At 44.3% G+C, this 131,853-nt stretch overlaps 5 protein-coding genes and 1 pseudogene across 9 annotated transcripts; 5 read left to right on the top strand and 1 right to left on the bottom strand.

The window, feature by feature from the left end:
* Positions 1 to 36,493: 36,493 nt before the first annotated feature.
* Positions 36,494 to 41,557, bottom strand: LOC308436725 (H-2 class I histocompatibility antigen, Q10 alpha chain-like; the record flags this gene model as incomplete). Its single annotated transcript, XM_080937713.1, has 6 exons — positions 36,494 to 36,648; positions 39,367 to 39,477; positions 39,604 to 39,879; positions 40,441 to 40,716; positions 40,971 to 41,240; positions 41,485 to 41,557. The coding sequence occupies 6 exons, from the start codon at positions 41,555 to 41,557 to the stop codon at positions 36,494 to 36,496; spliced, it is 1,161 nt and encodes a 386-aa protein (XP_080793839.1).
* Positions 41,558 to 49,578: 8,021 nt separating this feature from the next.
* Positions 49,579 to 112,330, top strand: LOC308437046 (small ribosomal subunit protein uS5-like; the record flags this gene model as incomplete). Its single annotated transcript, XM_080938090.1, has 2 exons — positions 49,579 to 49,754; positions 111,724 to 112,330. 2 exons carry the CDS (start codon positions 49,579 to 49,581, stop codon positions 112,328 to 112,330), a joined length of 783 nt encoding a protein of 260 aa, XP_080794216.1.
* LOC308436677 (H-2 class I histocompatibility antigen, Q10 alpha chain-like) lies at positions 65,152 to 67,272 on the top strand (the record flags this gene model as incomplete). Its single annotated transcript, XM_080937683.1, has 5 exons — positions 65,152 to 65,224; positions 65,462 to 65,731; positions 65,962 to 66,234; positions 66,781 to 67,056; positions 67,172 to 67,272. 5 exons carry the CDS (start codon positions 65,152 to 65,154, stop codon positions 67,270 to 67,272), a joined length of 993 nt encoding a protein of 330 aa, XP_080793809.1.
* LOC308436678 (H-2 class I histocompatibility antigen, Q10 alpha chain-like) lies at positions 73,048 to 75,168 on the top strand (the record flags this gene model as incomplete). The annotated part of the gene is made up of 5 exons (XM_080937684.1): positions 73,048 to 73,120; positions 73,358 to 73,627; positions 73,857 to 74,129; positions 74,677 to 74,952; positions 75,068 to 75,168. 5 exons carry the CDS (start codon positions 73,048 to 73,050, stop codon positions 75,166 to 75,168), a joined length of 993 nt encoding a protein of 330 aa, XP_080793810.1.
* LOC308437017 (E3 ubiquitin-protein ligase TRIM39) lies at positions 90,937 to 106,981 on the top strand. Of its 4 annotated transcripts, XM_080938057.1 has the most exons (11): positions 90,937 to 90,989; positions 93,273 to 93,730; positions 94,901 to 94,996; positions 98,931 to 99,161; positions 100,736 to 100,758; positions 101,265 to 101,380; positions 101,931 to 102,115; positions 105,071 to 105,171; positions 105,246 to 105,328; positions 106,582 to 106,707; positions 106,854 to 106,981. In XM_080938057.1, exons 2-11 carry the CDS (start codon positions 93,278 to 93,280, stop codon positions 106,937 to 106,939), a joined length of 1,500 nt encoding a protein of 499 aa, XP_080794183.1. In that variant the 5' UTR covers positions 90,937 to 90,989; positions 93,273 to 93,277; the 3' UTR covers positions 106,940 to 106,981. The 4 variants fall into 4 exon arrangements, with proteins under 4 accessions (XP_080794183.1, XP_080794180.1, XP_080794181.1 ...); XM_080938054.1 differs by lacking the exons at positions 105,071 to 105,171; positions 105,246 to 105,328; positions 106,582 to 106,707; positions 106,854 to 106,981 and having other exon boundaries at positions 101,907 to 103,778; XM_080938055.1 differs by lacking the exons at positions 105,071 to 105,171; positions 105,246 to 105,328; positions 106,582 to 106,707; positions 106,854 to 106,981 and having other exon boundaries at positions 101,265 to 101,384; positions 101,931 to 102,066.
* Positions 112,331 to 113,352: 1,022 nt separating the features above from the next.
* On the top strand, positions 113,353 to 117,263 carry LOC308436726 (high mobility group nucleosome-binding domain-containing protein 5-like; annotated as a pseudogene). Its single transcript has 2 exons — positions 113,353 to 114,082; positions 117,256 to 117,263. The product of its transcript is annotated as a high mobility group nucleosome-binding domain-containing protein 5-like (transcript).
* The last annotated feature ends 14,590 nt before the right edge of the window (positions 117,264 to 131,853 follow it).

Below are 131,853 nucleotides of genomic sequence, written 5' to 3' on the forward strand. Positions count from 1 at the left end.
GCAAAGAAATACAGGAAATGTTATAGAGCAGATCAGCAAAGGGACTCCATGTCCTGTACTTAAGCCTAACCCTCATGTTGGGATCCTACAGATGAGCTTGGTGGGTAGGCAGCAGTCACTGAGCTCTGTTTTCCCTCTTCTGTGTCCTGAGAACAGCAGAGTGATTCCCTTCTCATGCAGCACTGAGAACAGGTCTAACCCTCTGTAGAAGCATGAAACACCAGATAGGATTGGGCACACATGGGAAAATATCTGCCAGGACTAAGCAAGGGTCACTTGGATAAAAACTATCAGAAGCAGTGAGTGATGGCAAGAATCATGTATCTTATTAGCAAAGCTTAAAAGGAAATGTTATAAAGCAGCAGAGGGTAAAGTCTGGAGTTTGTGAAGGGGTACTGCGGGCCTAGAGCACCTCACCCAGTCCAAGTGACCAGAGCTGTGGTGAAGACAGAAGGCCCATGACAAATCCCATTGTGCTCTCAGTAACAAATATTTTAAGGCAGGAGAGAGGGAGCAAGGGAGACAAGAGTTACAAACAGGTATAGCAAGAGAGATAGTGGAAAACCCTCTCCCCTCAGTACCCAATCAGAACAGTTTTTTTTACAAAGACTTCTGAGCTGGTGTTTAGTTAGCTCCAGACCCTCCAGTAACCACGCTCCCAGGACATACGCTGAACCTGGGTTGGATCGCATACACAGGACGGAAGAAGCTCTAAATCAGACTGTGAAGAATCGGTGTGGTAGAAATCTGGTCAGACCCAGGGTCTGCACAGACCATTGACACAAGTTCCAACTGTGTGCTCCCAAGATGTCAGGGAGATCCTTACAGATCCTTACAGGTCACGTTTTAAAATGAGCCTGCCAAAGACACATCTAGAGTGTGAACAACATCTGAGTCCTGACTCCTGGTGTGCTGCTTGTTGGTGCGACCTCTACCTTCCATGGTGTGAAACTGCAGGGGATTGTTCAGGGGCACAGTAGACATCTGGGAACCCAGAAAGGACTCCCAAGGGCGTCAAGGCTGCAACCAGCAAGCAGATGAGACTGTATTCAGTGTTTATATCCCACAGGGTTGCTGTCTCCTCAGCACATCTAATCCTTCTCAATTTATGATACATTAGGTTCCCCATGGCTGCTATCTTGTCACATCAGGCAGTGCATTCAATGCAGCAAACACGGGTTCTACCAGGGCATCACACTTCATTTTCTGTATCAGGTTTCACTCACATTTAATACATGAATCAGCCACCTACCATGGTAAGAAATAGCAAAATACTAGACACATGGATGCCTTCCATAAAGGATGAAGTTGTCATCTAGTGATGGGTGTTTCTAGGCCAGCCTCTGGTGAGAGGGGGAAAGATGGCTGGAAGCAGACACAGGTCACAGAGTGAGGGCTCAGTACTCTGGGCCATCCTGAAGACATTTCCCCAGCATGTCCCAGAGTCTCCTCTATACCTGGGACACAGCAACAAGCCTCTGGCCAAAAAAAAAAAAAAAAAAAAAAAAAAAAAAAAAAAAAAAGATGACATGTGAGCAACACATGGCTATTGTAATCTGTAGGGAGGGAGCAACTGAGGTATAGGAAGTCTTTCCCATCCTGTATGACCATGGCTTCCACTGCACACCCTGCCATGCAACAGCCACAGAGCTGGGGAAGCTGCACCACGCCACAGATGCAAACTGTGGCTCCAAATAAGATCAGACCTAATAGAAGATACCCCTGTGAAACTGATGTGGGAAAAGTATGCTGCATTTACATAGGACCCAAGAAATGGATAAGGTCCTTAATCTCTGAGATATTAAATAGTGGCCATAAAGTGAGTAGTTGACAATTTTAGGAGGTTCCCAATGGATGTACAGAGTTTTGCGCTGCATGTTTGTGTCTTGAGGGTCTTTGGGAGGTCAGTGTGGTATCATGGAGAGACAGAGGAGAAATTTTTGCATGGAGATGATCAGAGATCAACATAGCACATTGTCTTTCTCACGTCCTGACACATGTACGCTTGGCCCCATATGGATGTGGTATACATGGCCTCTGGCAGAACAGCCAAGTACAACCTAAAGTTCTTGATCCTCTTAGGATCTGTGTGGTCTATGATCACCAGAAGGTTATGGATTAGTGCAGATGGCCTTAGCACACCAGTTAAAGACCATGACATAACAGTAGGCAATGAAACTCCAGATCAGCAACAAAGATACATAGACCCATAAAGGATAAATGTAGGCCTTTGTCTTCTTTTCTGTTCTTGATTCTGTCAGCCAGAGCAGCATCTGGGCTAGGACACAGAAGAATGCTGTCAACAGGACAGGTACAGGGATCAGGGTAAAAAACTTGTTCCAAGACACTGCTCCCAAGATATCAGGGTCCAGAGCTGAATCTGCAGTCAGGAAGCAAGGCTCTGGAAGTTTGTCCCCTATAGTTAATCTTTCCATGACCCTTCAGGTCTCTGTACCTACTACTGGGTATTCTAAGTGAAGACAATCAGCCTCTTCCAGAATAAAAATCATTCTGAACTAAATCTGCACCACCATTTAGGAGGAAGATGTTGTTACCTCTAGCCCCCCTCTTGCTGCTGGCAGCCATGCTGGCCTGGACTCTGATTCTGGCAAGTGAGGTTCTGAGAGAAAGAACCTCAGTCTGAAGCCACAAGGAATGCTGTGCAGCACCACCCCAGGCAAGGGAAGCCTAGCTTTAGACCTGTCCCTACCTGAAACCCCATGTTTCCCATTTAGGCTTCCTGTGCCTGGCTTCCTGCACCATCAAGGTTCAGAGCTGTGTTCCTTGTTCACTACCCAGCCTAGAGAACTTTTCCCACATCTGTTTCACAGGGGCATCTTATATTAGGTCTGATCTTACTTGGTGCCACAGTTCACACCTGTGTCATGGTGCAGCTTCCCCAGCTCTGTGGCTGTTGCATGGCAGGGTGTTCAGTGGGGAGCCATGGTCATACAGGATGGGAAAGACTTCCTGTACATCAGGTTCCAGGAGGAGGGCAGGGTCTCATCGCATGTTGGGTTCAGGCTCCTACCAGCAATGTTATTTCTATGCTCTTTCTTCTGAGGTTGGCCTCCTGTAGCCCTGGGTCTAGTTCAGTGGTAGGCTATATGTAAGACATGCAGATTGTGGGAAACCATAGAGATCTTGGATTTTCTCTGCTACTACAGGCTGAGCAGGGATGGTGAGGGTCACTAGGTAAATATCAACGGACAAGCTAAGCAGGAGTATTTGAAAAATGGCTTTGGCCACTGAGCTGGCTGAGTCCTAAGATTATTTTCCATAATCTCTCCTGTTGTGGCTATTTTCAACATGTGTATCTTTTGCTGCCTTCCCTTTCTCACCCATTAATTAATACTTATTTTTCATTTTATGATTTGTATGACATTTTTCCCTGCATGGATGTCCAAGCACTATGATTGTTCCTGGTGGCTGTGGAGATCAGAAAAGGGCCTCAGATCCCCTATGGTTGGAATTAGATGGTTGCATGTTGATAGGCAGGTGCTAGGAATTGAATCCTGGTTTTCTGGGAGACTAGTCAGTGATCTTTATCACTGGGCCATCTGCCCAGCCCTCAACCCCCAAATAATTCTTCCTGTAAAACCTATACCAATATTCTGAAACTCTTTGTTTTAAACAGGCCTCTGGCAATCCCTTCTCAGAAGATGGGTACCTTTTTTAAAAAAATTTTTAATTGAACAACTTTATTTTAAAAAACTAAGATAAATGTACAGATTTTAAATATTTTTGCATAAAAGTATACGAATACATTTTTGTCAGTGCTTGGTTTTTTTTAAAGGTTTGATAGTATGTATTAAGATCTTACTAGTTACAGTGAGCATAAAGTACATGTAAAACAAGATGTAACCTGGAAATAGTCAAAGTTTTCTTGGTGTGTAAAGATTAAGCATAATGGTTTTTTATTTTCTTTTCTTGAAGATGGGTACTTTATAGACACACTAATCTCTGTTTATGAAACAAGGACTTCCTTTTGTTCTGGTTTGTATCATTCCCTACTTTCCTTTGTGAATATATTAAGGATGTCTGTAGATAATGTGTACTTCAGACAGTTATCACTGAATTTGCAGAGAAGTTTCTCTTGAACATTCAAGTGGACTATTCCTGTGTTTCATGTTGTTCTCTAGCCTTAGAAAGTGGGCATCCCTGCCTCATCTGTTTCTGTTTTATGTATCTACATTGAATGGGACCTGCCTTCAGTTCTGAATATGAGTCTGAGCCATTTCTCCTCAGGCTATCCCTAGTTCCTGACAGCAATATGGGTGTGCCTTTACATGCCCCACAAAGCCTTGGACCCTTGGCCACACACAACTAAAGGGTGGTACTATCATCAGAAGTTTTAGTGTCAAAGCATGATTTCTGACAATTGTAATAAGCTAAGATTTGCCAAAAAGAAAAAAAAGACAATGAAAGAGACAAATAAAGTGAAAAGCAGGAAAAGGAATTTATCGAATGTGGTCATATTTGAAAGAGAAGCAAAGCAGTTCTGAGACTCCCCCGGGTTCTCCAGGTTCATCTTTAGGATTCTGACATGAGTTTCAGGGTTAGATATAGAAAATGGGAGTCTCCCCCTGCCCCCTTTTATAGCTCTTCATGTTTCAATTTTACTTTATTAATAAACTGGAGATTTCTGGCCATCACTCACCCCTTCGGATGGTAGTTAACAAATTTGCCCCAGGTTATTCTATGGAGGGTCTTCAGACTGCATGTGTGTCCTCCCATGTCACGCGTCTCTGATGCTTGATCTCCTGATTTTCCTAACCATACCTTTCATGTGCTGGCATTATATGTGTGTGCAAGCCGTCTCTGAAGTTATAAAGTATGTCTCCTTATCCATGTTTATAAGAGATGGCAGGAACTTAGCAAGTTATACAGGTAGTAAGTGTACAATTTTAGTGTGCCTTTTGTTGTAGTTATGGTTGTATTGAGGAAGGATCTCATGTAGCTTAGGATGGTGTTGATCTCCTGGTATTTATATCTCTTCTTCCAACGTGCTGGGTTAGAGGCATGAAATGACCATATGCTGTTCCAATGCAGATGCACTGGCTTCTGTCACAGCTATACTTCCTGGGCTTTATAGATACCATTTCCAAGTGAGTAAAAGTGTCCCTTTCCCATGCTAAAAGTGTTCAGACAGTAGGTTTTAAAGCTCCTTCAGGAACTTGTTCCTTGACTCGGCCTCACTCTTTCCCTGTGGTTTGACAATGGCTCCATTTTCATAGCCAACACTTTTCAATTAAAAGCTCAAGTTTAGACATTGATTGATATCTTCCAATGTGCATATAGACCTCAGAGTTCTGTGCAGGTAAAAAGAATAAACAGGATGATAAAAGAAACTCTAAAAAATCTGTCATTAGAGTCCAGTGAAGGGTGGGTAGACCTCCTTTCTTTGCTTTACTTTTTGCACATACTACACCCCATATAGGAAGGGATTTACCTGCGATGAAATTATTTTCAGAAGACCTTCCCTGCTGTTTCTCTAGCTCAGAGACCAGTAGCTGGCAGAACTCTATAACCCTTCCTTTCTCAAGTTGTTACAAGCCCTCCCATCATTCCCACAGACTATTCATTAGATTTTCAGAGAAACTCAACCAACCTCCAAGTCCTCCACCAGTTTCCCTTTCTTCAAGTCCAATGACTCCATCTGGCTCAAGCAGGTAACTAAAAGAAAGCTAGAATAAATGTGTGCATGACTCTTTATAATCATTCTCTTCACTCCTATGGCTGTGAAAGCAGTAGGAATGACACCATTCATTCCATCAAATCCAAGCCAAGAAAGTGGAAGCCACAAACGGACTGTTTTCTGGACTAAGGACCCATCAAAATTGAGGCTTCATGGGGCCTTGGGTGTTTTGATTCTTGACTATCTACTTTCTCCTGAGTCTTATGTTGGGTGTAAATACAGTATTATTGTCCAGTTCCTACAACCTCCAGGCCTGGGTCTGGGAAGTCAGATACAGGGAAGGTGATAGCTAATGTGGCTACAGACCTCTATTCCATCTTAATCTTTGCTTATTGATATACACTTTAAGTGCTTGATTGTACTGGTAAAATTAAAATGTGAGAACTTATCTTCCTAGTTAGAAACAATTTGAAATTCTATAATACCCTGAAGCTAGGTGCCCTAAGCACCAGGAACAAGGAAAATTCCAATGATCAGGATTGTAAATATGAGACTTCCAAAAAGTTCCTTAAAAGATTGTTTTGGAAATTGTAAAACCCTGAGGAATCACACTATATGTCACAGGAAGAGAACCTAGAAATACAGTTAATCATTCCCAGCCATAAATTGGCCAGGGTTGCTGGCAATGTTTAGCTGTGTTTCCTTATACTGCATAGGGTTAGGAACTACCCAAACTATCATCCCATTGACTGACAAAACTCACTGTGATTGGAGGAAGCATAAATTTACATCAGAGGACTTGACCTAGGCAACTCCCTCTTATTCTGCTACCCGGTTTTTCTGCCTGTTAGTAAATTTATCTAGATGACAATATTACTAAGCCTTGAGACTACTTGATGTGCATATACTAATGACTTGACTACAGTGCCTCTTCTAATACTTTTCCAACTCAGTAGATAGGTTGATCAAGACCTTGCAAAAGCAGTTCTACATAATGGGTATACTTAGACTTGAGCATCTTTACTTCCAGGTGAGGTTGCTTATTGTGGCAAGGTAGCCATGGGCCAGAAATTGCATATTTCATCTGCAAACAAAATTCCATTCAAGAAAAGTATATCTTATTCAGAATAGTCAACTGTTAGCTCTGCCAAGACAGGGTAAACATCCTTTTATAATCCTGCGTTCTAAAGGCCTGTCAAATGAACCTGGCCAGATGGCTGAAGACTGATGCTCCAACAGTTTGAAGAATTAGGGGGTTGTCCAGGCAGTCAGCTGTCTCTACAATTGTTTAAGTTTGAGAATCTATGTTTACTGCTTTTTATATACCCAGGTAATGTTTAAGTAGTTCTCAGATTTGTGATGGAGATGAAGACTACTTTTAGTTTTATAATTAAACTTGTGTTGTTTAACGGGGGGGGGGGGGGTTATAGAGTAGAAGACATGATTTTCTAATTGCTTTACAAGCTAAAATCTAAACCTAACCCAAGGCTAGAATGTAATTCTTTAAGTTAGCACTGATGGTAGAGCACTTTAATTGACAAATATGACAGACTGGATACACGCCTTGTTCCCAGAGCTTAGTTGGGATAGCAAAAGCTGCATGCAACAAAATATTATAGATTTAATATAATATATTCAATATTTTATATAAATACAACATATTACAATATGTAATATGTGTATATATTACATATATTCTTCCTATTTTTTTCAGTGAAGTTCTATTTTCTACACTATAAATGATACTAAAATGTTTAAAAAAATAAGGTCAAAGTCCTGTGGATCCCTAATGGAGAAGATGAGAATACAACGAGTAGAAATGTTCATATCTATTATTTTTACCATATCCTTGTATTTTGGAGAACAGTTGTTGCTTTTTGTAAACATTCCGCTTTTATTTATGCATGCACTTTATTATTTGTGTGTTCAATGCATCAAATACCTGAAATCTCACACTTCCTCACACAGTGAACATGGACTCATATAAAGTCATAATCATAAGTTCCTTTGAATGCAGATAAATCTGTGGATGTCCTGACATCACAATGTTTGAGAATTTTATTGGAGATCATGGAAGCAGCAGGATCTAGAGGGCCTGAGTGTCCTCCTGGCCCTGGTCAGATAAGTTTCTAGAGTTGAGAAGGCTCATGATAGAAGACTGTATCTGAACAGGGCTAACTAAACTCCTGCATATCTATTCTAAGTGAGACATGTCTCTCTTACTCCTGACAGCTGAGAATCAGATCTCTGCCATCTCTGTCATTACAGCTAAGAATCTGTCCTTTATGTCCTTTATGCTTCACAATGGAGTTAATGTCAGCACATCATCCCCAGACTGAATTAGCAGCTGTGTGGAGGCTGTCCTGTGGTAGGACACACTCAGAGCCTGGGGTTGATATTCTAATGAAAACATGAACTAAAATTCCCCTGAGCCCTCCTTACCTCCAGTAGTCCTCTTTCATATCAGAAAAGTCACCACACTAAGAACAGGAGCAATAACAATAGCCATGACAGGGATGGTGGCCTCAGGAGGCTGTGAAAAGGGAAGAGGAGGGAAAGGAAGGGAAGGGAGGGGAAGGAAAGGGAAGGGAAAGAAGGAGAAAGGAAGGGGAGGGAGGAGAAAGGAAGGGAAGGGAAAGAAGGAGAAAGGAAGGGAAGGGAGGGGTAAGGAAGGGAAGTGAAAGAAGGGGAAAGGAAGGGAAAGGAAGGGAAGGGAAAGAAGGGGAAAGGAAGGGAAAGGAAGGGAAGGGAAAGAAGGGGAAAGGAAGGGAAGGGAGGGAAAAGGAAGGGAAGGGAAAGAAGGGGAAAGGAAGGGAAAGGAAAGGAAAGGAAAGGAAGGGAAGGGAAGGGAAGGGAAGGGAAGGGAAAGAAGGGGAAAGGAAGGGAAGGGAAAGAAGGGGAAAGGAAAGGAAAGGAAAGGAAAGGAAAGGAAAGGAAAGGAAAGGAAAGGAAAGGAAAGGAAAGGAAGGAAAGAGGAAGTAAGGGAAAGAAAGGCAAAGGGGAAGGAAGAGAAAGGAAGGGAAGCAACATTCAGGCGTCTGTCCTCTAGCTCTCAGGTTTCACCCAGATCCAGTTGTCTCAAACGACTCCCACTCACTCTGAATAATCTCTGTGCTCACTCCTGGGCCATACCCCATCTCAGGATTATGGGTCAGGCAGCCCTTGATGATTCACATGACATCTGTATTTCTGCTCTTCCCCAGGAGGCACCACTGCAGCTACCTTCTTCTGAAAGGAAGGTTTCATCCCAAGATCTCAACAACCACTGTGTCCTGCTTTTGTGTTCTCCCATCCCTCTCCCAGGTCAGGATGATTTGAGGAAGGTAAAAGTCCAGGGCCCAGAACTTCAAGATTATTTTCCTGTCAGGTCTGTACTTATGAATCACACATATTTTAGGGAGTCTAGGGGAGATAATTGAAAACTTAAGGCATTTTGCATTATTTCTGAGGATCTATTAATACTCATTACCTTTATATTAATTGAAGGAATAATTGGATAGAAGAGGTGCCAACTCCACACAGCAGCACAAACGCAGATATAGATGGGGTGATGTATTCTTTGGAATGTTTCAACATCAGCATGAGCCAACACAGAGCAGGAGATGCTGGTTCTCCCTGTAGGAATATGGATGACTTCTGACTTAGTGGAGACAAAAGACTCAGAAACATTGGTGTCAGATCTCAAAGTCTTTGTGCGTGGACAGTGACCAAGCTTGAGACAGGCCATGGTTCACAGAGTGGAGAGAAGGAACTGCTGCTTAACTGACAGATGGAACCTTCCTGAGAGAAGGCGTAGCCCTCTGGAGAGTCCCTCTCATGTTGATTCACTCATAAATACTCTTTCCCCTTGGATGCAAGACAGAGTTAGTGGGCCAGCTGCTGGCTGCTGCAGGGAAACCTCAGGGTCAGGAGCTTCAGTCTCAGAGCAGATGGGGCAGTTTTTGTCCTTAACATTCTCAGCAAAACCTGCTTCCCATATGCCAGCTCTGTGAGGAGTGAGTCCACACACTGACCCTTCACATATGCCTTTATAATCTGTGCATAGCCTGACTCTTTCCACAGTTGTCTGATCATCTCATCTGTCTCACTAACTGTGGTCCAGTCCCCAGGTACTCATGAAACTTAATGTAATCATGGCCATTGAAGGCTAAGTCTAAGAGTCTGTGACTGGAATATGCTTGAGGCAACACATCTGTGGTGGACCTATGTGGGACTGTGTACTGGAGGCTTTCCATGGATATCTCTGACCTGGCCCGGTACGAGGGTTCAGGGGAAGAGAAGAGAACTCCAGCAAGGAGGGAGAACTGCCTCTGCTGCCTCCAATGCTGCTGCTGCTCCACCTCTGTCTCTGCTGCTGCTGCTTCAGCTGCTCCAAGATGTCTGGTCAGGCTGAGCCAAAAGGAGGCTGACTAGCTCGAGATGGGTGCAGGGGAGCTTCTGGTGGCAATTTTGGGAGAGCAGATCTCTTCCTCAAGCAGTAGCGTTACAGATCTTATGACAGAAGCTCTCAGATGACAAAGTATTCTTGCACACCCCTCTTCCTTCTGGATAGGATTCTTCTATACAGTTTTGGGGTAGGTCAGGGTCTTACAGTAGGTATTTCCTATTGGCTTGGTCTGAGAGCTTGGAGATACCTTATCTACATGTGGGAGGGCTTGGGGTCCTGCTCTTACATAACTGATGGCCACAAATCTCTCTACAGGGTGTGGGGGGGGGCTGTAGCTATGTCAGAGGGGCCTGGTTTCCTAGGAGTTTAGGGAAATGCCTACAGATAGTTCCTTAGGGTCACTGGGGTTTCAACCTCATCTCAACGGGGAACCAGGATAGCTTTCACAGCCTGCCACCCCACAGATCTATGCTGGGAAAGCAGGGCCTTCAGGCATTCACCTTCCCGTGAACCAACACAAACACCCTCTATCACTATCAGCACCTTAGGGAATTTTTAAGAGAAACCAATCAGCCTCCATCGTTCAAGATTATAAAGTGAACGCACTCTACTCTGTCTCCGCTCTTCAAACAGGATGAAGACCTTTGCTACTGAGGCTCTCCTGCGGCTGCTCCTGACTGTGCTGGCCCTGGACAGCCAACTAGAAGGTGAGTGTGGGTGTCTATAGTGAAAGTACCCCACCAGAGAAACAAAGGACTCCATCTCTATGGGTACAGCACCATGAATGTCTGTCTTCTCCCTAGCCAGAGAGAACCTTTGTTCCCTTCTCTATGTGTGTCCTAGGCCTGTCCCTTGTTCCTTGCTCCCAGCTATCCTCAGGAGCCGTGTTGTAGAGCACCATGGGATCCTAGTATGGGGTTAATATCTAAAGGCTCATTGTACCTAGGTTCACATTTTCTTGGCTTTTTCCAAACTCTCTTGACCTGGCCCGGCCTCCTGGAGTCCCAGTTTATCAGTGTTGGCTTTCTGGATAACACACAGTTTGAGAGGTTCAACAACAGAACATTTTCTTGGGGTATGAAGCACTGTGCACCATGGATGGATTATCAGAATAAAGAGTATTGGCAGGAGAGAACACAGAGGGCCCTGGAAGACATTAAGTTTATGCAACAATTGCTACAACTAATATTACACACCTACAACTACAGTGCAATTGGTGAGCATGCCCCAATCAGAAATCTCAAATTCACTGTCCCCATGTGGCTCACCCAGTTTTCCATGTCCAAGGTTTTCCCCTGGAAAATGTGACTCATGGCTTGAAAGAGCAATGCTACCTTATCCTGATATCTTGTTTTAAGACCAAATCAGGCCACTTAGAAAGGGTATATGGGAGGAGCCAGTGCATACCAGGGTAGTGTTAAGGGTTGAGACCTGTTGGCTTGACTGAGAATGTGATCTTGTCCAGGATATTACACAATCCAGAGGAGGTATGGCTGCCATATCTTGCCTGATGGGTTCTTCAGTTACCGATTCTTAGAACTAGCCTTCAATGGCCAGGATTACATCGCGCTGAATGAGGACCTGAAGACTTGGACCACAGTTGGCAAGGCAGCTGAGATCCTCACAAAAGAGTGGGAGAAGTACCATTATGCAGAAGACATGAAGACTTACTTGGAGATAGCATGTGTGGACTCACTCCTCAGGGAGCTGGAGGAGGGGGAGTACTTTTTGATGAGAACAAGTAAGGACAGAAACTGCTCCATCTATTCTTAGACCCTAGCTCCTGTCCCCTGAGTATTTTCCCTCAGCAGGGAGCAGCTGGTATACCAACTCTGTCTTGTTTCAAAGGGGAAAGAGTTTGATTTTCCTGAATCAGCATGAGGGGGACTCTGCAGGGGGCTAAGTCTTCTCTCGGGACAGTTTTAGTCTGTCAGGTAAGCCGCAGTTCTTTCTACTTGCATTGTGAACCATGGCCTCTCTCAGGCCTGGTCACTGTCCATGCACAATGACTTTGAGGTCTGTCCCCAATGTTTCTGAGTCTTTCATCTTCTCCAAGTCAGAAGCAGAAGTTCATATTCCTAGCAGGAGATCCAGCATCTCCTGCTCTGTATAAACTCATGTTGATTCTGAGACTTCCCAAACAGTAGATCCACTTATCTGCAACCTGAGTTTAGTTTGCTGTGTGGGCTTGCCACATCTTCTGAAGGCTAACTTCCCTGTCTATTCACACAAAGTTATATGAGTACTGATAAATTCCCAGGATGAATGCCAAATGCATTAACTTTCCAATTGTTTCCTTCAGATGCCCCTAAAACACATCTGATTCGTAAGGCCAGACCTGATAGGAAAATCACCCTGAGGTGCTGGGCTCTGAGCTTCTACCCTCCTGACATCACCCTGACCTGGCAGAAAGATGGGAAGTACCTGACCCAGGACATGGAGGTGGTCGAGACCAGGCCTGCAGGGGATGGAACTTTTCAGAAATGGGCAGCTGTGGAAGTTTCTTCAGGGGAAGAGCAGAGATACACATGTCATGTGACTCATAAGGGTCTGCCTGAGATCATCACCCTGAGATGGGGTAAGGACTTGGAATGAGCACAGAGACCATTCAGAGAGAGGGGAGTCCTCAGGGACAACTGGAAAATGGCTAGAACAAAAGAGCTATAAGTCAGACGCTCACTCTCCTTCACTTACCTTCCTTCCCAGAGCCTCCTGAACTTATCATCCCCATCATAGCTATTGTTACTCCTGTAGTTCTTGGATCTGTGGTTATAGGAGCCGTGACAACTTTTCTGATATGGAAGAGGACTAGAGGTAAGGAAGGGGCAGGGTCTTAGTTCATGTCTCCATAGGAACAAGAAGCCCAAGCTGTGAGAGTGCCCTGCCACTTGACAGAAGGTTTCATCCACACTGCTGCAGTTTATGCAGTGTGCATGTGCTGAGAGTAACTCTACATGAAGTATGAAGAAAATGATAAGTATAACCATTATACAGTTACAGATATGGCACAGACCTTATTCTCAGCTCTCAGATGTCAGAGGGGAAATGCCTATCTAGAATACACACCCAGGAGTCCAGATAGTCCTTCTTGATTTTTTTATCTGGATCGAAACACTTTTTCTGAGTTAAGGACCAGGAAATTCCTCTAGCCCCTCTAAATTACATTGCCTCCATGACCTCTAATAAAATGGTTTTAAATAGGAGACAGCCATGTTCACTCTTGTAAGTAATAATAGTAGTGGCTCAACTGTCACAGTCTTATATTAATATAGAAAGGAGCCTATGGAGAATCTCAACTATACCATAACCCCTCATTTACTTCTGTCTTTAAAAGCTTTGACTTGGTTTCACTTTGCTTTCCCCCTGAGAGGTAGATTTTCTAGCACGTCCAGCTTTCTGTTTCAGCATTAGACACTGACGCTCTAAAGGGCCTGGTGTGCAAGAGGGAGAGAACCAGGGTATAACCCTGAGGGTTGAGAACGCTTGGGATTTGGACAGGTTGAATGTGTGAAGGACTTTTCAGCATGTCACTATTGATGCACATCAGCATTTCTTTCTTGTTCTTTTTATTTACAGGATAAGACAGATTCCTTAATGAGTTATATGATATTTTCCTGCTTTCTCCTCCGTTGTGGCTTCAAGAACTGGTGCCTTTTCTTTCTACATCTAACTGTGACTATGTGTCTGTTTACTCTGAACACAGTGTAAGAGGCCCTGGGCAGTAAGAAGCCTCATCCCCACCCACACTGTGTGTATTCCCCAGTCGTATCTCATGCTCCAACGCAAGGAAGGCTGGGAAACCTCCATCCTGATAGCAATTAGCTTTCACTTCCTGCTTCTGTTCTTATTAAGCATCTATACATGGATGTGACACTTCTTACCAGATTGTGTGATTGACTGATGTCCTAAAGATCAGTAAACCATGATGAAAAATACAAAGGCTCATATCTTTATGAAAATTGTATTTGCTGTGTTAATAGTTTGTCTACAGGTCGCTGTCTGTCTTGTAGACTCAGGTGAGGCCTAAGCTGGCACTTAGCTGGCACTGTTTTGCTCAGTCCATCTGGGCTTTCACATTGCCCCATTCCTGTTAACTCCTGTCTGCAGAACAGGGCACAGCAGACAGCAAATAAGGAATGCTGTTGCTGAAATCAATATCATTTTCAGAAAAACTGACATTGTTAACACGTGTAGAATCTGTTGCAGTGTTCCCATAGAATATTCAGCAAGAAAGGCCATTTTGGTGTCCAAAAGCACATGTCAGCATTTTCTCTTGCTTGGTCTTTTGGATCTCAGAGTCCTGAAAGAGATTCATGCACATGACCCTCCCACTTTCCTTAAGGACAACATCCTAGTAGTAGGGCCCACTAAAGAGGCAGGAAATTCAGGTTTCTGAAGCGTATAATGGTTTCTTCCTGCATGTGTGTCTGTGGCACAGGATTCCTGCCTCAGGCAAGAAGCACATTTCTCTACAACAACAGGACATAACAGCCAATCTCTATCCAAGAAAGGATATGTGGTCTTAGCTGCTCCATATACCTTCATGTCACTAGGGGTGACCTTGTTTTCCCTTGTCCACGGGAGGATACAGCCTTTATAGCTCCCTCTTCCTGTTGCTCCTTTTAGGTATCCATGCTAACCTACTCCACACATAGAAAACCAGGGTCTAACCTTGAGCATGATCAGGGGTAACCTTTCACTGCTCCAGATTCACACTTCACATGCTGTTTAAATAACAAGGTATCCAGGACTGGCCTTTGAGGTGCTACCCATTGTGGAGGATGGTCTGGTGCTATATATTCAGTCCAGATACTAAACAAGACCCCCATTGCCTAATTAAGAGTGAATTTTTAGTTATACCTGTCCTTGTGTAAACCTTGCTCCCAAATTTAAAGCTACTGATTAAAATAAAGGGCATTGTTGCTAATTATTGGAGATTCATGAGTAGAGAGAAAAGAAGAGGGTATTGAGAAGGAAGACAGAGAAGAAAGAAGCCGTGAGGCCCCATGGGCTGTGAACAGGGGAAGTGCACCCTGAGGACAAGCTGAGAAAGTAGAAATACCCTGAAGGAGACTCAAACAGCAAGGACTTGTGGAGCACAGCTGGGGAGCTAAGCATCCTAACACACAGAAAAATAGATGAGGGCGATTCACTCAGTCATCATGATAATGATTTAAAAACCAATAGGACCCTGCCTCAAGTATTAAGGGTTTGGCTGAGTCATTTTAATAACTAATAGAGTTCATTAAAATCCATTTACAACATAGACCTCAAGTCGTTCAGGCAAGGATAAATCTCATGTTCAGTGTATACCGATCAGTCCTGAGCATAACAGCAGCAACTGGGTCAACTAGGACTATGCCCAGACTCTACCCATGTGCCTAGAATTCCAGCTCCGACATTACAACCAAATAGAAGTCATTGACACCCACAAACCCAATAAGAATCACAAGGAGCAGAATTCACAAACCCCGCAAGTCCCCTCTAATAGGAACAAGTGTCCTTGCATTCACTAAATCTATTTTTTACCAGATGGCAGTTATTTTATTTTATCTTCAATGAAATAAGGGTCTCTCGAAGCTCAGTTCCCAACACAGTGAGAGTATGGAGGGATGTAGTCCACATAAGCACATTTCCCTTGGAGGATCTCTATGTATGTATGGACATCTTCGAAGGAAAATGGTCTCTAGAACTGCTGACATATTGGACCCTGACATGGGACTCAGGAGGAAGTTGTGACTCAGGCCATGGGGACATGAATCAGGATAAAGCAACTTGTCCTCAGGTACTGTTTTCTGGACACTGGCCCAAGAGCTAGGTTAGATGAGGAGGAAAGGTCTAGAATATCTGGTTTCCAGGAGTTAATCAGTCAATTTCCAAACTCACTAGGTATTTCCCACCTATTGATAATTCTTAGAGATACTAACCAGCTAATGCAGATGAAAGTTATAAAGTGAAGTGAGACCAGTCCTAACTCAGGTTGTGCTGCTAAGGCAAAATGAGGACCCCTGCACCCTGAACCCATCAATGCATGTCTCAGATCCATGACCATACGTGAGAGTCCAAAGTTCAGGAGGGAAAGAACCTCTTGACTGAGGAGCCAGGGTTCACACTGGCTGGGGTACATCACCCACAAATCTGCCTTTCTGCTTTAACTCATCTGGTGTCTCTCTGTTCACCCACTGGAGAGCAGGAATAAGAAGGGACCACCCAGTCTATCTGACATTTCTTCAGGGATGTTATATAATAGTATTATTACCCTGTATTAACACTATGAGAACTCCAAACAGGATCAATCTGCAAAGCACTACTGGGGTAGTTTGAGTTGTGTGGAACAAAGGGAGTAAGAGGCAGTGTTTATGCTGTGGTAGCAAACAGTAGTGAAAGCTCAGGAAGATGGGTGAAAGAGAAGTTGGGTGGCTGTTTCCTAGGATCCTTAGCATTGCCTCAATGTGAAGTGAGCTGAGAACTGTGAGAGAAGTTTTTAAGGACATAAAGGATTCCCACTGTTGACTCCAAATCATGAATTTCGTAACTGCCCCCCCCCCCCGTACCATTGGCTGGGAACCAATTAAACAAACAAGCATTGTTCTAGAACCCACTCTACACCTGGGGCATAGCACCAAGCCTCTGGCACAAACATGACATCTGAACCAAATCTGACCCCACAGCCCTTTGATTCAGGGAGGCAACAACCGAGGGAGAGGAAGTCTTTCTCATTCTCTTCCTGTTTCCCAGCCTGCCCTGCAACATTCATAGAGCCATGAAAGCTGTCACATGTCAGAGACCCAAACCACGGCAACAAGATAAACTCAGACCTAATAATAGATGCCCATGTGAACACAGATGTGGCAAAAGGATGTTGATTCTGCATAGGACCCAAGAAAAAGGTAAGAGAAAGTACACCTGTGTCCTTAATCTCAAGAGAGATTAAGTGGTAGTCATAACATGGGTGGGTGTTGTACAAGGCCCCCCATGAATGTGTAGAGTATTGTGCTGAATGTCTGAGTCTTGAGAGTATGTGGAAGTTTAGCCCAGTGTCATAGGAGACACTCGAGAGATTTTTGAATTGGGGATCATCAGGGATCCATCAATAGTTCATTATCTTTCTCAGCTCCTGACACTTCTGTTCTTGGCATTTTAGGGACATGGTGGGTAAGGCCACTGCCAGAGCAGCTAACTCCATCCTAAATTTCTTGAGGCTTCTTTAAATATCCGTGATTTCTGATAGCGGGAAGTCAAGGCTTGGTACAGGTGGCCTCATCATACCACTCACCGTCCATGATATAACATGAGGCAACGAAACCCCAGATTAGAAACCAGAGCTAGAAACTTCCATGAGATACATGAGATTTACTTTCCTTCATTGATTCTGTCAGCCAGATCAGCATCTGGCCTCGGACTCAGAAAAATGTCAACAGGACAGGTATAGGCATCATGGTAAGCAGCTTGTCCCCAGGCACTGCTGCCAGGATACCAGGGCCAACATTTGCATCTGCAGTGGGGAACCAGAGCTCTGGGGATTTCTCTCCTAGTAGTTAATCTTTCTCTCTGTGCCTCCCCCACAGGTATTTTTAGAGAAGCCAATCAGCCCGATACAGAAGAAGCTCAAGCTTGTATTGTGAATAAAAACCATTCTGTACTAATTCTCTACCATAATGCAGGAGGAAGAACTTGTCACCCCTGCTCCTCCTCCTTCTGCTGGCAGCCTTCTGGGCCTTCACTCAAACTGTGCCAAGAGAACGCAGGTCTTCTAAACAGAACCTCCTTTGAAGCTGCAAGGACTCTATGCAGCACCACCACATACAAGGACTTAGACTTAGATTTCCAGACCACCCAGGCTCTGTATTCTAGACCCTCCCTCGCTTCCTGCATCACCCATACCCAGAGCTCTGTGCCCTGTTCACCACCCAGCTTTGTGATTATTTTTAGGTCCCAGGAGGCGAGAAGGGTCCCATTTTGTTTTGGCCTCAGGCTCCTAGCAGCTTTGCTATTTCTATGCCCTTTCCTCCAAGGCTGGCCTCCTGCATCCCTGGTTCACATTGTTTGTTGTAGGTTATGTATAAGACATGCAGATTGTGGGAAACAATTGAGATTTGGACATAATTTCCCACTACAAGCTGAGCAAGGAGGGTGAGTATCGGTAGGTAGATAGTGATATTCCAGATCAGCAGGAGTGTTTGGGAAATAGCTCTGGCCACTGCTGTGGTTGAGTCTGAGAGGGAAGCGTTTCCTATAATCTCCCTGCTATGGCTGTCTCCAACTTCGGTATCTCGTGTTGTCATTTCACCCCCTTCACCTGATTTCTCACTTTTGTTATGCGTATGGCTGTTTGTCCCGCGCACATGTCCATGCTCCCTGATTGTGCCTCGTGTAGTATTAAGTATTGAAAATTCTGGCCCACGGCTTCTTCCTGCCTTTGACTATTTATGATCCTGGATGAAACACACACACACATTTTATATTTTCAAATATGCCTTAGGCAACACAATAGCTGGGCAGCCACCTGTCCTTATGCTATTAGTATCTTCTTTGCTATCAATTAACCATGTTATCACTTACTATTTACTATTTATGGGCTGCTCTTAACCCAACGGGACAGCTCTCTGGGCCATGTTCTCCTGGCCTTTAGCCCATGGATGTTTGTTCCCTCCTGCATGGTCTTCTACCACACTGGCTTCTCTCTTCTTCTTTCCCCACCATGGTCCTCTCTCCCATCCTCAATTACACCTTGGTTTCTTCTGCTGAGCTATTGACTGTTGGCATCTTCATTCACAAATCATAATTAACATTGGGGCAGGGTTCCAGGGGCCACAGGAAGGACCCGTGTTTTGGGAACCAGCAACTACCATTGCAATAAACAGTAAATAATAAAACCTCAATAGCCTGGTGCCTGTGGAGATCAGGAAAGGACTTCAGATTCCCCGTGACTGGAGAAAAATGGTTATCTGTGCAAGTGCTAGAAACTGAACCCAGGACTCCTGCAAGAGAGGCCAGTACTCTTTACTACTGGGCCATCTGTCCAGATCCCAAACCCTCCACCAGTCCAGTTCTTCCTGTTAAAACTTTTTCAACATTCTGGAGTTCTCTGCCTTAAATATGCCTCTGGTAACTCCACAGGGTAGGTACTTTACAGATACACTAATCCCCATTTATGAAATAAGGACTCTTTTTTGTTTTGTTTTGTTTTATAAAATTTCCTACTTTGCTTATATTTTTTTAATTCTCCACAGACCTCTCCTCACTTCAGAGTCTTCTTACTTGCAGAGTCTTCTCCCTCATATATTCTAGTGGACTCTATTCTGTGTTCTATATTGTACTTCATCCTCAGGAAGTAGGCTTCCCGGCCTTGTCTGGTTTTGTTTTTGTTTTGTTTTGTTTTGTTTTGTTTTTGTTTTTTTTTTATCTCCACGGGATGGGACCTGTCTTCAGTACTGAGTATTAGTCTGCTGACTTTCTCCTCAGGTTGTGCCTAGTTTCTGGAATCAACAGGTATGTGTCTTTAATTGCCCCACATTGACCACATACATCCCCATGTTGTTATTGTCTTCAGGAGTTTTAGGGTCTAAGCTTGTTTTCTGACAGCTGTAACAATCTGGGATCTGCCAAAATAAAAAGACAATTAAAGAGACAAGTACAGTGAACAGAAAAAAGGACTTTATTAAATGTGAATATAGAAAATCATTCAGATTCTGAATGTGTTTCTGGTCTAAATATAGGTAATAGGAGTCCCCACTAAGACAAAATTGGAGCTGAGGCTGAAGAAAAGGCCATCCAGAGACTACGCCACCTTGGCATCCATCCCACCCACAGACACCAAACCCTAACACTATTGCTGATGCCAAGAACTACTTGCTGATAGGAGACTGGAAAAGCTGTTCTCTGAGAGGCTCTGCCAGCAACTGACTAATACAGATGTAGATACTCTGGATACTAAGAGTTTGAAGTTGAAAGTTCTGGTTTCCTTTGAAGGTCAGTTGTGTGGAATGGTATTTTGCCAGGAGAGCCAAGTGAAGGATGTTTCAATGAAGCAGATGCGGGTGAAAGGACGGTTTACTAAAGCAAGCATGTGAAAGGACTCACGATGAAGGATTCTTTGCTAATGGCAAGCATGAATATTTTCACCTTACATTTCATAGCTGAGATCCATTTGAGGTGACTTCATAGAAATAGCATCAAACAAAAAAACAAACTTCTGGTGGTGCTCTGGAGGCCTCTTGCTGCTTCCAGGGACTTGGGCCCACTGGAAGATTGATAACAGCTAATACAGACGTATGTAAAGTTTTTCCAAGACATACTTGCTGAGGTAAGATATGTGCCAAGACAAGACACGTGCTGAGGGAAGACCCATGGAGAACATATGTGTGGGGTGAGTACACAGGACTCAAGGACAGTGACAGGGAGCCAGGATTCCCTGCACAGTGAGCCTTGCAGTTCTTCTTGGTCTTGTGTCTTTGCTGAGCTCTGCTTCATTGAGAGGCAAAGAACTTCCCCTGGCATTCCTGCTCCTGGTCCAGAATCAGACTCCTGCTGATTCTGCTGAGGCCTAGCCGTTTCTGCTAGGTCTGGACACCCCTGCTGACACATATTTGCTATCCCAATATCACTGAACCAACTGCTGGTTTATTTGTGAAGTGTTTCCCATGGCTCTAGCTGCTGCTGCTGTTTCATGTGAACTGAACTGCTGATTTTATGACAATTCAGATGGGATTTGCTTTAAGGAACAAATTCTAAATAGGTCCACTCCCCTCATATCCTAATAGCCTTTCATTTTCACTAGCTCTGGTCAGTGGTGAGACATAAGGGTGGCTAAAGCATTTAAAAACTGCTATTACAACTAGGATTGAGAAAAATTTAAGCTACAGGAATACAATTTCCCTGGAAGAGCAGGCAATGCTATTAGCCACAGAGATATCTCTCCAGTCCATACCTTTTGACTTTGAGCTTAGCATTCAGAAGACAAATTCAAAGGGATCTTTTTGTTCAAGACCAGCAGGAACTACATAGCAAGAACCAGGCTGGCGAAGTTTATATTCTTTGACCCCATCTCCCAGAACTCTCTTCTGATACTATTAATAAAATATTTAATTGTTGTATAAATAATTTAAATTTATTAAAATAAATCTTTAATTGCAATTATTCAATACTGATAAAAATTCCCTTCCTGTGGCTGCTGGGTTGGCTCAGCAATGAAAAGCAGTTCTGTTCTTGCAAAGGACTAGATTCAGAACAGACATGACACAACCTTCTGTAATTCCACCTCCAGTGTGTACACTGACCTCTTCTGGCCTTTACAGGAAACAGCACTCTACAACTCCCCAGACACATACAAGCAGTGACATGGGCAAAAAACAGACAGAGATAGTGACAGATAGAATCTCACACAAACACACACAAATATAGAGACAGACAGAGACAGAGGCACACACACACACACACACACAAAGACACATACAATGCCCCAAGTAAAATATATGTAACCTAGATTCTTCCATTTAATGTATTTCCTTGAATTAAAAAGAATGGTCTAAAAGACACAACCTCCCACTTCTTGAAGGAAAAGATAAAGGCCTTTGCCAGAATGTAAACATCCCAAATGATCTATTATTTCTATGGTAATTGTGTTTTGAATAAAAACTGAATTCTCTTTTAAAGTATCATTATTCCATGAAATTTGTTACAATATCTTCAATAAAGTGTCTCAAAACCCCAGGTCATAATATGGTTAAGATGATCGATAAAAAAATGCACATATGAAATTACATTGGGATCCATTCACTTTCTAAGTGTGTAGTGATCCTCACATAAAAATGACTGGGAATTGCTGACTTAATTTCCCCCAAGCTGGACTCAGAAGGACTTTATCAGCAGGAACAGCAGAGGGATCAGGGTAAATAACTTGTCCCGAGACACTGCTTCCAGGACACCAGTCCTCCAAGACAGGTCTGTGGTGGGAAACAGGATCTAGAGACACAGCACCCAGGAGTTCATCTTTCCATTACCAACCAACCTCTATCATTGTCACTGCAGACAATGGAGGACAGAAATCCATTCTTTCCTGGGAGATGATCCAATAAGATTGTCAAAATGATGTACACTCTCTTTCCTGTGACAAGCTTCCCCCTACTTCATAGCAGATTTATGTCTTTCTTCCTGTTTCTTTATCATGAGATTCTTGAGCAAATTCTAATTTCATCAGGACCTTTGCTTCAGAAATATAGTAGCCATGGGTTGGCACTACAGTCTTTCCTTACTGTGTCTCTCCTTCCACCAGAACACTCAGTGTCTCCATCCCAGTCATGAAGTGAGATATGCCCATGTCTGAAACAAGTGTCAGCACATAGGGAACAAGGTCAGACGGCTTCAGTCAGTGCCAGTCCATTCCAGAGCTCGGTCTCTACAGTGCTTCCCTGACACCTGCAGGTCAAAGTTCAAGTTCCCAAACCCAAATCAAACTCCTGGAGCATGGCAGGTGATAATATCACAGCATACATAAGCAACCATAATAATTCACCAGAGAACTCTTACAGCCCGTAAACACCTTCAGCAAAGTGGCTGAATACAGAATTGTTTAAAAAATCAGTAGCCCTCCTTTCTACAGTTGATAAATGATCTGAGAAAGACAAACAACACCCTTTACAATAGCCACAAATACTATAAAATATTTTAGTCAAGCTTTAACCAAGCAAGTGAATAATCTGTATGACAAGGATGTGAGGTCCCTGAATTAAAAAAGTCAAAGAAAATATCAGATGGAATGACCTTTTATGCTCATGGGACTGTAGGATTACTATACTGAAATGGCCATTTTACCAAAAGCAGACTACAAATTCAATGCAATTTCCATCAAAATTCCAGTGCAATTCTTTACATACCTTGAAAGAGCAATTCTCACCTTCATATAAAAAACAAAAATCCCAGGATTGCTGAAATAATCCAGAACAATAAAAGAACTTCTAGAATTATCACCATCCCTGACCTCAATTTGTAATACAGAGCAACAGTAATGAAAATCACATGGTTTAGGAACAGACTGGTTGAGCAATGAAATCAAACCAAAGAACCTAAAACAAACCCACACACCTATAGATACCCAAATTTTAACAACAACAACAACAAAAAGCCAGAATTATACAGTGGGGAAAAAAGAAAGTATCTTCAACAAATGGTACCAGTATAGTGTAATCAGTTCATAGGCAGCAACAGGCCCCATCCCACCCTTACTTTGTATATTCCTCAGTCATCTCTCATGCTCTAACACAGGCAGGGCTGGGAAACCTCCATCCTGATCGGAATTTAGCTTTTACCAGTCCATCTACCACTTCATGCTCTTATCTTTAATGAAGCACTTGAATATGGTTGTGCAACATCTTGGCAGATTGTGTGATTGGTTGACGTCCTAAACAGGAGTAGAACCTGATGGGGAAAAAAGCTCAGAACCTCATGAAATTGGTGTTAAATAGATTGACTTATGGCATTGGCTGCAGTGTGGAGTCAAGGGAGCCCTGGGTTATGGAGAGTTATTGCTGGGTCCAGTGGGGCTTTCACATTGTCCCTTTCCACCTGAGTCATCACCATGCTATGCCCTAATTCCAACCTTCCAATGGAACTGTTCCTCTGGGTCATGTGATCCAAAGGTCTCAGTTTCTTTTTTCCCTGCAGTGCATATAAGCTGGAGCTACAGAAATAAATTTTGAGCCTTGATCAGAACACTGTCTTGGCTCCATGTTTCTCTCACCCCCTGCCCTTTTCATTTTCAGCCCTCCTTTCAGGTTAGCGCTGCTCAACCTTAAGCCATAGGGTAGGATGGGTGGAGATGGAGAGCCAGTATCATAATTAGTCACACTAGCCACTCCCCTACATTCTGACAAGTCCAAAATCTTCAGGTCAGTCCCATGGCGCTTCATCTATCTAGGGAAGATTGCTTTCTGGAGGGTTTAGAAATAGAGTTGTGATCGTGAACTTGGGTGTGGTGGGACCTTAGATGCAAATGCTTCTCCTTGGATCTTATACTGGCTTACAGACAAGGCAAGAGGAAACCAAGCTGGAATAGGATGCTAAAAGAAGGGACACAGAGGGCTCTGGATGGGGTAGGAAGGAGACAAGTGTTCATTTTCTTTTTTTGAGGTTCACCAGGATCTCACAAACATGCACATGTCCATTCTTCCTGAATACTGAAATAGAGGAATGGCCACCACACTGGTTTTTTTTAAAAAATATTTTTACCTTGTATGGATGATAATTTGTTGGTGGATTCTGCTGCATATACTTTAGAGAAAATGTTTGATCAAATTGAAGAAATCTCAAGGTTTGCATATTGCTTCTGAAGGAAATACAGAGAGGAGATTCTATTCCCTATTTTGGTTCTAAGTAAGGTAACAAAAAACTTCAACCACAGAAAATACAGATCAGAAAAGATCAGTTGTAAGTTTGTAATGATGTTTAGAAATTAGTGGGAGATAATTTGCTGTGGCCTATCACTGGATTACCTACTCAAGAGCTAAGTAAATTGTTTCAGACTTTACAAGGAGATTTAGACATAGACGGTCTGAGGCAGCTGACAAATGAAGAGAAAGAGTTAACTTTAACAGAAAAGAGACTGGAAGACATGCATGTGGGCAGCATTTTCCCAAACTGCTCTGTATTCTGGCTATTTTGCCTTCAAATAATTTTCCTACTAAGATCACTATGCAAAGAAGAGCTAGTATTTTAGGAAGGGTCATCTTAGCATGCACTCAAAGTAAATTTAAAGATTTACATCATTTAATAATAAAAGAAGAGGATTATGTTAATTTTTGTGAATAGATCCAGCAGATATTTTGATGCCTTACAGTAATGTTAAGATTATTTCATGATACTTTGTAGTAACTATTTGGGAGAAATTAACAGCAAATATCCTAAAAGAGAGAATATTCAGTCTTAAAAAGAACTAATTGTATTCTCCCAGGTATTGTAAAAGGAAAGCTAATCTCTGAAGCAACTATAGTTTATACTGGTGCAAATAAACTGTGAATAGTCTGTTACAAGCCAGAGGGGGGAAAAAAAACAAGCAAAGTCAGTCAAAGTCCATATATTTCAGTAAAAAAACCAGAGCTGTATGCAACACTTATGTTATTTTTAGTTATTCCTGAAAATATTAATATAATTGGCAGCTCCCAATATGCAGAAAGAGTTGTTTTTATATAGAAACTGCTGAATTTATTTCTGATAATTCAAAATTAAGCTTATTTTTGCAACTGCAACACATAATCAGGAATATAAACTGTCTATTATACACCTCCCATATTCAGTCTCACACAGACTTTCCAGGTCCATTAGAACAAAAAAATGCAACAATTGATTAATTACTCATAGAAAATATATTGGAATCCTCAAGTTTTCGTGGAAAGCATCATTTGATCATTAGGGTTAAAGAACGTGACAAAAAGCCAAGGATTTTATAAGGACACACCCTACTTGTTTTTCATACAACCTCCAAGGACTTCATAAGGACACACCCTACTTGTTTTTCATTCAACCTCCAAGGATTTCATAAGGACACACCCTACTTGTTTCTCATACAACCTCCCTTACACACTGGAAATAACAAAAGCCAAGGATTTCATAAGGACACACCCTACTTATTTCTCATACAAACTCCATTACACACTGGAAGTAATGTGAGGGCACCAAAGATGAAATCTGGCAGATGCATATGTTTAATTTTGCAGAATTTGGAATCTAAAATTTGCACGCATTACCATCGATAAATGCACAGACTTTCAGTGGGCCACTGCTTTGGGTTCTAAAAGTACTGCTTCTTCTTTTTTTTTATTGGATATTTTATTCATTTACATGTCAAATGTTATCCCCTTTCTTGGTTTCCACTGTGCAAACTTCCAATCCCCTTCCCCTTACCCTGCTTCTATGTGGGTGCTCCTCCCACACCCACTCCTGCCTTACGGCCCTAGAATTCCTTTACACTGGGGCATCAAGCCTTCACAACACCGAGGGTCTCCTCTCCCACTGATGCCAGATAAGGACCCTTGAGCTCCTTCAGTCCTTCCCCTGACTCCTCCATTGGGTTCCCTATGATCAGTCTGATGGTTGGCTTCCAGCATGCGTATCTGCATTGGTCAGGATCTGGCAGAGCCTCTCAGGAGACAGTTGTATCAGGCCCCTGTCAACAAAAAGTGCTACTTTTGTAATCACACATTTATTAGAAATAATGGCTATTGTGGGAAAACCTGTACAAATTAGGTCCGATGATGTCCCCTTGTATGTCTCCAGTAAGATAAAGCAACTCTTTATTATAATATAGTACATTACAGGTGTGCCATTCAATTCTGAAGGACAAGCAGTTGTGGAAAAAAAAGAATTGCACCTTAGAGGGCATGGTTATAAAGCCAAAGGATAAAAGAGCTTCCATGGAGCAACTAAATTGTTCTCTGTTACGTTTAAATTTTCTGAGCAGTAACAGGAAAGATGAGCAGAGAGACACTGCGTTTTAGAAACAAACAACAACAAAAACATTATAAAGACTTAACATCAGAAAGGAAGTTAGTGAGTGTTTTTTATTAGGGCCCCAGACTTGCTTTTATTTCCACAGGAAACAAAGCTTCCAATAACTTCAGAATTTATAAAAGCACAGCATTGAACAGGGAGGGTCTTCCGAAAATCTGAAAACAACTACCATCTTATCCTGCCAGCTAGAAAAGGCTGGAGAAGAAATGTTCATCAAAGCTCAAAAGGAAGGAAGGCCAGAATGTGCATGCCTCAGCCCTTCTTAGAAGGGAAGACTAAACACTCATGGGAGGAAATACAAGGTCAAATAGAGGAGCAGGGGTTGAAGAAAAGATCATTCAGAGACCGCCTCACCTGGGGATCCACCCCATATGCAGCCACCAAACCCAAGGCAAGAAGTGTTTACTGGCAGGAACCAGATGTGGATGCCTCATCAGAGGCTCTGCAGAGTCATACAGATACAGCTGAGGGTGCTTGCAGCTAACCATCGGACTGAACATGGGAACCCCAATGAAGGTGCTAAAGAAAGAACTGAAGGAGCTGAAAGGATTTGCAACCTCATAGTAAGAACAACATTATCGACCAGCTAAAACTTACAGAACTCCCAAGGAGTAAAACACCAACCACTGAGCACACATGGAGAGACCCAAGGCTCCAGTTGCATATGTAGCAGAGGGAAGCATTGCCTGGCATCAATGGGAGAAGAGGCCTTTGGTCCAGTGAAGGTGTGTTTTCCCAGTGTAGGAAAATGCCAAGGCACTGAGGTGGAGAGGGTGATTGGGAGAAGGAACACCTTCATGGAAGCAAGTCGAGGGGGAGGAGGGATGGGAGTGAGGGGAAAGGGGATAACATTTAAAATGTAAATACAGAGAATATCCATTTTTAAAAAATTAAATTTAAAAAAGAAATGTTCATCAACTAACCACTGACAGGCTTATAAGCAGGACTTTGGTCAGCTGCAATACAGAGCCATCCACCATGCAGAGTAACAAGAGACCTATGAGCAGAAGGTTAAGGCAGACTATCCAGAATACTGCATCCTGCATGCCCAAGTCAGGGCTGCAAGCCAATGTACAGCAGCTGGTAACGGAGAAGGTCAGAGTTCAGGGAGTTACCTCCAGAACACAGGTGCTAAAAGATAAGATAGTCCAGGAGTATAAGGATTTGGGAATCGATACCCAGGCTACAAAAAAGCGAAACATCACTATTAGGGACTCATCTCAGCTGTGGAGGGGTTGCTTTGATGGGCTGTAGAGGGGCAGAGAGGTAAAATAACACACCAATACCTTATTTTATAATAGAAAAGCACAGACCTCTTAAGCACATTGCAGGAACTACATAGTGGGTAGGAAGAATAGTTCTACCCACTGTGTGTGGAAGGGTCTTCAGGGACTAGATATGTAACAAGGAATGTTCAGATGGGGCCTTTCTTTTTGTGCAGTTTTCTGGCATGGCATCCACACTCCAAACAAGTGGGGCCCATATTGGCAGAGATACATCGATATTAAGTTACTATGAGCCTGAGGACCTGAGGTTCTGTGGTCCTATGCTTGGTACTAACTCTGGGTGTATCCTAGTGACTCGTGACACATCATATCCTGCTTCTGTTTCTAATTCTGGAGCAGGGTCCTCGAGTATACTCAGTGACAGGTTGTGCAGGATTTTTTTTCCCATGTTTCTTTCCATCCTTTTCTCTACCCATTGTATCGAAGACTGAATCTCAGGAATCTCCACCTCTCTGTGAAATTCCACAAAAGGCATTGGGCTCATATAAGCTGAACATAATGCCCACAAGCTCTGGGAGGTCAGATTTGTACGGCAGGGTGTAGGAGATAGATGCATATATTGTAAGCATATTAGTGGCAAGAAAAGATAACCCAACCACCCCCAGGTCAGACACCCAGAAGGCACAAAATCCAGGAGAGCTCACTGCAGGGACCTGCTCAAACGGAGCAGAAGGAGGATATTATTGGGAAAAAAGGGCAGACAAGCTTTTTCCCTTGAACTTTGTTCAGCATGGAAAAGGTTTTCCCCGAGGTTCCTGCATTTCTGTTGTAGCTGACTGGAGAGGGGATTAGTGTGTTAGAGGTTGATTCACAATGCACAGTAGAGGGGATAAGAATATACTCATCAACTCTATTCCAAAGGAGTGCAGGGTGGGAAAAAGAAGAGAAACACCATATATAGCAGTGGCTACAGGTTTGCAACTATTCCTCATTTTAGAGAGTTTTGCTGCATTAAGTTTCCTGGCATGTCCTGTGAACAGAGTTCCAGAGCTGCTGATATGCCTGAGTTTTCGGATGTTAGCTTGATTTTTTTCCTCATTGTTTCCTTCCCAGTCTAAGCAATTTATTTTCTGTGTAAATGGATGTTCTGTCTGCATGTACACCTTCATGCCAGAAGAGGGCACCATGCCCATTTTAAATAGTTGTGAGCCACCTGTGGTTGCTGGGCGTGGAACTCAGGACCTCTAGAAAAGTAGCCAGTGCTCTTAACTGCTGAGCCATCTCTCCAGCCCAACATTATTGTTTCTTAAAATGGGAATGAATTCCATAAAATAGAGGTTAATGGTGTTCAAGAAGCTGCTTAATACTTTCCCTACTTAAAAAAATACTCAAATGTTACTTATATAATTCACAAGGTGGAACATTCATGATGGTTTCATGCTGATAATCCTACCAGTTCAGAAGAAGAGTCATAAACCAGTAGCCTGAAAAAAATGTTAAGCTACATGAAAATCTGTCTTAATACAACAATAACCAAACCAAAAACTCACATAATAATCGAACACTTCCTAGCTCTATATATCACTTGCTGAATTCCTGCCATCTCTTATAGTAGACATGCATGAGTAGACAGACTTTAAAACTTCTCAGAGAGGTTTCATTGCAAAGTACACACTTATAATTCTAGACCTTAGAAGGCTGGGGGCAGGGATTAGAGGTTCAAGGATCATAGACCCATGAAGGAGGATAACACACTAGCAAGGTCCGAAACAATCTCCAGGAAATAATCTGGTTAATGTTGGGTGACCTCTATCAGAAGAGACAAGTGCTGACCAGAAATTCTTAATTAATTCGGAAAGTTAAATGTGAAAATTGCAGAGCAAAAACATGAGGGAAGTCATCCTTCCCTATAGTAAATCCTGAAACTCTGTTAGAATCCTAAAGATGAACATGGAGAGTCAGGGGGAATCTATGGACATGTTTGCTCCTCACCCCACTGTGCCAGGTGGATAAACTTCCTTTCTACGTTTTACATGGCCTTTTGTCATTAATTTTCCTTTTTGTGCTGGATAATCCTAGCTTTATTACAGCTGTCAGAAACAAGTCCCTGGATACCAGTGCCCAGAGCTAAATCTGAGGTGGGGCTGCAAAGCTCTAGGGGTTCCTCACCCAGTAGTTAACCTTTCCACGACTGATTGCGCCAGGTCTCTATTACTACCACTGGGAATTCTTAGAGAGGCTGAAGATCAGAGTTATAACAAACAAGGACTTGTGTGGATGTCTGTACATACAATACATAATACATACATACATATAGACAGAAAAAGATAGAGGCAGAGAAATAGCTACAGAAAGAGACAGAGACATACCTAGAGACAGTAAGGAACAGAGAGGAGGCTGAATTATAGAGAGACAGACAGAAGAAACTGAGGAGAAAAAAGGAAAACACTGAGAGAGAAGAAACCAGAGAGAGAGAGAGAGAGAGAGAGAGAGAGAGAGAGAGAGAGAGAGAGAGAGAGAGAAAGAGAGAATGAGGACAGGCATATAGACTGACAGAAACAGAGAAACAGAGCGTCTGAGCCTTGACTCCTCTATGCAGAGGTTATTTCCCTCAACTCCGGACTCGGGCATGTGGTTCTGGACCCAAGACGTGGAACAGATGGGTTCAGAGTAGAGAAATCCTCATTTTGCTTTAGGAAGGCAGGCTGAATCAGGGCTGGTCTGTCTTCGTTTTATAACTTTCATCTGCATTAGTTGGTTGGGGTCTCTATGAATTACCAACAGGGGGAACAGATATGATTAGTTCGGTAATGAAAAATTAACTCGCGGAAATTAGCAACTCTAGAAGCTGCCTGCTCACTCTAACCCCAAATCTTGGTTGGGCCTGGTACCCAGGGGAGTAATATCTGGAGAGAAGTTGTTTTATTTATCATGATCCATGTGCTCGTGGCCTGAGTAATAACTTCGTAATGAGTTTCAACTCAGGGGTCAATATGTTAGCAATTCTAGATCATTTTCCTCTTAAGATGTCTAGATATATTTAAATTTTCTTTGTATCTCCAAGGTAAATTGGTTTCTGTGGATTATATCCATCTATAATGGCTATGCTGGGAATGGAAATTTGAGACTCATTCACTAAAGATTATATGCAATAAAGGCCACCTGGGATCAAAATAGGGATCTTGTGGATGCAAGAATACTTGTTCGTATTAGAGGAGACATGCAGGGTTTGCAATTCTCATCCTTCTGATTTTCACCAGGCCAGAGGTTTCTCAAAGACCTCTCTTTGGTTCTAACATCAGAGCTTGTATCACAGGTGCTCAGGTAAAACTGTGCAATAGATTAGTTTACCCTCTGTTACTGCTCCCACACTAAGGACCAATCTGAGCATTCACTGCATCTGAGATTCATTCTGGGAGTCACTTATTTGCTTGAAGTCCAGGTTGTAAATGGATTTTACTAAACTCCATTAGTTATTAATATGACCTTGACAGCCCCTCAATAATTGACAGAGTCTGACAGATTTCTAAATCAGATTTAGCACAATTACTGGGCAAATTACCCCAAATCTGTTGGTTAGACTGTTAGTCTCCCAGCTGTGCTGCCCAAGCACCTGTTCTGTCTCTGTCTCCCTCCCTCCTTCTCTCTCTCCTCTCTCTCTCTCCCTCCCTCTCTCTCTCTCTCTCTCTCTCTCTCTCTCTCTCTCTCTCTCTCTCTCTCTCTCTCTCTCTTTCTCTCCCTCCAGTCCCTCCATGTTACACCAAACCCTGTTTCCAAAGATCTACCCACCCCTAATCTTCCCAGTAATCTCCTGTCACCACTTTGATTCAGCAATGTCTTTTAAATTTGGGAGCAAGTTTATACAACTGAGACTGGAATGCCTGGGAAAAGCCTATAGAACCATGCAGGCTACCCAAGGACACATACCCTAACTAAGGTACCAACGTAAAAACATATCTCATAAAAGATGCCAACGTGAACAAAGATATGTGAAGAGGAGGCTGCATATGTTCAGGACCCAGGAAAAGGAAAAGGGCAAAGACGCCTGGTTCTTCAATCTTAAAGCTATTGAAATGTCTGTGACGTGCTTGGTCGATGATTTTAGAATGTTCTTAATGAATGTGCAGACTATTGAGCTGTGTTTTTTGGTATTTGGGGACTTTGGAGGGTTGGGCTGGTGTCAAAGGAGACATTGGAGAGATTTTTGAGCGGGAGGTTACCAGGGATCATTTTTGTCACCTTCTGTCACTTCTGTGCTTGCTCTCCTAACAACATGTTATGTGTGGACCCTGACAGAGCAGACGACGCCTTCCTAAATGTCCTCAGATCTCTATAAATCTCCAGTCACCAGGAAGCCAAGTCTTAGTATGGGTGGCCCGAGCCTCCTCGGAAAGACCATGACATAACAGTGAGACAATGAAACCCCAGGATCAGGAACCAGAGAGAAACACTTCAGTTTTTATAGGGCCTTTGCTTTTCTTTCCTCCCTTAACTCTGTCAGCCAGATCAGCACCTGACTGAGGACTCAGAAGGATCTTGTCAACAGACATTTACAGGAATCAGGGTAAGCATGTTGTCCCCAGACACTACTCCCAGGATACCGGGTCCCCGAGCTGAATTTGATCTGGATAAACATAGCTCTGGAGATTTGTCTCCTGGTAGTTAACCATTCCACAGCATGTCATGTCATTGTACATCCCCCTGGGAATTCTTAGAGAAGCCAATCAGCCTCATCCTGTAGCTCAGACTTGTACTGTGAATAGCAACCATTCTGGGCTAACTATGTACCGTCATTTAGGAGGAAGATGTCATCACCTCCGGTCTTCCCTATTCTGCTTGCACCCTGGCCTTGCCGCAGACTCTGGCAAGTGAGTGCAGGTCTTCAGAAAAAGAACCTCATTCTGAAGCTAAAAGGACAATGTACAGAAAACTCATAGACAATGGAAGCCTAGCATTGACCCAGCCTTGCCAGACCCTAAAATCTCCATTTAGACTATCTCTGCCTGGCTTTCAGCATCATCCATCTGTGCCCTGTCCACCATCCAGCCTATGTACCATTCTCAGGTTCCACAAGGATGGAGGGTCCCAATACATGTTGGCTTTCGGCTTCTACCAACTATACAGTTCTATGCAATTAATTCTGAGTCTGGCCTCCTGCAACCACGCTTCATGTACAGTGGTGCCCTAAAGTTAAGAAATGTAGATTGTGGGGAACACTAAAATTTAAAGATAAATGACATTATCCACCACACTGGCCACCTTGTAGTGTTTTACATTTGGTTCTTTTTACTAAACTTGCACATATGGTACTTCTTCAAGGCTAGGTAGCTTGTGGACTTAAGGAGATCTCTAAACCACAAGCACCTTGTCTTTTCTAATCCAAACTCCACAGTTATGTGGTCTGCATCTCAGATAACTCCTCAGTAGGTGGCTGAGATTCTGCCAGGGGAATCAAATTGTTCCAGACCCAGGAATCCAGCAATGAAAAACAGGTCAATATCACTTCCTGGGACTGTAAGATATGCTTGGCTTTTAAAAACAGTGGACCCGAGTTCATTTCCAAGCATCATCAAAGGGCCATTCACAAACTGCTGTTATTCCAGCTCCATGAGATTAGATGCTCTCTTCCAGATTTCAAAGGCATCTCCAATCAATTGGAATGTAGTACACACACACACACACACACACACACACACACACACAAGCATGCACAGAAGTTAAAACTAAGGTTAAACAGAATACAAGTGTTGATATTGCTGTGACAAACACTATGACCAAGTATTATGTGAGAACAAAAGAGTTTATTTAGTAGACAAGTCCCAGGTCACATTTTAACACTGAGGAGGATATTCAAGGAAGAAATATAGAGACAAGAGCACTCCATGGAGGACAGATGCCTACTGGCTTGCTCATCCTGATTTTGTATAGCATCCAAGAGCCTAGAGGTAATTTGATGGAGGCATTTTCTCCATCAAACTTCCTTTTCATGTTTAACAAAAGCTAGTGTTGATTGACAAAACCAAAGCAACATGCAGCGAATGGTCTGTTTAAACGTGATCTCTGCAGGCTCAGGTGTTTTTCTCACTTTGTCCCCAGCTGCTCGGGTTTGGGGGAAATTATGAAACTTCCTGATGTGAAGCCCAGCCGGAGGACTTCTTCATGTCCTAAAAATCTGCTCTCAGACCACACTGAGGCCTCACTAAGACCCCTAATAAGGCGTCACCTAGCCTGTCCCTCACTTATACTCTAGATAGATGACCTTTCACCAACCTATTGCTTGCCCCAAAACCAACACTGTCCTTTCTGACTCTAAAAGGAGTGTCTTCTGTTTATTTTAACCATACAATTCATGCTACCCAAAGTTGCTTTGCAGTTTTAGCTTGTTTGTAGTTTTATGATCATTTCTACATGGTTCCATTTCCTATTTTTATATAACAGACCTCAGGAAATACTAAATAGATTTCGTGATCATTGAAGAGCACAATTATCCAATTCAAGAGTACAGCCTGAGTCAGGTCTTGCTTCACTTTAATTTATAATGTTTATGTGCATTAGGAGATTGATGTCTCTAGCAATTACCAATAGGAATGACAGGCATGGTAAGATGGGTAATGTCAGGATAAGCTCCTGGAATCGAGGAATTCTATAGTCTACATCTGAACTCTAAACTACCTCATGGGCCTAATATCCTGGGTGTAGTGTTTGGAGATAAGTTGCTTTGCCCTGACTCATGTCTTCCTGACCTGAGTGAAAATCTCCTTCTGAGTCCAAATTTAGGAATTAATATGTCAGCAATTCTAGAACATTCTATTCTAAATATGTCTTTACATCTCTATATACTTAAACATTTCTGTGTATCACCAAGGTAAATTTCCTGCTGTCATCTGTATCCATCCATACTTACTATGTTGGGACCTGAAATTTGAGACCTTATTTTATTGAAAGTAATATGTAATAACTTCAAACTAGCTCAGAGTAAGTCTTGTGGATCAACAAATATTTGTTCCTATTGATGGGGACTTGGATGGTTTGTGCCTTTTTAGTCCCTGTGATTTTCGGCCAGTGGTTCTTTAAGCATCACTCTTTGATTCTAATACCATATTGTGACACCAGGCACATCGTAGAGTCTGGCATGAGCCCCAGGTGACCTTCTGTTTCTTGTCCCAAGTTCATATCAAATCTGTCTATTCACTGAATCTGATTTTCATCCTGTGAGTCACATTCTGCACTGAAGTGCCTGAAATATAAATGGCATTCCAGAGATCGTGACGGGACATCTTCTTATGGAAATAACACATGGAGTCTCCAACTGGGAGCAATGAGAGATGAACTCTGATCATGATCAAGGTTGGACCCTAGTCCTCTAGGTGAGGGTAAGGACTTTAGGTTGCCATGGATACCTATAGAAGCATCAGGATAGAGAAGGGAGCTATGTAGGCTGAGCCATTATGTTTCTTACACATGACATTCTTTACATTAAAGCTACTTTCTATAAGAAAAGTGAATAAGAATTCAGATTTACTTGAGTTAACATTAGCATAGTAGAGCTATGTCCAAAATATACTATTTAGTTTTAAATTTATTTGTCTAAAGCCTTATTTGGGAACAAGTCCTCAGCCCAGGTTGGTCTTATACTTGCAAACATCCTGTTGATAAGACCTCTGCTTGGGTGGTATTCCAGACATGTTATACTATCCAAGACTATCAGAAACCAATGCTTACCTCTCACATCATTGATAGAATAGCACAGAAATAAGTTGTGGGACAATGTCAGAAACATTTCCTAATATTGTCACTGACACTTGACAACAGCAGACAAAGACCCCAGAATCATACACAGAGTTGAGTACAGGTATAATTTATGTTTTTACAAGAATTTAAATATTTCTTTATTTAACATCAGACTGAGGCCTGAAGAAACTGACTACCCACAGGAGAGAACTTAACAGGCATTGGACAAGACCCTACATATGTCTTAGTCCTTTAGATCTCATACACCCATAGGAACAGGTGTACTGGAAGATTGGGATTAGGAGTTAACAAGATAATGACACAGGTGGAAAGGGACAATGTGAAAGCCCCGCTGGACCCAGCAATAACTCTCCATAACCCAGGGCTCCCTTGACTCCACACTGCAGCCAACGCCATAAGTCAATCTATTTAACACTAATTTCATGAGGTTCTGAGCCTTTTTTCCCATCAGGTTCTACTCCTGTTTAGGACGTCAACCAATCACACAATCTGCCAAGATGTTGCACAACCATATTCAAGTGCTTCATTAAAGATAGAAGCATGAAGTGGTAGATGGACTGGTAAAAGCTAAATTCCGATCAGGATGGAGGTTTCCCAGCCCTGCCTGTGTTAGAGCATGAGAGATGACTGAGGAATATACAAAGTAAGGGTGGGATGGGGCCTGTTGCTGCCTATTAACTGATTACACTGATCTTAGTGGAGACAAACACATAGTCACAGTCAGATGTAGAAAGAGAAGGCAGCATGGGAGAAAAAAAAACAGACAATGTTAAATGGATTAGTACAACAGTGAAACATCTGTCTTCACCTGTAGATGAAAAGAAAAAGGAAGAAACACAGATGTGAATCTTTAAATGGGGACATAGTGGAAAGCTCATTGTGGAACTTTGGGCTGTGATGGGTGCCAGAAGCCCCACACAAATCTCTGGTTAGAGATGGGAGTGGCTTCTGCCAAGTCTGATGCTAGGTTTGGCTGGGCACATGGTTTTAGGCGAAGAGGGGAAGCCCCAGAAAGGGAAGGGGGAACCAATTCGGCTGCTTCTGCTTCCCAGTCCAGCCTGTCCCCATTTCTTCCACTTCCACAAGCTGCCGAGCAGGGCTGAACTGAGCCAGCTGGAGGCTCAGGTGCAGGGTGCAAAAAGCTTTGGGAGAGGAAATCTCTTCCTAAAATTCAGTGTTAATGGCTGTTATAACAGAAGCTCTCAGACAATGGAGTGATTCTTGCACACCTTTACTCTTCAGCAGCTCACACACATGTATATATACTCACAGACAGTTTTTGGAGTGGTTCAGAGTCTGACAGCCGGTGCTTTTTATTGGATTGGCCTAAGGGCTTAGGAAAACTTTGTCTACATGTTTGGGGGTGGTCCTGCTTCTGTCCTGAGTGTAGTCAAGTCTTCACCTCCAGAGGAAAGACTTGGGGCATCACTGAGCCTACCTCACATGAGGAGGATGGACTTGGGACGTGGCTGATTCTACTTTGCCTAACCAATGTCACTTTTGGGGAGGGGCTGTGTTGTGTGTTGTGTGAAAGAGCCTGGTTCTTCGGGAAACTAGGAAGCTCCTACATCTCACACAAACATCCCATGGCTTCACTTATCTCGACAAAGAATCAGGGTACTCTTCACCACCCACCAAATGCCCCACAGCTCATAAATCACTCAAATGGTCCCCAACCCAAGAGTCCCTATGCCTCAGGATTCTATCTTCTGTTCCCCTCACTGGTGCATATGAGGCCTTTGCCATGTCATTTTTAATGCTGTAATAGAAGTCTGGGCATCCCTGGAATTTCACCTCACTGTGGACAAAATAACAAAACTGGGTGGGCCATTTTATATATTAACATAAATTTCCCATGTTTGGTACACAGCTTTTATTACTGACAAGACTGAACCTAGGTGTTTCCTGTTTAAACCTTGGAATATACCCTATTATTAGAGGGCACAGAGGCTTCAGGATGAAGATGGTCTAGGAGAATCTCCCGGATTTATCTCAGATAAGTGTTCAGAACTGTGACTTCGGATCCAGATAAACATGACAGAAGACTGTCAATGAGTTATGTCTCGACTCCTGGCTGTTGACATCTGAGAGGTAATAATGTCTCTGTCACCCCTGCCATTGCAGTTATGAAGCTGCTCATTATTTTCTTTTTGCTTCACAATGGAGTTCCTCTCAGCACATCAGCCGTGTAGGAAATGAGGCTGTGAGGATGAAAGCTGCTGGATGGGTCAGGGCACTCTCACAGCTTGGGCTTCTTGTTCCTATGGAGACATGAACTAATACCCTGCCTCTTTCTTACCTCTAGTCCACTTCCATATCAGAAAGGTCATCATCGCTATCAGAAACCTCTCACAACATTGATAGGACAGCCCAAAGATCAGTTGTGTGACTTAACAGAAAGACTTCTTACTATTGTCACTGACAGCTGACAACAGAAGACAATGACAATGGACTCTCACACAAAACTGAGAACAAAGATAATTCATGTTGAAATCAAAATCTAAAGGGCTCCTTAGTTAACATCAGACTGAGGCCTGAACAAACTGACTGTCCACATGAGAGTATATTGCATACACCGGACAAGGCCCTAAAAATTCCTTTTAATCACATGACCCAGAAGAACAGGTGTATTGAAAGTTTGGGATAAGAAGAGAGAAGATGACAAAGGTGGGAAAGGACAGTGTGAAAGCCCAGGTGAGCCCAGCAGCAGAACTGCACAGGCCATGGCTCCCTTGATTCCACACTGCAGCCAATGCCACACAGAAATGGATTTAGCACAGCAAACACAAATGCCATAAAGTTCTGAGACTTTAATTACTTCCACCGGGTTTCACTCATTTGGGGACATCCATCAATCACACTCTACCAAGAAGTTGCACAAACATATAATAATGCTTAATTAAAGACAGAAGCATGAAGTGTTAGGAGGGGTAGTGAAAGCTAAGTTTTAATCAGGGATGCTGGTTTCCCAGCTCTGCCTGAGTTAGAGCGAGAGAGATGGGGAATATACACGTATGGGTCAGGATGGGGCTTGTTGCTGCCCATGACCTGCTGACACTATGCAGGAGACAGACACATTGTCACAATTAGATGTAGAAAGAGAAGTCACTTGGGGAGGAGAACCAGACACAATGTGTAGTGGATGAATACCACATTGAGACATCTGACTTAACCTGTAGATAAAAAAAACAAGGAAGAAACCAAACATGTGTCTTTAAAAGGTAAGATAGTTAACAGCACATCACTCACTCATATGGTCCCAATCCCAAGAGTCCCCATTCCTCAGGATTCTGTCCTCTGTCCGTCTCACAGGGGCACACCAGACCCCTTAGGGTGTCACTTTTTAATTCTGGTACAGAAGGCTGGGCATCCTAGGAATTTCACCTTATAGTGGAAAGCAAATCAACTGGGTTGGCCATTTTCTATATTAATAAAGAAATATGGATGAGACATAGCTGTTATTACTGACTAGACTTAGCATAGCTGTTCCTGTTTAACCCCTGGAAACATACATTATTATTACAGGAAGGAGGAAAGAAAATGAAGATGGCCTAAAGGAATCTCTTGTCTTTAACTCATATAAGAGTCCAGAACTGTGACTGCAGATCCAGATAAGCATAATGGAAGCTTGTAAATGAAAAAGTGATATCTGGACTCCTGGCTTTTTTTTTTTTCTGAATAGGAAATTTGTCTCTGACACCAGAAAGATAAAAATAAATATGGTCACTTTCACCTCTGTCATTGTAGATATGATTCTGTTCATTATTTTCCTTGTGCTTCCCACTGTCAGCACGTCTGCCCTGTATGCACTGCTGTGTGGATGAAATCTGCTGTCATGTGGCAGGGCTGCCCCTTCTTACCTCTAGTCCTCCTCTTCCATATCAGAAAAGTCATTGCTGCTCCTGTGAGCAGAGCTCCAAGAACCACAGGAATAACAATAGCCATGATGGAGAATGTGGACTCAGAACGCTCTGGGAAGAAAGAAAGGGAAACAGAATGAAGAGTGATTGACAGCTCTCTGTCTTGTCCCTGCAGTAGCTGTCCCTGAGGACTCCCACTCTCTCAGAACAGTGTCTCTGCTCATTTCCAGTCCTTACCCCATCTCAGGGTGATGGGCTCTGGCAGCCCCTCATGATTCACGTGACACTTGTACCTATGCTCTTCTCCAGAAAGTAATACAACAGATGCCCACTTCTGGAAGCTTCCATCCCCTGCAGGTCTGGTCTCCGAAATCTTCATGTCCAGGGTCTGGTTGTGTTCATCCCTTTCCCAGGTCAGGGTGATTTCAGCGGGGTAGAAGTTCAAGGCCCAGCACCTCAGAATAATTTTCTTGTCGGGTCTGACCTTACGGGTCACATGCATTTTAGGGGTGTCTGCAGAAAACAATCAGTAATCTAAGGTATTTGGCATTCTTCATGGGTATCACTCAATGCATATGTAACTTTATGTTAATGGACATTAGTGTTAGCTTGAGGGAGAGATGCCAAACCCACACAGAAACCTAAATTCAGGATATGGATAAGGTAATCTATTCCTTGGAAGGTTTCAGAATCTACATGAACCAGGACAGAGGAGGAAAGGCTGTAATTCCATCTAGGATTATTAAATTCTGGTTCTGACTGGGAGGAGTTATAGAATCAGAAAAACTGCGCTTAGACCTCGGTCATTGCACATGGACATTGGACAGGCCTGAAAGAGATACGATTCACAAATTACATGGAAGAAACTGCTGCTTAGTTTGCAGACTCAACTCTACTAAGAAAATGTTTGGCATTAGGGAGATTGGTAATCTCATTTTGATTCAAGAAACCCACAAGCTCCCCTTCCCCTTTGATGAAAGATAGAGTTAGTATTTCAGTTTCTCCCTGCTGAGGAGAAATCCTCAGGGTATGGGAGGCTCAGTTTCAGAATAAGTGGGGCAGTATCTCCCTTACCTGTTCTCAGCAAAACCTCCTTCCCATAAGCCAGCTCCATGAGGAGTAAGTCCACACATGTAAGGTCCAGGAAAGTCTTCACACCTTCCGTAAAACCTGACGAACCCCACTTGTATCTGAGACTCTCAGCAAACTTGCCAACTGCAGTCCACGTCCTCAGGTCCTCATTCAGCATGATGTGATCATGGTCACCAAAGGCTACTTCAAAGATTCCGTCTCTGAAATACCCTTGAGGCAAAACGTGGCAGCCAAACCTCCTCTGGATTGTGTGATAACCTGAACAAGAATCCACTTTCAGCCACTCCAACAGGCCCTAACAACTGATAGTTACCTGCAGAGAAATGGTCTCTTTCATATGCCCTTTCTAGGTGGACTAATTTTGTTTTAAAGTGGACACAAAATCAGAACAGTATTATGTGGCTCTCTTGAGCTATGAGCCACAAAATTTAGGGGAAATACATTGACATGGAGACCAGGATCAAGCCCATGGAGTGCTAGAAATTTAAGATTTCTCAATAGGACCTACTCACCAGTTGTACTGTAGTTGTAGATTTCAAACATCCTTTGTAGTACCCCTGTGAAATCATAAAAATGGCCCAAAAGCAGGTCTGTGTGATCCTTCCAATACTCTGGTGTCTTTTGATCTATCCATGGTGCACAGTGCTCCATCCTCTGAACATTGCCTCTGATGTTGAATCTCTCAAACTGTGTGTCATCCACGAAGCCAAGACTGATGAACTGGGGCTCAGGCATCCCAGGCAAAGTGAAGAAAGTTTGGAAAAAGCCCAAAAAGTGGGTACCTGGGTATAGTGAGTCTTTAGATGTTAACTCCACGCAGTTGGACCCCATGGTGCTCCACAACACAGCCCCCAGAGATAGCTGGGATTAGGGAACAGGGAGCAGGGGTAGGATGTAAAATGGTGAAGTGAATGTAGGTTCTGGATAGGATAGAGAAGAGACAAGAGTTTTCTGATCCTCTGCCCCCAGGGATGGACTCCTTTCTTTGCTAAGGGGAATCCTTTCCCTATGGACAACCCCACTCACCCTCTTGATGGCTGGTCAGGGCCAGCAGAGCCAGCAGCAGCAGCAGGAGAGCCTCAGTAACAAAGGTCTTCATCTTGTTTGAAGAGTTGAGACAGAGACTAAGATTCCGCTATTATCTGTTCATTTCATAGTCTTGAAAGGAGGAGCCTTATTGGTTTCTCTTGAGAATTCCCAAAGGTAGTGATAGAGGCCTTTTGGGTTTGGTGATGGAAAGATGAATGCCTGGAAGAGAACACTCTAGGGCCCTGCATTCACAGCTCAGACCCAGCTCAGATGTGCTGCCCTGAGGGGATTACAGTCATGGACTCTTAGACTCCTTAGCCATCAATGGCTCTGATTATCATAGTGAATGAAAACCTGAGAATTTGGAGTGCAGTTAGCTGGTCAGCTAAGATGCTCAGACACCTGTATGAGGTGTTAGATTATGCACAAGATGTGAAGAGTTATCTGGAAGTTGAAGGTGGAAAATCACTCTTCTCACAGCTGGACTATTGGAAAGAAATTATGTTTAATAGAGGTGAGGTCAGAAATGGCCCCATGTGCTTTTTCTCTAAGCCTGGAGCTTCTATCCTCTGAGGATTAGTCCCAGAGGGCTTAGCCTTTACTCAGGATATTTGTTCTTTCAATTAAGCGCAGGTCTTTCTGTTGCTTTGTGAGCCATAACCTCTCAAGCCTTTTCAATCTCCATGCCCAGTGACTTTGTAGTCTGACTCCAGAGTTTCATCTCCACTCAGTCAGTTTGAGAAGTCCATATTCCTACAGGGAGATCCGGCATATGCTCTGTTCTGGTTCATGCTGATTCTCAAGTTTTTCCAGATTATCCCATCGATATCCTGAAATCAGGCTACTGTGCAGTGTTAGCACCACTATTTCAAGCCAACCCTCCTGTCCATTCAAAAAGTGTAACTTGGTCACTGATAGATCCTCAGGAAGACTGAGAATGCCGTATCCCACAAACACCCTTAAAGTAAATGTAAAGCCTAAGGATAGACTGAAAGATAAATCACCCACTGAGGTTTATCAAAATCTATGCCAGGGTATTTTAACTTACTTTGTCTCATTCTTGAGCTCAGAAATATGTTTGCCTCAATCTCCTTGGACTAAATGTATGTACTACCTTGCCTGGGCACAAGATCTGGATCAAAGATGTGCCCTTCATTTCTAGATTGTATATTATTTCAGATGCAGTCAAGTTTACAATCAGAAGGAGCCATCACATCAGGTCCACCTGGATTCATCTTGCTATCTAATTATCCTGATTGTTTCTAATCTCCTGTTCCTCTATGTCATGTGATGAAAAGATCTCAGATATTTTTAGGGTTGGAACACAAGCACATATTCAAGAGAAGTGGACCCTGAGAGCAGGCGGATTAAGCAGAAATAACCCATGAGAGACTCAAACAGCAAAGTACTGGGTATCATAGCTGGGAGATACACAATCTAACATATAGAAAAATGGATTAAGGGAAATTCACTCAGTAATTTTGCTATGGATGATATAAAAATGCATAGGACTGTGCCTCAATTATTGAGGTGTGGTCAAAGTCATATTAATTACTGATAGAGTTTATTAAAATCCATACAGCACAGACCTAAAGGCTTCAGCAAGTCACTCCCAGAATTCAGAAACATATTAGGGACAACTAAATTAGAGAAGCATTGCGGCAAATATTAAATGGTATTTACCCTTTGTCCCGTGCTAGGGCCGACTCCCATGGGGCCTTATGACGCTGCGGGATCTCTATCTCAGAGGCATATACAACCCATACATAAAGCCAGCCACGGTGTTGGGTTGTATGTGTGTAAGGCCTGGTAACAACACACCAAGGAGAATTCTATGAGAACTCCATGTCAGGGCTGTTGTATCCACCCAGGACAGAAGCAGCAGAGGCAGCGAATGGAGTGAACCTCACTTGAGTTCACAGAGGCGGCCTGGAGCCTCTATTTACTGCAACAGGTGGTGAACCAATGTGTTAGGCAAGAATCCACTAAAAAGTTAAAGCTTCAGCCTTAGAGTTAGAGGAAAAAGTTTTAAGTACAGGGGGCCAGTGCCATGTTGAGTCACGTGATGTCTCAAGCATGGTATCTTTAAACAAAAGAAACACAGAGACAGCCTCTGCTGACAGGCTGTGGGTGTCCTGCTGTGAGAAGGCAGGCTAACACAGATCGAAATATTTTGGACTAAGGTCCTAGTTTTACAGATTGCTTACTTTGTAAGTGATAAGTTAGCTTGTTTTGTGAATTACCCCACTAAGGCCACTTGACTTGTCAGATGCTGGCTAGTGAGGATTTGTGGTTATCTTAATTGTTTATATTGTGTCAAAATGGATATGATGTTGAGTTTTGTGGTTATAGTATTCCTCTGGGAGAGAATACAAGATACAAGATTCTAGTTGCCAACTTAGGGACACGCTATTTTGGGAGAAAGGTTTTATCTTTGTGTTTTTAAAAAGTGTGACTCAGCTCTGAGTGCCTTCTGGAGTTATATGAATTAGACTTGATAGAATTAGAACACCTGAAAATCTAAATTCAAGAAGATCAAAGAAAACATATCTCAATGCTAAAATGTTTTCTTTTGAGATATTTATAGTATGGAATGTACAGCTATGGTGAAGCTTGTCATCAAAATGCTGAACTGGCCTGATTCCAGACATCAGAGACTACAACAATCATCGGTGTGGCTTTACTTCTTGAGGTCTGTTCAGCTTCCTCATTCCCCTCCTGCCTTTTAAATTCTCAATGCCCATATGCTCAACTTAAAGAAGCTATGAAGTATTTTCCTCGATTCCCTGGACTTTGTGGAGTGAAGGTTGTTATTGTAAGGTTGTTTTTATGAAGAATTTAGAAACGGTCATAATCTAACAGGAGAAATTAGCCAAATTGATTTTTACAGCCATAATCTTCTTTTGGTAACTAAGCTAAAGTCATATCTTACACTGGTAGAAATCTTTCCAATTGATACAAAGTTGAAGTTACAATCTTTACAGTATAGAATTTATTTGATACAGATTTAAGATTTTCAATGGTATAATTTCTTATTGATTTAAAATTGAGATTAATATTGTCACTTTCATATAGGTATTGTACCTATACAATACATTTAGGAATGCAAGGCTTAGACCAAGTTCTATAATTGCTATTATACACTGTTTTTAGTTGATTAAACAATATAAGTTAAGGGCCAGATAGCAAACTCATGGCTCTGAGTCATTTAAAAGGGTGTTTTGAGATATTTCGATTAAAAATGGCCAAGAGAGGGGCTGGAGAGATGGCTCAGTGGTTAAGAACACTGACTGTTCTTCCAGAGATCCTGAGTTCAAATCCCAGCAACCATGTGGTGGCTCATAACCATCTGTAATAGGATCTGATGCCCTCTTCTGGTGTGTCTGAAGATAGCTATGGTGTACTTATATATAATAAATAAATCTTAAATAAAAATGGCCAAGAGTATTCAAAGTTTCAGTATTCAATGATTCAGAAATGCTTTTTCTAGTTAGATGGTTTTCAAAAATGTCAGAAATCCATAAATTATGACATTTAATGTTATTTATCTTTTGATGAGACATATCTGCTCTTTACAGTTCTCCTTTGGTCCATTTAACAAAGAAATTGAACATCTTTACCTCCAGGTGGGGTATACTTTGTGGCTAGGCAGCCACTGTGCTGAAACTGCCTATTTCATCTACAGACTGATACTGTCCAGAAAGGAACATATTATGCAGAATCTTTGCTGAGCCCAAATTATCAGCCCTTCAAGATTTCTGCATTTCAAAGTCTGTCAGTGATCCTGGGCCAGAAGGCTGAAGACTCACTCTCACATGTTGCTAACAGGGGACTCCTAGTGGAGATTTGTATCTTGGCCTTTTTCAGCTCTGGAAACCATGTTAGACTTCTTGTGTTTTTAGATATCTGGCCATTCTCACATTTCTGATGGAGTTGAAGACTAGTTTAGTTTTATTGCCTTCCCAAGTTAATTAACTTTGAGAAAACATAGTCATTTAGAATATTTTCAAGTGGTAATAGTTGTACAGAGCTTACATTTAAAGGCAAAGTTTTAAGTAAACAGAAAAGGTGATTTGTGGGTCGAGGTTAAGACAATACATGATTGGGCAGTGGAGAGGTAGACAGGGAAAAGGAGAAATGGAAGAGGAGGGAGAGGGGAAAGAGATTGCTGGAGGTGTTGGAGGCAGATGTTTATGTTTCTCTCGGTGCATCTCTTCATAAATAAGGTTATTATGAATGTTTTTAAGGGATTGAATTGTACAAGATCATTTGATTTATCTAGGTAGGTAAATTATATTTTACCAATGGGATCAGAGTGTTTTGATGTGTTCTTTGATGTAGCAACTTAATTGAGTTCAAAGGGTGTACTTGCAGAACAAATAAAGCCCTTCACGGAGCTGGAGTGTGTGTGTGTGTGTGTGTGTGTGTGTGTTTGTGTGTGTGTGAGTGTGTGTGTGTGTGTGTGTGTGTGTGTGTGTGTGTGTGTGTGTGTAAGGCCTGGCAACAACACACCAAGGGGAATTGTGTGAGGACAACATGTTGGGGCAGTCATATCCACCTGGGACAGAAGCAGTAGAGGCAGATGGAGTGAACCACACCTGAGTTCATAAAGGCGGCCTCCCTCTGAGATAGAGATCCCCACAGTGCCATACGGCCCCATGGGAGCCGGCCCTAGCATGGGACAAAGAGTAAATACCATTTAGTATTTGCTGCAACAGAGAACTCTTTCTCATTCTGCCTGATCATTACCTCTTTCCCCACCCTGCCATGCCACAGCTATAGAGCAATGGAAGCTTCCCCAGGCCACAGACTCAAACTATGGCATCAAAGTAAGATAAGACCTAATATAGGATGCCCATGAGAACACATATGTGGCAAGAGGATCATTTATATTTTATCAAAAAGGACCAGGATATGTTTGATACTGCAGAGTATGGTGTGATGGGAGGAGTGCCTCAGTGGGACCAGGGATGAAAAATCATTTCCCCTGGAGGTTCTAGCATATGACAGAAATTCTATAGAGTAGAGTTTATATGGGGACATGGGAAAGGGAGTTAAATGGAGTAGAGGCACAGACAGACAGACAGACATAAGCAAAAAGAGGAGAGGAGAGGGGCTAGTCCAGGAAGACTTGGAGAGAGAGAAGGCAGAGGGGGTAGAGAGAAACATAACAGGGTCAGTGAGTCAGAGAAAAAGATCGGACACAGTAAGAGGGATAGGGGGGTCCAAATAGCAGGCCAGGCCTATCTGGCTGTTGCCATGTAACAACCAGTTGAGCAGGGCTTACAAGAAATGCCAACATTGGAGGCTACATCTGCATTAGACCCAAGAAAAGGATAAGGGCAAGAACACCTGGATCCTCAATCAGAACCAGAGATGGACACTTCATGAGAGACTAGGCCTTTGCTTGCCTTCCTTCCTTGATTCTGCCTACCAGAACAGCATCTGGGCTAGCGCTCAGAAGGGTGTTGTCAACAGACACATAACTATAGGGGTCAGGATAAGCATGTGTCCCCAGACACTGCTCCCAGGATACCATGGCCCTGAGCTGAATCTGCAGTCCTGAAGCAGAGCTCTGGAGACTTGTGTCCTAGTGACTCATCTTTCCATAGCATTTCATGTTCTGTACATTCCACTGGGGATTCTTACAGAAGCCAGGCAGCCTCATCCTGTAGCTCAGACTTGTATTGTGAATAACAACCTTCTCAGACTAAATATGTACCATCCCTTAGGAGGGCGATACCATCACCCCCAGCTCTCCTCTTGGGGCTGGCAGCCCTGCTGGCCTTCACTCAGACTCTGCCAGGTGAGTGAGTGCAGGTCTTCAGAAAAATAACTTCATTCGGAAGCTGCAAAAACAATGTATAGCTTCATCACAGGTAAAAAAACAAAAAAACATAGCCTTGACCCTAGCCATACCAGACCCCCAACTATTCACATTCAGTTTATCTCTGCCTTACTACCTGTATCATCAAGGTCAAGAGATCTGTGTCCAGTCCACTACCCTGTGTAGTGACCTTCCTCAGGTCCCAGGATGATGGAAGGATCCCATTACGTGTTTGCTTTTGGTTTATACCAACTATGCTATTCTATGCCAGTTCCTCTGAGATTGACCTCCTGAAGCCCTGATTCAGACTCAGTAGTGTTCTATATATAAGACACATAGACTGTGGGAAACACTAGATATCGAGGGCTTGTCCTGCTACAGGCTGAGCAGGGATGGTGGTTGTCAGTAGGTAATAAAAGTAGGCCAGCTTAGCAGGGGTATTTGAAAAACAGGTTTTGCTACTGATTTGGTTGTGTCCTGAGGGGAGAGATTTTTCTATAATCTCTCTTGCTGGGGTTCTTTTCAAAGTTTAGATCTCTTCCTCTCTTCAACTTGACCCCCTTTAATGAATATATTTTTCATTTTTATTACCTATGACTGTTTTTTCCGGCCTGCCATGATTGTGCCTTGAGTCTGTGGAGATCATAAAAGGGCTTCAGTTCCCCCGTGACTGGGTTTAGACGGTTGTGTGTAGATTGCAGGTGCTAGGAATTAAAACCAGGTCTCCTAGAAGAGCAGTCTGTGCTCTTTATCACTGGTCCATCCAGCCAGCCAACATTACCCCTCCCAAAAAAAATACTTCTGGTTAAAACACTTGCAATATTCTTGACCTCTTTCTCATAAATGGGCCTCTAAAAACTCCTTCTCACAGGTTGGGTACTCCATAGACCTGCTAATTCCCATTTTTAAATTAGGCTCTTTTTGTTGTGGTTTTTAAATTTTACTATTTTTCTTTGCTAACATCTTTAGAGATATCTGCAGATCATCCTCACTTCAGACCGTTATTGTCTAAGTTGCAGGGACTACTCCCTTGAACACTGTAGTGGGCTATCACTATGGGTGTGTCTTACTCCATCCTAAGGAAGTGGGCATCCTGTCCCATCTGTTTGGCTTTTCCGTATCTACAGGGTTCCAGACATGAGTTTGGTTCTGACTTAGGTCATCTGAGTTCCCAGAATAAAGATATGCTTTGCCTTTTTATTTTTAGTAAACCTTAAGCAGCACAAGGACTGGTTAGCTGCATACCCGCCATGCTGTTAGAATCTATTTTCCTATTGATAACCCTTAATTATTACTTACTACTTACGTTTGTCTCAGCTGCTCTTAACTTCTGTTTGTCAGCTCACATGGCCACGTTTGTATGACTGTTAACCCACAGAAACTCTCCTTTCTTTTTCTCCTCCTCCTCCTCCTCTTCCTCTTCTTCTTCCTTGTTGTCCCATTCCTAGGAAACCTAAACCCCACCCATGTCTCTATATGAGGAACAATTAGCTGTTGGCATCTTCATTTACCTAGCATAGTCAATGTGTTATGTGAGAACTCTTTCCCCTTTGTGGTAACCAGGCTTGGGGCTCCAAAATGAGCATTAGAATACAAGTAGCATTAGGCTAAACCACTACAAAAATAATTAAACCTACAAAACGACATCCACAGAGAAAACTACAGTCAGAAGCAGAGGAGGAAACAAATCCAAGAGACTCCTGCTGGGAATACACGTTAACCTTTAGGAATTTGACATGAATCTCAGGTTAAAATATAGGAAAATAGAAGTCTCACACACCTGACCTTCCCACCATTTTTGCTTAGTTTTTCAATTCTGTTATTTTACTTTACTAATGAACCAGAGATTTCTGACCATCACTCAACTCTTCTGAAAACAGTTACCTAATTTGACCCAGTTTTCCCCTGGAGATTCTTTCAGACTCTCTACCTGGATGTCCTCCTACATAATGAGTCTCTGATTTTTGAACTTCAGATTTTCTTAGCCTTACATTTCAAGTGCTGGCATTATAAGTGTGTGCTGTGACTCACAAGCCTTCTGCTAAGTTTTGAATTTTGTCTAGGTATCCATATCTATAAGAGATGGCAGGGATTTAGCAAGTGGGACATACAGTTAGAAAATGTACAATTATTGTGTGTACTTCTATTGTGATTATAGTTGTACTGGAACAGGAATTTATGTAACTTGGGATGGCCTTGATCTCATGGTACATAGCCACTTCTTCAGAAGTGCTGCGCTTCTTCTTCTTCGAGGAAAACACCAAATGCCTGATGACGCTGGTGCAACGGGAGGGCCCGGAGGACCGGGGGGCCCGGGCTTAGGAGGCCGCGGCAGCTTCCGCGGAGAATTCGGCAGCGGTCTTAGGGGCCGCGGTCGTGGTCGAGGCCGAGGTGGTGGTCGAGGCCGCGGGGCTCGTGGAGGTAAAGCTGAAGACAAGGAGTGGATCCCCGTCACCAAGCTGGGCCACCTGGTTAAGGACATGAAGATCAAGTCTTTGGAGGAGATTTACCTGTTCTCCCTGCCCATTAAGGAGTCTGAGATTATCGACTTTTTCCTGGGTGCATCTCTAAAGGATAAGGTTCTGAAAATCATGCCAGTGCAGAAGCAGACCCGGGCTGGCCAGCAGACCAGGTTCAAGTCGCTATTGGGGACTACAATGGTCATGTTGGTCTTGGTGTTAAGTGCTCCAAGGAGGAGGGGCCGTAATTCTGGCCAAGCTTTCCATCGTCCCTGTGAGGAGAGGCTACTGGGGGAACAAGATTGGCAAGCCCCACATTGTCCCATGCAAGGTGACAGGCCACTGTGGCTCTGTGCTGGTGCGTCTCATCCCTGCCCCCAGAGGCACTGGCATTGTCTCTGCTCCTGTGCCCAAGAAGCTTCTGATGATGGCCGGTATAGATGACTGCTACACTTCAGCCAGAGGCTGCACTGCCACCCTGGGCAACTTTGCCAAGGCCACCTTTGATGCCGTCTCAAAAACTTACAGCTACTTGACCCCTGACCTCTGGAAAGAAACTGTGTTCACCAAGTCTCCTTATCAGGAATTCACTGATCATCTTGTGAAAACCCACACCAGAGTCTCTGTTCAGAGAACCCAGGCTCCAGCTGTGGCTACCACATAAGGGTTTTTATAAAAGACAAAATAAATGAACTAAGTCTGTTAAAAAAAAAATGCTGCATTAAAGGGATGAAATGACCGTGTGCCATTTCAATATGTGAATCATTAAATACACTACTAGAGAACATTTTTAAAGAGGTATTGAGCAACTTTTTGAGCAGTAGTAAGCTCTCTTTGTGGAATCCATTCCCACTTAAAAATTCAAGTTGTTACAATATTTTGGATAAAGCAAATGTGTCAAAAGTTTGGGTTCATAGAATAGTAAATATCCACATATGCAAAATAACATTGAGGTCCATTCACTTTCTAACTTTGTAAAGATTCTGACATAAAAACCATTGGGAACTTCTGGCTTAGCCCCTATTCCAAACTGGACTCAGAAAGTTGTTTTCAAAATATCTGGCACAAGAAATGGGGTAAACAACTCATCCCCAGACACTGATTCCAGGACTCCAGTACCTGAAGGTGGGTTTGAGGAGGGAAACAGGACCACAGAGATGCAACACTCAGGAGTTCAGTGTCAGGAGTCATAACGGGACAAGTTAATAATGAGCAGGTGATCGTCCTGAGATGGCTGCTTTGGATTATGATATAATCCGAGACTGACTCGCCCTTATTAAGCAAGGCTATAAGAGATTCATTTTAGGAAAGATTCCTTAACCATGACTGCAGTTCCAGAGAAAGGTGAGGGAACACAGTGAAAGACTGTACATGAGCTGAGCTATCTGGTCACCTGAGCTGAGACACAAGGCTGTGTCACCTCCATCACTGTAGCTATGAATCTGTCCATTATTTTCTTTATGCTCACGATACAGCCAGTATCTCCACATCATCCCCATGCTGAACCCACCACCTCCGTGTCCTGGATCCGGTTGCTTCCATCCTTCTGCCAGGTCAGAGTGATGTCAGCAGGGTAGAAGTTCAGGGCCCAGCACCTCAGGGTGATATAACCTTCAGCTCTGGGGTGATGAGTCATATGTATTTAGGGGTGTCTGAGGAAGTCAGCTGAACATGTAAGGCATTGAGCTTTCTTCCCGATGATTTGTGAATGCTCATGTAACCTTGTTATGAATGAATGGGAGAGTTAGCTTGGAGGAGAGGTGCAGATTGCCCACAGCAGCCTACACGAAGGCTATGAATGGGCTAATCTACTCCTTAAAAGATTCAGAATCAGCATGAACCAGCACAGAGCAGGAGATACTGAACCTCCCTCTGGGTATATGGAATTCTGGTTCTGACTGGGTGGAAATAAAAGACTCAGAAACACTGGGATCAGACCTCAAAGTCACAGGGCATGTGACTGGGGCAGGTCGCGGTTCACAGTATCAATGGAAGGAACTGCTGCTTAGCTGACAACCCCAACTGTCCTGAGGGGAAAACTCTCCCCTCTGAAGAGTCCCTCTCTCCGGTAGAATCAGAAAACCCACAAACCCTCTTTCCCCCTCCTAGTATTCCAGCTGCTCCCCGCTGAAGGAGAATCCTCAGGGGGCAGGAGCAGATGGGGCACTTACCTTTCCTCAGCAAAATCTCTTTCCCATAATCCAGCTGTGTGAGGAGGAACTCCAAGCATTCAACCTCCAGGTAAGTCTTTACACATTGTGTGGATTTTGACTCCTCATACTCTTGTTTGAGCATCTTAGCTGCCTTGCCAACTGTAGTCCAAGTCCTCAGGTTCTTGTAATCGTGGTCACTGAAGGCTACTTCGAAGAATCCATGACTGAAGTACTCTTGAGGCAACACATCACAGCCATACCTCTGGACTGTGTGATATCCTGAACAAGATCCCTCTCTCAGCTACTCCAACAGGCTACAGTCCTTGATAAGGACCTCATTAGATTTTGGCCTTAAAGTGCACAGAAATTCGGGAGAGTACCCCTTGGCTCTCTTGAGAGATGGGTTGCATTTTCCAGGGTAAACCTCAGACATGAGGAACTGTGGTAACCCCATTAAGAGCTGTAAATTTAGGATTTCTGATTTGGGCTCACTCACCAACCAGGTGCAACATACTTGTAGATGTGGAGCAGTTTCTGAAGTAACTTTCTGAAAAAAACTGAATATCATCCAGGGCCCCCTGAGTTTTCTGCTCCCAGTACTCTGACTTCTGCTGATTAATTCATCATGCACAGTGTTCCGTTTTTGGAGTCTTTCCTCTGCCGTTGATTCTCTCAAACTGTATATCATCCACAAAGATAACAGTGATAAACTGGGGCTCCAGGAAGCAAGGCCAAGGCAAGAGAGTTTGGAAAAGGCCAACACAGTATGACCCTAGGTACAGTGGGTTTTAGATATCAACCCTACACTAGGACACCATGGTGTTCAACAATCCAGCCCCTGAGATTAGCTGGGATTAGAAAACAATGGGCGGGGGTGGGGTGTAAAATGGAGGAAAGAACAGAAGGCTATGGTTGGGCTAGAGAGAATGCTGCACCCCTTGGGATGGAGTCCTTTTGTTTCCCACATTGGGTCCTTTCCCTGTGGGCGCCCACACTCACCCTTTGAATTCCTGTTCAGGGCCGGCACAGCCAGGAGTGGCAGGAGGAGAGCCTCTGTAAAAAAGGTCTTCATCCTGCTTGAAGAGTGGACATGAAGACTCAGCCTCTTCTGCTATGTGTTCATTTCATAATCTGGAGAATGAGCTGAGACTTCTACATCTTGTTCCAAGGACAAACAGGAGAAGACTGGCTGCCATGTGGCTAGGAAGAGGGTCTAAAAGCCACACAGTGCCACACATACTCCAACAAAACCATACCTACTCCAACAAGGCCACATCTCCCAATAGTGCCACTCCCTAGGTCAAGGATATTCAAATCACCACAGACTGTACCCTGGGAATCTCTCCCTCACTGGGTAAAACCACAAAGTAAATGTTGATTTAGCTGAAAATGATGACCCCAAACTCTAGGATCCCAAATCTATATAGAAGATGTAAAGAAAACACAGAGACTGTGAGCCTAGAGCTGGTGAGTAATGGCAGCCAGGCTCTCTCCCCTAGACCAGACACCCAACAGGTGACTAAAACAGGAGGGGGCAGGGCAGGGACCCGTCTGGGCTGAGGTAGCAGGGGGGTCTGGTTGGGAAAGGGCAAATAAGTTTCTTACCAGGGCACCCTTGCTCAGCTCTGCGGAGGATGTTCCCTCTGGACCATACACTTCCTCCTGTGTCTGGTGTCACATTTATGTGGAAGTTGGAAGAAAAGACATTTCTTCAGTGTACTTGTAAGGTGATCCAGGGTGGGCAGGAAGAAGAGCACCTACAGCCAAGGCAGCCACTAGCTTCAGGAAGAGAGGTCATCACTGTAACTGCTAGATCAAGGCTGAGTCTGCACTGCTCTTGTTTTAACTTATAGTCTTGACCCCAGTGGGGCTGAATGTTTTCCCTAAAACTTCCCAGTGTGAGTGAGTGTCAGGGATCTGTTGGATTGTATAATGGAAAATCACCTCCTGGGAGCAGCACCTCTAGTGCCCTGGTTCCCCACCTAAGATCTTAAGATCCAGTGCTGGGGCCTGTTATCCTAGAGCAGTATCTCAGGACACATTGCTTCAACCTGATATCTGTCTTCACGGTTCTCATAGCAACATCTTCTGAGTCCAGTCTAGATGCCAGGAAGTCAGCATTTCTCAGATGCTTTAACATCAGGATCTTTACACTGGCCTAGAAATTATACATATTTTCAAAATGGCTAAGATTAAAAACTCAAGTGATGGCCCATACTGGCGAGGATGTAGTGAAAGGGAAACACTTCTCCATTGCTGGTGGGAGTGAAAACTTGTAAAAATCGCTCTGGAAATCAACCTGGCAGTATCTCAGAAAACTGGAAACACTTAAAGACCCAGCTAAACCGCTCCTGGACATATACCCAAAAGATGCTCCACCATGCCCCAAGGACATGTGCTCCACTATGTTCATAGCAGCTTTATTCATAATAGCTAGAAACTAAAGGCAACCCAGATGTCCCTCAACTGAACAATGGATACAGAAAATGTCGTACGTTTACACCAATGAATACTATTCAGCTATGTAAAACAAGGACAATATGAATTTCACAGGCAAACCAATAGAACTAGAATATATCATCCTGGGTGAGGTAACCCAGGCACAGAAGGGCATGCATGGTATATACTCAGTAGTGAGTGGATATTAGCCAAAAAAAAAAGTTTATAACACCCTTGATACACCCCATAGACCCAAAGATGTTAAATAGGAAGAAGGCCCAGGTGCCAATGCCTGAACCCCACTTAGAAGGGTAAACTAAATAGTCATGGGAGGCAGAGAGAGGGAGGAGAGGGGAAAGGTGAGAGGGGAAAGGTGAAGAAGAGGGGCAGGATCAGCATGGGGAGAGACCGGATTGAGGCCCAGAGGGAGAATGAATGGGAATATGCAGCTACTGGAGTGGGGGTGGGGTGGGATTCTCTAGGAAGTCTCAGAGACCCAGGATGAGGGAGGCTCCCAGGTAACTTACTCCCATGTAAGTGACCTTAGATGAAATGCCCAACAGTGGGGATATGGAACCTGAAGAGACCCCCTCCAGTAGACAGACATGACCCCCAGTGGAAGGAAGGGGACATCAACCCACCTTCAAAACTTATGGTGCAGAATTTGTCCCATCTAAAACAAATGCGGGAACAAAAATGATGAAGAAACTGAAGGAATAGCCAACTAGTGACCAGCCCATTTTGAGACCCATCCCATGGGCAGGCACCAGTGTCTCACAGTATTGATGATGCTATGCTGTGCTTGCAGACAGGAGCCTAGCTTAGCAGTCCCCTGAGAAGCTCTGCCCAGCAGCTGACTGAGACAGATGCAGACACCCACATTAGACAAACATTGGACAGAGGTCCAGGACACCTGTGGGAAAGTTAGGGGAAGGACTGAAGGCCCTCAAAGAGATTGCAACTCCACAGGAAGACCAACAGCTCAGCTAACCTAAACACCTGAGAGCTCCTGGAAACTTAGACAACAATCAAAGAGCATATACTGCTGGCCTGAGGCTCCCATCTTCAGTGGGAGAGGATGTGACTAATCCTGCAGAGATTTCATATATCAGGTGCTGAGATACAGGGTGGGGGCTGCCCCCTCAGAGGCAAAGAGGAGGGGGGATTGAGGGACAAATTGCAAAGAAGGACTGGAAGAGGTGGCAGCTTTTGGGATGTAAACAAACAAACAAACAAATAAATAAATAAATAATATTTTAAAGAAAGAATATGGATTTCAATAGTAATTATACTTATGTGGATATCAATCCATGCTTTCCATATTAAGAACTCAGAATTTTGAGACATTTGATTTATGGAGATATTATTAATTGATTGTATGCAGACTGTTCCAAGAGAAAAATAGCTATTTTCCAAATTACAGCGACATGATAAATAATAACTAGAATGTCAACTTTTGTGCGTGTCCTCACCTTTTCCATTTGTATATCCAGGCTTCGCTTTCTGGCTTTTTTGAAAATCGGGAATGTATATGTTCACAGGAATATGTTGGAGGAATAATATATACACATTCACTTTTCAGACCTCCCACCTCCACCTTGTATTCGTACGCCAGTATTACAATTAGTGGCCAGAAGAGGGCGACAGAAACCATGAACTTGTAACATCCGTATCTTGTGGTCTGGGAGGCCTGGGTGAAAAAATACACCTGAGACATGCCTATCAGGTTCCTGTCAGCAAGCACTTCTTGGCATCAGCAATCGTGCTTGGGTTTGGTGGTTGCATATGGGATGGTGAGGCAGTTTCTTGATGACCTTTTCTTCAGTCCCTGCTCCTCTCTTTGTCCCTGTATTTCCTCCCATGAGTATTTTGTTCTCCCTTCTAAGAAGGACTGAAGCATCTACATTTTGGTCTTCCTTCTTTTTGAACTTTATATGGTCTGTGAATTGTTTCTTGGGTATTCTGAGCTTTGGAGCTAGTATCTGCTTATCAGTGAGTGCATTCTGTGTGTGTTCTTTTGTGACAGAGTTACCTCATACAGGATAGTATTTTCTAGTTCTGTGAATTCTAAGAATTTCATTAAGCCGTTGTTTTTAATTGCTGAGTAGTACTCCATTGTGTAAATGTACCACATTTTCTGTATCCATTCCTCTGTTGAAGGACATCTGGGTTATTCCCAGCTATTATAAATAAGATTGCTATAGAGAAAGGACTGAAGGAGCTGAAAGGGTTTGCAACCCCAAGAAAAGAACAACAATATCAACCAACCAGACCCCCAGAGCACCCAGGGACTAAAACACCAAACAATGAGAACACATAGAGAGACCCATGACTCCAGCCTCATATGGAGCAGAGGATGGCATTGTCTGACATCAACAGAAGGAGAAGCCTTTGGTCCTGTGAAGGCTTGTTACCCCAGTGTAGGGGAATGCCAGGGTGTTGGGATGGGAAAGGGTGGTTGGCAGTTGAAGTACCTTCATGGAAGCAAGGGTAGGAGGGAGGGGAAGGGGAGAGAGGAGAAAGAGGATAACATTTAAAATGTAAGTACATAAAATACCCAATTTAAAAAGATTTTTTAAAAGAGAGAGGGGGAAAAAAAAGAATACACTCTGGTCCAGAAGAGCACCCAGTGTTTTTGACTGCTGAGCTCTCTTCAGATCAAGGAGGCTTTGTTTTCATGAACATCTTCAGAGGTTCAGAGGAGTGTAGGGGTTTTATTTTGTTGTTGTTGTTGTTGTTGTTGTTGGTTGGTTGGTTGGTTTGGTTTGGTGTGGTTTGGGTTGGTTTGGGTTGGTTTGGTTTGGGTTGGTTTGAATTGGGTTGGTTTGGGTTGGTTTGGTTTGGTTTAGTTTGGGTTGGGTTGGGTTGGTTTGGGTTGGTTTGGTTTAACTTAGTTTGGGTTGGGTTGGGTTGGTTTGGTTTGGTTTGGATTGGTTTGGGTTGGTTTGAATTGGGTTGGGTTGGGTTGGTTTGGTTTGATTTAGTTTGGGTTGGTTTGGTTTAACTTGGGTTGGGTTGGGTTGTGTTTGTTTGGGTTTGGTTTTAGTTTTTGATACAGAGTCTCACAATGTATTCCTGGCTGGCCTAGAATTAGCTATGTAAGGCCAGCTGGCATCCAACACTGAATATTACACCTGCACCTTAACCCAGTGTGCTGGGATTAAAGGCATGAGCTCCCACACTGGCTCATGTGGGTCTTTACCTCGGCGCTCACTAAAGTGGCACGGGTGGCATTTTTCAAGGCTGTTTAGCCATGAACTTGAAACATCAATGAACTCTTCATAGTCTGCTCCCTTCCTGTCCACCATTCTGTCCACCATTCTATTTCTGCTTCCTGGAGCCCACCCCGCACCCATTCCCTCACTAGCTACCTAAGCTCTGTAGGTATTATAAACAAAATCCACATATATCAGTCATCAAAGCTATAATCTACAAATAAAGGAAACATGCAAATATTCACTTTTCTCGTTTGGATTCCTTCACTCAGAATGATCGTTTCAACCATTTTCCCAAAAATCTCATAATCTTTTCCCCACCTGAAGTATTTATTTGAAATAAAATATATTGTTTCGTCTGTTTTATCTGTCCATTCATTTATCAATTTATTTTCTCATAAACTATATCAACACTGCCGTTTCCCCTTCCTCCTCTCCTTCTAGCCCCTCCCCCTCACTTTCAACAAAGCCAAGTGAAGACTAAGAAACAAGACCAATGAAGCCTTGCAAAGCTACCTAAGCAAGCATGCCATCGCTGTCCATCTCATCCTATTTATACTCTATCCGAACATCACATGCCCTGCCACAGGTTTGCCTCAGCAGGTGAGTGTGCTTCAAATGACATATCTAGAAACTTCCACCTCAAGCCCTTTGGAGGCCCCTAACTGCAGGAGTCTCTGTACTGTCACCCTGGTTGTTATGGTCAAAGCTTGCTGTCCGACAGCCCTGAAGAAACTAGGCTTGGCCATCTATCCAATAATAAGATGAGACACAGACAGTGACAAGAACCGGAGCCTCACCGGGAAGGTAAGCTGTGAGGAAAGATTCGCAGGACACTAAATCCAGCTCGATTCCAGTCATAACAATCTGCGGTGTCCCCTAAAAATGACACCAACTGGAAAACAAGTGTTCAAAATATGGAACTGATGGAAGACATTCCTGACTCAAACTTCCACAGGGCATATCTGTAAACCCCACTATAATCACTGTTGGGATTCTGTAAACCCCACCCCTCAGTTACCTAGCAACAACCAGGTATACCCCACCCCTTAATTACCTGGCAGTAGCCAGGTATGCTCTGCCCCAGTGACTATAAAAGGGGCTGCTTGCCCCTCCTCTCTCTCTTGTTCTGTTGCTCTCTCTTGCTCTCCTGCCCCATTCCTCCTCTTCCCCTTCCCTTCCCCCCCTCTACATGTGCTCATGGCCGGCATCTCTCTCTCTCTCTCTCTCTCTCTCTCTCTCTCTCTCTCTCTCTCTGCCTCTACTACCTTCTTAACTCTCCCATGACCTGAATAAACTCTATTCTGTACTATACCGTTATGTGGCTTGTCCCTCAGGGGGGAGGGATTCCCAACATGGGTCCTCCAGAGGCATCTCCCTTGCCTCCATGCCTCTCCAGCACCTCCAGGGGCCATATCCCCCCCAACTCTCTTCATCCTTTTCCTAACAGTCACAACTAACAGGAAACTTGATTGTGAACACAGCTTCTTTTAAGATTAATTTTTATTCTTTTTCACATATATGTCAGTGTATGCATGAAGATAGACACAGTAACACCTGGTATATTGGATGTCCCTGGAGCTGGGGTAACAGGTGTTTGTGAACCACCTATTGGGGGTGCTTGGAACTGCTATCACAACAAGCTATAGCAGCCACTAATTGAATTCTCCAACCCCAGGGACACAATTTAGCCTACTTTCTTTTTGCTGGATCCCAGGACATAGAACAGGGCCAGGCAGATGATAGACTTTCCAAAACATACTGAGGACTAAATCTCAGGAGCAGGCTATGGCTGCCTAAAGGTACCTGGAGCAGGAACATAGTGGGCATTGTCTTTCTCAGTGTACATGAGGGACATCCTATTTACTCCAAGACAAGAGATCTTGCCCAGAAAGTTCTAGAGCCCCCTGCATACCTGAGGGCATAGCACCAATCCTCTGCACAAATGAGAAAGTCTGAGGCACACATGACCTTACATCTTGGGTAGTCAGAACAGAGGGCATCTCAGGTACAGGGAATCTGTTGGTTAATGGCGGGAGGGCGGGTTTCTATGTCCACTCTGCCACAGGTCTTGGGCCACTGTGGGGGGCAAGACTTGGGAAGTTGGACCACACTTACCCCACACCGTCACCAGGTGAGTGTCAGGCTGTAGGGAACTGCAGGGGGCATCGCTCCAGGGATAGGGAAGCAGACTGAGGTGTGGGGACAGTTGAGGTCATCTGGTTCCCAGGCTCTTGGACACCCAGGTGCAGGTGGACGCCATAGAAGAGCTAAGAACAGAATGGAGGCCCATGAGCTGGATCTAGCCGGGGCCAAGGGAGAAGACAGAAGCTCCGGCTGGTCCACCGACGGTAGTCCTTGACTTGACAATGGTGGGCTGTAGGCTTAGGCTTGATAGCAGCTTCGGCTAGAAACAAAGAGAGGTTTTCTAAAGAAGATTAGATGGTGGCTTTGTACTTGAAGGACTTCTCTACAGCTCCTGATGGTGGGTCCTGATAGAAAGAGAGAGTCCATAATTTTTAAGTCCTCCATTTATTGTCATGGAGGAAAGTGAATGAGTAAAACTGTACCCCAACTTCTCAGGGTGGGCCTGAGATTAAATACCTTTTTCAGGGAGGAGTGTCTGGGAAGAAAGGTTAATTGGCTAAGTCTTCAGGCCTTTAGGTCCCTCATTATAATGAAGATCTGTCTTGAGCCTATGTGACCTGTGGTTACATGCTCACCTGTGGAGGAGCTTCGAGGGTTGCCCTTATGTGACTGATGACCACGAGGGGGGCTGTGGCTAGTGATGGGTGCCTGTTTTGGGGAGTTTTAGGGAAACACCAACTTTCCCTTAGGGTCACCAGGGTTTTAAACCTCTCAACCGGGAACCAGGGTACCTTTCACAGCCCACAGCCCCACAGGAGTCCTCCACATCCAGCGTCCCTATGTAGTTGTGAACTGTTCACAAAATGATGTTTTCCCTGAAGTGTGCTATGAGTGTGCCTACCCTAGTCACAGATACCTTACCCTGAAGGAGAGTATTAACTCATAGACTGAAGAAAACAAGACAGCTCAGGCACCAGACTATGGTGACCTGGCACACAGCCAAAGAGTTACCAGGAGGGAGATGGATGGAGAGTCCCACACAAGTGCATGGAGATGCTCCACACAACACTGGGGACACAGTAGAAGATGTCTCTGCACACAAGTAAGAGTGGCAATGAGGGAATCCCTCCATTTTTCTCTCCAACTGGGGTTCGAGTCTCCTAAAAAGGAAGAACAATGTGATAACGTTGAATACTGATTCACTCGTCAAATGGGGAAGAGGGCTCCAGGTGTTCTAATTCAACATGACAGATCACCCTTCCCCAAGAAAGTGTCTACCAGCCTGTCTGTTGCCCAGCAATTCCCTTCAGTGTGCATTCCAGGGTGAACCATGAGCTCTCTAGAGCCTGATCTCTGACCAACTTTGGGGTTTGACTCTAGGGTGACCACATCTCTCTCAGTCACTCACTCAGGACCAGCAGTCGGTTTTCCTAGAAGGAGATACAGAGTCTCCTGTTCTGTGCTGGCTCGTAATAATTCAGAAGCTTTCCAATGAATTGAGTATTCAGATGATGAGTTTAGGCTGCTGTGTAAAGTCTGTACCCTTCTTGATCCCAGAATACAACATGATTGAACCTTCCAGTTCTTCTCCCCAGACTTACCCAAATACATATGGGACCTGTCTTAGTCAGGGTTTCTATTCCTACACAAACATCATGACCAAGAAACAAGTTGGGGAAGAAAGGGTTTATTCAGCTTACACTTCCATATCACTGTTCATCAACAGAGGAAGTCAGGACTGGAACTCAAGCAGGTCAGGAAGCAGGAGCTGATGCAGAGGCCACGGAGAGATGGTGCTTACTGGCTTGCTTCCCCTGGCTTGCTCAGCCTGCTTTCTTATAGAACCCAGGTCTACCAGCCCAGGGATGGCACCACCCACAATGGACTGGGCCCTCCCCCCTTGATCACTAGTTGAGAAAATGCCTTACAGCTGGATCTCATGGAGGCATTTCCTCAACTGAGGCTCCTTTCTCTGTGATAACTCCAGCTTGTGTCAAGTTGACACAAAACCAGCCAGTACAGGACCTATAAGGTCAGACCTGCAGGTGACTTCATTCTGAAGTGCTGGGTCCTGGGCTCCTAACTGCTGAGATCACCCTCAGCTGGGAGAAGGATGGGAACAACCATACCAAAGCTGATGGACACCAGTCCTAGAGGGGATGGAACTTTCCAGAAGTGGCAGTTGTGGTGGTGCCTTCTGGGGAGGAGCAGGGATTTCAATGTTATGTGAACCATTAAGGGCTGCCTGAACCCCTCACCCAGAGATGGTGTAAGGACTGGGTGTTAGCACAGAGAACTCCATTTTAAAGACCCTGAGCAGATTTGATGCCCCTGGGAACACTTGTGCAAATACCATTGATACACCCGCCTTTTGGTTACATCATGGGTAATGAGAGGTGGCTCTTGCAGCCAGTATTAGACTGGAAGCTCACACCTAAGTACTGTAAGAATGTTTCAGGAGCATGTTTTGTGTACAAATATATTGTTATCTGTTATGTACTGTGCTATTTCCTTCGGCCTGTATACATTAGTATGATGCTGATACTTACAATTTGATACTTATATTTTCCTGTGAAAATGAATTGTGGAAGTTTTGAGTAGATATTACTCTATCAATTTTTGAACTAAGAACCTGAAAGAGGGAAAAAAATTAAGTGAGTGATGCCTACCCAACAAGATCGTCTGTAGGATCCCAACATGAGGGTTAGGCTTAAGTACAGGACAAGGAGACTCTTCACTAATCTGCTCTATAACATTTCCTGTATTTCTCTGCTAATAATCTAGAGATTTCTGGCCATTAGTCACCTCCTCTTACAGCTGTGTCTAACTTTCCTCAGTTTGTTCTCTGAAGATTCTATCAGAGTGAGCCTGTGGACCTCCCTCTCCATGTATCTCCATGGGCTGGAACTCTTGATCCTTTTGGTGCACATCCTAAGTCCTAAGTTTGCTTGGGTGTGCCATGACACCTAGCACACCTGAGACAATCTGAAGTATGTCTACTTTTCTGTGTTGGAAAGATAATGCAGGACTTTTCAGATGAGATTTGGTGACAGGAAATATTACTTAATTACTATGTAAATTATTGTTATTGTATTTCCCCTTTGTGAAATGAATCTCCTCAAACTCAGGAAGGCCTTGAACTCCTCCGATTTCCAAAGCCTAGGATAATAGTTATGCATCATTATGTCCTGATACAAAACAAGAATTCTGTTAGAGAAATTTTTAGTATTGAATAATGTTTTACACTATCTTAGGTTTTCTATTACTGAGAAAAGACAGTGTAATAGTTCCAGGTTTATGGAAACCGTGACAACTTCAAAAAATCAAAGAGAAATTAGGATTCAATAGACTTTCATACTGAACTACAGCCTAGTTCTCAACAATGACAACCATGGTGCATTAGATCAGTTGTTCTCAACATGTTGGTCCCAATGACCTTGAGAAAACTCTGTACTCAAAAGTTCTTGAATAGTGATTAAAATACATAATTCCAGTTATGAAGTAGCAACAAAATTAATATGATGGTTATAGGTTACCACAACCTGAGGAACTGTATTAAACAATCCCAGCATTAGGAAGGTTGAGAGCCACTGCTTAGGAAAATCAACTGACAAACCTTTTCAAGCAGAAGTGGGAAGGCCATTAAGAGATCAGAAAACAAAACAAATACTCACCAGGGAATGGCAGAAGGTTGGCCCAAGACTCTCAGAAGAAAACCTAACTCCCAGGCAAATTATACGCTGCAAATGCTGGAACCTGACATCTAAGAGCAGAATATTCTGAGCCTTCAACCAGGACTGAATTGGGATCAGTCAGAATTGAACTCAGACACACATTACTGGAAATGACATCACAGAGTGTCCTGTTAAATTCACAGAAGTGTACAGTACCTCCTTTAGACCTGACCTGATTCACAGGTAGTGAATCTCATTCCAGGAAGCCAAATAAAGGACCTGCCTAAGTAACAACAATTTCTCCAAAATGGTGAACCTACATCTGCTGCCACACTGGGCTCATGGAGCTCCTTCTCCTGCCCACCCTGAACTCCTTCACAATATTGTTAGGGAGGTGCTGTCTTCTTCCTACAATACAAAAGTATAAAAGTACATTCATCACCCACCATGTCCCTCCCCAGTGGACTACAACAAAGATCATATCTAAGATCACAAGATAGCATTAGTGATTTTGAGCACACAACTTCTGCAACACTAACTTGTAAGCTTCTTAATATTTCAAAGTTTACTATGGAAAATGTGTGGCCATACTGATGACTGAGTTTTTGACAATGTATACTGAAAGGACGTAGTCAAAGATCATCCTATTTCAAAGTAACATTCATGAACCTGGCATCCATTCAGTGTACAATATTCTCCTAAGGATGTCAGTACAGCCAATAATGAAGGATTCCATGATGATTGAAGTCCTCAGTGTGGACAACCTTGAGAAATTACCACCTCTGTGAATTTAGTGAATTATCAATGCAAAAAATTACCATTACTTTATTTAGGTGACAAATTCCTTTAGTTCTATCAATTTGGAGCCAGGAGCAGATGGATGTCAGAGTGCTAGGCCAGCTGGGTCTGCATAGACACTTCCAGGCCAGCTAGGGCTACATGGGGAGATGTTGTCTCAAAACAAAACAATTGGAAAGGGTCTTTGCTGCTCTTGCAGAAGACCAGAGTTGTTTCCCAGGGCTGAGTCTGGCAGTGCATATGTTCCTTAACTCCAGATTCAGGTTTTCCCACTAACTCCTCAGCAAGCAAGGAGTACCTACTCCTTACATAAACACAGAGACACACAACTATACATACAAACTCAACTGAGTCCTAAGATTGTTTCTCCTAAAGAATATCTGTGGAACTGAATTTTTCTATGTTAAAATGCTGGAAAGAAGACACAAAAATCCTATGATCTGAGGTGGGAAAGCTGAAAATAAAAACTCCCAGAAATGTTAAATCACCCAAAACCAATGCTGACGACATCATGTCATTTACAGAAAATAGTTCTTCTCTTTTCACTCACCTTGCATGCAGTTAGTTATCAATATCTACATTGAATCAAATCTCTCATAACCTCCAGTTCCTACCGTGATAGATATGTGTTGATATAATCCACAAAAGCGCAGTCACCACAGAAGGCTACACAAGGTCTAAGCCTGTACAGACTTCTGACATTGAAACGTTTGACAGTTGCTGACTTGCTGGCTTCTGGGATAGGACTCAAGGATGTTGTGACCTGGACCAAAAGGACAGACGTGCTTAGACACAGATGCCAGGGCAGCAGGCTGCAGAACTGGGTGTAAGTTGGGGAAACAGGCTTCTAGATATCTCCCTCCCCCTGAAATTGTTCTCTCCAAGATCCACCCCATCAGGTCTACATCACTACCTTTGGGAAATCTAACAGAAGCCAATCAGCATCAGCCACATCAGGGTTATAAAGTGAAGAGATACCACTCCTGATTGAGATTCTGCTCTTCAAGGAGGATGAGGAACCCAGGATCCTGTGCCCTACTTCTCCTCCCGCTGGTTGTATTGGAACTGACTCAGTATTGTGAAGGTAGGTGTGTGGCCTTGGAAGTTATTGGCCTTTTGGGGAGAAGTAATAGCACCTGGAATCCTCATTTCTGCATCTTTTCCCTTGCCTAAGCAGAACCTCCCAGATCCCCTAGCTGGATAATCCCTTACCCCATCTTGTAATTCAGGTCAAGAGTCCCACCACCATCCCTGCTGCAGCCCTACCAACCTGTTCTAGGTCCAGGTTGAAGATCTGTGTCTCAGTGTGTACCACCCACAGGCTCACACTGGCTGCAGACCTTCACCACTGTGATTTGGGAGCCTGACACTAGGGAGTACCGGTACATCCAGGTCAGCTCTGTAGACTCTCTACAGTTTCAGGGATTCGACAGCAAAGCACCCAATGCAACTGTGAAACCTCGGGCTGCCTGGATGGAGCAGGAGCCACCTGAATATTGGGAGAAGGAGACAGCACAAGCCCTGCGCTTCTTACACTCCAACCAAGAAATTCTTATGGAAATGATGGATGAGAATAAACACAGCGAGAAGGGTGAGTCATCTCTGTACTAGGATAATGACCCTAAAATACCCTCATGGTTTGGCCCTATAAGCACCACTCTAAGACCCCAGATAATACATTTTACCACAGTAAAAGGGATCCCTGGAGATATCTGGCCAATGGATAAGAACCTCTGACCTGGTTAGAGGTTCAGCTTGAGACAAAACCATGAGAGGGAGAGAAGCTTCACAATGACAACAGGCTGAATGGGGGTGGGGCAGAATATCACACCCTGCAGGAAGTGTTTGGATGCAATGTGGCAAATGATGGGACCTTCCTGCGTGGACACTACCTGCTCGCATACTATGACTACGATTACATCATCCAGAATGAGGACCTGACCACTTGGACTGCAGAGGGAAAAGCAGCTGAAAAATTCTTAGTACCCTGGGATAAAGGCGTTGGAGAAACCTGGAGAACTTACCTGATAGGGGAGTGCACAGAAAGGCTTCTTAGATACCTGGACCTTGGAAAGGACACTTTGCTGCGCTCTGGTAAGAGAGGCCCTGGCCAACCCCTTCTGCTTTCTGAGATTGGAGCTCTTCTCCCTCAGGCTCCTCCTCAGCAGGGAGCAGCTGGAATGCTTACACTGTCTTGCATCAAAGGGGAAAGAGGGCTCCTCAGTGTCCTGACTCAACATGAGAGAGGGACTCTCCAGAGCATTCACCCTTCTCCCAGGAGAGTTCAGTGTGTCCATTAAGCAGCATTTCCCTCCCATCTGCATTGTGTATCATGGCTTCTCTCAGGCCTGTTCACTGTCCATGCATGAGGACATTGAATGTCTGACTCCAGGGTGCTCAGTCCCTCAGACCCCTTTCCCAGTAGAAGGGAGACCAAGAGTCTCCTGCTCTGTGTTGGCTCATATATTTTATATGTTTACTATAAAATATTGAAAGGAAGACATCATTTAGTTCCTCTGTTTAGGCTTCAGTGTGGAGTCCCCTCCCCATCAAACTCTCCCATATTTCCAGGGATGGTCACAGGATACTCAGTACACAGGAATAAAGCAAACTCACATGTTTTCCAATTGTTCCCCTCAGACCCCCCACAAACACGTGTGACCCACCAAGTAAGACCTGAAGGGAATGTTACCCTGAGGTGCTGGGCTGTTGGCTTCTACCCAGCTGACATCACCCTGACCTGGCAGAGGGATGGGAACAATCACACTCAGGACATGGAGATGCCAGACACCAGGCCTGCAGGGGATGGAACCTTCCAGAAATGGGCAGCAGTGGTAGTTCCTTCTGGAGAAGAGCTGAGATACACATGTCATGTGCACCATGCAGGGTTACCTGAGCCTCTCACTCTGAAATGGGGTAAGGAGTAGATGTGAACACACACCCTGCTGTAGGGAAAATTTGTAACCCAGAGCAGGATCAGGGTTGAGAGCTAGGGTCAGACTCCTCACTCTTCCTTCCTTTCCCTCATCAGAGCCTCCACAAACCATCTCCATCATAGCAATTCTTATTGGCCTGGTTCTTGGAACGTTGGTGGTGGGAACTGTGGTGATTTTTCTGGTGTGGAAGAAATAAAGGTAAGGAAGCAGCAGAGTCTGAGTTCTTGTCTCCATAGAGACTTCAAGTTAACATATAGATGTGCCCTGCATGACTCATTAGAGGAAAGCCATGTCCACAGGGAACTATGTGCTGACATTAACTCTATCATAATGCATGAAGGAAATAATAGAAACTACTGCCCTCTTGATGGAGGTCACACAGTCCTGATTCTGATTGGCCCCAGACAGAAAGATGTCACAGAGTAGGTGCCTGCTGAGAACAGACCTACAGAAGGCCAGTTATTCCTCTTCACCTGAACTCTTCCATCTTGTTTTCTTGTCTGTCCCTGGAGCTGCAGTCCCAGTTCTAGAACGTCCCATGGGGTTTGGCCAGGAGAATCCTCCCACTCCCACAACTTTGCTGCTTCCTCAGTCTCTCATGGGCTGTTTCTTCCCACAGGTGGGAAAGCTGCATCTGTACATTGGCTGCCAGGAACTAAGTGGGAGTTGGTTCTGAGACCTTGTGATGGGGAAGACAGGTGTCCATGTGGGTGCTCACAGGTCTTCTCTCTCAGCCCTATTGTTCTGAGCTCTAACAGGTCTTATTCTGTGCTGCCATAGGCATGGACACTGCTCAGAGGTCTGATGCATCTCTCCCAGTAGGATAGGAAGTTCTGGGAGGACATGTTCCTGAGCTGGGGTGACTTGCTACACTGCAGTTGCTTTCAGTATGGATTCTGCTTTGGTATCATGGCATAATTATCACCAATCAGAATTTGTTCTTCATTATATCTTTTTATACAGGGAGACACCTACCTTGTGGGACTTCAAAGCTTCTGACTCTCTTTCAATGGCTGGCATCTGTGCCCAGTTCTGTCTCCTGTCTGTATGACATGAGCAAGTGAGATCAGCCCATACCTAGCATGACTCCTCTCTGCACTGTCCTGTGTGCCTTCCCCAGGCATCTCTCCTGATCCAGGAGAGGCAGTGGGTGACCACTTTCAGAGACTGACCTTTAGTTTCCAAACACCTGTAAGTTCATTTTTCCTCTGTGAACATGAGGATTGGGGTAAATTTTTTCGTGAATACTTCCCCTTGGTTTACTTAGTGATTCACCCAATCAATGTAGGATGAGTAAATTATTAACCCTGACTTCACAGTTAAAAATCCATCTTTGGTCTTCTCCGCCCTTTTCTAGGTGCCTGACTTTTTACTCAACCTCATGCTTAAATCTATCCATTTCTCTCCTAATAAACTTGAACTTTACTTCATAGTGGATGTCCTGAAATTCTTTTCAGTCAAGAAACTCATCTCCTCCTGAATAGAGTTCTCTCAACAGAACTCCTAGGCTGATACACATGCAGCATTGACTTGTCTTAAATCAAACTTACATCAAACTGCCATTCTTCCTACTGTCCACCAAGGACTTCTGAAGCAATGATGGCCAGGTCACTTGGCTGCCACTGAGCTGCTGTTTTGGTTTGCATGTTACATTCAATCCTTCCACTTGAGTATATGAAGATCCACAGGGTTGTTTATTTTATTTTTATGTGTTTTTTATCTGCCTGTGTGCCTGTCTGTGTACCACTAGCTTGACTAGTGTCCATGGTTGTCAGAAGAGGGCCTCAGGTCCCCTGGAACAGGGGTGTTTTAGTCAGGGTTTCTATTCCTGCTCAAACATCATGACCACAAAGCAAGTGGGCAGGACAGCGTTTATTCAGCTTACATTTCCACATTGCTGGTCATCAGGAAAGGAAGTAAGGACTGGAACACAAGCAGGCCAGGAAGCAGGTGCTGATTCACAGGCCATGGAGGGACGTTACAGAATTGCTTCCCCTGGCCTGCTCAGCCTGCTTTCTTGTAGAACCCAAGAGGACAGCCTGGGATGGCACCACACACGGTGGACTTGCCCCCCCCCCTTGATTATTAGTTGAGTAAATGCCTTACAGCTGGATCTCATGGAGGCATTTACTCAAATGAGGCTCCTTTCTTTTGATAAAGATGGTGTTGTCAAGTTTACACAAAACTAGTCATTACAAGGGATTACAGACAGCTGTGGACTATCTATCATGGAGACAGTAAGAAGCAAAGACAGGTCCTCTGCTTCAACAGCCAGTGCTCTTAACTGCTAAACCCTCTCTATGCCCTCAAGCCCCACACAGTATTTAATGACTGCACCTGTGACAAAGATGTCTTACACTGGGTCAGAGGGAAAAGGCATTGGTTCACAGGAAGGAATCCACTGTGGCCTTAAAGTGTTTCTTTTGCCTTAAGAGACCTTCCTAACACCAAACGGAAGTGGAGTGACACTAAAGTGACATTCAGAGGACAAAATATCAATAAGCAGAACTGTGATGGTTTGCATATGCTTGGCCCCAGGAGTGGCACTATTAGAAGGTGTGGCCTCGTTGGAGGAAGTGTGTCACTCTGGGAGTGGGCTTGTAGACACTCCTCATAGCTGCCTGAGGATGCTTATTCTGTTCCTGCCTTCCTTCAGATGAAGATGTAGAATGCTCAGCTCCTCCTGCACCATGCATGCCTGGATGCTGTTATGCTCTTGTCTTGATAATGGACTGCACCTCTGAACCTGTAATCCAGCCCAAATTAAATGTTATTTATAAGACTTGCCTTGGTCATGGTGTCTCTTCACAGCAATAAAGCCCTAGGACAAGAACCTTCTTGTTAGAACACCTGATTCTTAAGCCAGAAATCTGTCTCAGTGATTAAGAACACTGACTATTTCTCCAGAGAACTGGATTCAATTTTCAGCATGCATTTGGTGGCCAACAACCTTCTGTGACTCCAGTTCCAGGGGATATAATGAACCCTTCATGTCCCCTCTGTCACTGAACACATTGTGTGCTAAGTCATACATGCAGGCAAATCACCCATATACCTTAAATGAAAAAGAATATTTTCCAAAAAAAATTACTGATTGTATGTATTGTTGTTCCAGTGTTTCATTTGTCCTTAATTTTTAAAGATTAATCATTTAATATATACTAATGTTTCTTATATGTGTATGTCTACATATTATGTGAGTCACTGGTACAACTGGAGGTCAAAAAAGAGTATCAAATCGATCTGCTTTGAGGCACCAGGTGGGAGCTGGGAATCAAATTCAAATCTTCTACACAATTAATAAATGCTCTGAACAACTGGGTCATTTCTCCAGGACCCTTGATTTTACCTCGTGCATGTGTGTGTGTGTGTGTGTGTGTGTGTGTGTGTGTGTGTGTGTGTATCTGTGTGTCTGTGTATATCTGCATGTGTCTCTATCTGTGTGTCTGTCTGTGTGTGTTCTGTGTTTCTCTCACTTTCTGTTTGTACTTAGAGGAGGGAGAAAAGGATGGAAGGGGAGAGAGTGAGAGAAAGAGAGAAAATCATACATGCAATAGGAGGAATGCTTGTGTGCAGGAGTGCAGTGCCCATTGATGCCAGAAGAGGGTAATGAAGGCCCTGGAGCTAACAAAATGGACAGTCGTGAACTGAGTTATATGGTGCTGGGAAAGAATCAGATCCTCTGGAAGAATAATTGCAATCGATCTCTTAACCACTGAGCCATCTGTCAAACACTAACTTTTAAATCTTGATCCAACTCTCCTTCAAAGAAAATTTACTAAACCCCAAGAAAGAAAAAAAAAAGTAAAATGGGGAACCTTTAAATCCTGGTCCCTGGATGAGCTAAGGCTAGAAGCCCCAGAGTTCTTGTAGGGATGGTAGGAGCTTTACCTGCTTCTGAGCACCAGACCCCTTTCACTAGCCACACCCCCCATGGATGTGTGGTCATCAGTCACTTGAGGACAATGCCCCAAGCCCTCCACATGTGGATGGGGAAAAGAACATGACCTGTGATCACATAGGTCCAAGAGAGAGCTCCAGGGTAATGAGGCACATAGAGCCCTGGAGAGCATAGTCAATGAGCTTCCTTTCTAAGACAATTCTCCCTGGTAAAGGTGTTTAATCCCAGGGCCACCCTGACAAGTAAAGTATGATTTTAAACATACAACAAGTGCTCACCAGGGAATGGCAGAAGTTTGTCCCAAGGCTCTCAAAAGGAAAAGCTAACTCCCAGGCAAATCATAGGCTGCAGAATTTTAGAGCATGACTTATCAAAGCAAGATAATCTGAGCTTCCAGCCAGGACTGAATTGGGATCAGTGAGGATTGAACTCAGACACACATCACTGGAAATGACGTCACAGAGTGTCCTGCTAACTTCACAGAAGTGTACAGCACCTAGTTTAGACCTGATTCACAGGTACTGAATCACATTACAGAAAGCTACACAGAGGACCTGCCTAAGTAACAGCTATTTCTCCAAAATGGTGAACCTGCATCTGCTGCCACAATGGACTCCTAGAGCTCCTCCTTCTGCCCACCCTGAACTTCTTCACAATATTGTTAGGGATGTGTTATCTTCCTTCTACAATACCAAAGGATAAAGTCATTTATCATTCACAATTTTCCTCCCCATTTGAACAACAAAGATCATATCTAAGATCCAGAGGTAGCATTTGTGATTTTGGGCAATTGACTTCTGCACCATCAACTTATAAATTTCTTTATGTTTCAAAACATTACTATGGAAATGTGTGGCCATACTGATGACTGAGTTTTTGACAATGTATACTAAAAGGACTTAGTCAAAGATCATCCTACTTCAAAGTAACATTCATGAACCTGGCATCCATTCAGTGTACAATATTCTCCTAAGGATGTCAGTACAGCCAATAATAAAGGATTCAATGAAGTTTGAAGTCCTCAGTGTGGACAACCTTGAGAAATTACCACCTGTGCCATTTAGTGAATTATCAATGCAAAAATTTACAATTAGTTTATTTAGGCGGCAAATTCCTTTAGTTCTATCAACTTGGAGGCAGGAGCAGATGGATGTCGGAGTGCTAGGCCAGCTGGGTCTGCATAGACACTTCCAGGCCAGCTAGGGCTCCCTGGGGAGATGCTGTCTAAAAACAAAACAATTGGGAAGGGTCTTGGCTGCTATTTCATAAGACCAGAGTTGATTTCCCAGCAGTGCATATGTTTCTAAACACCAGATCCAGGTTTTCCCACTAACTCCTCAGCAAGCAATGAGTACCTACTCCTTACATACACGCAGAGACACACAACTATACATACAAACTCAACTGAGTCCTAAGATTGTTTCTCCTAAAGAATATCTGTGGAACTGCATTTTTCTATGTTAAAATGCTGGAAAGAAGACACAAAAATCCTATGATCTGAGGTGGGGAAGCTGAAAATAAAAACTCCCAGAAATGTTAAATCACCCAAACCCAATGCTGACGACATCATGTCACTTACAGAAAATAGTTCTTCTCTTTTCGCTCACCTTACATGCAGTTACTTATCAATATCTGCATTGAATCAAATCTCTCATAACCTCCAGTTCCTACCGTGATAGATATGTGTTGATATAATCCACACAAGCACAGTCACCACAGAAGGCTACACAAAGTCTAAGCTTGTACAGGCATTCTGACATTGAAACGTTTGACAGTTGCTGACTTGCTGGATTCTGGGATAGGACTCAAAAATGTTGTGACCTGGACCAGAAGGACAGACTTGTTCTTAGACACAGATGCCAGGGCAGCAGGCTGCAGAACTGGGTGTAAGTTGGGGAAACAGGGTTCTAGAAATCTCCCTCCCCTGAAATTGTTCTCTCCAAGATCCACCCCATCAGGTCTACATCACTACCTTTGGGAAATCTAACAGAAGCCAATCAGCATCAGCCACATCAGGGTTTTAAAGTGAAGAGATACCACTCCCGATTGAGACTCTGCTCTTCAAGGAGGATGAGGAACCCAGGATCCTGTGCCCTACTTCTCCTCCCGCTGGTTGCATTGGAACTGACTCACTATTGTGAAGGTAGGTGTTTGGCCTTGGAGATTATTGACCTTTTGGGGAGAAATAATAGCACCTGGAATCCTCATTTCTGCATCTTTTCCCTTGCCTAAGCAGAACCTCCCAGATCTCCTAGCTGGATAATCCCTTACCCCATCTTGCAATTCAGGTCAAGAGTCCCACTACCATCCCTGCTGCAGCCCTACCAACCTGTTCTAGGTCCAAGTTGAAGATCTGTGTCTCAGTGTGTACCACCCACAGGCTCACACTGGCTGCAGACCTTCACCACTGTGATTTGGGAGCCTGACACTAGGAAGTACCGGTACATCCAGGTCAGCTCCGTAGACTCTATACAGTTTCAGGGATTCGACAGCAAAGCACCCAATGCAACTGTGAAACCTCGGGCTGCCTGGATGGAGCAGGAGCCACCTGAATACTGGGAGAAGGAGACAAGAAAAGCCTTGGGCATCTCACAGTCAGACCAACAAATACTTCGTTTCCTGATGATTGAGAATAAACACAGTAAGGAGGGTGAGTCATAACAGGGATTAGGTCATGACCCCTCAATGCCCTCAGGGTCTAGCCCAATAAAGTCTACTCTATGTTCCCAAGCCAGAGATTCTGACATAGTTGAAGAGAACTCAGGAGACTTTGGCCCTAAAGAAGTAGTGGCTGTGACCTGGTTAGGGGTTTAGTTTGGGAAAAACTCTGGGAGGGAAGAAGCCTCACAGTGACCACATCCTAAATGGGGGTGGGGCAGAATATCACTCCCTGCAGGAAGTGTTTGGCTGCAATGTGGGAAAGGATGGGACCTTCCTGCGTGGACACTACCTGCTCGCATACTATGGCCATGATTACATCATCCAGAATGAGGACCTGACCACTTGGAATGCAGTGGGCAACACAGCTCAAAAGTTTTTAAAGGTCTGGGACAAAGGCATTGGAGAAAGCTGGAGAACTTACCTGATAGGGGAGTGCACAGAAAGGCTTCTTAGATGCCTGGACCTTGGAAAGGATACTTTGCTGCGCTCTGGTAAGACAGGCCCTGGCCAACCCCTTCTGCTTTCTGAGATTGGAGCTCTTCTCCCTCAGGCTCCTCCTCAGCAGGGAGCAGCTGGAATGCTTACACTCTCTTGCATCAAAGGGGAAAGAGGGCTCCTCAGTGTCCTGACTCAACATGAGAGAGGGACTCTCCAGAGCATTCACCCTTCTCCCAGGAGAGTTCAGTGTGTCCATTAAGCAGCATTTCCCTCCCATCTGCATTGTGTATCATGGCTTCTCTCAGGCCTGTTCATTGTCCATGCATGAGGACATTGAATGTCTGACTCCAGGGTTGCTCAGTCCCTCAGACCCCTTTCCCAGTAGAAGGGAGACCAAGAGTCTCCTGCTCTGTGTTGGCTCATATATTTTATATGTTTACTATAAAATATTGAAAGGAAGACATCATTTAGTTCCTCTGTTTAGGCTTCAGTGTGGAGTCCCCTCCCCATCAAACTCTCCCATATTTCCAGGGATGGTCACAGGATACTCAGTACACAGGAATAAAGCAAACTCACATGTTTTCCAATTGTTCCCCTCAGACCCCCCACAAACACGTGTGACCCACCAAGTAAGACCTGAAGGGAATGTTACCCTGAGGTGCTGGGCTGTTGGCTTCTACCCAGCTGACATCACCCTGACCTGGCAGAGGGATGGGAACAATCACACTCAGGACATGGAGATGCCAGACACCAGGCCTGCAGGGGATGGAACCTTCCAGAAATGGGCAGCAGTGGTAGTTCCTTCTGGAGAAGAGCTGAGATACACATGTCATGTGCACCATGCAGGGTTACCTGAGCCTCTCACTCTGAAATGGGGTAAGGAGTAGATGTGAACACACACCCTGCTGTAGGGAAAATTTGTAACCCAGAGCAGGATCAGGGTTGAGAGCTAGGGTCAGACTCCTCACTCTTCCTTCCTTTCCCTCATCAGAGCCTCCACAAACCATCTCCATCATAGCAATTCTTATTGGCCTGGTTCTTGGAACGTTGGTGGTGGGAACTGTGGTGATTTTTCTGGTGTGGAAGAAATAAAGGTAAGGAAGCAGCAGAGTCTGAGTTCTTGTCTCCATAGAGACTTCAAGTTAACATATAGATGTGCCCTGCATGACTCATTAGAGGAAAGCCATGTCCACAGGGAACTATGTGCTGACATTAACTCTATCATAATGCATGAAGGAAATAATAGAAACTTCTACTGCCCTTTTGATGGAGGTCACACAGTCCTGATTCTGATTGGCCCCAGACAGAAAGATGTCACAGAGTAGGTACCTGCTGAGAACAGACCTACAGAAGGCCAGTTATTCCTCTTCACCTGCAATCTTCCATCTTGTTTTCTTGTCTGTCCCTGGAGCTGCAGTCCCAGTTCTAGAACCTTCCCTGGGGTTTGACCAGGAGAATCCTCCCACTCCCACAACTTTACTGCTTCCTCAGTCTCTCGTGGACTGTGTTCTTCCCACAGGTGGGAAAGCTGTATCTGTACATTGGCTGCCAGGAACTAAGTGGGAGTTGGTTCTGAGACCTTATGATGGGGAAGACATGTGTCCATGTGGGTGCTCACACGTCTTCTCTCTCAACCCATTGTTCTGAGCTCATAACAGGTCTTATTCTGTGCTGTCATAGGCATGGACACTGCTCAAAGGTCTGATGCATCTCTCCCAGTAGGATAGGAAGTTCTGGGAGGACATGTTCCTGAGCTGGGGTGACTTGCTACACTGCAGTTGCTTTTAGTATGGATTCTGCTTTGGTATCATGGCATAACTATCACCAATCAGAATTTGTTCTTCATTATATCTTTTTATACAGGGAGGCACCTACCTTGTGGGACTTCAAAGCTTCTGACTTCTCTTTCAATGGCTGGCATCTCTGCCCATTGTCCAGTACAACATGAGGAAGTGAGATCAGCCCACACCTACCATGACTTCTCTCTACACTGTTCTGTGTGCCTTCCCCAGGCATCTCTCCTGATCCAGGAGAAGCAGTGGGTGTCCACTTTCAGAGACTGACCTTTAGTTTCCAAACACCTGTAAGTTCATTCTTCCTCTGTGAACATGAGGTTTTAGGTATATTTTTTAGTGAATACTTACCCTTGGTTTACTTAATGATTAACCCAATCAATGTAGGATGAATAAATTATTAACCCTGACTTCACAGTTAAAATCCATCTTTGGTCTTCTCCACCCTTTTCTAGGTGCCTGACCATCTAGTCAACCTCATGCTTAAATCTATCCATTTCTCTCCTAATAAACTTGAAATTTACTTGATACTGGATGTCCTGAAAGTCTTTTCATTTTTAGTCAACAAATTCATCTTCACTTGAACAGAGTTCTCTGAACAGAACTCCTAGGCTGATACACATGCAGCATTGAGTTGTCTTAAATCAATCTTACATCAAACTGCCATTCTTCCTGCTGGCCACCAAGGACTTCTGAATCAATGATGTCCAGGTCACTCGGTTGGCACTGAGCTGCTGTTTTGCTTTGCATGTTACATTCAATACTTTCCCTTGAGTATATGAAGATCCAGAGTGGTTTGTTTTATTCTTGTGTGTTTTTTACCTTCCCATGTGCTTGTTTACCAGTTGCATGCTTGGTGCTCATGGGTTTCAAAAGTGGGCCTCAAGACCCCTAGAACTGGAGTTACAGACGCTTAGGACTATCTATCATGGAATCAGTAAGAAGCAAAAACAGGTTTCCTGCTTTCGCAGCCAGTGCTCCTAACTGCTAAACCCCTTCTATGCCTTCAAGCCCCACCCAGTATTTAATGACTGCACCTGTGACAAAGATGTCTTGCAGCCCTCCATTTTTTACACTGGGTGAGATGGAAATGGCATTGATTCACAGGAAGGAATCCACTGGGGCCTAATGTCTTTTTGCCTTAAGAGAACTTTTAATGCCAAAGTGTAGGGAAGTGACTCTAAAGTGACACCCAGAGGACAAAATCTCAATAAGCAGAACCTTCTGGTAAGAACACATGATTCTTGCACCAGAAATCTGTCTCAGTGGCTAAGAACACTGACTTCTTCTTTATAAGAATGGGTTGAAATCCAAGCATGCACTTGGTGGCCAACAACCTTCTGGGGCTCCAGTTACAGGGGATCCAATGACCTCTTCTGGTCTTCTATGTCACTGAACACGCATGGTTCAAAGACATACATGCAGGCAAAACACCCACATACCTAAAATGAAAAAAATGTTTTTCAAAAATTTGCTGATTTTTACATGGTGTTTTCTAGTGTCTTAATTCCTCCTTAATTTTTTAAGATTTAGAATTTAATGTATATTAGTGTTTCACATGCATATATGTCTACATATCATGTGAGTCACTGGTGCACCAAGAGGTCAGAAGTGATTATCAAATCAATCCTCTTTGAGCCACCTGGTTGATGCTTGGAATCAAACTCACATCTTGTACACAGTTAACAAGTACTCTTAAAAATTGGGCCATTTTTCCGGGCCCCTTGATTTTACTGTGTTTGTGTGTGTGTTATATGTTATGTGTTTCTCTCATCTTCTGTGTTTATTAAAAAGAGGGAGGGAAGGAGAGAGAGAGGTATTTACACTTGCGTTAGGGTACATGAGTACAGTGCCCATTGATATCAAAAGAGGGAATTGAAGGCCCTCAAGCTACCATTATGGACAGTTGTGAACTGCCTTATATGGGTTCTGGGCAACAAACTCAGGTCTTCTGGAAGTACAATCACAGTGGACCTCTTAACCACTGAGCCATCTATCCAGCCATCTTTTAATCTTGATCCAATTCTTCTTAAAAATAAATTACTAAAACTTGAGAAAGAAAAACCTGACAGCTAAGTCTGTAAAGATATACAGAAAGAAGCTGTGAAAAACAAAACAGGGTCAGCGATGTCCCTAAGTATTGCTTAGCCCAAAGTGCCAGGCAGACCAAGGCACTTTGGTCTTAAAGTGTGAAGGAAAGAGGAAGTAGGTGAAGTTAAGGATACATTATTCTTTCTGAAAGATGGTCAAACCAAACATTCCCATAGCAGCTCACTGGGACTGTCCATGAGATATTTTTTGATGTAGTTTTCAATGTATGAAGATCCAGACAAAGCAGATTATGGTTAAACACACAATAGTATGGGCCTCTTGATTGCAAGACATCCTTACGTCTTTGAACCATAACCAAAGCTTCATTTCTTTTAATTTAAATGTAAATGTATGTTATACCTGCACATAGGTCTGTGTACCTAATGTATGCCTAGTGTTCTTGGAGGCCAGAAGAGGTTGCCTGATTCCTTGGAACTGAAGTTACAGGTGATTGTGAGCCACCATGTGTATGATGTGAATTGAACCCTGGACCTCTGGAAGATCAGCCAGTACTTTAACCACTGAGTCATCTCTCCAGCTCCCTCAACTTCTTTTTCTTAATTGGTTATTTTATTTATTCACATTTCAAATGTTGTCCTCCTTCCCTGTTCCCCCTCCACAAACCCCCATCCCTTCCCTCCTCCCACAGCCTCTATGACGGTGCTCCCCTACCCACCTACCCACCAGCATCCCCCTATGCTGGGGCATTGAGCCTCCACAGGACCAAGTCCCTCCCTTTCCATTGATGTCAGATAAGGCCATCCTCTGCTACAAATGCAGCTGGAGCCATGGCTCCCTCCATGTGTAGTCTTTGGTTGATGGTTTATTCCCTGGGCAGGGGGTGGGGGTTAGGTGAAATTGTTGTTCTTCCTATGGGGTTTCAATCCACTTCACCTCCTTCAGTCTCTGCTCCATTCTTTGTCTCTGAATTTCCTTTAGACAGGAACCATTTTGGGTTAAAATTTTTGAGATGGGGGCCATGCCTATCCACTGGGTATGGTCTGTACAGGTTCTGTCCCCATTGTTGGGCATTTTGGCTAATGTCACTCCTGTTGGGTCCTGGGGAACTCTTGCTTCCCTGGTATCTGGAATTTTCTAGTGGCTACCCCCAGTTTCCCACCCCCACTACTACACACCTCCATTCAATTTTCAGACCCTCTGTACTCCTCCCATATCTGACCCTGTTCCCCCAACCCCTTTTCCTTCCTCTCCTCTCTCCCTCTCAGGACTCTCCCTCCCTCTACCTCCCAATGGTTATTTTGTTCCCTGTTTTAAGTAGGACTGAAGCATCCACACTTTGGTCTTCCTTCTTCTTGAGCATCATATGACCTGTGAGTATTGTGGGTTTTCCAACCTTTTGGGCTAATATCCACTTATCAGTGAGTACATACCATGGGTGTTCTTTTTGACTGGGCTACCTCACTCAGGATGTTTTTAATCTCATCCATTTGCTTCAAATTTCATAAAATCATTGTTTTTAACAGCTGAGTGGTATTCCATTGTGTAAACGTATCCATTCCTCCAATAAAGGACATCTTTCTTAAGTCTCCTGTGAGCAGTTTTATTTACTCCTGTAAACTGGGCATCTATTGTGAAAACTTTCTCCTGGTGGGGGCTGAGCAATGTCTACTATCCTTGTCCTTATACAATCTCAATGACAAGCCAACAATTGGATCTCTGAGGTTGCAGAGCTTGTATGAGAGCTTCCTTTCCCCATAGCTGTGTAGATGGAATTCCCATCCTCCAGTCTTCCCCAGCTTATGTACTGTAGCCCCTCCCTCCTCCACTCAAAAGGGAGTGCTTTCTTAGAGAAAATTGCTGCACAACACTGACTTAATCAGGCTCAGTCTAGCTGCCCTCTCAGAGGCCCAACAAGCAGCTGACCGAGACAGATGCAGATACATACACCCAACCAACTGACAGAAACCAGTGACTCCTGTGGCTGAACTAGGGAAAGGCTGGAAGTTGAGGAGAGCCACCCCATAGGAAGACCAGCAGCCTCAACTAACCCGGAGCCCTGAGATCTCTCATACTGAGCCACCAGCCAGGCAGCATACTTATAAAGCAGAGGACTGCCTTGTCTGGGGTGTGAGGGTGTGAGGACATCTTTGAGTCAGGGTGGGGGGAAGAATGGGATGAGGAACTGTGAAGGGCAGAATGGGAGGGGGATAATGACTGGGCTGAAAAAAAATTAAAAAGATTAAAGATAATAATAATTAGGGGGAAAAAAACCATAAGACTCTGCCTGAAAAAGCCAAAACAAGGGCCTAGGAAGATGGTTCAGTGGAGAAGCATTCACTGACCAAGCATAAGGATGGTAGTTTAGATCTGCAGAGCCCATATAAAAGCCAGTGGGCACAGTTGGATCCCCAACAGCAATCATAGTTCTCTGGGAGTGGAGGTGGGGAAAATCCTATAGCAAACTGGTTGGGGAGATAGTGAGCTCTGTGTTCAACTAGAGACTATGTCTCAGTAAATAAATTGTGACTGAGGAAGAACACTCAGTGTCAACTCTGCACATTACCCACACACACACATTTGAACGCACACCCATGTACATGCACAGAACACACAGGCATACATACAGGAAAAAAAAATGAAACCAAAAACGATAATGTGACTTAGGTTTTTATTTGATGGGAAGGTACATCCCATTAATCCAAGACCATCTCTTCTGAAGAAAATAAAAGTAATCCTTGGGCTGGTGATCAGGTGGATACAGGTACTTGTTGACAAGCCTAGGGATCTGAGTCCATCTGATGGTGGACAGAGATAAGGTTCCCCAAGTTGTCCTCAGACCTCCATGGCGATGCTCTACTGCACTTACTAGATTAGCCCAGGAGTGCTCGGCATATGAGGACTTCATGCCACAACTGCCACAGAGGAGAAGGGGGCTCATCCACTCAATGATATTTATTGAGCATTGTCTACATGGCAAACCATTTTTTATAGCAGGATACACCAAAGGTCTAAAAGGCCAGTATTGCTAGCAATGTCCTAGTGGAAGAGAGAAGGCACTCGAGCAAAGTGAGTGTTCCTACCGGACATATGAAATGCTGGGTGATACAAAATATGGATGTGGGACCAGGAATGACTCGTTTACTGGGATGCTCGGCACAGGCCTCACTGGGAAGGTGGACTGTGAAGAAAGATCTGAAGGAGGTGGGGGAATCGGTCAGGTGTCTGCAGGAAGTTGTGGTTGTGCTGTTATTTGTGGTTGTTGCCATGTTGTTAATAAGCAAGAGGATCTACACCCCAGGACACCATCCTATGTTCTCTGGCTCCAAGCCTATATTGAGTGGTTTTGCGGAAAGATGTGAGGTACAGCCAGGTCTGGACATTTTGAGTGAGGTGGTAGGGGAAAGTGTAGGGCACAGTCTACTCCTCCAGGCTGGACATGACAGCCACTTCTCCTGGCAAGTGAGCACAGAAGGGACTGAGTTCGCCACAGTTTGAGGATGGGCCTTACAGTACTTATCAGTGCATTACTATGGAATCAAAGGTGAGTATCCACAATCATCTGATAACAGTATTAAATTATTTCACCTACAAATTTGGGTAAGGCAGGCTGTTTCTTTAATATGATTCAACAGGAATAATAGGCAATGTGGCTGGCCAGAGATTCCCTTCTCCCCAGGAAATCTGGCTGCTTATGTAATTTTTGGGGAAGTCCTTTGTAAATCTTGACAGTTTCAAGGGCTTCCAGAGGCCTCTCCAGAAGGAAATGTTCCATACAAAACTCTACTCCATCTGGATTTCATTCTCTTTATGCATCTTGTGTGATGCTGCCTTGGGTGTGAGTGACAGATGTGCAACTTCCCTGCTCTGCTTATGGCTAAGCACTGTGATGCCACAATGTTAGTAATTGTTCTCCAGATCCTAACCACTTAAGAGTCTCTGGAGTACTCCACTACTGCGAAGAGAAACAGTCCCTCCAGGACTGGGGGAGGCTGACAGCAGCAGGAATCTGAGCACGGACACAAACATCTATAAGGCAGTTTTACAGGCGTACCATGTCCATTTAGCAAAACAGCAGCAGCACTGGCCTCTCTACTGGGACCTATGACAGTCAGACTTTTCCACTGGCTTACTGGCTCACAGTGCCTGATGTGAGTTTTCCACTGTAGAGCAGACCTTACGTCAAATTCGAACGTAGTTGGTTGCACCACAATAAACCACTATTGCAGCAATGGAGCACACCTTCCCTGGTATGTTGGTACTGGAGCAGTGTCCATACATACCCAAGGAGGAATGGTGATGGCAATTCTCTCCCAGCCTGCATGTTTGGGTTCAAATTCAGGGTCTTGTGCGCCTAAGAAAAACATTCTGAATACTGCTACTGGGGCCTACTTCCAGATTATAATATATGTAATATGTTATCAATGTTATATATTGAATATATTTTTGAATGTGAATATGTTAGAATTCTCTTCCTTGGAACAAAGCCTGATAGAAGATATGGAAGATGGCTCTTACTTTAGTATAATGTAAATCTCAAGTGCTGCTGTCTCTCTAGAACCACTCCTCAGGATTGGTGTCTCAGCTTTGTCTTACTGTAGAGTGAAAAATTGTAATTTTTCACATATATGCATGTATGTGTACTGTGGTGGTTTGAGTAGGAACGACTCCCATAGACTTGTGTTTGAATGCTTGGCCCATACTAGCACATACTAGCCCATACTCATAGTAGCACTATTAGGAGGTGTTGAAGTAGGTGTGGCCTTGTTGGAGGAAGTGTTTTCACTAAGGGGCTGGGCTTTGACATCTTAGATGCTCAAGCTAGGTCTAGTGTGATACTCACTTCCTGTTGCCTGCCCAGCAGGATATAGAACTCTTAGCTCCATCTCCAGCACCCTATCTGCCTGGATGCCTCCATGCTTTCCATCATGATGACAATGAAACTAAACCTCCAAAACTGTAAGCCAGTCCCAGTTAAATATTTTCCTTTGTAAGAGTTGCTATGATCATGGCGTCTCTTCACTGCAGTAAAACCCTAAGACAATATTGACAATAACTTTATTTGAATAATTATACAGATTCGCACACAAAGTTGGCCACACAGCCAGAAAAATAATTTCTCCTCACTTGAAGGTAGGATTCATGAACCCTGTCTAAACAAATATTAATATATTTTTTACTGTGGCATCAAAGATGAGTATCCACAATTATCTGATAACAGCATTAAAATGTTTCACCTACAAATTTGTGTAAGGCAGGCTGTTTATTTCATATGATTCAATGGGAATAAAAGGTTCTTCTACTAAAACAGAAAAAGACTTACAAATCTTTAGAGTTCAAAAAGTTTCTTAAGATAAAAATCGTGGAATATGCTATAGACCACTGGTTCTCAACCTTCCTAATAGTTGTGACTTTTTAAAATACAGTTCTTCATGTCATAGTGACCCCAACCATAAAATTATTTCATTGCTTCTTCACAATTATAATTTTAGTAGTTACCAACTGTAATATAAATATTGTATTGCAAGATATGGAATTCTACTGTGCAACCACTATAAAGGGGTCACTTGCCCCCCCCAAGAGACTGTGCCCCACCAGTTAAGAACCACTAGTGTAGACACTGTTCAAAGTAAACCAAGTTTTAGACTTCTAGAGACAGCAGCTGATAAGACAGCAGCATGCTTGTCAGAGGACTAACCTTAAGTCTTAAAGTTTTATGCTGTGGGTAAAAGGACATTAGACGCCATTATACACCATGGAGGTTGGGGGGTTGGGTGGGGATAAAAGAACCTTGCTAGTAGCCCAAGCTGGCTTCACAGCAATCCTCCTGCTTCAGCACCTTGATTGCTGGGATTACAGATACACACTACCATTTGCTAAGAAAACTTTTGTGAACTGATGACAGTTGCCGTAGCAACATTATTCTGTCTTGTCTCCTTTTAATCACCTAGCTTGTGACAGTAGAACAGCTCTTGGGAAATCTAAGAGGAAAATCCTGAGCTTGAGGCTAGCCTGGGCTACAAAATGAGACCCAGTTTCAAAGGCCAGAGATACCCCAACTTGAAGCAGCCACACCCTGACCAGCAACAATCAACATCAAAGCAATCCTACTAGAAATATTACAACTCACTAAATCCTTGGGTAATTAGAAATTTTAGCAACATGTTCAACCTGTGAAGTGTATATGCTGTAACAGGAAGAAATAGGTAAGGAATATAACTCATCAGATTACGAATTATGCCTAGGAGGTAGTTATTGACATCAGAGGACGAGTTACTGGAATACTTCTTTATTTGAGGGAGGGAGTTTTGAGCAAAACAAAACAACTTTTTTTTCAAACATTAAATTTTATTAGCTCTTTTTAAAAAAAGATGTATTTATCATGTAGTGTTCTGACTGCACACCAGAAGAGAGCACCAAGATCTCATTACAGATGGTTGTGAACCACCATATGGTTGCTGGTAAATGAACTCAGGACCTCTGGAAGCTCAGTGTGTTCAACCTCTGGGCCATCTCTCCAGCCCAAACAACTTTACTTTTTAAATGATTGTTCTGGATACATCCTAAGAGAATTGAGACTGCAGGAAAGTCCACTAGGACAGAAATGTCAGTCCCTCCTCCCAGCAATAACAGTGGAGATCCACTGTGGACCTGGTCTGCAGATGGACCTAGAGCTCTTCCCAGTGAGCTATACCAAAGCATGAGGAAGAACTGTACAGGAAAATAACAGGGATGCCACCAGCAAGACAGGAAGACTGCCAATGGCATACGTGAGGAAATGATGTGGCAGACAACGTAGGACATACTGACCTGAAATGTCCACTAATATTTTGCTTAAGTGGGAGGCTGGCAGAGGGACACTTAGGAAAAATGTCAGTGCTGGAGAAATGGATCTGGGTGGGACACATATGAATGGTATTAGACCTGAGAAGTGATAAGGGCACCAAGGAAGTAATGGCTACAGAAGATACAGAGAACAAGGACAGAGCTCTGTGCTCTGGTGCCAGCAGTGGGATCAGAGCCCACACCAGAGCAGACTGCCTCATTCCAGTGCCATCACCAGGATGTCACCGCAACCTGCTTAAAGTCAGGTGTCAAGTGAAGAGCCCATGTTTGTGAGAAAATTGGTCTGGATCCTGCTGGTCTCCTGATGATTCCTACAGCAACAAGGACATAGAGGGGGACTTCCAGGGCCCAAAAGTGCCTCCTTTAAAGACTTCAACAGGCACTGTGGAATTCAAGTGCCTAACAGCTAGGACTAGATTTGGAGAGAGACCTGTGTTCTTTTAACAGCTCACAAGCATCCTGGTACTCAGACATATTGGGAAGGGGGCAGGGGGATCCAGTGAGACCAACAATCAAAAATAATGAGAAAAATCTAAAGTTACACTTTTATTCATCACCATGGCAGGAAGTGACAGCTTATTGGCCAGAATGATGAGAAAGCCTGCATTTGGACATGTTTGGATAATACAATCTATCACTAAAGACCGCTGCTACACAGCAATTATGTGGTCATGTTTATACATTAGATATATTTCTTTCAGATGGATTAAGTGCTGGAAAAACTGACACGTGGGTGGTCAATTAGGATAGGAGAAGCAAGCCATTGGTAAACAGGACAGGGTAGCACCGTACACAATGCACACACCTTGAAGTACTTTCTTGGCCAAAATAGAGAAAGTTGTCAAGGATGAATTAATATGTGTCCAAAGACCACTGAGATTACCATGAAGAACATCAAGGGATCAATGCTGAAAACCTAGGACTGATGTCTGTTTGGACACTAACCAAATACATCCCATCGCTGCTTTCTCCCCACAGCCATTTCACTGACTCCTGCTACAGATCTCACCTTGCTTCTCCTCTTCTCTGCAGAGGAGTTGAAACACACCCTGCCATATACTTATAAAATCAAAGAGCTTTGCACCCTAGAATGATATACCAGAAACTAAGTCTTACAACCTCTCAGCAATTAGAGATTCAACCTCGAGAAACTGCGGTGGTTGGAGAAGACACCAGCGTGGCAAGGTGACCTGGCTCACCAATTTGAGGGCTTGAAAGCAACATTAACTATGAGGAAATCATTACAATGGTTTACATTACCATTAGGCACACCCCTGCCCAAGGTTTAGGAAAAGCTGAAAAAGCATTTCAGAAACCCCTTCAGTTGGAGGATGTCTAGTTCAAACTCCAACATGGTTCTTCGCAGAAGTAAAAGCTTGTTTAGACAAAGATCAAGGAACAGAACAATTTTAAAAGGCATAAACCTTACAAGAAATCTTGAAAGAAAGCCAATGTCCAGCTCATGAAAGTGAAACCTTGTCGCGCGCCCCACTTCCCGCCGGTAGGAACAGGCGTGCAACAACAAGATTCTTCTGCGGACAACCTTTATTGTACAGCACTCTGAGCAGGGGACTTCCTGAGTAGGAAACTTCTCTCTGAGCAGGGGACTCCCTACCGGGATCTTCTGTATAGGCGATCTCTCACGTGCGATCTCCCCGCGATCCCTCCACGTGGGGTCTCTCTGCCATCTCTCCACTATCTCCCCCATGGGAGAGAAATGCACTGCTTATAAATGCCTAAGAGACTTGTGTTGCTACCTGATTGGTGCATCCTCCAGTAGCTCAATCACAGCCCAATCACGAGATTGGGCTGTGACTTATGTGGTTGCCAAGCAACACGAGGGGAAAGGTTTTTGTAGGCTGAATAATGGGCAGGAAGCTGGCGCCATCTATTGGCGCCAACGGCTTCCTACAAAACCTAATCAGTCAAGGCTGGCAGCACTTTAAGATGTCCACATTGCCACCAAGTTTCAGATGTAAAGACACACATTCAAACTCAGGGGGAAAACATTTCTATGAAATGAAGCCCTTCACTGAAAAACAACTCCATACAGTATGACAGACACACTGTAATTTTTTATTTTGGAATTTCCCTGGCAATGCACAGAGCTTGACAAAACACTATTGCTATCCTGATGTCAAGAAAAACGGAATAACTGAGATGACCCGAACCCTAACCTTTCAGAGAGCTGCCCAAGGAGACTCAGCTTTCCAGAGACTGGATGTGAGCATCATGGAAGGGCCCAAGGTGTAGCAGAGAACAGAGCACTACACTGAGTAAGTCAGGAGTAATAGTTATTTATGAACTGCTACAGTAAGTACAGAACTCTGGGAGCCCCAGACACAATGTTAAGTCAAACCTTTTCCTCTATACACTTCCGAGGGCACTCAAAAGAAAAATAGGAACTGGGCAGATGACCAGAAAAATGCTCAAGACACAAGAAAGGGGCGGGGACAAGTCCTCAGCAGAAGATACACAATGGGAGATCTTTAACAGACAGTAGCAAAAGACGAGTTTCAAGCAACCTTATGTTAGAAATGAGGTGTTTATTAACTATAACAACTGCTGCAGTTTATAACCACTAATGGGCAAATATGATAAAATGAAATAGAAGAAAATTTAATAATTATCAAATTTACTCTTAAAATCATTGGCTGGGAGCCTGATAAAGCTGTCTCCTAAGAGGCTCTGCCAGATTATGACAAATACAGAGGCAGACGCTCACAGCCAACCATTGAACTGAAAATGGGGTCCCCAGTGGAGGAGTAAGAGAAAGGATTGAAGGAGCTGAAGGGGTTTGCAACCCTGTAACAACAACAATACCAACCAACCAGAGCTCCCAGGAACTAAACCACTATCCAAAGAGTACACATAAACTGACCCATATATACAGCTCCAGCTGCATATATAGCAGAGGATGGCATTGTTGGGCATCAATAAGAGGAGAAGCCCTTGGTCCTGCCAATGCTCAATGCCCCAGTGTAGGAGAATGTCAGGGCGGGGAGGCAGGAGGGGGTTGGTTGGTCAGTGGCAAAGCACCCACATAGAAGCAGGGGAAGTGGGGGTGAGATAGGGGGTTTATGGAGGGGAAACCGGGAAAGGGTTTGAAATGTAGATAAAATATATCCAATAAAAAGAAAATCATTGGCTGTCAGTGGTTAAGAACACTGACTGCTCTTCCAGAGGTCCTGAGTTAGTTCAATTTCCAGCAACCACATGGTGGCTCACAACCATCTGTGATGGGATCTGACACCCTCTTCTGTTGTTTCTAAAGATAGCTAGTATACAAATATACATAAAGTAAATACATATTTTTAAAAATTTAAAAAAATAATTGGCTACCATGAAAGCAGAGCAAAATCAACAAAACAAAAAACACTAGACAATTTTTTTGAAGTCAATTTGTTGTATGACATTTGTGGTCCTAAATCTTAAACTCAGATACTGCCTGTTTTCTGACATTAAAGTGGATTTTAGATTCTTCAGTATGAGGGGTTAGACATGCATCTTAGTTGTAGTAGCCAACACCTGTAATTCTAGCACTCTGAGGTAAAGCAGAGGACCGAAGTTCCTAGTGAGCTCAAGTTCAGCCTAGACTACTACACAAAATGATACCTCAAAGAAGCGAAAACTGCTCCCTGTTTGTGAAAAACTAAAACCAAAGGAGCCACCTCCTCCGGAGGGCACACATTCAAACACACACTAATATGACACGTGCCAACTGCTGCAGAAGCAGGAGTGTTTAATGGCTTCCTCAGAGATTAAAGCCATGCATCCTGAAAACTTCCCAAGACAAGAGGTTTGCAGAGATGGAACCAACAGGAAGTTCTAGGGAGAAGGGAAGTACTTTAGGGAAGCACTTAAGACACAAAGTTTAAACAATTCTTGACAGCTTCAGGAAATCCACAATCTCTTCCTCCAAGGGTACTTTAAACAGTAGACACTGCTGAAAGCCCCTCTCAGACTCTCGGACAAGCCCAGCAGAAGCAGATGCTGACAGGAAGAAGTAAGAACAAGCTGCCTGGAAGACTCGAACACTTAAGGGAAAAACACCCAACCTGTGGATCAGTGCAGTGCGCTCCAAGGTTTCCAACGGCGCTGGGATGAACTCTGATGACACAGTGTCTTTGAGCCATTTCTGCTCCTGTAAGTAACTTCTCACCCATATTCCTCTAGATAACCCCAGGAAAACTCACACTTCACCACATCAAACCCCAGCGAAACCCACGCTTCACCACATCAGACCCTACAAAAGGTCTGTCTCACAACAGAGGGACAAGCTACCTCTGCAACTGAAGTATGACTCTGCATCCCAGCATTAACTCCTCCTGAGTCCACTACATGTGTACCATCAGACATTCCCTCCATATCAGCTCACTCCCTTCCACAGAAATCTTCATCAGCGCAGATTTATGACACTTCCAAAAACAAGACGTTGTGAGCATTTTGTCTAGGCTCTGCCCCATGGTTACCGGGCAATAGCCAGGTGCACCTGACTCACTATAACAGGGGCTGCTTGAACCCTCCGCACTCTCTTGCCTTCCTGCTCTAGATCTGTCCTCCCCCCCCCCCCAATGTGCTCACTGCCGGCCTCAACAAGTTTCTACTCAACTCTCTTTGTCTCTAGACCCTCTCAACTCCCCTCCCCAAGCCCTGAATACTCTGGTCCCTGGGGAGAAAGGGATTTCCCAGCATGATGCCGAGGAGCCACCCCTCCCCCCACACCTGACTACACATCCACCAAACATATTCCTTCTCTCCTTATCTTTTTAAAAAGCACAACAAGGAGGCCATAGTGCAAGCCTGGAGTCCATCCACAAGCTCCATCTGCTCTCCTGGGGAAACAAGCTAAGGTCTTCCAAGAGAAAAAGGCTTTGGTTCCTATCCAGCGTCTACTGAGCACTGGATTTGGTTGGCCCAGCATCCTAGATACCAGAGGACAGATGTGTAAGCCACAAAGCACTGAACCAGACCGGTTTTCCACACTACAGCTCCAGTCTGGAAATGCATTTCATGAATGTCAGCTGTGGTAGCTATTCCTGGTTGTCAACTTGACTCTATTTGGAAGGAACTACAATCCAGAACTGGAGGGCATGCCTATTATCCAGATTTTGAGGCTGATCTGGATATTGACATTAAAAATTTTGGACCAGGCAAGCAGTGCATGCCTTTAAATCCCCGGAGACTAAAGCAAGGAGATCTCTGAGTTCAAGGTCATCCTAGGACAAAGTAAACTCCAGATCCAGGCACGGTGGTACACACCTAAATCTGGGCCACACCTTTTGCTATAAATCTGCATAAGGACATTAGAAGATTCTCTTCTGCTTGCACTTCCTTGCCAGCACATCTGTTGGAAACTACTTCTACAGAAGACCAGATGAAACAACTAGCCTCGCTGGACCGAGCAACTCCTAGATTCTGGGGACTTCCCATCCACAGCTGCCCAGGGTTAAGTCAAGACTGCAACCTGTAAGTCATCACAATTAATCATATATAAAGGGGAAACATCCCATGGGTTCTGTGACTCTAAGAGAACCCTGACTAATACATCAACCAACCAGAGGAGAGGATGGGGCGCACCTCGGTTTCCAGCCAAGATAACTTACCTACTACTGCTTGCCGGTTAAAATGCTAAACCTATCCAGTCGGAAGTGACGTGCCAACACAGCCTCTCAGGTCAGCCACGTAATCCACCACCGCCTCAGACAGCCACCCTCCCCCAGAATTGTCCCAGAGACCGGGAAAAGTGGGGCCCAAAGCCCACAGCCCGTAGCCGCCCAGGCCTCTGCGGCTCCCAGCCCCACCGGGGACCAGCTAGAGCCTCCGTGGGCTCGCTGACACGGTAGCTCTGCCCGTCGCGGCGCGCTGCTGGCCATGGGTTTCGGCGTGTCGCCGCGCGCATGCGCGGCCGTCCGTCTCCCCGGGACCGCTCCGGTCACCCGGGCGCCAGCACCTCAGCCGCCAGGCGCGGCGGGTTCCCGCTCGCCCGGGACTCGCCGCACAGGCCCTCGCCTCCGGCTTTCCGCCGCCGCCCACCGCAAGCCCGGCTAGGCCGGGACACGGCAGCTCGGCGCGGCGCCGGTGTCTTCCATAGCCGCAGCGCGGCTTCCGCTTCCGGCGAGTATTGTGTGTCGCGCCGCGGGGCGGGGGTGAGGGGAGGAGGAAGGAGGGAGGCAGTGCTCCGGCGGCTCCGCGCCCGGCACTCCGGGACCCGGAGCCGGGAAGGTAGGTGCTGCGCCGCCGCCACAAGGGTGCCGGTGCCGGCTCCAGACGGCCGGCTCCTCACGCCACGGCCCTACGCCCGGCGAGCGCGTCAGCCGCCCGGCGCGCAACCACAGCTGCCTCCGCCCGCCTCGGGCCCGGAGGACGTTTGCCGCCCCGGCGACGTCAGCGCGTCCGGCGTTGCTTGGCTACCCCGCCGTACCCCTGTCCCGCTGCCTTTGGTCTCCCCGGGTGAAACTGACGCAGTCACCGCGGGTCTGGGCTGTGACATGGCAGCGGGCATCCCACCTTCACGTCACACCTCTCCCCCACTTAGACACGCATTCGTTCCTCCCTGCCAACCACGACGTATGCCCCCTCACTCTGGTCCTCACGCTCCCGATATGGCAGAAGAAGATGGAGACCGGGTGGGACAGAGTTGTGGCCAGTTGCTTGAGAGAGGCTCCTGAGGTGGCACCCAACAGTGATAAAAGGCAAAACGTGGACGTTTCTGACGTTATTACTTCCACTGAGCTAGAGTAATGGAGAGGAAGGACCAAGCCAGAGGAGCAAAAGGCCATATTATGGCTGCCTTCTACATTACCACATCACCCCCAGCTCCAAATCCTCTGTTCTTCACTAACCTTGAGTCCAGTTCTCTCTCATACCATCTATTTGCTAATTAGATACCGGTCTCTTTAAGTGTGAATATGATTCAGTTTTAGGTGAGGATGCCACGTAATATCTGTAAGATTGGGGAGGAGGTTGAGAGTCACTAGTCAAAACTGGATTCTAATGGGCAGAGAAGAAATCATCCAACTGAACTTATCTGGATCATTTCTTTTCTCCATTAAAAGGAGATAAGTTACCAACTCCTACTTAAAACGCTTCCATTTGTACCACCTGTATACAGAAATAATCATTGTTGACCCAGTTCATACCATGGCCACTTTTCCATCAAAGGGGAGACCTACCAGATTCCCCTCCTTTTGGAGGGGCCCCTTTTGTGGCAGAACGGAAGTAGGGATTATGGGACCAGATAAATTATGTATTGATATTTTAATGGAGTGTGGACCAGATATGTATCTAAGAGAACTTTGATTGTCTCTTCCCATTCACTTATTTATTGTGAGACCAAGTGGTTATATTTCATTTAGGCTGGCCTCAAACTTGCTGTATAATTAAGGATGGCCTTGAGCTCATGAGGTTCCTGCCTTCCCCTCCCCGCACTGGGATAATAAACATGTGCCACCTGGTATTAACCACACCTGGCTAATTTCCTCCCTAATCACTCCACTGAATACCCAAGGAATTAGTTATCAGTAGTGACTTTGAAAGACTGAAGTCACCGCTGAATGTTTAGAGTAGACTTGCCAGCTCTCCAACAAGCTGTTGACTTCCACTCTTAGAGCTGGTGTTTGTTGCTTTGCAGCCATCCCAGTTGCACACAGATAGAAATGAGGTGAGTGACAGTAACATCTTCTCCAAGAAGAGGACGTTCTTCCTTTGTGCTAGTTGGGGGAAAGGAAGAACTATCTCAGGTTTCCCTGAAAAGGTGTATTACTGTGGTGTAACTCATTCAGAGTAGTTGAAAAAGAGGAGCAGACAGTTGAGGTTAGACTCTACAATAAAGCTTCTATGATGTTGGACTATAAAAGTTGTTTTGAGTTCTTTGATGTTGACGCTGTGTTCATGTGTGAAGTTATTTAAAAATAGTAATGAGCTCTAGGGATGATAGCCCTTTTTTTTATTGAAAAATATTGTATTTGTTTAACAAGATCTTACTCTACAGCCCAGGCTAGCCTCATCCTTGTCTTGATCCTCCTGCCCCACAGTGAGCCGCCATGCCCAGCTAAAATCTTAGTACTTTGGCTTATATCTCATTTCCCATGGTTCCCTCCCCCTGGACCTCTGATCAAGCTAACCTAGAACTCACTGTGTAGCCCTGGTTGGCTTTCAGCAGATGACAATCTCCCTGCCTTGACTTCAGAAATGCTGGAGATATGGGTTTGAGTCACCACATCAGGCTCTTTTTCATTGTTGGTAATAAGAAAGCAGAGATTTAAATTAAAGAGATTCTGGGCACTGCTGATACCTGATACTTGCTAACTCAAAAAAAAAAAAAAAAAAAAAAAAACAAAGCATACAGCCACTGAGAGAAGTCGGACACGGTGAACAGACCAACAGGTGAAAAGGTGGAAAGGGGAAAATAGCTACATCTAGAAGTTTGGCTTACTGGGAGCTAGTATGAGGAAACAAAGTAACCCTCCAACTAACACTTCTCTTCTCTCTCTCCCTGCCTCCAAGTTATAATGGCAGAGACAAGTCTGTTAGAGGCTGGAGCCTCTGCAGCCTCCACAGCCGCTGCTCTGGAAAACCTGCAGGTGGAAGCAAGCTGTTCTGTGTGCCTGGAGTATCTGAAGGAGCCAGTTATCATTGAATGTGGGCACAACTTCTGCAAAGCGTGTATTACCCGCTGGTGGGAGGACCTAGAGAGGGACTTCCCTTGCCCGGTCTGTCGGAAGACATCCCGATACCGGAGTCTCCGGCCTAATCGACAGCTAGGCTGTATGGTAGAAATTGCCAAGCAGCTCCAGACAGTTAAGCGGAAGATCAGAGACGAAAGCCTCTGCTCCCAGCATCATGAACCCCTTAGCCTTTTCTGCTATGAAGACCAGGAAGCTGTCTGTTTGATATGTGCAATTTCCCATACTCACCGGGCGCATACCGTTGTGCCGATGGATGATGCTACACAGGAATACAAGGTAGGCAGCCAGGCCCATGGTGGCAGTGTGGGAGTGAGGGGAAGCAGCTCAGAATACATTCTCTGAGTAAGGCTACCATTATTCCTCTATAATCTCCTCAGAACTATATGCATAGGTATTCAGTGCATCTGGTCAGTTGTCCTCCACAAGAACAGTGAGGAATACCCCAAGTTTTCTGTAACTTACTGCAATAATATTGAGACTTCCGGTCTTGGAATATACCAGATTTTAAAGAAATGAGTAGAACCACTTGAAAAAAGATTTTGATTTCTTCATGCATGCCTTTTTACCTGTCTCTAAGTGGTTAGATTTGAATGAAAGCACATGTTAAAGGGACATCAAGGCAGGCGTGGTGACACAGCACACTTGTAATCCCAGCACTCAGAAGGTGGAAGCAGAAGGGTCAGGAGTTAAAGGTCACCCATGACAACTTGTTTGAAGCCAGCCTGGACTGCTGCTGATCCTAAAATAACAATAATAAATAAATAAAGGTGCAAAAGGTAGCTTCTGACAGGAGCAGGGTATAGCCTGGCACTAGAGACTGTTCTTATCATATACACCTTTGGTGGATCCCTAGTACCCCCAGAACAAAACAAAAACCCAGGTAATTTCAAATGTGATAGGCAGTTGTCCATAAGAAAATAGAGTGGGAACAGACAGTCAATGACAGCCAGACCACTAGATCAGGGGAGGAACGTCAGGTGAGCCACAGACGTGACATCTCCAGCTCTAGACAAGGGAGTTGGATCAAGAAGTGATGAGAGGGAGGAAATTAAATGACTGAGGTGTAAAGAATGCACCTCAGGTAGAGAGCACTGCCTAGCATGCTGGAGGACCCGGGTTTGACCTCAGTTCTTCAAGGAAGAAGAATCAGGGCTATAGAGACAGCTTAGCAGGTAAGAGTGGACCAACCCAGCAGATCACCTGAGTTTGGTTTCTAAATGGCTGTTCCATAGCCTTTAACTTGTTTCATGGGATCTGATGCATTCTTCTGGCTTCCCTGGGCACTGGCACACACATATGCACATACACTCAAGCAGACATTTACACATTCACATGACTAAAAGAATCTTTATCAACAGCAAAAGGAATAAGTAGGTTAGCCTCTTGAGTAATGGATGTACCAACTAACTCCAAATGCCACCTCTCCTGCTTTCTCCTAACCCTCAGGAGAAACTTCAGAAGTGCCTGGATCCCCTGGAACAGAAGCTGCAGGAGATCACCTGCTGCAAAGCCTCTGAAGAAAAGAAACCTGGGGAGCTCAAGGTAAAGCACTGATTGCTTCACTGTTCAACAACCCTTTAGTCCATCTGCCAGCTAGCGGGAGAACTGCTGTTCTCTCGGTGGTATTTCATCAGACTTCTCATTGAACACTGTAGGTTTGTTCCTTATCGTGAGTTAAGTTCTGAGGATGTTAGAAATGAAGAAAGGGAGCTGGGGAGATGGCTCAGTGGATAGAGGTGCTTGCTGTGCAAGCATCAAGACCTGAAGCCCACAGGAAGGTAGGAAGAGAAGAATGAATCCAGAGGTGACATCTGACTTGCACTGTGGCCTACATGCTCACCGACTCATCGTGGATATGCACACATTATATATACAATAAGAAGTACTTTTAAAATAAGCAGACAAAACATTTTATTTCTGCTTAGTCCAGAGAGTCCTTGCCCACTCTTCTCCCACTCCCAAGCAAGAAAAGAGGATCTCCTAAGAATGCAGTGATAGTTCTTAGGAAAAGAATGAAAAGTTCACAGGGGAGATAGGGAGGATCTGTGCAAGCGCATCCAGAACGGTTCAATAACATTTGTTGATTTGTTTTTAATTATTCTTTTTCAATTTTTTTGTGTATGGATATTTTCCCGTAGTTACCAGTGGTTGCAAGTGCCATGTGGATGCTGGAATTCAAACTCAGATCCTCTAGAAGAACAAACTCCTAGTGCTTTTAAATTTCTCAGCCCCAGAGAACCACATTCTTTTCATTTGTTTGAGGTGGAGTCTCAGAATATATCTTCACTGGCCCGGAACTCACTATGTAGACCAAGTTGACTCCAAACTCATAAAGATCCACCTGCCTCTGCCTCCCAGGTGCTGGGACTAAAATCGTACACCATAATACTTGGCTTAGAACTACATCCTTATAATTAAGTAAGCTAATGTAATGTTGATTCATAGCATAGCCAAAATGTCTGTCCCCTCCTCAGCTTCCACCTGTGCAGTTGCTGATAAAATGCCGTGACAAAAAAAAAGTGAGTTTAAGGGAGAAAGGTTTTCTTTGAGAGGTAAGAGTCTGTAATGTCAGGGAAGGCAGGGTATAGCTGCAGGGACAGGAAGCTAGCAGATCAGATTTTCATCCTACACAGGAAATAGAGCAAACAGGAAGTAGGGTAAGGCTATAAACCCTCAAAGCCTGCACCCCACCCCAGTGACATACTTCCCCCAGCAAAGCTCCACCTCCAAAAGGTTTTGTAACCATTGCAAAGGTCCCAAGCGCTACCAACTGTGGACCAAGTGTTCAAATGCATGAACCTATGGAGGGTATTTCTTGTTTACACCATAATAATATTTTAACCAAAGTACAGTTGCTTTCAATTTTTTATTTTTATTCAGTGATCTTTAATACATTTCTTTTATGACTGTTTGAATTCATCTTCCTCCCCTTTTTACTCCCTTGCTTTCCTCTCATCTCAACCTCAAAGACTGGACTATTAACCCCTTCTTAAACAGTTTGTAGGAGCAAGGCTTGGTATACATACATCTAATCCTAGTAATCAGGAGACTAAGACAGGAGGATTGCAAGTGAGGACAGCCAAGGCCAATAAGACCCTGTCTCAAAAATAAGAAAAGTTTCAAGTGTATAGAGACAGAGTATGGCATCAGTTTCCCAACACAACGGACAAAAATGCAAGTTTGTGAATAGGCATGATGGTGCACACCTGTAAGGGGGGGGGGATTAGCTGTGCTGAAATTAAAATTTTTAAAGTAAAAGTTCATCTATATAATTTTAAAGCGATTGTCATATCCAGTAACATCCGAGTAATTTTTATTTATTTATTTTTTTTTTTTTGTGATAGAGTTTATGTGTGTCTGGCTGGCCTGGGACTTGTAGATATCTGTCTGTCTCTGCCTCCTAAATACTAAGATTAAAGGTATGCACACCACTCCTAGCTAAGAGTGATTTTGATTACTAATCCAATATGTGACTATTTGATCCTGACTTCCCTAAAAGCCCTGGCAGGATGGCTTCCATGACACTATGAATGCACCAAGTACCGGCTCCTGCGATAGTGTGAGTTCAGCACAAGCAGTCGTGCCCTTGGTGACAAGGTGAAGTCTGAGAGGCAACACCCATGTATACATTCTCTCAGAGACCAGAAGTCGACAAATCTGGTCCCCTGGAAATAGAGATGCAGGCAGTTATGAAGTGTGAGTGTTGGAAACCAAGCTCAGGTCTTCTTGAAGGGAAGCAAGCATTCTTTAGTTTTTCAGTGGCAGACAGGGTTTCTGTGTGTTACAGAGCTCTAGCTATCTTTACTCACTTTGTAGACCAAACTGGCCTTGAACTCATAGGCCTGCCTCTGCCTCCAGGGTTTAAAGGCACGGACCACCACACCCAGCCTAGGAAGCCAGCATTTTTAACCACTGAGTCATCTCTGGCCCCTAAAACTTACTCCTAATGAATATAATTTATCAGGAGTGCTCATAACACCACTCGTGTTGAATCTGTTTAGGACAAAAGTAAGAATGAATCCTGCCATTGCCTACCTGAGACAGTGTCTAATGACCCTGTAATGAAAGCTAGTCTGCCATGCTTGCCATAGCTTCAGATCCACAACTGCTGAGTTGTGAGGCCCACAGGCTTTTGTGTGTCTGCCACTGTCCTTGAGCCTGAGCCCCGCCTCTCTGTCCCTGTCTACACCTTTCAGTCAACCCTGCTTCTCTTCTGAGTTGATGTTTCCCTTTCAGTCAAAGGACTTTTGAGACTCCTACACTGGGGAAGGTCGCTTGTAGAAAGGCCTAGGGGAGGACTTGCTGATAACCCTCAACGTGATAAGGCTACTGCTTGAGGCCTAGACTCTCAGACTTCAAGGATGTTTGTTAGAAGTAAAAGTATGTAATGTTAGCAAAAGCATGTTTCAGATTTTATACAACTAATTTACTAAAAAGTGTCTGGAATCTGATCTGGGGTGAGGAATTCTCTGTCAACATAAAAACAACTCTCGTATAAATAAGAATTTATTCTAGAGCTAGAAATGAGAGACCACACCTTGAAACACAGATTTAGGTTACCCCAGATCCCATGTTTCAACTTGGAAACAGTTTCATGAAGTTGTCATAGTAACAGAACAAAGAAAAGCAGAAAGCAAGGCATCTTTGAAATGCATTGGTAGAAACAGTAAATAGGTAGTTACAACAAAGTAATCAGTCACAGGCCTCAAGCTGTCTGATGACACTTGGTCTTCTGGTTGCTGAAAACTGGGAATTTATTGATACATTTATCTTTTGATCTGTTAATTACAGAATGTTAGGTCCAGCACAAAGGTAGTCAAGGAAAGGACTGTTTAGGAGATTAAAGGTAGCCCAAGATAAAATGTAATCAGGCTCTAGGTCTGCAGCAGTCCAAACTCTCTACACACACAGCAGAGAGATTCCTTCCAGGGATTCTCAGTCATATCAGAAGTGACTTCAGCTGTTTAACATGGTTTAAAAAAAAAAATACACACACACACAGCAACCAATACAAGTTCAGCCCTAAAGTCAAAATATATGCTTTGCATCAACTCATTAAACTGTTGCTGGTTCTGATCACTTCTTATGTGTTCTCTTGTTTTCATCAGGCTAATGTCTCACAATTATAAATGATGGGCATCTTTGGCTTCCTAGTGTCTGTCTACATCAGAATATCTCTGATATGCATAACTAGATATCAATACATCATTGAGTTCTTAAATCTTGAATGTGTTTTATTAAAATATAAAGGGTTAATGTGGGCTTAAAACACACGCACACACACACAAAACCCAAGTACTGATTGTTTTAAATCTTCCCACTGATTTGCACTGTGGGCTGTCTGTTGGGAGCATGCAGGTAGCAGTATCCCTTACAGGAATAGTCTTCCCAGTGACAGAAGTCTGTCCTTGCCTAGTGGATCTGGGAGAGACTCCCTCATGCCTTCTGGTCCTGATGGCATCTCCCTTGTTCTCAGAGACTGGTGGAGAGGCGCCGGCAGCAGATCCTGAAGGAGTTTGAGGAGCTGCACAGGCGACTGGACGAAGAACAGCAGACTCTGCTCTCACGGCTGGAGGAGGAAGAGCAGGACATTCTACAGAGACTTCGAGAAAATGCTGCTCACCTTGGGGACAGGCGCCGGGACCTTGCTCACTTAGCTGCTGAGGTGGAGGGCAAGTGCTTACAGTCAGGCTTCGAGATGCTTAAGGTTCGGCCTTTGCTCCTGTATAGTTCCTCAGGTCAGATGCAGTCTAGCTTTGTGCAGGCCCTGCTGTCAGTGTGCTATGTACCCTTTCTCTACCTCTGTAATTCAGGGTTTTCTTCCAGGGATGTGCTAAGGGGCAGCTCAGATCTCTACTAGCCTTTCTATTTGTTTGGGTTTTTTTTTTTTTTTAAGTTTTGGTTGTTAGGTAGTTTTCTGTTATTGGAGGGGGGGTGCTTTGGGTTTGTTTTTTCCTTTTTGGTTTTTTTTGTTTGTTTGTTTGGTTGGTTGGTTTTGTTTTTTGGGGGGTGGGGTTGTTTGTTTGTTTTTTCTAGACAGGACTGTTCTATATAACAGCCCTAGCTGTCTGTCCTTAACTTATTCTGTAGACCAGGCTTGCCTCAAACTCACAGAGATACACCTGCTTCTGTCTTCTGAGTGCTGGGATTAAAGGCATGCACTATCATACCAGGCCCAGTTTTTTTTACATCCTTAATATCCTTCTGTCTTTTCAGAAATTATGTGCTTGAAGCTAGAGAGATGGCTCAGTGGTCAAGAGTACTTGCTTCTAATGAAGACCAGGTTTAGTTCTTCTCATCACCCATATGGCAGCTTACAAACCTCTATAACTACAGCTTCAGGGGTTCTAATACCCTCTTCTGGCCTCTTCAGACATTGCTTGCACATGGTACTCATACATACAACATACACATGCAAGCAAGACACTCAGACACATAAGTCTTTTTTTTTTTACAATGTATATAATTTGCACCCAAAAAAGATAATTTGTTTCAGAAGATAAAAGTCTGTTCTACTTGGAGATAAACTATGCACTCAGAATTTTGTAAATGCAGTTACCATTACTTTCCAGTCCTAGAACTTAATGTACCTCGTGCCCAAAGGGGGGTTGGGTAAAAGCGTAATGAAAAGGATACTCGTAGTATGTTTACGTTGTAAAATAGTCCATTGCTACCGCTAAACACTTAAATAGTCTTATCTCAGAAAATATTACTGCCATTTGAGTCAGTGACGTTATCACTGTACATTTACATGTACATTATATGTTGCTTAGTATCTATCCCTGTGTCTTGACTTGTGTATGCTTTGCTGCTAATCGCATTAAACTGGAAATTCTGCAGGGTGAGATTTATTGTGTTTGTCATCTGGATCCCAAGGAGTCTCAAATCAGGACTGATATAAATTAGTGTTTATTAACCAGTGTTCTAGACAACAAAATCCAGGCCACAGTGGGAAATGTTCTGTGTCACCAGGCTGGAATTGTCTGTACTGCTCCTCATGATGCAGAGGTGTGTGGTTGGATTTGGAGGACAAAGATCAGACACACCTCTGTCCTTGCAAGGAGCCTGCAGTGTCTGAGGAACAAAGTCAAATGCACAGAAAATGCTATTGCCGTGCTTTGTTATGGCCGCCAGTTAGAGCATTCCACGAGACGACACACTGGGTCCCTCCAAGTGGGGCCCTCGGCTTGCCTGGTGCCTAGTGTGCAGATCTAGAACTGTAGAGAATCATGTCCATGAAATCTAGGACCAATCTTACTTTCTTTTTCTCTTTTCCTCTAGGATGTGAAAAGTACCCTAGAAAAGTAAGTGACTATGCCTCTCTGGGTTAGGTCTTGCCTTAGAAACTGGGTTTAGTAATGACTTGGAGGAAGTAAGAAAGGGGAAGACACACAGATACAGAGATGAATGAGCCTTTGGGAGTGATAAATCTCCACAGGCTATGCTTAGCCAAAGCTGTGAGAACCGAGCTGCTCTGTGCCTGTAGGTAGCTATAGTTCTGTGTACTTGGAGTACACAGCTGTGTGCCTGTAGCTGTTCAAAGAAGATGGCAGAAGAGGTTGGGAGCACAGGAGTACAAGTCGTGGAGGATGGCTGTCCATCTGCATGAAATGTGAGGCTCACTCTTAAGATACAGATGAGTCAGGGGACCACATAGCTCTGGGTATAATAAAGGAAGCCGCTGTCTACAAGGCAGGAGAGTGGGAGAGGTCTGGTCTGCTTTCCAGTAAAGATGGCACCACTTACATATTCAGAGGGCTACAGCTCCCCTGTCTCTGTTCTGACTTTCTCTATCTCCCATCCTTCCTAGATGTGAGAAGGTGAAGACCATGGAGGTGACTTCAGTATCTATAGAGCTGGAAAAGAACTTCAGCAATTTCCCCCGGCAGTACTTTGCCCTAAGGAAAATTCTTAAACAGCTAATTGGTGAGTTGTTCCCAAAAGGATATACTGGCAGAGGGCATGCGGAGGAGTGGAAGGTTCAGTTCCTTCCAGTGAGTTTCACTTTTCTGAGGCCCACTCCACCTGCCCCATCACCAGCTTTTGGTCTCACCTTGAGTTCAGAGAAGAAGCCTTATGCGTCATCAGCTCTACATAGGGACCCAAATGTGGTAACTCGTCAGGTGGAGTAAGCACAGCATTTACCATCTTAGCCAGGAAAGTGAAAGGGGACATCTTTAATATTTATGCAGGGAAAAGCAGTCACAAAGCAGGACTGCTTCAGGATGCAAGTTCCTGTTCATCCTCTCCCCTGCCCCTACCACCCACTTGATATGGCTCCTTCTCTCTGGCTCGCCCTCAGACAGTGCCTTTCAATTGCATACAGCAAAAGCAAGCATGATCTGAGGTTAACCAACCCACAGTGTTCTGGGGACCTTGCAGGAGCCAGGCTTTGTACAGGGAGGATGGGAAAGTGAGGCAGGGATGTTTAGCTATTCCCATCCTCATCTAGCTCCACTCTGGCTTCTTCCGCCAGCGGATGTGACCCTGGACCCTGAGACAGCTCATCCTAACCTCGTCCTGTCAGAGGATCGGAAAAGTGTCAAGTTTGTGGAGACAAGACTCCGAGACCTCCCTGACACACCGCAGCGTTTCACTTTCTACCCTTGTGTCTTAGCTACTGAAGGCTTCACCTCAGGTCGACACTACTGGGAGGTGGAGGTGGGTGACAAGACCCACTGGGCCGTAGGAGTATGCCGGGACTCTGTGAGCAGAAAGGGCGAACTGACTCCACTCCCTGAAACTGGCTACTGGCGTGTTCGGCTGTGGAATGGGGACAAGTATGCAGCCACCACAACGCCTTTTACCCCTTTGCACATCAAGGTGAAACCTAAGCGGGTAGGCATATTCCTAGACTATGAGGCTGGCACGCTGTCTTTTTACAACGTCACAGACCGTTCACATATCTACACCTTCACTGATACTTTTACTGAAAAACTTTGGCCCCTCTTCTACCCAGGGATCCGGGCTGGTCGAAAGAATGCTGCACCACTTACCATCAGGCCACCAACAGACTGGGAATGACAAGATGCAGTTTAACTGGGGTGAGGCAGGGTCAGGAGAGGTGGGCCTTCCTAACTGGCCTGCTGAGTATCTTGTGTCTGCGTGGTTCCAGTCTTGAGCCATCTTGAGAAACCACCTCATCTCTGGGATGGTTTGTGTGAAGGAGTAAGGATAGGACTGGGCTGCATGACCAAGCACAGATGAGTCTCCCTCCTTGCTGTAGTGAGAGAGGACGCCCAGGGTCCAGCAGGCTTCCTAGTGCACAAGGACAGGTTGAGAAAGAAAAGGCTTTTCCAGAAACAAAGTCTATAGGAAAGGGTCTTAACTTGCTCAAAATGCAGGGAACAGAAACCTTTAAAAGGTTTCTATGACTCAGAATAGCCTTGTTCCTTGTGGGAGCGCATAGGGGTCCATCTGTATGCCTCTGTGTTGGAAGAGAAGTGGCAGTTGGGGTTGAGGAGCTTTTCTGGGGGCAGAGATTAAAGTTAGGAGAAGGATCAGGGAGAGGCTGAAGAGGTGGTTTTAGAAGTGAATGAAGGGAAAGGGAATTTCTTTGGTCTCTTTTCTTCTTAGGGTAGTGCTATCATTACCCATAGGATTAGCCAGAGGTTCAGATTTGGGGAGAAGGAAAGGGTGGGAAGAAAGGAGAATCCATGTCCCAAAGGCTTGGGTTATCCCTGGTTCCTGCAGTTGGCTGTCTCTAAAGAGTGGGCACTTCTTGTTCCCTTCTAAAGGTGAGATGGAAGTAATCCTGCAAGACATACATCTTCCCTTCCATTGTTTCCCAAGGCAACTTGGAGAGGAGTCAGACGTTGGAGGAGAAAGGTGTAGCCAAAGCCCTGGCCTTAAAGAATGTTACTAAGTAGTTATTCTCAAATTGTCCATCTTGTCCCCTGGTTCAAATATTTAAGGAAAGAAGGGGAGGTAATGGAGTCTTTCTCGTCCCATGAGAACAGGGTAGAAGAGGGTGGTTGTGTAGCAAAGGGCCAGACAGACAGCTAAGTTTCCATCCTTCACCCGTGACATTCCCTTTCTTAGAGAATGTAAATTATTTTAATTTTAGGCCAAAATAAACAACCCATAGGGTACATATCTTGTCACAAAAGGTAATGTGATGCATGCCAAACCAAACAGCTTGGATTATCTGCTGCCTGGGTAATCTTCACACAAGATTGAGACAAGAAACTGCATGGAGGGCATTCAGTCCCTCCTACCACCTCAGCCGGACGTTGTCCACTCTCCTCTTACCTTTGTGCCTTGACTGTGGTTCTTTGTGGCAAGATGACTTGGTTGGTGAAAATATGGAACAAAGGATCCACTATGTGGCCTCGTGAGTTGTGTGGTGATTTGGCAGTGGCCCTATGTGAGACTCACTGGGTGGCTGTGTTCTTAGGTCTCAACCTCTGTCCTTAATGGAGGTTTGGGTGGGTTTAGGAATCCACATTGTAACACACCCCCCTCATTTGACTCTGAAGGCTCATACAAAACACCCAGGGTAGTTTCAGCTTACTCTGACCTGGAAGCCTGGTTCCCCACACATCTGGCAGGGGTCCTGACATGAGATCTCCACTCATAACCTGTACTGATGTCTTCAACTTGGGATTCAGCTTGGATCCCTCTGCTTCTGACTTTGGATGATCTTGTCCAGTAACTGGGAATCAGAGGCAAAGTCCAAGCCAGCCTGAATAAATGAGAAAAGGTCAGAGGAAGGAGGGTGAAGTAGTTACTGATAGATAGTCAGGCTGCTGTCTGGCTTTTTTGGTGTATGTGTGTGTGTGTGTGTGTGTGTGTGTGTGTGTGTGTGTGTGTGTGTGTGTTTCCATGTAACCAGCCCTTGGAAGAGTAAGTGCCTTCAATTGGAAGTGGGAGAAAGCTTGTGTTCTTTGCTCAGAGATGCTTTGTCCTGTTAACTTAACTTCTCCCTTGTGATCTGATCTTTCTCACTTTCAGGCCCACAGACACCAATGCATTTTATTTTTGAGATAGGATCTGGCGATATATCCCATCATTCATAGCCGTATTATAGTAGTCCTACCTCAACCTCTCCAGTGATGAGATAGAATATAACACCAATTATTCTGGGCATTGTTTTTGTTTTTAACGTTATATCAGTCCATAGATGTCCCAAGCACCTGCCTGTGGCTTTAGGAGAGTAAGAAAGTCTAGCCCAGTGTTCACCACAAACAGTCCTCTTCCCAACCACCATACGGTAAAAGACCGGACTTCTGTTACATTTCACTATTTTTAAATCCTTTACCTGCTCCACTAGCTGTGCTGGGCCCTACCTAGTACATACATGAAGAATACCAAACTAGGGCCACCTGCCAGGAAAGGATGCACACACAGCACCCAGCACCAGTGGGGTTGTCTGAACTCTGACATAGGCAGTGGCGGTGCTGTGGCTCTCCTGTCCCGCACTACAGTTCCCATCAGACCTTGCGCACGTCTGAGGCGGGACATCCGCAATAAGAGGCCGACCCTCATGGCGGGCTCAGTGAAGGACCGGGAGGCCTTCCAGAGACTCAGCTTCCTGTACCAGGTGAGACAGCGCTCAAGGTGGGTGGCAGTCTTGTGCTGTGGCCGTGTGACCCCGATAGCTGTCCTTGTCTCCAGGCTGCACACTGCGTCCTCTCTCAGAACCCCGAGAACCAGGAGCTGGCTAGGTTTTACTGCCACACAGAGAAGACCATCGCGAAGCGGCTGGTCCTGAGGCAGTAAGGCACAGGACATCGGGCGGGACCGGAGGCGTGGGCTGGTGGGCAGGCACCGACTTCCTCTCCTCTCCCAGGGACCCCTCTGTGAAGAGGACGCTCTGTCGCAGCTGCTCTTCTCTTCTCATCCCGGGCCTCACCTGCACGCAGCGCCAGAGACGTGAGTGCTACCCCCAGGGACACGATGCTGTGGGGGGTCACTGGAAGACCGGGCAGGGCCCAGCAGCTCCTCCTGGAGGTGAAGGCTTTCCGCAGCTGACTTGTCCCTAAAACCATCTTGGACTATATGACACAACATAGTTTTTATTTTAAAAGGAATTTTGTTGTTTAATTCTTAGGGTGCGTTAAGTACTACTTGCTGGCTGTGTACTACTTGCTGGCTGTGTAGGTTGTGGAGGTTCATGCCTTTTATCCTAGCACTTGGAGATAGAAGAAGCAGGTGGATTTCATGAGTTCATCCTGATCTGTATAATCCAGATCAACATGCAGGGCTGCATGAAGAAACCACATCTCAAACAAAAAGCACATACCTTCTCTTTGTTTCTGGTTTTGTTTTTTTTGGGGGGGGGAGGGTTGTTTTTGTTTTGTTTTTTTAGACACCAGGCTGGCCTCCAATTCCCTGCAGTCCCCTGCCCCACATCCCTAGCTAGGATTACAAGCATGAGCCAACACATCCAGCTACTGGAGCAGTATTTTTAAATGCTTTGATTGGTAGGGAGGAAGGTATGTCGTGATAAACAAGAGGCAGACAGTCTAGAAACTGGGATTCCCACACAGAGAATGTGTGTTAGGGTCTTGGGAGATGGTGCAGTGGGTAAGGTGCCTGGTAAGCTGAAGTATGTTAGGGCCTGACTTCAGATCTCCAGCACCTGTGTGCAAGCAGGCTGTAGCACCAGCCTTGGGGAGCAGGTGTGGCAAGATCCTGGGGGCCTCTCTGGCTAGGCAGTCTAGCTGGAAAAATCTAGTTCAGGTTCACTGAGAGACTCTGTTCAAAAAGACATGGTGGAATGTGATCAAGAAGGACACCAAAACTAGATTTTTGTCCTCTAGATTTTTGTCCCCCGCATATATACCTAGATGAATGCTCCTGTGCACACACGTCCGCACTCATAACACTAATACGTATGCATGTAGACAATATGAATAAAAAGAATCTCTGCTATAAGAAAATGAATGCTTGATAGGCTGGAGGTGAGCAAGATGGAAAGAGGTGAGACCAGATGGGAAGCTAGACTTAGAAGAGTTCCGAGATATTGGTGTGTATGCAGGCCTCCCACATCATCAAATCTGCATTCCAAGCATAAATGGGATGGAATTTTTGTTGATGGTGGAAGAAAAACTGCATACAAAAAAAACAAAACCTTTTCCTCAGAAGCCTGGGCACTCTCTTCCCCTTTCCCATTTATGCCTCAGGCCGAAAGGGGCAGCGCTGGACAGTACAGACCTGTTTGACATGCCAGCGAAGCCAGCGGTTCCTCAATGACCCCAAGCATCTGCTCTGGGGTGACAGGCCTGAAGCCCAGCTGGAAAATCAGGCAGGTAAGTGGTGGTACGGAAAGATGGAGGAGCCCCCAAGAGATAGACAGTGGAGAATGTAGACCTGAAACGGAAGGAAGGTGAGCCTGATTAAGGGGTACCACAATCTCAGGAAGCTGATTTTTCTCTGATTCTTTTCCACTATCTAGATTTCAAATCATCAGAACCCCTGCCAAACATACCAGATCTCTCTAAGGAGAATGTGCAGACTCAGGCTTTAAACACCACTGAATGAACTCACTCCCTTTTCCAGATAAATAAAGTTTTGGGTTGTTTTGACTTGTGTTCTGTGGTATCTCAACTGGTTATATCTTTCTCTGTGGTTTTGTTTTGGTCACCATAATCTCTCCTTACATCTTTGTATTCCAACACATAGGCAATCCCCGGTTTCCATATACCATTTGGACCCATTAAACAGCTCCTGTCTTAAGGCTCTAGGGCCCCCTTCACCCCTGCATCCTCAGTACAATGCCTTGCTTGGAAATCAAGGGTCATCATTTCTTACAAGCACATTGCCTCCATATTGAGGTGGTCCTGACTATTGGGAAGGAGAGACACTTTATATCTGGGCCTACTCAGACGTGGCCTTTTCCTTATCTGGAAATTGTCTTCTATAGCATCATAAGGTAAATGGTTCAGGCCTGAAACAAAAATTAAGCACTGGCAGGCTCCTTAATATGCTCCTTAGGTAAACTCACACGTCTTCTCTGTTATCTTTAGAGAATCTATCTACTCAGGACAAAATTTGTAAACTAACTCCTTTGCTGCATGTAGATTATAACGTTACCCCCAAAAATATAGAAACAAAATTCAGTATTCTGGGAGTAAAATTTCGTCCCCTTTAGCCCTGTGTTGCACTTAACCTAATAATGCATAAGAGTCTCTTCATAGTATGCCTTAAGCAACAATGATTCTACTTCAGGGATTTGGAGGGTATCAGTTCCCTAAGTGTTCCCAGAAGGCTTAGTGTTCCATTGGCCAAAGCAAGATGCATTTCCAAGGCCAGATTCCATGTGGATGTGGCTATCTACAGCACTGTCGTTTAACCTATGTCCAGAACTCAGCCTTTCCACTAACTCCACAAATCAGTAAATTATCTGCATTAAAAGTACTAAGCTGGATGTGGTGGCACCCACCTTTAATTCCAGCACTCACTCTGGAGGCAGAAGCAGGAGAAGCTCTGAATTCAAGCCTAGTATAAAAAGTACTTGGCAGTATTCAGGTAACTATGTCCCTTAGTTATTTGTCAGTCCATTTCTGGAGTTGTGCCTTGCTGGATCACCTGACAGCCATTGGGAGCATATGCTCTAACAGCACACTTCATTCTTACCTGCAGCCTGCATCTTTAACTCATGTTCTTTGGCTTCTCCAGTAAGCCTCGTAGCTGATGGTCCTTGACTCTTGCACACTAAATCTAATTTGTGGATAATTGTGTGTGTGTGTGACTACACACAATAGAATATGCCCCAAATAGGATAATAGCCAAAGGAACTCTTGCCCAGGCTAACCTAAACTTTCTATATAGGCACTGATAATTTTGAACTTCTGATCCCCCAGCCTCCAGTTCTGGGATTTCAGGCATTTACCAAAACACTCAGTTTTTATGTGGTGTTAAAGATTGAACCGTGTGCATGCTAAACAAGCACTTGTCAACTGATCTGCCTCATCCTTAGCATAGGAGCTGGAAAGCTTGAGTTTTGATTTCATGGTTCAATCAAGAGATTTCCCCAAGTGTGGACCATTAGGATCAAGTTCCAGATGAAAAAAAAACAGAATCTAGAGGGCTGGAGATATCACTTCATGGTTAAGAACACTTGCTGCTTTTGCAGAGGACCAGGGTTTGGTTTCCACCATCTACACAGGAGCTCACAATTGCCCATAACTCCAGTTCTGAGGATCTAACATCAGATCTCTTTGGGCTCCTGCACACACTATGCACATAATATGCCCTCACACATACAAATGAATATAGTTCCCTCATGAATCTTTGTGGTTTGTCCATGTGTTCTGGTCTAGGAGCCAGCTGTAGCTGTATGCATATTCTAAGGACTACGGCAAAGATTCTCAGACAGTGGTTATTAATCAAAGAGTACTTCAAATATAGCAAACCTTTGGTTCATCCTGGCAGCCTGATTGGCACTGTGGTCTCAGCTATTCAAGAGGCTGAGGCAAGACTAGCACTTGAGCTTGGGAGGCCTCGAACAAACCTTATCTCAAAAAAAAATCTAACTCCAGAGGATACAGGTTAGAGTATGCAAAAGGGGAGTTCCTGCACCAAATATAAGAACAAGTACCTGGCATTTGAAAGCTTTCTCAAGTACCTCTGAGACTCAATAATTTAAGATTCATGTCTCTTCAAAACTAAAAGATAACAAGATTAGTCCATTTAAATGAGATCAAGTGATGAACATTTTCACTCAATACTTACATAAAATTGATCATTATCTAACCCTTAAATTTATTCAAATTATTGAAAATGAGTGTTAAAAAGCCAGGTGTTGTGGCTTTAACCCAAGCACTGGAGAGGCAGAGGCAGCCTGGTCTACATATTGAGTTCCAAAAGAACTAGGGCTACAGAGCAGGGGGTGGAGAAGGAGAAAAGAGAAAAAGAAAACCAAGACTGTAGGTTAAGTCCCCAGCCCTGAAGTGGGTGTGGGATGAGGGAAAGATGGTGAAAAGACCGAGCCAGCTCAGTCAGTCTACGGGTTCTCCAGGGAGGGATTGAGAATTAAAAAGAAAAAAAGACAATTAGTCCAGGTTTTTCCAGTCTACTTTTATATCATTCTAGGTACTAACGAAGAAAAAGGTCAGCCCGAAGTCATAAAGTAGTTAAGGAACAAAAGAGGGAAGGTCCGTGATTACGTTACTCAGGGTCTTAACGCCACCCGTCCGGATACAAAGAACAGGTTCCTCAGCTGTATTCATCTGGAGCCTACTAGCCTCCAGTCAAATTCCTGCCTAAGGACTACTTCCCTGTCCTGGCCCAAGGTCAAATTCCTGCCTAATTCCTAGGAATAATTTCATTTTTGTCGGCCTCACATAGTAGTATCCAATACTGTGAGTATACATGCTGGAAATAGGGGCTTCACTCTGTAGTTGATCTGAAGTCATTATTGAGCCCAGCGGAGGACTTGAACTCGGGGCAACCTCCCACTCAGGCTGCCTGACAAGCACAGAGATTGTAGGTTGAGCCACCGTACCCTGCTGGCTTTAAGATAATCAGCAGCAATTATAATACCTTTGGAGTGATAGCAAAATATATTAGAAAAGACAAATTAGACCCTGGTTCATCAGCCACCTTTGCTGATGATCAAAGTAGCTTCTCTTGGCAGACAGAGACCATTACAAAAAACACAGCTACAGCACACTCAGCTCAGGGAACGTCAGACAGAGGGACAGAAGACCAGGAAATGTGTGACATACTAATGTGGGAGGAGAAAAACTCAGAGTCCCATGCCTAGAAAGGGACTTTAGGCAAATAAGAAATGTTAAAGGGGAGGTGAGGATTAGTTTTCCTCAGGGATGAGCCTTCTAATGTTAATCCAGTGCAAAGAGGTCAGCCCTGGACTCCACTCCATAGGCTGTATTTATATATAATGTGTTTAAATATGTGTGTAACAGCAATAGTCATAAAAACTTTATGATAATAAAAACCATGATAAAAAAGAGACCATCTACTTGGGAGGGATTAAGGGAACATTGGAGTTGAAGGAGGACAGAAGAGGGCTTGGAGAGAGGAAAGAGAACAGGAAATTTATGTGATGATATTTAAATAATTTTTTAAATAAAAAAAGGCATATAAGGGAAAAGAGGCAAGTCTTGGGAGGGGGCCTGAATTAATGTGTCCACGGTCAGCGCCCCCAGCAATCTGTATCTACATAGCTACAACTAATATCATGGTTTTTCTCTTTTTAAGATTTACTTATTTTAATGTACACTGTAGCTGTCTTCAGACACACCAGAAGAGGTCACCAGATCCCATTACAGATGGTTGTGAGCCACCATGTGGTTGCTGGGAATTGAACTCAGGACCTCTAAGAAGAGCAGTCAGTGCTCTTAACCACTGAGCCGTCTTTCCAGCCCCTAAAGTGATACTCTTAAGTGGTACATCTGCTTGACCTCTCACTCTCAAGATGACTTCCTAGCTCTTTATTGTAAATTAAAATGCAAAAAGCAGACATGCTGTTGGGGTCCAGGAATCACCCCACACACAAGCCACATGAACATTGGTCTCAGTCAGATAAGGATTGAACACACACCCTAAGACTAATCTATCAGGACCCAGTTAAGAATTCAGGGACTAAGGCTACAACCCCAAACATTTCTCAGGGCTGGCTTATAAAGGAAAAAAACACAATGAGCTCATGTAAAGATGCAGGAAGTGCTGCCCAGTGGTCAGCTCTGACTCAGGCTGTTTTGGTTAGATAGAACAGTTCTAACTGACTTGTATTCTGATTGGTCCTAAGCAGAGCTACGGTTGTTGATTTTCTTTTGTTTTGTTTTTTTTTTTTTTTTTAAGATTTATATGAGTACACTGCAGCTGTCTTCAGTCACACACCAGAAGAGTACATGGGGTCCTGTTACAGATGGTGTGAACCACCATGTGGCTGCTGGGGAATTGAACTCAGGACCTCTAGAAGAGCAATGCAGTGCTCTCAACTGCTGAGCCATCTCTCCAACCCGGTTGTTGAATTTCTTAATGTTGACAAACCTCAGAACATACAGAACATTAACAGGGTATGAGGTCAGCAAGACCCTGCTCTGGGGCAAGCTATTGTTCTGTGCCAATGACTGGCAGGCATGTCATAGCAACAATTTGAAATAGCAGACAGGCTTCTTCAGGAAAACACCAAATGGTGGATGATACCGGTGCAGAGGGAGGGCCGGGAGGACCGGGGGCCCAGGCTTAGGAGGCCACGGCGGCTTCCGTGGAGGGTTCGGCCGCGGTCTTAGGGGCCGCGGTCATGGTTGAGGCTGCGGGGCTCAGGAGTGGATCCCTGTCACCAAGCTGGGCCGCCTGGTTAAGGACATGAAGATCAAGTCTTTGGAGGAGATTTACCTGTTCTCCCTGCCCACTAAGGAGTCTGAGATTATCGACTTTTTCCTGGGTGCATCTCTAAAGAATGAGGTTCTGAAAACCCTGCCAGTGCAGAAGCAGACCCGGGCTGGCCAGCAGACCAGGTTCAAGGCTTTCGTCGCTATCGGGGACTACAATGGTCACGTTGGTCTTGGTGTTAAGTGCTCCAAGGAGGTTGCCACTGCCATCCGAGGGGCCATCATCCTGGCCAAGTTTTCCATCCTCCCTGTGAGGAGAGGCTACTGGGGGAACAAGATTGGCAAGCCCCACATTGTCCCATGCAAGGTGACAGGCCACTGTGGCTCTGTGCTGGTGCGTCTCATTCCTGCCCCCAGAGGCACTGGCATTGTCTCTGCTCCTGTGCCCAAGAAGCTTCTGATGATGGCCGGTGTAGATGACTGCTACACTTCAGCCAGAGGCTGCACTGCCACCCTGGGCAACTTTGCTAAGGCCACCTTTGATGCCATCTCCAAGACCTACAGCTACCTGACCCCTGACCTCTGGAAAGAAACTGTGTTCACCAAGTTCTCCTTATCAGGAATTCACTGATCATCTTGTGAAAACCCACACCAGAGTCTCTGTTCAGAGAACCCAGGCTCCAGCTGTGGCTACCATATAAGGGTTTTTATAAAAGACAAAATAAATGAACTAAGTCTGTTTAAAAGAAAGAAAGAAAGAAAGAAAGAGAGAGAGAGAGAGAGAGAGAGAGAGAGAGAGAGAGAGAGAAAGAAAGGAAGAAAGAAAGAAAGAAAGAAAGAAAGAAAGAAAGAAATAGCGAATAGGCATGGAACAAAATGGGTACAGCTGTGCCAGGGGGGCAGACCTCAACAGTGCAAAATAAGAGCTGGGGAGAGAGTTGTCAGTAAAGTGCTTGACTTGCAATCACAAGGACCTGAATTTAGTCTCAAGAATTCAAAGTAAAAATAGATAGATGATAGATAGATAAATAGATAGATAGATAGATAGATAGATAGATAGATGATAAATATCCCAGTACTCCAGAGGCAGACAGATTTCAAGGCCAGCCTGGTCTACAAAGTTGTTACACAGATTAGTAGAACATTCTTGTAACCTTACCACTGAGGAGGCAGCAATAGGTGAATCCCTGGTAGGTGGATCCCTAGATCTCACTGGCTGCCCAGCTCCTAGCCTATGCAACAAGTTTGGGACCTTGTTTAAAAGAAAAAATTTAAAGCACAAATAAATAAATACATAAATACATAAAACAAGGGAGCTGAAGAGATATCTCACTGGTTAAGAGCACTGGCTGATCTTGAGTTCATCTTCCAGCAAGTACATGGTGACTCACAACCATCTAGAATGGAATCTTGAGCCCTCTGCTGGCATTCAGGTGATCATGCAGACAACATTCACATAAATAAGTCTTTAAACAAACAACACACACACACCTGTACCTGATGTGCATCCACACAACCACACATACATACATATACACATAAAATAAAAACAAAATGATGACATAATGGGTTCTTACAAAACACCCTTAACACATACCCAGACAACTGAAACTCAATCGCTCTTGGAGGGGTCTCTTAAGGAGAGCTGCAACAATGCCCAAAAGAAAGGCTGCAGGTGATTCGAGCCAGGAGCCAAAGAGAAGACCAGCAACTGTCTCCTATGCCTGTGCCCTTTACCGGAGTTGAAACCTAAAAGAGCAGCAACTTCAAGGAAAACAAAGACCACAAATGTCCTGGAAGAAAACAAAGATGCAGGTACCATAACAATTCCTGAAACCAAGCCAGAGTTGGAAAAAAAAAAAAAAAAGAATGCAACATGGAAAACGCTGAAAATGGGGAAGCCAACATTACTGAGGCACCCATTCCTAAAATGGAAGCTGAGGAAGTAAAAGAACAGATAAATGAAGACACTGAAGAGGATGGAGGAGAAAAGGAAGAAGCAGTGGCAGCAGAAGGCAAAGATGATGAACTAGAAGCAAACACTCAGGATGTGGAGAAAGATGAAGATGGAAAAGAACACGAAGATACAGGTGAGGAGCCAGAAGATGGAAAAGGGAAGAAGATGCAAAGGAGGGCAAAGATGATGAAAGGAAAGGAGACAACGGAAAAGAAGATGACAAAGAAGAAGACAATGGGAAGAAGGAAAAAGAAAAAGATGACAAGGAGGGGGAAGCTGAAACAGAGGAAGAAGTAAAAGAACAGAAAGAAGAAACTAAGGAGGATGATCAGAAATGCAAAGAGGAGCAAAACAAGGAAGAGGGAAAGGAAGGTCAGCATGAGAAAGAAGAAAAGGAAGGTCAACATGAGGAAGAAGGAAAGGAAGGTCAGCATGAGGAAGAAGGAAAGGAAGGTCAGCAAGAGGAAGAGGGAAAGAAAGGTCAGCATGAGGAAGAGGGAAGGAAGGTCAGCATGAGAAAGAGGGAAAAGAGAAAGGTGATGGAAAGGATGATAGAAAGGAGGAAGAAGAGCAAGAGGTTGCTGCAAGTGAGGGAAATGATGAAAACAAGATGGAGGCAGAAGAAGCTGAAAACAAAGACTTCAAACAAGATGGAGAGAAAGATGAGCCTCTGAGCATTGTCTAAAATTGCCCTCTGTGAGATCATAATTTGGTAACTCATACCTTCCTGTTGTAATGTTAATAGAGATAAATATTTTTATCTGATATTTTATAAACAGTGCCTTTTCTTTATCATCATTCGACCTCAGATCATCACCAAACAGGTTATTAGTTGCAAAATACCTAACATGACACCTTCATTCATTTTGTGATTATAATACTGCATAATATAAAATGTATACTTGCAGCTTTGTGAATTTCATTGTGTGTAAGTTATGTATTAAATCTTTGCATTTCAATTTTATTCTTATACATGGTAATTTTGCAGAGTAAGAGCATTCCAAAAGAAAGAATTTGGCACAACTTTGCTGTAGTTCTCTAGGTTACTTTTATAAAGAAGGTCAACTATTTTCAGGCAATGCTAAGAGTTAAAATTACCATTACCAATATAACTGTATTAGTAGCTTGAAAAATATAAATTTTAATTTCAGTTTTGAAGAAATTTGAATGTTTATTTCAGGAGGGCAGCTTTGATTATATGTGTATGCACAAAGTTTTGCTGGATATATTATAATAAAGGAGTTCCACAAAGAAAAATAACATACCCAGACTTAGAAATCATGGTCATTGGGCTGGAGAGATGGCTCAGAGGTTAAGAGCATTGACTGCTCTTCCAGAGGTCCTGAATTCAATTTCCAGCAACCACATGGTGGCTCACAACCATCTATAATGAGATCTGGTGCTCCCTTCTGGTGTGTAGGCATACATGAAGGCAGGGCATTGTGTATGTAATAAACAATAAATCTTAATAAACAATAAAATTTTTAAAAATCATAAATGTCTTACTTTTCTTGTCATTGTGACAAAACTCCTAATGTGGGAAGGAATTTATTTATTTTTGGCTCAAGCTTTAAAGGCCTTGGTTTGTCATGGGAAAGCAAGTAGTTCACATTATGGTGGCCAGAAAGGTACAGGAAGAGACCAGAACAAAAGGCATCCTTCCTCCAGATAGATACTGTGAGGCAACATCTTTTAAGTTCAGACTCCATTTTAGAGAACATGACCTAAGTTTGAACTCAGGCAAACTAACAGGCTCTGGTTTAGTTTTTTTTTTTTTTTTTTTTTTCTTCTTTTCTAAAAAAATATTTATTTACTATATATGAGTACACCGTAGCTGTCTTCAGACACACCAGAAGTCAGAAGAGGGCATCAGATCCCATTACAGATGGTTGTGAGCCACCATGTGGTTGCTGGGCTTTGAACTCAGGGCCTCTGGAAGAGCAGTCAGTGCTCTGACCACTGAGCCATCTCTCCAGCCCTAGCAGCAGCTTTATTACAATAAATTCCTGTCATTTGTGTTACCAGAGTTTGAATGTGTTGGATCTGAGAGAACCTCATAACACAAAGGCTTTACCACAATGTTTACACTCATAGACTTTCTCTAGAGCATGAATAATTCAATGATGAAGACTGTGGAAAAGTTCAAAGTCTTCACCATGTTGAATGCATGTATAAGGTTTCTCTTTCATGATAATAAAGACTTGTGAAATTTGAAAAGATTTCACCATATTTAATAAAATCATAGTTTCTCTCCAGTATGGATTGTCTCATGATAATGAACCCTATGGAAATGTGCAATGGCTTTATCACATTGAATACTCTCTAAGATTTCTCTACAGTATGTTTTTTTCCCTTTCTTTGAATATGACTGACATACAAAGGCTTTACCACATCGCTTACATTCATATGGTCTCTCACCTGTTATGCATTATTCTATGTATTTGAAGATGATTGCTATTTACAAAGGCTTTATCGCACTGATGACATTTATAGAGCTTCTCTTGAATGAGTCTTTTATTTACTTGAAGAGTACTGTGACTTGCAATAGGTTTACCGAATTGCTTATATTTATAGGGATTCTATCAATTTGTATTCTTTTGTGTCTTAGGAGATGTTTTGTGTAAAGGCATTACTTCATTAGTTACATTCAAGTATTTCTCTCCAGTACATGTCCTTCTATGTATTTGAAGACAACTGTGCTATAATAGGGCTTTAGCACATTGGTGACATTCATAGAGTTTCTCTCCTGTATGTAGTCATTTATAAATTTGGAAGACACTGCTTTGGGGCAAAGGTTTAAAACCATATTGGTTAAATTCAAAAAGTTTCTCTTCTGTATGTGTTTATAATATTAGAGACCACTGTTTTCCTGCAAAGGCTTTACCACATTGGTTACATTCATACAGTTTCTCTCCTGTGTGTGTTTATGTCTTTGGAGATCACTCCTTCCCACAAAGGCTTTACCACGCAGTTTACATTCATAGGGATTCTCTCCTCTATGTGTTCTTTTATGATATTGTAGACCACTCCATTGTGCAAAAGCTTTATTACATTGTTTACGAATTTCATAGGGTTCCTTTCACTTATGTGTTTGCTTGAGTGTATGTGCACCGTGTGAACACGGGAGGCCAGAAGAGGCTACCCCACTTCCTAAAACTGGAGCTGTAGGCAATTGTCAGTCACTGGGTGAGAACTGACACCCGAAGTTTGATGCATTGCAAGTTCAGCAAGTGCTCTCTTCTAGCCTCGATGTTTGTTTGCGTGTGTGTTTGTTTGCTGTGAGCACCATATTTTAAGTTTTTCAATGTTACATTCTTCATCTTCACATCATTTCCAATACTAGATGATGGAACGTTCCTGTTCTTGCTTTGAGAGTGCGGGGTGAGGAGGGCGCGGCGGGAGGGGCAAGACTCTAAGATGATACTTAGGGTTGCTTTTAAATACTGAAAGGTTTCCCGGTCTTAAGTCTAAGTTACTTTTTGGCGGTAGCTGACAAGCCTCTCTGAGTCACTAGGGGGCTAGAAACCAGCCTCCGGCATTAGGACCTGGTCCCGAAACAGCTGGAGATTAAGTAAAGCCTTTGTTCTTTACCTCCGCAGTAATTTAGCGGCTCAGGCTGTGAAAGTGGACGGAAGAAAAAGGAACACTTTGAAAAGTTATTCTAATCATTATTTCTAAGTTCTTCTTTAAAACTCAAAAAATTCCCTCCCCAGATATGCTCCCCAAAATAAAATTCTCTTAATTTGTAAATTCCCTTTTAATTTCTGATTCTCCTCTGCTGTCCTTCTCCGTCCTCCTCCTCATCTTGCTCTCTCCTCTCTTAACCGCCATGCCTGCAAACGGTCCTAATTGCTCTTAACCGCTGAGCCATCCCCCCCCCCCAGCCCTACTCTTTTCTTTTTAAATTGTTTTTGTTACTTCTAATTGTGTGCGCACAGGAGCTCAGGTGACCATAAAAGTCTTGGATTCCCTGGATCTGAAGTTAGCCATGGTCCTAGGCTGCCAGCTCTAGGTGCCAGGAAGAGAAGTGTGTTCTTAACCACTGAGCCACCCCTCCAGTTCCCCTCTGTAATTTTCTTTCTTTCATTCTCCCCTTCCCAACATCCTTTGGTTGCACCATTTCCACTTCTGCCTTTCCATTTTACTGAAATTTGCAAAAGATGTTAACTTTCTTTAGAAGGATCCAGAAGTTTTATGTTTTGTTTTCACTCCACCCTCCCTTGCCCAGAATAGGATAATGAGGTAGAATTGAGCCTTTCACCTCCCTCAGGAGCTGCTTTGTTCTACCATTAGTGGCATGTAGGATGTGCTGAGGACACTTGGGTCTGTGCTTGCTAATATTTTGTGCAAGGAGTCTATTAGCACAGAAGTGAGAAATTTTCAGCCTAACACAGGAACCTGTCTGCCCAGGATCAGCTGCTGTTGAAAGGACCCACAAGCAGCTACTTCTGAAAATAATTATCAGAGATAAGCCTGTGTCTGGCTCTGAAACCCCAAAAGCAGATAGCAAAAGAAATCTGAAGCACTTGTTTGGTTTTAGTGGGATTGCTTCAAATTTCTCACCGTTTAGTTTTATGTTGGCTGCTGGTTTGCTGTATATTGCTTTTATTATATTTAAGTATGGGTCTTGGATTCCTGCTCTTTCCAAGACTTTTAACATGAAGGGGTGTTGAATTTTGTCAAATGCTTTCTCACCATCTAGTGAAATGATCATGTGTTTTTTTTCTTTGAGTATGTTTATATGGTGAATTACATGGATGGATTTCTGTATATTAATTAAACTATCCCTGCATCCCAGGGATGAAGCCTACTTGATCATGGTAAATGATCATTTTGATTTGTTCTTGGATTTGGTTTGCAAGAATTTTATTGGGTATTTTTGCATCAATGATCATAAGGGAGATTGGTCTGAAGTTCTCTTTCCTTGGAGGATCTTTGTGTGGTTTAGGAATGAGGGTTATTGTGGCTTCGAAGAATGAGTTGGGTAGTGCTCCATCTGACTCTATTTTGTGGAATAGTTTGTAGAGTATTGGTATTAGGTCACCAATAAATGTCTGATAGAATTCTGCACTGAATCCATCTGGTCCTGGGCTTTTTTTGTTTGGGAGGCTTTTGATGACTGCTTCTACTTCTTTAGGTGTTATGGGATTATTTAGATGGTTTATCTGGTCCTGATTTAACTTTGGTATCTTGTATCTGTCTAGAAATTGATCCATTTCCTCCAGATTTTCCAGTTTTGTTGAGTATAGGCTTTTGTAGTAGGATCTGATGATTTCTTCAATTTCCTTGGTTTCTGTTGTTCTGTCTCCACATTCATTTCTGATTTTGTTAATTTGAATACTCTCTCTTTGCCCTCTAGTTAGTCTGGCTAAGGGTTTATTGGTCTTGTTAATTTTCTCAAAGAACCAGCTCCTGGTTTTGTTGATTCTTTGTATGGTTCTTTTTGTTTCTTCTTGGTTAATTTCTGCTCTGAGTTTGATTATTTCCTGCTATCTACTCCTCTTGAGTGTATCTGCTTCTTTTTGTTCTAGAGCTTTCAACTGTGCTTTCAGGTTGATAGTGTATGCTCTCTCCAGTTTCTTTTTGGAGGCACTCAGAGCTATGAGTTTTCCTCTTAGTACTGCTTTCATTGCATCCCATAGGTTTGGGTATGTTGTGTTTTCATTTTCATTTATTCTAGAAAATCCTTAATTTCTTTCTTTATTTCTTCTTTGACCATGCTATCATTGAGTAGTATTGTTCAGCTTCCATGTGTATGTGGGCTTTTTGTTGTCTTTATTGTTATTAAAGACCAGCCTTAGTTCATGGTGATCTGGTAGAATGCATGGGAGTATTTCAATCTTCTTATATCTTTTGAGGCTTGTTTTGTGACGAACTATATGGTATATTTTGGAAAAGGTGCCATGAGGTGCTAAGAAGAAGGTGTATTATTTTGTTTGAGGATGAAATGTTCTGTATATGTCTGTTAATTCCAATTAGTTCATAACCTCTGCTACTTTCACTATGTCTCTTTTCAGTTTCTGCTTCCATTAATGAGAGTGGGATATTGAAGTCTCCCACTATTATTGTGTGTGGTGCAATGTATGTTTTGAGCTTTAGTAGGGTTTCTTTTATGAATATTGGTGCTCTTGAATTTGGAGCATATATGTTTAGGATTGAGAGTTCCTCCTGATAAATTTTTCCTGTAATGAGTAAAAGTGTCCTTCCTTATATTTTTTGATAACATTTGGTTGAAAGTCTACTTTATTCGATATTAGAATGGCTACTCCAGCTTGTTTCTTGGGGCCATTTGTTTGGAATGTTTTTTTTTCCCCAGCCTTTAACTCTGAGGTAGTGTCTGTCTTTGTCTCTGAAATGAGTTTCCTGTATGCAGCAAAATGCTGGATTCTGTTTATGTATCCAGTCTGACAGCCTATGTCTCTTTATTGGGGAATTGAGTCCATTTATGTTAACAGATATTAAGGAATAGTGATTGTTGTTTCTTGCTATTTTTGCTGTTAGAGGTAGACTTATGTTTGTGTGTCTTTCTTCTGTTGGTTTCTAGCTTTTTTATTTTCTTGCTTTTTCTAGGATATAGTTTCCTTCCTTATGTTGGGTTTTCCATCAATTATTCTTTGTAGGGCTGGATTTGTGGTCAGATATTGTGTAAATCTAGTTTTGTCCTGGAATATCTTGGTCTCTCTATCTACGGTGATTGACAGTTTTGCTGGATATAGTAACCTAGGCTGACATTTGTGTTCTCTTAGAGTCTGTATGATGTCTGTCCAGGATCTTCTAGCTTTCATAGTTTCTGTTGAGAAGTCAGGTGTAATTCTGATTGGTCTGCCTTTATATGTTACATGTCCTTTTTCCCTTGCTGCATTTAGTATTCTTTCTTTGTTTTGCACACTTGGTGTTTTGACTATTATGTGTCAGGAAGAATTTCTTTTCTGGTCCAATCTATTTGGAGTTCTGAAGGCTTCTTTTATGCTCATGGTCATCTCCTTCTTAAGGGTAGGAAAGTTTTCTTCTATGATTTTGTTGAATATATTTACTGTGCCTCTTAGTTGATATTCTTTGCCCTCTTCTAGTCCTATTATCCTTAGGTTGGGTCTTCTCATTGTGTCCTGGATCTCCTGGACATTTTGGATTAGGGGCTTTTTGGTTTTTGCATCTTCTCTGACTGTTTTGTCTATGTTTTCAATGTTGTCTTCGGCCCCTGAGATTCTCTCTTCCATCTCTTGTAGTCTTTTGGTGATGCTTGCATCTGTGACTCCTGATTTCTTTTTTAGGTTTTCTATCTCCAGGATTGTCTCTTTTTGTGTTTTCTTTATTATTTCTATTTCCATTTTCAATTCCTTCCCCATTTTGGTTGTGTTATCTTGTAGTTCTTTGAGTGACTTTTGTGTTTCCTCTTTAAGAGCTTCCATTTGTTTGGTTGTCCTCCTGTAATTGTTTAAGGGAGTTATTCATGCTCTTCTCCAAGATGTCCATCATCATCGGGAAGTATGATTTCAAGTCTGAGTCTTGTTTTTCTGGAGCGTTTGGCAATCTGCTACTTGCTGTGGTGGGAGAGCTGGGTTCTGATGTTGCCAGGTTGTCTTAGTTTCTATTGCTTAAGTTCTTTTGCTTTCCTCTTGCCATCTTGTTATCTGTGGCTATATGTGATCTTGTTGTCAGTGACTGGCACCTGTCTCTCCCGTGGATCTGAGGGCCCATGGCTCAGGAAGAAAATTTCTTCTGAGTGTTCAGCTTTTTGTGGGTGAGCAGTGAGTTCTGGTGGCAGGTACTCAGTTGTCTTTGTGGGCTCAGATGTGGGAGGGAGCTCTTGTGAGGCTGTTCTGGGAGCTCAGTCCTTTACCCTCTGGTTCTGAGTACTAGTGGTAGGTACCTGGCTCTTTCTCCATGCCAAAAAGGACCCTTTTCCAGTGAGCACAGCACTCTCTGCCCACTGAGAACTCATGCGCCCTCCCTGGGCCTATGTGTCAGGCTCACCACTGGTCCAGGTGTAAAAGTACCTGTGGAGCTGATCTTCCAGCACCGCCTTCCCCAGGCAGATCAAGATTCTCTCTGACACAGGCCCAGGCACCACTGCCAAGCACTCTGTTATTTTCTGACCACAAGGAGCTCAGGGATTGTATCCCTGGTTAGGAGATGTGACCATAACCTACTTATCTCCCCTGCACACACCAGCACACACAGTTCCTGCACTTGAACTGTCAGAAGCACCAAGGTGAGGGTAAATCAGTCTGGGGAGTGGAATTGAGCAATGCCTGGTTCCCGGCTTGGCTGGAGCACTCCACACGTGATTCCTACTGTCTCAGTTTCCTTACAAAGCAGCTAGCTCTTTCTGCTGTGATCCCAGGCAGAGCAAAGCTTCAGGATCTCAGGTGCTATGGAGGATTTCCAGGCCAGGGAGAGAGAGCAGTGTGAGAAACTTGGTAACTACAGAGCCAGGGGCAGGGGCAACGGGAAATAGAGAGAAGGAGAAATGAGGACCCTAACTTTGTCTCCCTCAGAGAGCAGAGCAGGAAGAGAAAGTATAGAAAGTACTAAATGGGAGCGAGGCTGTCGTGGGCCCCTCAGCCGCGCCCCAGCTTGGGGTAACTTCTCTCAAGCCGGGTGCAGTGTTATCACCCTCGGGCCTGCGTTAGCCGGTAGCCCGAGTCATCTATCCAGCTAACTTTACCTTTCTCTCGGGCTCCTGCCCCTGCCCCCCCTCTTTTCTTTCTGATTCACTGCGGCAACGCCAACCAACGCCTGCCGCCTGCCGCCTGCTGCAGCCGCTGCCGCTGCCGCTGCCGCTGCCGCCGGCGCTGCCGCGCAGCTCTCTCATTTGTTTCCTGCCTCTGGCGTGATGTGCTCTCCAGCCGCCAAATTCCAGCCGCCAAATGCAAGTGCAGGAAGAGCCCGGAAGGTGACAGCTTTGCCATAAGACTGCTTGGGCAAGGAAAGGCATCGAAGAGTGGATCACGAGGCAGTGCTGTCTGGGCATCTTCTTGGGACCCCTACAGCTCAGAGTGGCAGGCAGTGTTGGTGGGGCACCAGGGAACTCTTGGGTGACACTTCTAGAGAGGATTTCCATGATGACAACAAAGACAACCTCCCCCTAGAAGTGGCCCTACCGCTTGAGAAGGCTGACAGCCTGGTCCCAGGCTATGAAAAGAGAACGGAGAAACTGAGCTAACCCAGCCAGGCCTCCAATAATCTGCTCAAGTTTGAAGAGCTACAGTGTGATGTTTCTGTGGAGGAAGGCAGCAGGCAAGAATCTCACCGACAACGATGGCAAAGTCACCCATGAGGACAATATCAGCTTGCTGCACACCATCTATGAGGTGTTGACTCTTCTGTAAACTATTCCCCCACATCAAGCAAGACACTGTGGGTGAAGTTCATTGTGGCCCCTGATGGGAGCCAGAGCAAGAAGAGTGTCCTTCACCACCATAAGGATCTGCAGAGCCTTAGCTGTGTTTCCTGGAGTTACTGCCTCCCCTTTCCAAAGGGAACAAGCCCTTGGCACAAGCCAGCCCTGCCCTTTCTTTTCTCCTTTGCCATGCACAATGTGGAAGCACACTCTCTTCCTGTGCCTCCCTTGGCTTTTGAAGGACGCATCTGTGTTCAAGGATTGTTCTCTTGGCCTTCTCAGTTTGGAAAGAGAGAAGCAACCACATAAGAAGTGTGGTTTCCCAAGATGGCATCATTGTGTGACAGAGGGTGGAAAACCTGAGTTCACCATCAGCAAATAGTGTGTGGCTCTCTAGCAGTTGATGTAGCTATAGGTAGATGCTGCCTGTTCCTGTCTCTGTATCTTTCTATAAATACACTCTTGGGTGTCTTTAAAAAGAGAAAAAGAAAAAGAAAGTACAAAATGGAAGTGTCAAACTAGGAAAAGGAGGAAAGGTTTGAGACTCAATCATCCACTCTGTTCCCCTCTCTCTGCTCAACTCTGCTCTGCTGGACTCACCCAGACTCCACTCTCTTCCCTCCAGCCCTTCCTTTGCCTCTCTTCTATTGCCCCTTGTCATCAACCCTCCCCCCTAAAAAAATCCCAGAGCGACCCGCATCTTCAGATGTTTTAAGAATTTATTCAGTATTTTCTGCCCATGTAGTAGAGGAAAATGACTTTGTCCCTGAGGAAAATAATTGTTTCCTAGGCAGGCATGGTAGCAAACATTTTCAATCCTGGCACTCAGGATGCACACGCAGGTGGCTTTCTGAGTTTGAGGTCAGCCTGTTCTACACAGGGAGTTCCAAAATAGCCAAGGGAGAAAAACAGTTTTGAGCCCCACCCCACCTCTACCATCACCCCACTCCCACCCTCACCTCACCCTCAACCCACCCTCAACCCACACCCACCCTCACAAAGAAACTTGTCTGCATCCCTGACAGGGTTTTGTAGTCACCCCAGCAGTCATCTGCGGCCTCTGATGCCTTTGTCCAGAGCTGCTGGGGAACCTGTGGGGATGATTTAGTCTCTCTGTTCATCTGGAGGGCTGCTGTGCCCTTGGCCTGGATCCTCCTCTTGGGGCCCCAGTGGTTCCTGCCCAGGGCCTGATCTCAGGTTTCCAATCTGTCCCTGTAAACGAAGAAGAAATATCAATATTGCAAACCATGAACATGTTCCTGCCACAATTATCCCAATTATCCTAGTATCTTTTCAAGTAAGAAAAGATATTTCTACAAAACCAAGAATAGAAAAATTTGAGATCTATGGAGGTGTTGCCTGTAGCCCTGAGGGAATGAAACAGGAAAGCAGGTCGAGGTAGGAAGGAACATGGATAGAGAAAAATGCTCAGCAGGAGACAAGTAGTCTAGGCAAATGGAAAAGCAGAGATTGACTTTTAGAAGAAACAGCAGGATTGGAGAAATTCTGTACTCAGGTCGATGTTAAAAGAAGACTGTGACAGTCAGAATGGATCTCCACCTTGACAGTATCCATAGTCACCTAGGAAAGTAGCCACCAGGCACACATGGAGGAATTGTCAAGAGTAAATTTCCTGGGTGGAGAGATGACTCAGAGGTTAAGAGCACTGACTGCTCTTCTAAACGTCCTGAGTTCAATTCCCAGCAACCACATGGTGGCTCACAACCATCTGTAATAGGATCTGATGCGCTTTTCTGGTGTGTCTGAAATATATATATATATAAACAGAAAGGGAGAGTGGGAAGCTTCTCTTACTCTAATCTATATCAGTGCTCATTTTTAAGGTTTACGGTGACAAAATGTATGTGAGTTCACCTTGAGGTCCAATTTCCCACCCACATACCCTTCAGCACCATTACGCACTGTCCTGAGCTCCTGTTCCTTTCCTTTTCCTCCCATAGATCTGAAAGAAAAGCTAAGAGGATACCTACCCACCACAGCCAGAGGGCTGCAGCTCCCAACACTCCTGTGACGACCATGATGGTGGGAGCCTTCCAAAGCCTGGGACTGGAAGAATACCAATAAAGTCTCAGCCTGAAGGGAGAGATGTCCTAAGAGCAGAAAGATATATATATCAGAGTTAGAAAAGCATCCCATGCTTCATGGAGAAGGAAGCTCTTAAAGCCACAGAGGATTTTTGGGAAGGAAGAAGCAGGTGTCTGCTTTACCAGAGGGACAGTGGAGGCCACCAGGATCACTCAGTATCACACCCATTGCATTGACCCCCAAGCACTTCCACACAGCACTTTACAACTGAAAACTAAAGAGCCAGTTTTAAAAAGAGACAAGGAGGTATGTGGTACCCTGCACGATTGGCCTTAGAGAACCGCCTCCTTTATTAAGGGTGACTGTGGTGTCCTCTGTATAGGAAGTGAGGGTTCTGCAGAGAGGCTCAGATCTCTAGGACAAGGACAGTCAAGGGTATAAGAACTGAGCCCTGCCACTCAATGGTCATTACAGAAAATAAATGCTGACCTCCACTAGGAAAAATTCAACACTCTCAGGTCCCAACTCAGGCCTCCATCCCACTCTGAGTCCCTAAGTAATGAGGACCTGGCTACATGGGAGTTTGACCTGTCTCCTCCCCAGACTGTCTTTTCCTGGCTTTTGCACCTGAGAAAGACCCAGATAGTTGTAGTAGGCTCTTCCCCATCTCCCTAGTTTCAACCCCACCCAAACTGTGTGAGGTCTTTTTGCCCTGACACTGATGACAATTAAATAGTGAGATCCTGAAAAAAACAACCAAAGTCTCGGAGAACATTTGGTTATAAATCTGCACATATCACAGGAATCAACCACGCCCTGCATCTCTAGATCTGTTTCACTCGGCTGTGCACATTGCTTCTGCGGCCAGCAGCCTTCCAGCCTGGGTTGAGTGCAGGGTGAGGAAAGAGCCAGCCTTTGACAGGAGGACCCCAGGCAGTACTGGGGAAGCTGATCCCAGTCCCAGGTCCCAGCTGGATCATTGCCCCCCCCCCACAGTCCCCAGTCCTGAGAGAAGGTCTTGGTCTCACATCACTTCATGACCAGGTTCACTCTCTGTGGTATTTCCACACTGCCTTGTCCTGCCCGCTTCAGGGATCCCAGGTGGATGGAAGTCGACCATGTGGAGGACTAACAGTTCACAAGCTTAGAAGGCAGCTCCTAGGCAGACTCCTAGGATGGAGCTGTGCATCATGGGTGGAGGTGGAGGGCCCAGAGTACTGGAAACCAGAGACACAGGGAGCCAAGAATGAGGAGCAGACTTTCTGGAGTGAACCAGAGGACCCTGCTCACTTGGCTACTACAACCAGCCTTTTATAGTCAGCAGCACACATTTTGAACTTCCAGGCAGTTCCCTGACTCAGCATCGACCACAGCATCTCAGTCCTTCCTTAGTTTTGTCATTCTCTCCCTGTGCACCCAGCTCTGTTCTGTCCCCTTTCTTTCCATTGTGTGAGTTTCATTTTTAAAGTGTCTTTCCATGGACCTGCCCTATTCTCATATTTCCAGGTGCTCAGGCCTGGAGGGGAGTGGGGTGCGGGATTCTCAACTTCCTATACTGCTGAGGCAGCCTTGAACCCTCTACGTGTCTCAGGCTCCTTGGAGCTGCTAAATTGCTAGTTAGTCACCTTAAACAGCACAGCACTCTGGGACGTGGGCTGCTGATCTCTGAAAAAGAGCCATACACATAAAATAATAGAAACAATATAAAGGAGCCACCAAGAAAGGCACTTTTTCTGGCTTTCCCAGCTGAAAAACCCCAGATCTGCTTACCAAGACGAAGAAACTCTGGTACATCGTGAACACTATATCCTTTCAACCTGCTGAACACCAGCTCTAGACCACAAAACCGCGATTTCCTCTCAGATTACTTGACTTATGCCGAAAAAAGTGTAGATTTCATTCTGTACTTAAATACAGTGACTAATTGACTACACTTTCAGTGATAGTTTTCAGTCTTATTATAAAATGTGATGTGGTGTAGGCCAGCCTCTAAGGCTTTTTTATTTTTTTAAACCTCTTCTTCACAGAACAATCTGACTTCCTCAAATTTTTCATTCATATAAGAAAAACAGCTGGCATCTCAGGGGCTACTTAAATATTCTGTTGCCCACTGAGCTTAGCTAAGGTTGGCATTCTAGGTGTTGTGTTGGCCAGGCATGCCACCATTTTCTAGAGAATGGTGGGCAAGAACGACCCTGACCTCTATTCATGGGAACCCAACTGTGCTGGGACCAGAAGATAGCTGGGAACACATGCACACAAACACACACATGCACATGCTCACACAGTGAATGTAATAAAATTTAAAACGCCAGAGTTTGGGTTGTATTATAGAAAGGAAAAGAAGAATATGGAGGAGGAAGAAGATGAAGAACTATGATTTTCCTGTAGGTCTCTTCACAATACCAAACTTAGAGGGGTGTTTGTGTGTGTGTATGGGTGTGTGTGTGTGTGTGTGACATAATAATGCTCTGTCCAGCTTCTTAGGGTTCTGGACAAAGTCTTCTATTGAGGTCTGGGATGGGGTAGCTCTAGAAGGGTCTTCATCATCTCCCTAGTTTCACACCCCACCCCCCAACCCATGTGAGGTCTTTTTGCCCTGACACTGATGACAATTGGATAGTGAGATCCTGAAAAAACAACCAGTGTCTCCGAGGACATTTGGTTATAAAGTCTGCACATATCACAGGAATCAACCACGCCCTGCATCTCTAGATCTGTTTCACTCGGCTGTGCACATTGCTTCTGCGGCCAGCAGCCTTCCAGCCTGGGTTGAGTGCAGGGTGGGAAAGGAGCCAGCCTTTGACAGGAGGACCCCAGGGAGCACTGGGGAAGCTGATCCCAGTCCCAGGTCCCAGCTGGATCATTGCCCCCCCCCCCCCGACAGTCCCAGCCAGAGCACTGACATCCCCCCACCCCAGCATTCCCCAGTCCTGAGAGAAGGTCTTGGTCTCACATCACTCCATGACCAGGTTCACTCTCTGTGGTATTTCCACACTGCCTTGTCCTGCCCGCTTCAGGGATCCCAGGTGGATGGAAGTCGACCATGTGGAGGACTAACAGTTCACAAGCTTAGAAGGCAGCTCCTAGGCAGACTCCTAGGATGGAGCTGTGCATCATGGATGGAGGTGGAGGGCCCAGAGTACTAGAAACGAGAGACACAGGGAGCCAAGAATGAGGAGCAGACTTTCTGGAGTGAACCAGAGGACCCTGCTCACTTGGCTACTACAACCAGCCTTTTATAGTCAGCAGCACACATTTTGAACTTCCAGGCAGTTTCCTGACTCAGCATCGACCACAGCATCTCAGTCTTTCCTTAGTTTTGTCATTCTCTCCCTGTGCACCCAGCTCTGTTCTGTCCTCTTTCCTTCCATTGTGTGAGTTTCATTTTAAAAGCATCCTTCCATGGACCTGCCCTTCTCTAGTATTTCCAGAAACACTTCAGGTGCTCAGGCCAGAGGGGAGCAGTGTGTGGGATGCTCGATTTCCTCTGCTGCTGAGGCAGCCAAGAAACCTCCATGGGTCCCAGGCTCCTCTGAGCGCAAACTGCAGGAAGGAGAAGCTTCAGTCATACTCAGGCTTCCGGATCCCTTCTTGGATCTGGTTCTGCAGCACTGGATCCTCCATGTGATCTAGCATGTGATCTACTCCTAGATAGAGTAGATGTTGGGGTGGAGGGACTTGAGGAGCTGAATTTGGCCCAGAACGACAGCAGAATTGCTTGCCCCAGGTCTTCCTCTCCCCTTTATATCACCAAAGAGATGGTGGCTTCTTTTACAAAATTTCCACGTGTTTGTCCCTTGTGCAGGAGTCTGCTGTAAACAAATTGCCAGTTACAGTCACCTTCACCCACCACAGCACTCTGGAACGTGCACATAAAATAATAGAAACAATATAGAGGCCATGAAAAAAGGCACTTTTCCCGGCTTTCTCACCTGATTAGACCCCAGATCTGCTTACCAAGAAGAAGAGACTCTGGTACAGCATGAACACTAGATCCTTCCAACCTGCTGTAGACCAGCTCTAGATACCAGGACCCTGGCTTCCTTGCAGATTGCTTGCCATATGCTGGATGAGGTATGGTGTTCAGTCTATAACTTCTTGTTTAGTGACTAATGTTACCCCTACCCAAGTGATATTTCTTCAATCATTGTGCAGACCAACTGTAATTTTCCTTAACCACTTCAAAGAAAAATTTGACTTCCTCGCGGTATGGGTTTGTCTTTCTAACAAAAACTGCTCAAATAGAAAGTGCTTAAAATTTTTGGTTGCCTACTGAGCTTATCTAGGCTTGGGTTTCTTTGTGAGCTGGGTAGGCAGACACTGTTTTTTAACCTCTTCCGGCAACTTTTCTAAGTTTGTAGCGTGTGAGAAAAACCTGCTTGAGGCTCCAGGATAGTTTCTGCAAATTTTCCCTTGCCCATTTCCTGAACTAGGGTTGAAATCCGTGGTGCTGAGTTGGACAGTCAACCAGAATTCTCCAGGGCATGCCAGTCTGGGAGGGCGAGAAAAGAAGGTTCCCTGACCTCTAGTCATGCTAACCCTGGGGATGGATCTTTTCACTGATCCTCATTCTAAGACTTTTGCCCTTGGGTGAGATTTTTATCCCTCCTTTTGAGACAGTTCATTCTCTCTGATGAAGATGCCAGGCCAGGCCTTAGTGAACTGCTCTCTGGTTCAGGAGCGCTGGCAAGAGACCGGCCCCAGAACTGATGGGGGCCATTAATATTCCCTATTCTCGCCCATGGGTCTATTGGTCTCCGCTGCCTGTCCCTATTCCCTGGGATGTTTTGGTGTAATTTACAGTAAACAGAAAACAATATCTCTACATGGTCACTAAGCTGGGACTCCCTTCCCTGGGGCTCCTTCCTCATTGCCGCTGTGCTGCTACAGCCTGGGTTTCCTCAAGAAGAGTAGGCAGGGCACCTGTGTTGTCTGGGGGACTTGATTTCTCACACACACTCTCAACCATCTGTCTGCAGCCCATTTCTGTGCTCCACCTGCTGCTTTGTCCTCTACTGTGCTGCTTCGCAGCAGTTGGAAGTTTGTGTCTGCCCTGCCCCTTGCCTAGAGACTGGATCCCTCCCACCCCGCCACCACACCCCCCCACCCACACTATCATCCTTCCTCCCTCCCTCCTGTGCAGGCTCTCTCCCTCTGAGGAAGAGCAGGCCTGGCCCCGCCCCTTGCCTCCCGCAAGGGACTCTCGCTTTCCCCCCTCCCCCAAGGGCAATTATCCTCCCTCCCTTCAAATCTCTAAAACTACCTCACCTGAGTACTTCAAAACTGAGACATCTATCCTTTAGTCAATGAATCAAAACTGCCAATAGCAGCACATTAGACCGTTTTAGGGATCTTTATTTGTATTTTCTGCCTGTGGTCTGGTAAACGGAAAGAGGTCTCACACCATGACCCCTCCCATCTCCTCATGTGACTATTTTCACTCCAAACCCCACAGACAACATTTTTTTCCCACTTGGGGTCAGAAAACTGCTCCATGACTGGACATCAGAAACCATCCAAATTGCTGTCATCATTATATTGGTTATCCCATCTAAATATTATGATCTCTTTACTTGCTTTCTCTTTGACCAGAGAAAAGATGATTGTAAAAAATGGCCAGATGAATACAGGGGCTGCCATATTGGTCTTGTCAGATATAGATATGCGAGGATCACAGACCAATCAATTCTTCTATCAGCAACACAAGACCCTCTTTCCCACTCCTGCAAAAAAATTTTTTTCCTTCCAAAAATACTTAATCTCTACCTATAATGTATGTGTGTCTGTCTGTCTGTCTTTCTGTGTGTGTGTGTGTGTGTGTGTGTGTGTGTGTGTTCCAGCATCTTGTCAAGTCCATGCACTCATTACATCTAGAACTGCTCCAGAGAAGCAACCTACAGATGCTTAAGCCTTCTCTCGCAGACGCTTCTATTGGACCTGTTCCTTCTGACCTATCCTCAGATGGTTCCACAGACCCTGGACAACAAGGAAACAGCCAACTCTAAGACTGAACCAACAATCCCTATTCCCACTTTCTAGATTCTCTAGAAACACCCAGATATTTCCTTATCTCTTTATAAAGACATGAGGGGAGGTGACACAATAGTGCTCTGTCCGTCCAGTTGCACAGGGTTCCAGGCAAAGTCTTGAACTACTGAGGTCTGGGATGGAGTAGGACTAGAAGGCTCTCCCCAGTCTCTCTAGTTTCATGCCCCACCCCAACCTGTATGAGATTCTTCTGCCTGAAGCCGCTGACAAGTTGGCATTTACCAACCCATTAGATAGTGAGATCCTGAAAAAACAACCAGGGTCACTTTGTGCACTGAGTGTGAAGTCTGCACAGATCAGCTCTAATCAAAGGTGCCCTGGATCTCTCTAGATCTGGCTGATGGCACCGGGCTTGCAGGGAGGTGAGTGTGTAGGGAAACAGCTTCTGTGGGGAGGAGTGGGGGAAGGAGCACAGGGAGCCCTGGGTAGCCCCTTCCCTGTGTCACCCACCAGTCCCTCTGCCCCTTCTCCTCTGGCATCCAGAGCTCTACAACCTGTCCCTCTCCACGAAGGGGGAGGGGTCTCTGGAGGAGCTCAGGGTCTCACCCTGTGCCACACCCAGGCTCACACTTGTTTTGGTATTTCATCACCTCCAGTGATGGCCTGGGTTCATCACTGTAGGACGCCTGAGGATGGATGGAGCGCAATGCAACCAGGGTGGAGCAGAAGGAAGGGTCTGGAGTACTGAGAGAAAGAGACAGCCTGTCAGGAATGAAAAGCAGACCTTAGGGCACTGCTGGGCTACTACAACCAGTGG

This window comes from Micromys minutus, assembly GCF_963924665.1.
Source record: "Micromys minutus genome assembly, chromosome: 25".
NCBI lineage: Eukaryota > Metazoa > Chordata > Mammalia > Rodentia > Muridae > Micromys > Micromys minutus.

Coding starts and splice junctions, on each gene's coding strand:
- LOC308437017 (XM_080938057.1), top strand. CDS start 93,278: ATGGCAGAGACAAGTCTGTTAGAGGCTGGAGCCTCTGCAGCCTCCACA. Junction 102,116..105,070: donor GACACTACTGGGAGGTGGAG/GTGGGTGACAAG, acceptor CCTTGTCTCCAG/GCTGCACACTGCGTCCTCTC. Junction 105,172..105,245: donor AAGCGGCTGGTCCTGAGGCA/GTAAGGCACAGG, acceptor CTCCTCTCCCAG/GGACCCCTCTGTGAAGAGGA.